The sequence below is a fragment of the Molossus molossus genome, unplaced genomic scaffold (genome assembly GCF_014108415.1).
Source record: "Molossus molossus isolate mMolMol1 unplaced genomic scaffold, mMolMol1.p scaffold_m16_p_1, whole genome shotgun sequence".
In the NCBI taxonomy this organism is placed as follows: domain Eukaryota; kingdom Metazoa; phylum Chordata; class Mammalia; order Chiroptera; family Molossidae; genus Molossus; species Molossus molossus.
Genome location: NW_023425344.1, coordinates 92,059,600 through 92,203,426, shown reverse-complemented (window position 1 = coordinate 92,203,426; position 143,827 = coordinate 92,059,600). Strand labels below are relative to the sequence as shown.

Here is a 143,827-nt window from a genome sequence, read left to right as displayed (position 1 = left end):
CCAACATATCACCATCAAAAATACAACCACCAACACCATCAATAATACCAACACCATCACTAATATCATCATCACTATCAACATCATCAATAATACCAACACTATCACTAATATCATTATCATAGTCACCATCAATAATACCATCACTAATATTATCATCACCATCAACACCATGAATAATACCATCACCATCACTATCACCAACATGATCACCATCACTGACACCACTGTCACTGGCCCTGAGGCAGACACTAACACATCTCAACAGTCAAACATGTGAGGGAGTCAGGCATGAGTGTTGATGCTGACACAAAATGTCACAGTACTCTACATGAGGACAACAAAGGAGAATATTAGTAACTGTATTTTACTGGAAATTTTGGTTTTTAATGTAAACCTTTAACTCTTTCTTTGAAAGATGGAATGCATATAGACGTGCTGCCTCAGGGAAAGAGAAAATGACCAGTAAGGCCAATAGGAGTGGGACCAACCAGCAGGCAGGATTGAGCCTCAGGTAACTGGACCATGGTGTCCAAGCCAACCCATTCACCTTGTAATTGACAGGCACCAAGCGTGCCCAGATCTTGCTTTTGTGAAGATGGGTAGAGATGGAACAAATGGCACAGAACCTGAAAAAAAGGGTGTGTGTCTCTGTGTGTGAGTGTGTGCACTAGTGATGGAGGGGAAGGAAATCCGAAGGGGAGAGAAGACAGGTCAGACCACAAGGACCCAGCAACAGTTGCTCAGTTGAGCGAAGGGCCACCCATTCGACCAGTTGGAGGGACCAGTCTTATGCAGTTACGATAAGCTTCTTTCCAACCTTTTCTATTAGAAGGTTCAGCTTGGATAGCACACCTCACCCACAGTGAGCCAGAGTGTGTTTTTCAATCTCGTCTCCAAAGAGTAAGGTTTATTTAAGTTGTTAGCAGTGTATGACTTTGTTTAAAGGAAAAATGTCAAAAGCAATTACGGTAGCACCAGAATTGACCTGTTTTAAAGTTGATTTAATTTAAGAGTGATCTATTTTCTCCCCAACGATTGGTATCTTAGCAAGAAATTTAGAAATAATAAACAGTCCTGAAGCTACATTAAAAAGCTGAAAGAGAAACCATAATTTTTTGGCCCAAATTTCTAAACCAGGGGTTTACCTCAGCGATGACAACATCTGTGGGCTGAGAACAAGTGCAAAAATAAATATGAGGCACAGTGTGGACTGCCAAAGGCTCACAGAACATTAGTGAGGGGAAATTTTGCTCTCCAAATAGAAGATGCATGACAACCTCAGGAGTTTCAGGGCATTTAATGTTAACCCAACTCCGAGAGAGCGTCAGCTCAGGAGCGGCTCCTTGTTGAAAGCAGAATCTGATTCAAGGCTGTGATACCTTGCTGGAGGAAGGAGGTGTTTCTCTCAGCTCAGAGGATGCTCAGGGCCTTGGGGACAGTGCAGAGGGAGAGCCTGGTATACTGTTGCTCCCACTGTGGGTCTTCACCCAGGTCCCCTCGTTTCAGAGAATAGGCTGCTGTAAGCTTCAGCCCCAACTATACATGTTCCCTGTAGACCCATCGTCAGGGAACCGTGAGATGATCATGCTCCTCTTCTCTCTGTCTCTGACCCTGTAGGAGGGAGAGACCCCCAACCATACTCTCTTACACACTTAACAAGCTTTTCTGATTGTCTATAGGGGCCAACCCTTAGAGAGTTATTCATGTATAGATTCACACCCATTCCTGTTTTATGAACTCACCCTGGCTGAAGAGAGTCCAACACATAAGAAAACATGGCCAATAAGATGTCCCCCAGAGTCTCAGGACACTGTGCAAAGGCTGGAGGAAGTGACATTTTTTATTTCCCCAACCTCCAGCCTCCACCACAGGGCCAGACCAGCATGCCTGGCATCATCTAAGCTCTGAGTGGCGCCTCCATGACTGTCTTTTAGCTTTCACAGAGCCGTGCTCTTCCAGACACCCAGTCCACTTGGAAAGTCTCCTCAGATGTTTCTACTATTCTCCCAGGAGTCTGGGGCCCACATGCCCAAACCCCTGGAGCACGTAGACATGGTCTTCCCTTCCTTGCCTCTGAGAGATGCTGTCTCACTCACTCAGGCTGCTGTAACAATAGTACCAGACGGGGGGCTTGTCAACAGCAGACATGTATTTCTCACAGCTCTGGAGGCTAAGGGTCTAAGATCAAGATGCCGGCAGCTTTGGGGTCTGGGGAGGACCCTCTTCCTGGTCCATAGATGGAGACTTCTCGCTGTGTCCTCACAGGAGGAAGGGGTGAGGGAGCTCTCTGGGGTCTTTTATCAGGACACTAATCCCATCACGAAGGCTCCACCCTCATGTCCTCATCACTTCCCCAAAGCCACATCCCCTAAAGCACCACACAGGAGTCAGGTGGCAGCATGTGAACTGGGGGTGGTGGGGGGGCACAAACATTCAGTCCGTAGCAGAGACACATCTAGGCTGCAATGTCTCCAGGTTATGTTTTCATAGATGCTTCAACAAAATAAGTGATTAAGCAGTCTTTTCTGTAATATAACCACTGATAAAATTCCAACCCAACTGAATCGCTTCAGCCATCACGCCCTTGAAGAGTCCTAAACAGCACACACAGCTGAGACGTCACACTACACCAACTGGGAGAATTAGCTGGGCTCCCAAGAGGGGCTTTAGCCCCAATGTTCCGCGAGCCTGGGACCGCCTTCCACGTCACAGTTTACCTAGTGGGAAGGGAGCAGCTCCCAGGGAGACAGGCCACGGCAGTGTCACAGATGTTCTGTCCTTCTTGCAGACATCAGCACATTTGAGCTCAGCCATAGCCACGTGACTTGCTAATTAAATGGGAGTAGAAGTGACACAGGGTCTCCTATGGGCAGACGTTTTAGACCCACTTGGTTTCCCCATTCTTCCTCTGCCCCTGCAATCATGGAAACATGGGTTGAGAGGTCAATAGATGTGTGACTACCAAGAACAACGCCCCCGTGCTAACCCCTGGTGACACGCTGCCCACATGAAAAACAGACCATGCCGTGTGGCTCCCATGGCAGAGCCACGCCCGTGCCATTGGACGCCAGCTTGTTGATAACACATGACACCTTGAACTTCATGTCCAGGAAAATCAGTGCTGTCATCTCTGTGTATGGTTCTCAGGTTCAGTACAGTTCAGCATCACAGTAAAACAACTGGCTGCAAAGGGACAAGTTGGTTATAGCACAAAAAGACACCAATAAAATAAAGTACATCTTGCTAGTGCTAACTGTGTATACTTGAGTTTGCCAAGTAAACATCTGAGTTCCATGATCTATCTTCTTCAGGCCAGTGCTATCTTTCTGTGGCTGTGTCATGTAAATCCTACATTAGAATATAATTTCTCTTTCCTTTTGCCCTTTGTCTTTGGAGAGAGCCATGTAGGGGACCACAGAGCCCACAAGTAGCCCTCTCTGTGTCGCTGGATCCCTCTAGTTAGGGCTATCTCAGAGTGGGCAGCCCAGCCATGTGCTCTTACAGACAGGATACCCAACGCCTGGAAATGGTGCTTCCTAAGACCTGTCCCTATCTTATCACTACCCCATCCTTTGAAGCACTCTGTCCCAAGTCCACTAAGCTTCTTTTCCCAGTTTTTCATCTCCAGCCTCTTGCAGGAGGGCTCCCTTAGCTGAGTACAAGCCAGAAGGCCAGCTGGGAGCTGGAGCCCGTCCTCGGCCCGACCCCTTCTCCCGCTATAGCATGAGCGTGTATTCTGATCATTACAGCAGAACCTGCACGGTCAGCTCCCCTCTCCTAGTACAGGTTCCCTCAAGGGCTTAACATCCAGATGGCGAGTCTGAGTCCTCCTGGGCCATGTTGGCTCATCCTGAAGTCACAGCCTAAAGGGCATGGGGGCAGTGACAGAGGAGATCTTCTGTCTGAGTTACTGGTCCTCCCCTTCCCACTGCCCCTTTCTCTTCTCTCCACGTCACCTGGTCTATGTCTGCATTGTGCTGCATTCCTCTCCGATTAGTCATTCTGGAAAGACTGTTGCTGTGAGGGTGAGCAACCTCTATATCACACTGTCAGAGGTAGCATCTGACACATGCCCTATTTTTTTGTTTTGTTTTGTTTTATATTTGGGGTATATTTTTAATTTCTTTTCTTCAATTATAGTTGACATATAGTAATATATTAGTTTCACGGGTACAGCATAGTGGTTAGACATTTATATAACTTATGAAGTGATCACCCTGATAAGTCTAGTACCCATCTGGCACCATGCATAGTTATTACAATATTATTGACTATATTCCCTGTGCTGTACTTTACATCTCTGTGACTGTTTTTGTAACTGCCAACTTGTAGTTCTTAATTCATTCTGCCTTTTTTCACTCGTGCTACCAACCCCCCTTCCATCTGGCAACTATCAATGTGTTCTCTGTATCCATGAGTTTGTTTCTGTTTTGTTTGTTTACTATTTTGTTTCTAGATTCACATATAAATAAAACATACGGTATTTGTCTTTTTCTGTCTGACTTATTTCACTTAGCATAATACCCTCTAGCTCTATCCATGTTATTACAAATGGCAAAATTTTATTCTTTTATTGCTGAGTAATATTTCATTGTATATATGCACCACATCTTCTTCACCCAATCATCTACTGATGGACACTTGGGTGGCTTCCATATCTTGGCTATTGTAAATAACACTGCAATGAACGTAAGGGTGCATATATCTTTTCAAATTAGTGTTTTAAATTTTTTAAAATAAATATCCAGGAGTAGAATTGCTGGATCATAAGACAATTCCATTTTTAATTTTTAGGGGGGTAACCTCCATATGGTTTTCCATAGTGGCTGCACAAATCTGCATTCCCATCAACAGTGCACAGGGTTCCCTTCCTCCACATCCTCAATGCTTATCATTTGTTGATTTATGATGATAAACATTCTGACAGCTGTGAAGTGATATCTAATTTTGGTTTTAATTTGCACATCTCTGATGATTAGTGACATTGAGCATCTTTTCACATGTCTATTGGCCATCTGTATGTCGTCTTTTAGAGAAATGTGTATTCAGGTCCTCCGCTTATTTTTAAATTGGATTGTTTTGTTTTGGTGTTGAGTTGTATGAGTTCTTTATAAATTTTGGATATTAACCCATTTTCACATGTATAATTGGCAAATATCTTCTTCTATTCAGTAGGTTGTCTTTTCGTTTTGTTGATGGTTTCCTTTGCTGTGCAAAAACTCTTCAGTTTGATGTAGTCCCATTTGTTTATTTTTCCTTTTGTTTCCCTTGCCCTAGGAGACATAAACAGAAAGTATTACTAAGAGCAATGGAACAATGTCAGAGAGTTTACTGCCTATGTTTTCTTTCAGGAATTGTATCGTTTCAGGTCTTACATTTAAATCTTTAATCCATTTTGAGTTTTTTCTTGTAGGTGGTGTAAGAGGTTGGTTTAGTTTGTTTGTTTGTTTGTTTGTTTGTTTTTCGCATGTGTCTTCCAGTTTTCCAAGCACCACTTATTGAAGCGACTGTCTTTACCCCATTGTATGTTCTTCTCTCCTTTGTCATTTATTAATTGACCATATAGGCATGGATTTATTTCTGGGTTCTCTAGTCTGTGTCTGATTTTATGCCAGTTCCATGCTGTTTTGATTATTATGGCCTTGTAGCATAGTCTGAGGTCAGGTAGCATAATACCTCTAATCTTATTTTTCTTTCTCAATATTGGTGTGGCTATTCTGGGTCTTTTGTGATTCCATATACATTTTACGATTATTTGCTCTAGTTCTGTGAAAAAAGCCATTGATATTTTACAAGGATTGCATTTAACCTGTGGATTGCTTTGGGTCGTATGGACATTTTAACGATGTTAGTTCTTTCTATTCGTTCATCTCACGTGTCCTTGATAAGCATCCACAACATCTCATACTGTGATTGACACACAATAGATACCCAAAGAAATAGTTGTCAACAGAATGTATGAATTGGAATTGATCAAATTTCTGGAAGCTACTTTCCAGAGAAAGTTTGTCAATTCATGATTAACTTTGCTTATCATTTGCATTTCATTTCATGTGTCATTGTTAATGAAGGGCTGATGAAGCATTAATGTGATTGGAATCTGAATTAATGTATTTTAATAATTTATTGTTTTCAGAAATCCAAGACAATAGGGTGAGATGGATGGACCTTATTCTTAAACCAATGGAATTCAAAATGAAAAGCCTGTTTTGCACGCACAACATTGATTTTCCCTCGTGGTAACAAGTAGGTACGTTTTCTCGCTCAAGTCAAGGAAGCCCCATTTTCATCAATCTGGAGTACTTTGAATGACCATCCATGCCTGTGACTCGGCAATGAGGCTGGAATTCAGTCTCCAGACTGGATTTAGAGATCTGAACTGTCATCTGGCTCATCGCACCAGCAAACCCTGAGCTGAGTTATGCTTTCAATCTGACCACCACCACTGCCCTGTGTATTTCTCCTGTGTAAACAACACTGAGAGTATAGTGCATGGGATCACTGCTGTTTGCTGCTGGTCAATAAAACCTGTGTGCCGTTTTTCACTGTACACAGATGGAAGCCACAAGAAGTGAGATTCGAATTATAACCCTGCTGAGATGAATCAAGTTCAATGATCATTTCCGTAATACCCTGAGCAGTGAACAGTCTGCATGAATATGCTCAGTACCACTAACTGAAGTTTGTATGTGGACAGCTTAATTCAAATATGTTGAGTCAAAAGCCCCTTGAGTTGCTATATGTATCCTGCCATAAAGCTATAGCTATTATCACAGATATGGTCAAAATTCTTGGTAAAATTCAGATACCTCATGATTTTTAAAATCCACATTAACAGAAAAACAGTGGAGACTTGGAAGAGGAGTGCCGAGGCAGAGCACAGAGGATTTTTACAGCAGTGAAAGTACTTCGTATGATACTCTGTATGGTGGGTATGAGTCACTATACGTTTGTCCAAACCCAGAGAAAGCCTGACACTGAGAGTGACCCTAATATCACCTATGGACCCTGGGTGATGATGATGTGGATGAGTAAATGTAGGTTTACCAGTTGTATAAACGTAAGGTCTGGTGGGGATGTTGATAGTAGGGGAGGCTGTATAGGTGTGGGAGCAGAGATAGATGGGGAATCCCTGTGCCTTCCTCTCAATTTTGCTATCAACCTCAAACTGCTCTAAAAAAAAAAGAGAATCTTTTAAAAAAAATTAAAGACATTATGATAGGAAAGTAAATCCCAGAATATCTCACTTTTGGCAATGGCATGGTTAGAAGATGCAAAAGGGAAAAGTGGAAATGTTCTGTAGCTCTGAATAATCTATAGCTACCTATAAAATCATGCAATCAAGTATTTCTTTTCTTCAGGAAAAAAAGAAATAGGGTGAAAATGCCTTGTTGGAAAGAATTACTTCAGCCCATTTTCTTCAAAGCCTGTCAGAACCTCTTATTAATGTCCACCTTCCAATGAAATGCCTTCTTTTTCTTGAGCTGTCTTATGCTTTAGCAAGATGAGTCTTTCTGTAACCATTGCTGGCCATCCTGTAGATGACCTCTGGCCACCAAGCCCACTCATACAAAGGGACATTCAGCAGCTGCCTGGCTGTGATACTGAAGGACCCTGTCTCGGGGGTCACACTGTAAAAATGCTTAATGAATGTTATCTAGAAACCCACAAAATAAAAGGGCAATGTGCTTTTAACCCATCATAGCTTGTGTTTTTTATTGATTATTGTTTTTGAGTCTGTTGATAATGAGGAAAATCAGTAGAGTGAGCATCTACTAGATGGTTAGTAAAAATAAATAAATGAATTAATCAGCTTATATTAACTATATAAGGACTTTATTCTTTCACAGTTTCCATTTTTTTGGAGTTTTGTGTCTCTATAGTAGCCTTTTGACAAGTGATTATTTCATTGAGTTGGTTGGAATACCCTTGGCCTATTTCTATTCATTTCATGGCAGGGTAGGTTTTGTCTCTTTTTTACTTCTTTCTTTGCTCCTTTTTTCTTACATTATCTTTAATAGATCCCATGTTTTTTCCTTTCTTAGTAAATTCATCTCTTTTTTTCTTTATTGATTTTTAGAGAGAGAGATAGAAACATCGATGAGAGAGAACATTGATTGGCCACCTCCTACTTGCCTCCCACTGGGGATTGGGCCCACAACCTGGGTATGTGCCCTGACCAATAACTGAACCAGTGACTTCTTGGTGCATGAGTCGATACCCAACCACTGAGCCACACTGGCTGGGCAGTAAATTCATCTTTTAATAAAGGACCAGCTATTTATACAAGATACAAATGGGACCAGGTCACAGTTTCCCCTGGTTCAAAATGAAGCACCTGTGACTCAGCTGTGTGTATACACATGCATGCATCTATGTGTGCAAATGGATGGGTGCATGTGTGTATATGTGTGTGCATATATGCATGTGCATGTGTACGTGTGTGTATGCATGCATGTATGTGTGCCTATGTTTGAATGTGTGTGCATGCATTATTTTAGTCATTATTTCTCCCTAACTAACAAAAAATGAGGATTGTGGGCTGCTCACAGCCTGAAGTCTTTGTCTCCAGACCTTACAGAGGTCATTTGTTAGAATCACTTCTAAAGTGCTTAGCATAATGTCTGGCACACGGTGAATTCTCAGAAAGTGCAGTTATTTCTTTTTTCCTTTGTGCACTATCTCCTGCTCCTGAGTGGAGCCAGCGGAAATGTCTGCACCTCCCTCACATCAGATCCCGCTCTTCCGAACAGAAACTACCCTTTGCACCCTGAACTTGCAGCATCACGTGAGAAGACTTCGGGGCTGCTGGCTCTCTGGGGCCTGGACAAGAGGCACCTTCTCTCAGGGCCGTCCAGTGCCCGTTTGCTCCTCCTGCTTTGGGAGCCCCGGCACATGCTCCACGGTTCACCCTTACACCATAAGCTTCATGGAAGAAAGAGCTTGCTGTTGGGCTTTTGTTCTTCTTATTCTCTGGGGATATCATTATGGAGGAGAAAAAACACAGATGTTTCGCTCTGCTGTCTTCAAGTAGAGACAGCATCTTATTTTGTTTTTAAGGGATAAAAAAAGAGCAGCTATTAAAGGACATTCATTTATTCACATATCATGCAACAAAAGTTGATTTTGTGTCTATGTTGGTAACTTGGCTCAGTGTTGGGCAAGCAAATATAATAAGACTCCAAAGAATCCAAAGCAGGAAGTCGAGAAGGTGGTCTAGCTTCAGGGACCACTGATAGAGCCCGACACAACAGGTGAACACCTTGGTTCAAATTGTGAGAAAAGAAGCCATCGGATTTCCAACCACAGTGAGGTTGATTGAATAAATTATGATCCTAAAAGAAAAGCAGGGACTTGAACAGCTGCTTGCTTACCCGTTCACAGCAGCATTATTCTCAGTAGCAAAAATGTGGAAACAACTCAAGTGTCGATCCCAGATGAACAAGAAAGCAACGTGTGTAACACATAATGGTACTAATCAGTTTTACTAAGAAAGGGAACCGTAACACATGCTACAACATGGGTGAGCCTGGAGGACCTTATGCTGAGTAAAATAAGCCAGTCACAAAAGGACAAATATTGTATGATTCCACTCATATAAGGTCCCTTGAGGAGTCAAATTCATCGAGTAAGCAGAATGGTAGCTGCCAGGGGCTGGGACTTGGGAGAGTGAGGGGCTATTGTCTCACGGGTGTAGAGTTCGCTGTGAGGTGATGGAAACATTCTGGAATTGGGTGGTGGTGATGTTTGTACAGCAACATGAACATGCTGGACACACTTAAATGTGGCTGAGATGGTAAATGTTATGGTATGTGTGTGGCCACAACTGGAAACAAGGAAGACACAGGCCCCGTCGCTGGGAGGGGCCCTGGCTCCCCAGCCGGCTTGTGTAGCCCTGAGATGTGAGTCAACCTGCTTCAGCCCAGGCCCTCCCTCCCTCACCAGGACAAAGGTGGCACTGCACCCTCGGTTCTTTGATCTTTGGTGTTGTTATGACTGTCTTTATCTTGCACCCCTAGAAAGACTGTACATATAACAAAGTTGCTGCCACAAAACTCAGGGTTTCCCATAGGCTTTCCCCTGCGCGTGTCACAGCCCTGTGCACACACGGATGCAAATCGAGAGGGAAAGCAAAGGGTTTGGAAATCCACGCGGCAAGCGGTCCAGGGGCGTCTGCTATGCCTCATGGCCTCGCTGCCCAGGGACCAGGGCCAGCCCCCGCCTTGACCTCAGCAGCCACAGGACCCTGCATCCACATCTCGAACAAGGGGACCCACGTTTTGATGTTGCCAGCTCAGGGTAGGCCGTCACCCACGGCGGGGAAGGCCATGTTAGTGTTGCTTCATTTTCAAAAAACCCAGCCCTTTGCTTTGCTATGAGCAGGGCTTTGAAAAGCCCCAAAGGACAGCACCCCAGGAACCCATAAACATGTCAGAGGAGACAGCTGAAACCCTGCTTTATGACGCTAGAACCCGCAGCCCAGGGCTGGAATGAAGGATGAGTCTGGGAGTTGGTTTAAAATGACGAAACTAGACCTAATTTACATCACTCTTTGGCCTATGCGCTTGGCTCTTCATTAGATTTTAATTCTGTTCCACTTACCCCTCCCCAGAAGGTTATTCTCTCTGATCACAAATAGGTTTTTGCAAGCATTTTTGAAGAGAAAAAGGAGGAGAGGAGAGAGGTTAGGTGGCCACGTCAGTTTGGCTCTGCTTCAGATAGCCATGACTCACTGAAATTTAAAATAAATAGTTAATCATCTGGAAAGTGAAGAAAATAAAACACATAACACTGACTCAGTATCTCTTAGATGTCAACTCAGGCGCCGAGTGTACTCTGGGGAGCTGTGACGTGCAGGACAGAAAGGTTGGGGCAGTAGAGAAACCCCAGCCCCCCCCCCCCCAAGGTGTGCGGCCCGCCAGCATGCAGACTCTCCTCCTTCGGCTTCCCGTCTGCCTCCAACAAGCTGAGTGGACGTGAGGTATCTGAGATACCGCTACCTCGTGTCCCCAGCTGTAAATACTCTGCGTTGGTGTTTCTGCAGGTTCAATGCAGTACCACACAAGAGAACCTAGAAAGACCACAAATGCCACACTGGACAAGACGTGTGAGGGGCACAAGAGCTCTTCATAAGGTACAGGATGGTTGTCACCTGGGAGGCACATGCTCACAGAATTCCTGTGTCAAACTCCTCACAACTTAGAATATGGCCTCGACTTACCTTTTCCGCCTCTTCTCCTACACCTTGGCCATCCCAGAGTATTCTCTGACCACCTCAGTGGAGAGCTGAGCCTTTTTGTGCTGTCCCCTGTGCCGGGAACCTGACTTCCCGATGTCCTTCTGACTCCTCAGGGCCTCGGGGTTTGTTTTCTATGGCTGCAAAGCAAATCACCCCAAACTTACTGACTTAAATCAAGGTGTCTTGAAAGGTGTCTTGAGTAGCTCTTGTTCTCAAGCCAGAAGTCCAGGTGGGCTCGGCTGGTTCTCTGCTTAGAGACTCACACGGCCAAGGTCCGTGTCAGCTGGGCTTTGGGAAGAACCCACTCTCAAGCACAACAGTTGTGGACTGTGATGGTTCATTTCATGTGTCAGCTTGGTATCTGGTCCAACATTATTCTGGTGTTTCTGTGAGGATGTTCTGGGATGAGTTTAACATTTAAATTGGTGGGCTCCGCGAATAAAGCAGATTGCTCTCACTAATGTGGGTGGGCCTCATCCAATCAGTTGAAGGCTGGAGAGAACAGAGACCTCCCCAAGCCAGAGGGAACCCTCCAGCAGATGCCTTCAGACATAAACTGCACTGTCAACTTCCCTGGGTCTCCAGGCTGCAGCCCACTTGCAGATTTTGGATTTGCCAGACTCCATAATTGCACAAGCCAATTCTTTATCCCAAATCTCTTTCTAGACACATGCACACACCCTATTGGCTGTTCCTCAGGAGAACTCTTCTCAGAGACCTCCCATGCCCCTTCCACTAAGTGAGGTCACAGGGAGAAGACACCGTCTATGAATCAGAAAGCAGGCCCTCACAGGGCACCTAGTCTGCTGGCACCTTGCTCGGAGACTTCCGGCTTCCAGAAGCGTGAGATTATATGTCTGCTGTTTACGAGCACCCACTTTGGCCCTGGTCGGCATGACTCAGTGGTTGGAGTATCAGCTCATGGACCAAAGGGTCGTGGGTTTGATTCCCTGTCAAGGGCATGTACCTGGGTGCAGGTTCCATCCCTGGACCTGGTTGGGGGCGCGTGTGTGGGAAGCAACCAATCAATATGTCTCTTTCACATCAATGTCTCTCTCTTTCTTTCTCTCTCCACCTCCCTCCCTCCCTTCCACTCTCTCTAAAAACCAATGGAAAATATATCCTCAGTTGAGGATTAAAACAGCTACATATATGTGTGTGTGTGTGTGTGTGTGTGTGTGTGTGTGTGTATATATATATATAGTTTTTATATATATAAACGCACCCAGTTTGTGGTGTTCTATTATAGCAGCCCAAACCAACTAAGACACGTGCTATACATGTATTAAAAGGCCGTGAAGAAGAATGCCATGAATACATGACAAAAGGCACAAAAGGGGGTGTTTCTCTCAGAAGTTTCATGAATTCATAGAGCCAAGAGACACTAGCATTGGTGGAACTGAGCCACACACAGGCATCTAAATATTTACTATTTTTTTTGTCTGATTGAAGAAGCAGTGTTCTCCATTTTACTCTCATACACTACACTCATGTTTAAGTGTCTCTGGACCATGGCATGGGGGTCCAAAATATTTTTTAATAAAGATGTAACCATAGCACAAATGTGTGGGCCTGGGATGTGTACCCCTCTTCATAAGCAACGCTGAGGATATTTATTTCTTGCATGTTTAATGTACGCTTGAACTACAAGTTGATGGGACCCCAAATATCTCTATTTTATGTTATTAAAGGTGATCTTTAATTAACACAATCAGAGGAAAATAATATACTTAAGAGGCCAAAAAAGTGACGTATCCTAGATCAAAGGTTTTTCCTGGTGACTCTGTTTGATTATCTATTAAAAATGTGCATCAAAAGAGTTTCTAGCCTGGCGGGAATGGCTCGGTTGCTTGAGCATTGTCCTGTGCACAAAAAGGTTGCCAGTTCGATTCCTGGTCACGGTTGCAAGTTTGATCCCCAGTCGGGGCACCTGTGGAAGGCAACCAATCAATGTTTCTCTCTCTCTCTCTCTCTCTCTCCCTCCCTCCCTTCCTCTCTCTAAGCATGTCCTTGGGTGAGGATTTTTTTTAAAAAAGAGTTTCTAGAATACAGTCATTTGATTCTTGGCTTTATTTATCTCATGCAGGGGTGAGGAACCTTTTTCCTGCCAAGGGCCATTTAGATATTTATATCATCGTTCAAGGGCCATACAAAATTATCAACTTAAGAATCAGACTGCTCTACTTGGTCAGGCTAATTTGGTGAGGTGTGTGGCATTAGCTGGTGCTGATTTCGCGGGCCTTAGATGGGCCTCGGGCCGGACGTTGCCCATGCTGGACCGACTTTTAAATCATAAGACAACTGGGATGTCCTTTTATCGTGTTTATAATCCTGGCGATCCAGAGGGGAAACTCCATGTAGACTGTATATTTTCTTAATGATTTGTAAATAGCATTATTTTTAGAATGGTAGTTACTTGTTTATAAACAGCTTCCTCGAGAACAGAGCCCCTCCCCCATGATGCTCATACACGTGTGCTTTGAAGAACAGGAAACCAGGCTATAGTTGTCACATTGCCTGTCACATGGAAGACCCGTAGAGGGGGGCCTCTGCATCGCCACCAGCCTTTCAGAGAACCTGCGCTGCTCTTCTGAGCCTCCTTTCTGTGGGGTATAGTGGGTGCAAAGATGGACCTTGGTGAGGGCCCAGCCTGGAGCGAACCCAGTAGCTAGTAATATCACTACCCCACACCTGAACTAAGGCTCACATTTCCACAGGTAGTTGTCTCAAAGTACACTGTCATCCATAAGAGGACAGAGCTTGGGCAAGGTAATACAGGGGAGTGAGGACGTTTTTGTGGGCCCAGGTACGGCTGGGGGTGGCAGCAGAACAGAATGGGGTGCTTGAGGGTGTGATGGTCTAGAAGATAAATGGATTCATTCATAAGTTCGCAGAGGTTGTCCCATACCTGGCAAGCAATCTAGAGCAATGCTGTTATTTCTAAAAGAAAAAGTTCAGGATTTCAAGGCAGCTTTTAGGGTTAGCCTCATCTTCAACCAGTTTGACACATTGCGGGGCCCTAGTTCATGGTTTCATTGTGTTTTGTTGACTGACCTAGCCTGATGAGACCACATGGAAGGTTTTGTTAGAACACAGAGACTCAATCTGACCTGCAGAATTCAGTCCCGTTAAGTGGGGCACTGTCACCACTGAGGAGATGAGAATTGATTCAGCAAAAATCTATTTTACACTGAAAACGTAAGACATACCTAAGTGCACTTAGAGGACACACTGGGGTCAACGTGTGCACCACACAGTGTCCTTGGAGGCTTCATGATGCTGGTGCTTCTCCATGCACATTTAAAGAACCCATGAAAGTCCGGCTGGTGTGGCTCAGTGATTGAGCATCAACCCATGCACCAAGAGGTCGCCAGTTCAATTCCCGGTCAGGGCACATGTCCAGGTTGTGGGCCCGATCCCCAATGGGGGGCATGCAGGAGGCAGCCAACTGATGTTCCCTCTCATCAATGTTTCTATCTCTTTCTCCCTCTCCCTCCCTCTCTCTAAAAAACCAATAAAGAAAAAAAAATTTAATAAAAAAAAATAAAGAAGGAACTCATACATAAAAAAAGCCAGGTTTGGGCAAAATGATAATGAGGGCGAACCTTGCCTTCAGGAGCTATGCCTAACCTTGACCGTAAGGCTTGGCAGCGTTTCTGCTGCAAGCTGAGCGGAGGGCTGCATTCTGCGACCCCTGAAGCTGAATGTGCGTCCATAGCAAACAATCAGCGGTGTGACCGACTCCAGGGGCAGAGCTGAAGACAGAGAATCGCACCTTCTTACTCTCCCGTGAGACCAGGGGTGTCGCTGTCTGGAGGACGTGGCCAGTGTGTTCAAAGCAAAACACAGGGTGCGGCCTGCGTGATCCCATGGGCAGTACCGGATGCAAAGAGCCGGCTTGTACAGCCGTGTCTGATCCACATGGCAGTCACATGGCAATCAGTGGTTTCCTGATTGATTTGGAATTTATGAAACACTTCTTCTTTTAAAAGCCTCATTTGTCTTTGGCTTCGATGCTCCTGTTTTCTTTCTAAGGAGTTCTAATATGCCCTCTTCTATTTTCATAGTATTTTCCTTAGACATCCAGACTTGAAAGCACTGATGAGCCAGTCAACATCTGGGAGGAGTGATCAGGGACCTCTCTGTCCTGGGACTTCCCGTGAAGGGGTCCACTCGGGGAAAATGCTCACCCTCTTCAACACTGGAAGTGCCCTGGGTCTGGAACAGCTCTTCACTGCCCTCTCCAGGCAGCAGCAAGGCTTGCAGGCAGTGGGATAGTCTAACAAGGCCTGTGACACTTCCTGGGACTCCAGCAATCAGAGGCTAATCTACCGCTCCGTAGCTGCCCTTCTGGTCGTCTTTGCTCGGGTACCCTGGTGTCCCGCAAGCACTAATTTTTGATAACAGAGACTGTGATGAAAGCTATTTGACCCTCTTAGAAAAATGTGGATATAGATACATGCAAAAAATAATTATAGCTAATTATAGCTAATTTCAAAGCCCACTGAAAGTTGAATAATTGTTAACATTTCCACGTTGAAATAAATAAAGTTCAAACCCCTACAAAACTTTAGGAAAATTTTTGCTAAATAGCATTTCGTGGACTAAACAGTGGATTTCAATAAACTGTTGGCTGGTGGCTACCCACCAATCCACCCTCATCTCCACCCTTGTCTGGGAGGTGGCCGAGCCACCCGCTGAGAATCAGAGCCCTGAGCTGCACGGTTACTAAGGAAATGCGGGCGGTGGCTGCTGGGGTACGTGCGCTCTGCTGCCCGAGGTACGCAGGTGATGCAGGTCAGCGTCCCACAGGGCTGCCAGCTCCTGCTTGGGGACACAGGCAGGCTGGAAGAATTTGTTGTTTTCTGCTGCCGAATCTTCTCCATGGCACAGAGTTTTAGGTCTTCTATTTATGTCCCGAAGATATCCTCAGGTTGGGAGATAAAAGACTGTGGGGGTAAAACTGGATCATTAACCAGCTGGGGTTTTGAAGCATTTTCTGACCTCAAAAAAAAAAAGCCGTAAGTAATATTCTGGTACAACACTTACTCTCTTGGATCCTTGTAGTGATCGGGACGTTGCGTGTTTTTAAGGAAGGTGTCTGAGACTGCCTCTTCAGTCAGCAAACTATTTCTTTTTGGAAAGCGGGACAAACGACCCCTATTTCAGCATCTCCCTAGGTCACTATTTTATATTCTGCTTCCTTTGGTTTCTTTTTTTTTTTTTTTTTATCCTCACCTGAGGACATTTTTTCATTTTTTGTTCAGATAGAGTGGAAGGGAGAGAGAAACATCGACGTGAAAGGGACACATCGAGTGGTTGCCACTGGCATGGCCCTGGTTGGACCGGGGACAAACTGCAACCGAGGTACGTGCCCTTAGCAGGAACCGAACCCGGTCTCTCTGGACCGCAGGCCGACGCTCTAACCGCCAAGCCAAACTGTCCAGGGCTTCATTTGGTTTCTTCATGCCCTCTTTGTAGTGCGACAGAGTAGGATCATCTATTAGAGAGGAAACTGGATGATCACCAGCTGACTTCAGAGGTCGTGTCAACGGACTGGCCTGGCCTCCAAGGACGGCCTTCCATTCCATGTTGATCTCCTTTAACTGCCTACGTTAAACATGCCTGGTTTTTGTGTTACCTTGCGGTTGTATCTTCTCCAGATGTCCCACTGTTATCACCTGAAAGACACTTCTCATTCTTGTACCTAACTTGGGACACTGAAGAGGGAAATTTTCCAAAAAGGAACAAATCTAGGAGATATTCAGCTCTTTTGTCTTTTTGTTTCACAAACTTTTTAGTGGCTATTCCACAAAATCAAGTCTACCCAGGAGACAGGAATTCAAGAAAAAAAAGGAGGGGAGCCTTCTGAGAAGCAGGTAAAGAGAGTCTTTGGGAACAGGGAGCTCGGCTGAACTGAAGCTCCGAAGGTGTCACCCAGGTATTTCCCATCAGTGACACACCTTCAACTGCAAGTATCCAGAGAGTCACCGGGGCTGTTCACCTGGAATCCTCTGCAGACCAGAGCATCCTTGCATTTCAGATTTCATGGCAAACCTTTAAAAAATAATGCATAGGTTCACCTGTGCTTCCGTAGCTGGTATTTTATCCACCATTGGCTTGGAAGCTCGTCAGGCCGCAGCCGAGGAGGGACTCCAGTGAGGGTGCTCCCAGGCGCGGGAGCCGCACGGTGAAGGCCACGCACTGTGCGGTCGGTCACCGCTCAGATGCTGCGCCCCCAGCAGGCCGCCTGGGATTCTGTACGTGGAGCAGCCCATGTTGCCATCACTGCTGGAATACAGTAACCGGCACAACTAGGAACTTCATTACCATCCTTGCTTTTTGTAGGCGCCTCAGCCTTGGGACTTTGTCCGAGTTAATCACAACCTTCTCTGGGCTCCCAAGCACTTCACACATCTCTCCGAAGTGGTTTCAGTCTCATTTTACAGATCACTTGCCCCCTCCCTGCTGGAATGCAAACTACTGCACCCCAGGAACCAACTTATTTACATCTGTATTTTCTGCAAGTGTTTGTGTTCTGATCTCCTCTTATAAGGACACTAGTCCTACTGGGTCAGGGCCCCCCATTATGACCTCATTTGACCTCAGTCACTTCCTTAAAGGCTCTGTCTCCAAGTGCAGCCAATTGGGGTTAGGGCTTCAACATAGGAATTTGGGGGAGTGCAGTTCAGCCCATAACATGCCCCTTCATTGTTGACCAGAGCCATGGACTGAATGCTGGGGTCCCTCCAGAATCCGTATACTGCAGCCCTAACCCCACGTTGATGGTGCTCGGAGGCGGGGCCTTTGGGAGATGAGGAGGTCATGGGCACGGAGGCCCCACAGTGACATCAGTGCCCTTAAAAGAAGAGACACCAGTGAGCTCTTTCTCCTCCAGGTCAGGACACAGCGAGAAGGCAAGCCAGGAAGTGGGTCCTCGTCAAGAACCTGGCCCCGCTGACACCCTGATCCTGGACTTCGGCCTCCAGACTGTAGAAATAAATGTCTCTGTGCGGGATATTTTGTTATAGCAGCCTAAGCTGACTGAGACCACCAACAATCTCGAAAGTAATGATTTCTGTGATAAACCCAGTGCTCCTCGGAGCCCAGCTTGGCCCTCAGCTTTTCATCTGAAGAACTAACTGGTCATTCCATCCCCAAGGTGCAGAAAGCCAACTGTAGTTTAGATTGCACTTATGTGCTGAAGAATAAACGAGGAAATGTGATAACAAACAAACAAAAACTCATAGACACAGACAACAGTATGGTTGTGGGAAGGGGGGGTGGGGTAGTAAAGGGTAAAGGGGGTCAGATATATGGTGATGGAAGATGATTTGACTTTGGCTGGTGGACACACAATGCAATATACTGATCATGTATCACAGAAATGTACATTTAAAACCTATACAATTTTATTAACCAGCGTGACCTCAATACATTTAATTTTATAAATTAAGAAGAAAATAAAGTTTGAATTATATCAGTAGCCCACAAATATCCAGTTGACTGGATCTTTACATTCTCAGATAAATATTTGGCTGCACACACACAGCGGGAACTGTAGTTCTAAGTATCCTCGGGGACCTGGGAACAACTGGAGACTACTTCATGAGGTCTTTCAACCAGCACCGGGCTTAGAGTCTATGTCATATAACCAAACCATTGAATGGACAGTGGGGTTTGTCCCAGTCATGATGACAGGAGAATGAACTCATTCTGAAGGCCCTTTCCCCTCTTCCTATCTCCAGTGACCCCAAACACAGACCTTTGTCCCCGATAAGCCTTGTTGAGTCATCTCATGACTCAACAAGGCCCTAGGGGAAGTTCTGAGCCACAGTTGCTCCAGACCTTCCTAGGAACATCTTCTCTAGCTGTTTCCCGAAGGACTAGTGAAGAATTAGCCTTCGCCCCGAAGGAGGACCCAGCACAACCACAGACCTGTCACCTGAGATTTTCCCAGCACCTCCCTACCCTCACCCTGGCCAGAAGCCAGTTAGCTTGGCCTCTGCTGCCACCTAGTGTCCCTTCTCTGGAAGACCTAGAGACACTTGTTGATGGAGGCCTTGGGGGCAAGACCTGGTCAGAGCTTCTGGATTCTCAGGGGGGTGGAGATGGGGCAACATGCTAGGGTGTCCCCAGGAAATATGGTACTAAAACAAACCACTGCGCCCTCAACTTCTGTTTCTCCCTTCTCCCACACTTTTCTTTCTTGGTGAAACCCAGATGAAATGAACAACAAAAAGTAGAACAGGGCCTGGGGTTAGAGTGGAGATATCTCCCGGTTGGCCAAGGATAGCACTGCAGGTCAGTAAAGTCCTGAGCAAAGTAAAGTGATGCATGGTTGTCTAGGAAAAGATTATTCTGGGCTAAGGGAACAGCAAGCAGAAAGTCCTGAGTGTGGGGTGTGCTTGGTGATGATATTCCTCTATCTGTAAGGTTATTTTGAAGACTCTAGGTTGTCATCAAGAAGTCAAAATGCAGACAGTGGCTTGCAGGTACAGTCAGATGACTAAAATAAAGAGCTAATGAGATAAAGATGTGAGGCCCAGAAAATAAGTTCCTCCACCTGCAAAAGACATGTTCTCAACCTCTCTAGTCTCGCTTCTCTTGCTTTCCCTGCACGTTTAATGAGACAGGAAGCTGTAAGGGTGATGAGAGGGAGCCCTGCCCATATATATCCGGGTCAGACTGCGCCCTGGGAGTGCAGACGGACATGCTCAGTCCTGAGATGATGGTGGAGCTGTTTCTGTGAATCTACTATGAAATTGCTGCCCAACGATGACATGCCCCCTTCTGTTACCCAGGACACACCAGGGACCTTGAAAACACAAGTGAAGGATGAAAAGGGGTGGTATTTCTAAGAACAAAGCTGTTTGTTGAAAATCACATCAGCCCTGACTGGTTTGGCTCAGCGGTTGGAGTGTCTGCCCGTGGACCAGAGAGTCTTGGGTTTGGTTCCCGCTAAGGGCACATACCTCAGTTGCAGTTTGTCCCCACCCCAGTTGGGGTCATGTGGGTGGCAGGCAGCCAGTTGATGTATCTCTCTCACACTAATGTTTCTCTCTTTCTCTTCGCCCCTCTCTCCCTCCCGCTCTATCTGAAGATAAATACAAAAAATGTCCTCGGGTGAGGATAAAAAGAAAATTACATCAAGAAAGTAGTCAGAAAATCAACAAATGGATTTTGACTTTTAATCTCCAGGAGTTTGGGTTGCCATGAAAACAAAATTGGTTTGCCCTGGCTGGTGTGGCTCAGTTGCTTAAAGTGTCATCCCATGCACCGAAAGGTCAAGCATTGGATTCCCCATCGGCACATACCCAGGTTGCTGGTTGGATCCCCAGTTGGGGCACATATGGGAAGAAACTGATCAATGTTTCTCTCTCATATCGATGTTTCTCTCTGTCTCTCTCTCTTACTCCCTTTCTCAAATCAATAAAAACATATCCTCCAGTGATGATTAAAAAAAAAAAAAGTTGACTTAAAATGGTAAAACTGTAAAAGCCACAAATAGAAGTTGCTCATGCCCAGCTAAATGCAAGGGTGCAAAGAATATCTGAGGGAGCCTGAGTGTGCTCTCTTCTCCTAAGTGAAGAATGAATTATCTTTCCTTAGAGTCCCCCCAAAACAGTACTAGAAAAATGAAATTCTACTGTCTTGGTTTTAGTCCTGTGTTTGTGTCTTTAGTAAATCCTGTAGCAGGAGGGCTGAACTGCTCTGGCTGGCCAGGCCTCGGGTGTGGGGATGGACAACCTCTAACTGCGTCACGACAGGTTGTGCATCCTGGGAGGGACAGGAGCAAGTGGGTTCTCCGTTCAGACCTCGGGTCCAGGCTTCTCCGTCCTGAAACACAGGCTCTGCATGTTTACTGACTATTGGAGAGACTCGATTAACAAAGCCCAGTACAAGTTCCTGGGCGTTTCCAAAGACCCTGTCACTTTCCATTTATTTGCAGGAACAATTGCTTTGTTTCGCTCACCCTTGTTTAAAGGCCAACCAAGCAGCATGATGTGGTTGTAAGTTTAAATAACTGTTATGAAAACAATTTCAGTAAAAATAAACCACGCAAAGGATAAAAATAAATAAACCTTGTAAAGGACAGATTTACTCAGAAGCAGAATCTTTGCCAAGGACATTGTGGACATTGAAGGGAAAGGCGCCATCTAGTGGCTGTGTCCATTCACATTGTTGCTGAAAATCAAATGAGAAGATTTGGGAATTCAGCTCTTTTTGCAGGGGGAATCATTTTATCAACCAAAGGAATAAAATAACTCAAGACTACAAATCATTTTTCACCTTTAAGAAAATCTGAGATGTAACTGAGAACAATGAGAAAACTCACCGATGTGACAGTTATACAGGAACTATTTTCATATAATTTCATTGTATCTGTGATAAATTAAACCCTGTCCCTGGCTTACTACCGAAGGCTGAAATTTTCAATATATGACTGGAAAAGTCTCCAACTACTACATTTAACTGATTCTAATAGGCGTGTTTCTCATTCACATTCATTTGACACAATACTGCCACCACTGGTTTGACTTTGACAGCCAACCAAAAGAATAAGTCATAGTAATATATAATATAATATTAAGTGGAGAGGACAATTTCCCAAAACCATATGGTATCATTTTTACTCATCATAAAAATAAGGTTAAAATCAACCAAAATAAGAAATACATATATTTTAGGATGACACATAGATGTGATGAAAAAAATTTGTGAAAAGTAAAGCAAGGGAATAGTTTTCCTAGGTCATGGAGTGAGGGGATATTATCAGGGAACAAAATTATTATTGGCAGGATTTTTAAATCATACAAAATACACAAATATAAATGTATGAATTATATTAGTACAACAGAGGTCTATCCATCAAGTCCATTTCTCAGCAATATTTGGGTTGTGTCTGATAGTGATCTCAGTTAAAGCTGCTTCAGGAGAGATTGTGGAGGTCAGAGGGATGCATGATTCATTTCCTGTTAAAGGTTTCAAAGATAAGAGTGGTGCTTGTTTATAAGTTGGGGTTCTGCCCCAGCCTAATCAGGCTGCACAACAAATTCCTACAATAACAGAATGTTAGAAAAGAAAGGGACCTTAGAGGCCTGCATAAATCTCTTAATTTTGCAGAAAAGGAACTGAAGCCCAGAGAGGGCATGTGCATTTCCAAAAGTCACACAGCTTGACAGGAGCAGGGCATGGATTTTAACCAGGTGCCCAATGCTTGTGGAAGCATGCTGTGCTGCCCCTTACCAACTACAATTCAATACTGGAATTGTGTCCATGACCTTGTTTTGTGTGACCTTGTCAACATTAATTTGACACTTAGAAAATGCCTGCCTAAACCTGGGAGATAAGAGTTTACCTGTGAAATCACAGGTGGCACTCATGCTGTAACAGCTTTACCTTTTTAGGGAATTGAATGGAATTTACAGTTCACAATAAATTAATGGTTTAAAATATTTCAAATTACACATTCATTGGTGTTAGATTGCTTATATTAGATTTTTATATAAACTGTTGTTTGTCAACTATCCCATGGTATGTTTAAATATTCATCATTGAAACATGACAAAATATCTTTTCAGCCTATTATAGTCAATATTCGTGGAATATAAAATAAAATTATACTGAATGTAAGGAACAAGGTAATGTATGATCATCATCCATATAGACCTGTCATCTACGTTTTTATAAAACATTAGACTAAACATTTTGTTATTAAAAGCATATGATGCCCAGCCCGTGTGGCTCAGAGGATTGAACATTGTCCCAAGGACTGAGAGGTCCCAGTTCAATTCCTGGTCAGGGCACATGCCCAGGTTGTGGGCTTGATCCCCGGTCAGGGACATACAGGAGGCAGCCTATTGATGTTTCTCTCTCACATCGATGTTTCTATCTCTTTCTCCCTTCTTCTCTCTCTAAAAACAATCAATACAAACATATGTTTTAAAAAGCATATAAAAATTTCATGAACGAGAAAGAATTAATGATTTGCATTGCCTTTGTTTTGAAAAAACTGCAACACTTTCATCCAAAACGAGGATGGCTCCTTGTACCCTTGACTGACTCAGTGCTGACCTTTGATAATTGCTTTAATTTGCTTATGTCGATCAAAAGGAATAGTCACTCCTGCTGGATCAGTTAAGGAGGGGTCCTTCGTGAGCATGTGTGAGAGGCAATAAAGAAACTGAATCTCAGAGACATATTTTTAAAATCATAAGATGGCTGGAGTGTATGGAAGTCAACTTTGTTATAGGCCAAGGAGGGGCCCTGGGCCTCGACTCTGTATTAATAGAATTCAGCTCCTCTGTATATTCTGACACATTTTTTTCTTCCTTCCTACTGGGTTTTTCAATATAATTATTGAACAGAGGGCTTCTGCTAGGCTTCATTAATAACTGCTTAATAACCTTTGAGTGGAGACTTTAGCATCAAATCCTATCACAGACCTGAGACCAGCCATTTAAGAGACAGTCATTGGTTCGGGAGCCCATTTCTAAATCAGATACCAGACCTACTGAATGAAAATAAATCAAAATTTTGAAACCCAGCCTCATTTCACATAATGATTGATCATGGACAAGCAATGGAGCCCTAGTCAGGTTTCCCAATGAAGTAAGTTGATCTATAAGCCTACTGCATACTGACTTGGAGGCTGTCTTTACAATGCAACCAACTCTGTTGGAATTCATTTAAAAGATACTAAGGCAATTAATTTGATCACAATTAGTTGGTCCAAATCTTGTATAATGACAACTTAGATACCTGCACAGGTTCACCAATAACACACATATTGGGTTTCATATTTCTCTTTATAATATTCTAAGAATTTGAATATTCGTGTTTTTAAAAGCCAGACTCTATTTAAATAGTTTATATAAAATTTATGTTGCGTCCCCTTTTCTCCACACCCTTGCCAACACTTGTTTGATGATTTGTTGATGGCGGCCATTCTGACAGATGTGAGGTGATACCTCATTGTTGTTTTAATATAATGAACGTAACAGTCTGAAGAACAGGGTAGTCCCAGAGACGTGGAAGTAGGGTACAGACTGACAATCCCCAGAAGAGGGGGTGGGGGAAAGAGATAAACCACAGAACTTATATGCAGGTATGTATAACCAATGGACATGGATAACAAAGCTGGGGACAAGGCAGGGAGGGAGGGGAAAGAGGGTGTTAATGGGGGGGGGGAGAAACATCTGTAAGATGAATGAATGAATGAATTAATTAATTAATGTAAAAAAGGGGAAAAAATTATGTTGAAAAAGAAAAACCTGAGGTGTATCAAGATAATGGTTAAATTAAAACAAATGAGTAAATAAATACACAACAATGAGCATGGTGACTCATTCAGTGGAGATCAGTGGAAATCATTACATGGGCTACATATGTAGTCCTAGTGGGAAACAATTTATTAAATCTGGAAATAATTCTGAAGCCTTGGTAAAGGCCCCCATAGAGTGGATATCCTCTAGAGAAGCTAAAATACTAGAAGAAAGGATGAGTACAAAAGACTCTGAACAGGGTAACAAATAAAATATTACTACCAGAGCTATTTGTGGAGCACTTTGGTTAGTACTTCAAATACATTATCTCTTACACTTTAGCAAAATTCGATAGGATGAGTTCTATGATGATTAGCCCTGTTTCATTTTACAAAGGAGAGTAGTTTTAGATAATGGGGTTTAAGGGACTAACTATATGTCCTGGAAAGGCTGTGAAAACCTAGTCCTTTGGGTTAATTACAACTACCTCTAAAATATAAATTTCAACTTTAAATCTTTCCAAGAGAAGAAATCTTTTTATCATTTATTAAAATTGTGAAGAAACATCTGATTATAAACAGTTGTGTCTGCTTATATGTACTTTAAAGTGGTTTCTTTACTAAGCAGTAGAGCCTGTAAGAAATGTTTGGAGTAAATTGAATTATTAGAATGATGATTATTATCATGATAGTGATTGGTAACATGGGCTTTGAATCTTTTACTTTGTTTTTGTTGACTTTTTTTTAGAGAGAGAGGAAGGGAGAGAGAGAGAAGAAACATCAATGTGAGAAAGATTGATCAGCTGCCTCCTGCATGCCCCCTACTGGGAAGTCAAGTCGCAACCCGGGCATGTGCCCTGACCAGAAATAGAACTGGGGCTTCTCAGTCCATTACCCTCAATCCACTGAGCCACACTGGCTAGACTGGGCTGTATATCTTTTAAAGTACCATTTATTTAGTTCTTACTATCTAAAAGACACTGTGATAGTTTATATTTTCTATCAACATTATCAATAAAGGAGTAATTTTGATGATTCGTATGTTGAGAGGTTGTTGAAATGAATCTACTTAACAATATGGTCTAGGAATTTTAAAAATAATCCATCGAGAAGAAACAAAAACAGCTTTTCCCCATTGAGCTTCATGCTGTATAAATATGCTATTGTTTCTGGCTTGTTTCCACTAAAAAGACATTTCACTAATGAATATTTATTTCACTGCCACAAACAATAATGCATAACAATGCTGCATAAATGCCATCATGGGTATTTTTTCCTCCCTCCTCTGATATGTACCCATTTATTTTTTTCTCTAACTGACAGGTATTTGTTTCAAAGCTCCAAAAAGTGATGTCTGAAAATTCAATTATAATATTCATTTTCTCCTGTTCCTGGCATGTTAAAATTCCTCCTTCATACAAATAAACTGGAATATTGTAGAATGTTTTGCTTAAAAGACCAATAATTGGCAATAAAACTTCACATTTATTCTGTGAAATAATGATTTTGACCACTAAATGAAACTAAAAAAAAGAAGCTCAGGGGAAAAGCTAGAAATAGACAATAAACCTGATGATTTTACACTAAAATATCAACAACAGATTAGTAAGACACTAATTTTATGAAGTAAATGTTTTATTTTTAGAAACTCTTCTGAGATTTCATAATACAAGCAGGAGATTTATTTTAACATTATGGCAGACAGTATAATGACCCCCAAATATGTCCACATCCTAGTCCCTTGAGCTTGTGACTATGTTGTGATATAAGGCAAGAAGCAATTAAGGTAGCAGGTGGAATTAAGGTTGCCAATGAGAGGACTTTAAAATAAAGGAATTATGCCCTGGCCGTTTTGCTCAGTAGTTAGAGCATTGGCCTGAGGACCAAAGGGTCTCAAATTCAATCTCTCTATTTGTTTGGGGTTATACAGGAGGCAGCCAGTCAATGTGTCTCTCTCACATTGATGCTTCTCTCTCTTTCTCTCCCTCCCTCCCTCCTTCCCACTCTATCTATGGAAAATCAATGGAAAAATATCCTCAGATGAAAAAAAGTGGTGGGGGGTTATGTTTAATTATCTGGGTGAACCCATTGTAATTATAAGGGTTACTAAATAGGGAAGCAGGAGGCCCAGAAATACGGCATGGGGAGAAAGACTGGATGGAGGGCAAAAGAAAGACGGATAGAGAGGCCACAAGCCAAGGAATGTATGTGACCTTTTGCAGCTAGAAAAGGCAAGAGAACAGATTCTCCCTAGAGCTGATGCCTTGATGTTATCCCAGTGAGACCTGTGTGGGACTTCTGACCTCCAGAATTATAAGAGAGTTAACCTGTGTTGTTTTAAGCCATGAAATTTATGGTAATTTGTTCTAGCGTCAACAGAAAACAAATACAGGTCTGGAACACTGTTACTAATTCACCATTTTTGGAATGTCTCATTTGACTCCTTCTCTAGGAAGTCTTCCCTGGGTCATCATTTTGTGACAGGATCTTTACCTTAGTGCTCCCCTAGAGCTGCATTAGACGGCATGGTCATTCTCCATTCACTTTTCTGTAACCTGGGATATACCAAGGGTTCCATAAATGTCGGAACCATATCTTTAATCTCTGCCTGAAGAACAAGTTTTTAAACTTCTACCTAAACCTCAGCTGCAGCAAAATATGTAGCCTGTCCTGGAAGCCCATACTTATTTATCCAACCAAAGAGTGATTCTCAATACATTGCTGTCCTACCATGGAAACCAATGACAAACATATAAATTGTTACAAGTGTTTTAAATTATTTGTCACATCAACACTGTAATCCATGACTCCAGAGCAAATACAAGGTCCAACACAATAGTTCTGTGTTGTAACCAACTGAGGGAGCTGTGGATTAGTTACACCAGCTACCAAGTCATTCACCAGGAAATAGGAGCAGTTGCTGTTAAAGTGTCTGAACCACACAAAATATTTAGAATTTGAGTAATGGCTAGCCTTAGAAAAGAAACATATGAAGCAAATAAATATTGTCTTTGGAAGTTTCCAGGGTTTTATCTTTTTCCCCTCTTCATTGTATCATTTCTACCTGGTGATGATACCCTTTACCCATATCCTCTGATACTTGCTATCCCGTTTCCCTGTCAATAATTTTCCTTTCAACATTATTCAATAAAAGTCATTCACTCTCAACATAAATGTAAGAAAATGAGTGTTTGCATTTTTCCTATATAATTCCAAGATTTATTGACTCTGTTCTACTTTTGGGTTTCTATCCAGCTTTCTCTGCATTCCTTTAGCCTCTTTGCCTCTCTCTGTGCTATTACACACTGTCTTATTTGCTGTAATTTTAAGACTTAATAAGTCTAAAAGTCATGAATAATGAGATTTGTCTTAATTTCTGCTAATATAAATTTCCCACATTGTCCTCCTTCAAAATAGTTTTGACTGTTCCAGACTCCTTCTCCATCAGCTGTATTATAGGATCACTTTGGGCTCCTATCTGCTGGGATTTTTATTGGAATAGCATTGTATTTTGGGGCAACAAATGGCATCCTTATCTGGGTTTCCTAACTGTGAACATAGAATGTCTTACCATTTATTTAGGTCTTCCTAAATGTCTTTTATTAAAGTGTTGTTAAGTTTGTAATTAAAATCTCTTTTTGTCTCATTCCACTCAAATGGGAGTATATTTTTCCCCACTCAAATCAGATCTTTAGCTTTCATCTGGTTTTCTTTCCCCTTTCTAATTTGTAATTTAAAAATATATATGTATATGTATATCACTATTTCTTGTGTCTGAATAGTATCTAATATAATATAAGCATGTTACATTTTATTTAAGAAAATTCCTCTTTGGTAGACTTTTAGGCTGCTTGTTGTAATAAAAAATGCTGTGGGGAACATCTTTATACCTCATTGTACCCTTGTGAGAACAAAATTGCAGGGTAATTTTCATGAAGTGAAATTTCTGGTGAAAGAGTACATGCTTTTAAAGTTTGCATTAAAATGCCACATCTTTGTATAAATAAGTACCACAAACCAGGTGGCTTAGAACAAGTGAAATTTATTATTTCATAGCTCTGGGGGCCAGAAATCCTAGATGAAGTTCTTGGCAGATTGGTTCCTTCTGAGGCTGTGGGGAGAATCTGTTCATGCCTTTCCCCCAGCTTCTGATGTTGCCAGTAGCAATCCATGGTGTACTTTGGCATGTAGACACATCACCTCCATCTTTGCCTTCATGTTCAATGTGTCCAAATAGCCCCTTTTTATAAAGACACCAGTCATATTGGATTAGAGCCAATATGACCTCATTTTAACTTGATGTCCTCTGTAAAGGCCATATTTCCAAAGGAGGTTCTAGTTGGAGGTTGTGGGTTTTAGGACTCCAACATACCATTTTGGGGAGACACAGTTCAACCCTTAACACACCAATATTCACTTGATTGCCTTGCCAAGTCTCAATCAGTCTATTCTGACAAATACTCACTTGCTAATCTTTCTGAAGCAATGAGTTTTATTATAACATAGGATGTGTTTTTGGAACACAGGATATTGCATAAATAATTTTTCATTTCACGCTGCAGTTATTTATGTTAGTATAAATCAAGACTACATGGGGGTGGTAAAATGTTGGGTGCTGCTCAAAACAATTATTTATAAATTTTTATTTTGTAGGGGTGTTTGTGTTTGTGTGTGTGTGTGTGCGTGTGTGTGTGTGTGTGTGTGTGTGTAGGCCAGCCATCAATCAGATTGCAACCTGTGGGAACATACTAGTAAGTGGCAATTACTGGATCTAACAACAACTATTTTTCAGAGACATCAAAACACTCTAACCTCCCACCCAGTGCCTCAGTTTCCTGCACAATCACAGTAGGGTTAATAATACCCAACAGCCTTCCCAAGATCACAGAACTGCTGTGGTGAGTCAAGAACAATTATCACCCAAATTCTCACTAGAATTAAAGTATATGCAAGGAGTGTGCTTGTATCAGTAGCTTCTCATCATCACTGTTGTTTGTTCTGGTTCAGTTGGGTTGTCTTCTGGATAAAGAGGTATTTGGTTCACTGCGGAATCCGCTGCACTGTGGACAGTTTTTGGTAAACTTTTGGTGGCTATCCGTCACCGTATGGCCCTCTACATTTTTGCCAAAGCTTTTGTATGTTCAGACCGATCGCACCTGGCTACCTCGCTTTCTTTCTTTAGAGCCTGTAATAAGGGGCTGAGAGATTTTAGACTGTGTTCGTGGGCCAGTGGAAGAAATGAAGGAGACAGAGAGGAGGCCAAAGCTCAAGTAGGACGTGAGCGCTGCCATCTTCCAAGCGCACCGCGCAGGGCCCAGGCGGGTTCATCTCAGACGCCCCTCCCAGCCACAGCGCAGTGCCAGCCACCCACTCAAGCTCTGTCCTCCGTAAGCCTCTCCATGGGGTTCAAGGGCCAGTGGTTACTTTGAAAATCGTAGAAATCATGTGTTGTCTTCCCAGACACGCAATGCAGGTAGGGAGAATAGTGGGCCAACCAGCCCAGGCTGGCCCCTCAGCTCAGTAGACCCTCCCCGCACCTGACCAGAACCGCTCCAAGTACCACCCAGACCCTCGCCAGCGCAGGCCCGCCTTTCGCCATGCCCCGCCCCTCCTTGCGTAAACTGAGCCTTCAGCCCCGCCCCCAACTGCCTCCGCCCCCGGGCTCCGCAATCAGGCCCCGCCCCTCCTCACATAGCCCGGGGCTCCGCAATCAAGGCCATGGATGCCCCACCCACCCCGTGCTAGTGGCCGCCCGGCGCCCTGGAGTTCCGCCCCGTCGTAGCGGGAGCCCGCCCTTTACCTCACCAGCCTATTGGAGAGGGCGTCGCCGTAGACGCCAGCCAATGGGGTCGCGACTGGCGCAGTGCGTCGGTATAAGTGGGTCACAGTGGCGGCCCACTGCTGGTCATAGGCCATGTGGCGGTGCAGCGAGCGCGTCCCGGTCGTGCTTCGGCGGCTGAGTTGCGGGTGAGACTCGGGGCGTGCGGAAGGAAAGAGAGGAGGTGGAGAAGAGTGGCGGCGAGGGCGCCGGTAGATGGCGGGCGGCAGACGCGAGCCTGGCGACGAGGAGGGGGCGTGAGGCTTCAGGGTCTTGTCGGAGCAGTAGGTGCCAAACTACAGCTCTCTGCTTTGAGGACTCCCGCCCTCTATACCCCTCGTCGGACTCCAGTACCCTGAGGGCCTTCACCCGGGGTTTTGTACTCCAAGACCCCTTTCTGGGGCTTCTCTTCTCTCTTATCCCTCTGCTGGGGCTCCTGGACTCCTAGGCCCCCTCATCTGGGGCTCAGGGACTCCCAGACCTCTTCTGGGGCTCAGGTACCCCGAAATCTCTCCTGTGGAGCTCCCCTATCCTGAGACTCCTGAGGCTCTCACATCCTATCGTTACCAAAAAAAAGGGGGACCTGGCCTTGAGCTGGTCTCCTAGGGCCAGCCAGTAGTGTGTGGGTTCTTGACTTTGTAGGAAAAGTTTCACAACAGGAGTCCAGATGAATTTTAGAGGAGGGTTATTAAAGCTGGGGATAGTGAAACAAGGAAGAGCTAGGGAAATGAGCTAGCTGGTCTGCTTAAGACGTCAGAGAAAAGGGGGCCTTGAGGACAGATTCAGGGGGTTTACCTGTGATGAACTACTACTGCCCATTGCTCCCCTGGTTGCAGGCCTGGTGGAGTCCCTTAGAGTCTAGATAATGCATGCCTGTAGGTGGAAGAAAAGGGGGCATGCAGGCATGCTCCTGGGAAGGAGAAAGGGCACTGGGTCCTTTGTCCTGAGGCTTTTATTTCTTGCAGGCAGGAATCTTAGGGGAGGTTGTGGGTGGGGGTTCAACAGAATATTCACCAGTTTTCTAGGTGTGCTCCTTCTGGGTCATGGTCATTACTGATTGGTCATTTTCAGGGCAGGGGGTCATTATTGCAGCTGGTCCTGGTGTTGCCTACTGCTTTTCTGGGAAATACAACTGAGGCCTAGATGTTATTTCTAGAAAGGTGATGACCCTTTCTATCCGCTTGAAATTGCTCTGTCAGTTTGTTCAGATATCTTTCAGTCTCCCTATTCCACTTGTCCTGGCTTACTGGCCTGTCTCACCAAAACTCATCAGGGGTTCCTGTATCCTGAGACTCCCTCTCTTCGGGCTCTGGTATTCTGAGACCCCTAACCAGGGGCTCCTGTGTTTTTAGACCTCTCTCCTGGGGCTCCTGGACTCCTAGACCCCTCAGCTGAGGCTCTTGTAACCCCAAGACCTCTCACAGTGGGCTCTAGTACTCCTGGACTCCTCACCGTGTGCCCCAGTAACCTTAGATCCCTCATTTGGGGCTCCTGGACCCAGCCTGAAAACCCTTTCAGAGACTAGGTGACAGATCCTCTTAGTCCCTCCTGATGGGAGTGCAGCCTCCCTCCCATGGCCTCCCCTGCCCAGTAACCTATTTACCCCCATCCCAAGGAAGGGAGTTAAGTTCCTCTCCAGGAACCAGGGTTGGGGTGATACAGCAAGATAAGTGTAAAAAGCTGGGCCAGGCCCACGGAGCTGTCTGTGACCCCCTTTCCCTCTGGGACATCAGAGTGTGTGGTCCTGTGTTCAGGTTGTCAAGGCTTTTGAAGTGAAGATGGTCATTAATGTGGATTTTAATATGTATGATAAAAGTAACTGGCAGTTTATGGGTCTCATTAATATGTTTGCCCTCCTTTTTTGTTGTTGGCTGAGAGTCCTAAGAAACCTGAGGCTTCCACAGGAAGTACTTAAATGTAAGCTGCTCTGTTTTAATAAAATTGTAGCCTTCAGGATTTGAACTTTTTAAATTGACTGTGGAAAAAGGATTACATTTAGTTTTTAACCATGAATGAGTGTCATGTCCTATGAGTTTGTAAAGTGTAACACTTATTTTAAAATGCTAAGTTTAGCCCTGGCCAGTTTGTCTCAGCAGTTAGAGCGTTGGTCCTTGGACCTGAGAGTCCCGGGTTCGGTTCCTGCGAAGGGCATGTACCTCGGTTGCAGTTTTTCCCCCGCCCCAGTGGGGGTTGTGTGGGTGTCAGCCACTTGATGTGTTCTCTCTCTCTCTCTCTCTTCCTCCCTCCCGCTCTATCTGAAAATGAATGCAAAAATATCCTCGGGTGAGGATTAAAAAAAAAGCTAAGTTTTTAGTTTCATGCTAATTCACAAAACCTTGTTTAATTTATGATAGTTAGCCTGGGTGAGGAGATATGGGATTGTGTGTTGGGGTGCCCTCATGGTCTTGAAGCAGTGTTCACCTGTGTAGTCGGTTACCAGAAAGTGTATGGGGGAAGAGCCCATGTTGTCCCTGACAAGCATACACTTGACTGTTTTGTTTCTTGTGATTGGGTTCTTGATGATAAATAACTTCTTAAATCCCGCGATTCTAGAATTTGCTTAATCAATAAGGAAAATGTTGCCTGGCCAGTGTGGCTCAGTGGAAGGAATGTTGTCCCAGGGACTGAGAGGTCCCAGTTCCATTCCTGGTCAGGGCACATTTGCGGGTTGTTGGCTTGATCCCCGGCAAAAGGAAGCCAATGGATGTTTGTGTCTCACATCTGTTTCTATTTCTCCATCCCTTCCCCTCTCTCTACAAAATCAATAAGAACATACTTTAAAAAGGAAAATGTTAAAATGTTGACTGATTATAACATCTCTATAATACTGCCTGATAGTTGACTGAGTTTTTCTTTTCTGTACATATCTTTAAAAGAAATATTTTTGTGAGATATGGTAATGTAGAATATCCCATAAAATACATATTAGAGTTGAGAGAAATTTTATTTAAAAATAAGTTATGTCACCATTACCCATTACCCAGTTTAAGATTTATTCCTATTTGATCATAACTCTCTCTCCCTTTTAGATGTGATCTCCCTTCTGGTTTATAGAAATGATCTCCTTACTTTTCTTTATAATTTTATCATCTATATACATTCCTACAATACAGTGTTACCTGTGTGAATAGTACCTGTTTAGAAGAACACTGTTATCCTTTGTGTTGTATTTGTATTTTTTGGTTCAGCATTACTTGACCCACATATTTTTTTTTTTTAATCTAATTTGAACCATATTTTATTGAGTTTTTTTTGCTGCATTTCTCTTCAGATAGAGCAGGAGGGAGAGAGGGAGGAAGAGAGAGAGAGAGAAACATCGATGTTAGAGAGACACATTGACTGGTTGCCACCCACACAACCCCAACCAGGGCCGGGGACAAACTGCAACCAAGGTACGTGCCCTTAGCAGGAACCGAACCTGGGACTCTCTGGACCGCAGGCTGACACTCTAACCACCGAGCCAAATCGGCCAGGGCTACTTGACCCACATTTTTGTAACACGTAGTTGTAGTCTGTTTGTTCTTATGTCTGAGTTTATTGATTGCATGATGCACAGTTTATCCGTTCTCTGTTAGTGGACATCCGGGTTGGCGGACTCTTAGGAGTGGTGCCAGCCTTGTTGTGTGTGTGTGCTGGTGCTCCAGTACAGGTTTCCAGAACATCTACAGGTTTCCCCAGGGTCCTGAAGTAGAATGTTCCTGTGAAACCTTCCCTAAGCCTAAATACCATAAAGCAAAAAAGCAATAACCACTAATTCATGTGGAAAATTTTTTGAGGGGTCCCAAACCCCCAAAATAACCTACCAAATTATACCAATTAACACATAAAACCTAAAATATAGCACTAATATATAGTGAAAGCCAGAATGCACAAAATAAGTCAAAATACAGAATAGATGCTCACAGGCACAGCTTGAAGCTCTGGTGGCTTGATGCTGAGTGTATTTCCCAGGGAAGGAGCTTGGCGGGGCCCCTCTCCCCACTCTGGGGGCGTGCTCACTGCCTCTGTAATGGCTCCAGCAAAATGAACGGGGGATGCTATTTCCTATTTTAGCTTTTGTTTGTAAAAGTGAAAATCCCTTTTGGATTTCTTTTGGTTAAATGAAACATACTGATGTCGGTCTCATAAAGTGAAGAACTTAAAATGTAGGGGAAACTTGCATGTCAGGCTGAGCGAGCTGCTCTCTAAGTAATGCCACAGTCACTATTGCAGTTTTCACTCCCAGTAACAGTGTGAGAGTTTTTGTGATAATAGACTTCTTAGTTTTCACCATTTGATAGGTGTGTAATGGGACTTAACTGTAGTTTGAGTTTATTGAGATACTATGATGGGAAAAGCCATTTTGACGTGAGTTTTTTAATGCAACTAAGGGAAAGTGGTGTCGTAATTGTATTATAGTTATCTGTGAATCTGTACCATGTTTAATTATTAGTTGATGTTAAGAAGCTTTAGCTGAGTTGAAGTAAAAGGTCATTAAATTTGAAGGAACTTTGCTAAAAATTAGTTTTATAAAATGTATTTGGAAAGATGCAAGGTTTAATTTTTCTTGGAATTATCTTTTAACATATGTATTTTCATTATGTTGCTGAACTATGTGAGCCAATTTTTCTGCAAATTCTCTAACTTTGATGATTTTTCCGCGAATGTAGCAGTGCCAACCCCAGAACATGGAGGTGGAGTAGCACCAAAGCCTGTGAGAGGGCGTTGCAATACCGAGTTGGAGAGAAGATCCACGGATTCACCGTGAGCCAGGTGAGGCCTGTCCGGAGGTCTTCAGTGGGAGAGTGGGAGGGCCTTCAGAGTGGATCCTTGATCTGTTTCATCTTTTGTCCTTGGACCCTGGCTTCCTCCTGCTTCACAGCAGGTGTTCTCAAGGGAGTGGAGCTTCCTAAGTATAGGTTCCCAATCCTTTCCCTGAACTGCAGATTTTAGAAAGCAGATCAAACTCATTAATGTTTCTGCACCCTGACGTCTGACAGTTCACACTGAGTGGGATACATAAAGACTCTGAGTGGCCCCACATGTATTCAGGTCCAAGTTTTTTTTTTGTTTTTTGTTTTTGTTTGTTTTTTTATCCTCACCCGAGGACATTTTTCCATTTTTTTGCACAGATAGAGTGGGAGGGAGAGAGAGGAAGAGAGAGAGAGAGAAACATCGATGTGAAAGGGACACATCGAGTGGCTGCCACCCGCACGACCAACCAGGGCCGGGGACAAACTGCAACCAAGATACATGCCCTTAGCGGGAACCGAACCCGGGTCTCTCTGGACCGCAGGCCAATGCTCTAACCGCTGAGCCAAACCGGCCAGGGCCAGGTCCAAGTTTTTATCATCAAATGAGTTTGCTGCAACATACGCAAAAAACTTTCTGTTTTTGAGCCATTTGGAATTATAGGATAAAGATTGTGGTCTTATGTTTACTTAAGTTACGTTAAAATGGATTTTAATTATATTCTTGCTTTGCTTAACCTTTTGCATTTTTTTTTATTGCAATAATTGAAAAATATATGCTTCACATAACTGGCCGGCTGTTGGCTTCTTACTGTGCTTGACATGCTGACACAAAAGGCAAGCAGCTCACATTCTAGAGGATCCTTGCTGCCTTAATAACAAAAACAATGTGAGGCGCTCTGGCCGGTGTGGCTTGGTTGGAGCGTCGTCCTGTGCAGCTAAAGGTCATAGGTTCAATTCCTGATCAAGGCACATACCTAGGTTTCATGCTCCATTCCCTGTCCAGGCACCGGAGGCAACCGATGGATGTATCTGTTTTGTTTTGATCTCTGTCTCTCTCTGTCTCTCTCCCTCCCTCCCTCCCCCTTTCTTTCTCTCTCAAATCAGTTTTTAAAAAGCAAACAAAATAGTGTGATAAACTTCATGATCCAAGTGCAGAGAGCAAAAGGAAGGCAGGAGGAGAGGGTAGCTGCTTGGTGGCAAGATAAGGAAGGTCCCTGGAGAAGGGGGTGTTTATAGAAAGGGGCGGTTAAGTTCTGAAGGAAAATCACCATCTGTCTCTAGGGCGACATAGGTAGAGCCAGTGATGGGGGCTGGTCCAAAGCAGGGTCCTGGAATGGTGAGTCATGACAGGGAGAGCCCTAAAGGCTATGCAAGGATTAGGGTTTCTAATGCAGTATGGTAATGAGGACCTTCTTCAGAAGAGTAGTTTTTTTTATTTGTCAAAGTTTTTTTTTTTTCAGTTTTATTGAGAAATAATTGACACCCATCAGTATATATAAGCTTAAGGCATACAACACGATGGTTTGATTTACATGTATTGTGAAATGATTATAACAATAGGTTCAGCTAACTCCTATTATTTTTCAAGTCTTATGGGAACTATGAGAAACCATATCTTGGACAAATAGTTACCATGAAATCTGTTCTGACGCAGACATCTCACTGTACTACTGATTTAATACATTGATCATCTCTTATAAGGTATAGTAGTAAGTTCTGAGATATAATGTAATAGCTGTAAATGACGGCTCAGGCCCCCCATTCTAAGCTCTGCCCTCCCAGTAACTTGCTGTGTCCGTGTGGACAAGTTACCTTCATGGGCTCTGGAAGGGGGATGACAGCGCTGTGGTGGTCCCGTGCCACGATGTTGTGATCGGAGGAGAGCGGCCTTGGCACAGTTGGACGAGAGGGCAGCTCAGTACTAAGGACTGTGGAGACTACGTGAAGGCTGACACAGAAGGAGATGACCACCTTCGGGGAGGCTGTGTTCCTTTTTATTGTACCATCCTGGACCCTCCCACTAGGAACAATTAACTGATGACGTCCCCACCTCAGCGCTGGGATTTTCTCGTAAACGAGATGAGACCAAGCATCCTGGCTGCCCCAGGCTAAGGCCCATTCCAAATTTACTTCTCAGGATTGTTCTTGTTATCTCGTTGGGGTTCTTAGGTTCCCCAAGATAGAAGTTGAGAGGAAAGCCCAAGAAATGTCCAGACTGGTTTTAGGCCTATGCTTGAGCACGATGAGCACAGAGGAAAGGGAGGTCCTCTGAACTGGCTCCGGGCAGCCCTGCTTGGCTGCTTTTATAACCTGGGGACAAAGCGGGCTTGCGGAAAAATGACTGACTTGCGGAATCTCCCAGTCAGGGCCGGTGACTTCCTTCTAGCAGGTGGTCTGGCAGCTCTCTCCACAGGTGCACTCAGGGCCAAGAGAGCAGACTGCTCATTACTCCCTCCCTAGGAAGGTGGGCAAACCTAGGAAGGTGAATAGAGGTCAGACCTTGATCAGCTGGGCATGTGGGTCAGTAGTTCAGGCAGTTAGAAGGGAGGTAAAATCAGCTACCTCTGAGATTTGAGTAGGAGGTGGAGGAGTGATGACATTCTCGCGGGCAGCTTATCCCAATACCTTCTGAATACCTGGTTTCAGTGGCTTGCTGGCTACCCAGTGTTTTCTGTTCTCAGACCCAAGTCCCTGTACTGTCTCATTCTGACATCCCAAGTGAGAGCCCTCCGCTTCAGGCGGGCCGGTGTGACAGGCAGAGTGGCGCTGGGTCTGAGCCTCGGTGTCTTCATCTGTAACGGGTGACAACACCTCCCTCACTGGGTCACTGTGAACTGTTAAGAAAATGTCTTGCTAATAGTAAGCATTCCAGAAAGGACAGGTGTGTGTCATTGTCAGCCTCGCTCCTTCCTCATCTGTAGGACAGGTTTGGACAAGGTGTTACCGGATGTGCCTCCAGCACCCACATGCTGGTGTCCCTCATTGTTCTGGTTTAAGGCAGACCTGCCCGGTCCCTCAGTGGATCTAACGTAGCCATTCTGAATGCTTTTCCAGTTGAGTTTAGCCTCACGTTCTTGTTGTTGATCCAGGTAACCTCCGTCCCTGAGCTGTTCCTGACCGCGGTGAAGCTCAGCCATGACGGCACAGGAGCGAGATACTTGCACCTGGCCCGAGAGGACACGAATAACCTGTTCAGGTGAGTGGGCACCCTGCGCACATGTTTTGAAACGTTTTCTTAGTGCATCACCATGGTTTAAAGTAACGGTACTGACAGTGCTCTGACAATGTAAGGAAAAGATTAAGTGAATTTACATTCTCAGCTACATGCAGTAAAGTATACCGTTGCAGTCGGTGATTGTGTCCATTGTAGTCAGCAGACGTTTTTGTGAGAGGTGACCCTGTTAGAACGCTGAAGTCCCACATTGGAAGCTGTGGGTGGGTATGAGCTAACGCCCCACCGTGGCTCTTCCCTGGCTGTAGCGTGCAGTTCCGCACCACCCCCATGGACAGTACTGGCGTCCCGCACGTCCTTGAGCATACCGTGCTGTGCGGCTCTCAGAAATACCCGTGCAGAGATCCCTTCTTCAAGATGTTGAACAGGTCGCTGTCCACTTTTATGAATGCCTTCACAGGTAAGATGACATCCTGGCCTGAAACTGCAGTTGTATCTGTTTCCAAGAGAAGGAAGTGGGACCCTGGAGACGAGAATAAATCTATTCTCAGGTCTAGTTGAAAGGTGTTAGAAATGTAAACCTTTAGGAAAGCTGTGTCGTGATTGGATTATACAGACTGGAGTGTAGCCCTGGCTGGGTGGCTCAGCTGACTGGAGTGTCATCCCACACACCAAAAGGTTGCGGGTTTGATTCCTGGTGAGGGCGCATACCTAGGTTGTGGGTTCCATCCCAGGTCTGGGTGTGTGTGGCAGGCAAGTGATCAATGTTTCTCACATCAATGTTTCTCTCTCAAATCCAGAAAAAAAAATCTTCAGAAGGAGATTAAAAAACAAAAAATTGGAGTTTTAGGAAAAAAAGCATCTGAGGTTTTTCTGGAAAAGGTCAAAACCGTTTCCTTTGGGGAATATTGCTGCAAACTTCGGCCTTTGTAGCATTATGTTGTGTCGATGGTGGTACTGTTTGCGTTTTATTTGGGGGACTAAGAGAGGGACCAGGCTGGTGGGTGCACAGAGTGCTCTTACAGGTTCAGTTAAAGAGCAGATTAAGTGGGCGCCCTCACAGACGTGCCACCTGTCTAGGCCTGTGACGTAACATGCTGGACCAGGGTTCCAGTGGGAATCTGATGTTTTAAAAATCTTCCCTTTTGTTTTGCACTCAGCTAGTGACTATACTATGTACCCGTTTTCCACACAAAACCCCAAGGACTTTCAGAATCTCCTGTCCGTGTATTTGGATGCGGCCTTTTTTCCTTGCTTGCGAGAACTCGATTTCTGGTATGTAATGACTGATTAATTCGTTGTAGACTTTGGTATTAGAGGCACTATCATTGTGTAATTAATTATCCGTCATTTTTTAGGCAGGAGGGATGGCGACTGGAACACGAGAATCCGAGTGACCCCCAGACAGCCTTGGTCTTCAAAGGGGTTGTCTTCAATGAGATGAAGGGAGCGTTTGTAAGTTTGTTTGTTTTTTTATGTTGTGTTAAAATTATCAGACTTTGTAAAATACTGAAATATAAGTAGGTTTGGGAAATAGTTGACATTCTGTTATGTCATTTAATATTCTCATTGTATGTGATTTATTAAATTAACTGGGGGACAATGAAGGGCCAGGCTCCCGGTCATCCCAGAGCTCACTTTTCCAGACCAGCAGTTCTGTGGTCTGAGGACCCTGTGTGTGGTCTGCAGGAAGTCTGAGAGAGAGAGAGAACTGTTTTCATAACAGGACTAAGTACCTTTCTGCCTTCATTCCTGCCGAGCGTGCAGGCGTGTCCCCGAGACATTGTTCCACGGTGTGCGATGTCAGCACAGAAGCAGATAGAGGAGCCAGACACTAAGAGATTTGTAAAATATGTAAAACAGTGGTAACTTTCTCAACAATTTTTGTTTTGTTATGAAAAGTACTTTTTTGAAAAGTACTGGTTAACATGTAATGGTAGGCTAAGTTAATGCATAAGTAGTTTTAGAAAGTTACAGTTTAATTTCTAATACAGAAAAGTTATACAGAGACACTCCTACGTGATCAAGAAACCCACCCCATCAGAAGTTCTTTGGGGACCTTGTTAATGTTTGGGGAACACAGGGTCAGACACTTTGAGAACCCCTGTCCGGGGCCCTGTCCGCTCAGCTCCCTGACTTTGGAGACCTGCCCTTCCCCCTTGCTGGCCACCTCCTGCGGCTGGCGGCTGTTTCTTACCTCCAGTTCTTGGTTTGGACATCGTTTCTTTCAAGCACCTTAAAACTCAAGTTAGGGTGACCACTTTCCCTCTGCATGCCCGGACTGCACTTCCCACACAGCTCATGGGCAGAGGGAGCCTAGGACATCTTTCCAGCGACCCTCCCCTGTGCGCTTGTTCGTAATCCAATGCACACTGCAAAGTGGACATGCCTACCCTTCCGAGAGAGCCATTCCCTGGGTCCTGCACGCAGCTCATGCGTGAATTAAGTGTTTTGTTAAACAGGATCTATGTGGATGTCCGTGTTTACCATTGGGACGGTTTTGCTTGCCAGGTGTTATAGGTATATGCTCCCAGAATGTGATTAACTTGCTGTGTTGTAATAACGTATTATGTTACATATATGTGTATTTTTTTCAATTTGAAGACAGATAACGAGAGGATATTCTCCCAGCACCTTCAGAATCGACTCCTTCCTGACCACACATATGCAGTGATCTCTGGCGGTGACCCATTGTGCATCCCAGACCTCACCTGGGAGCAGCTTAAGCACTTCCACGCTACGCACTATCACCCCAGTAATGCCAGGTGATGTTTCATTTTTAAAGTTTGAGGGTGATTTGATTGGGAGTTGATTTGTTTGCGGTTTCTTACACAATGATAAGCTGTTCTCACTTTTGGCGAGGAAATGTTTACTTAAGAACCAGTCAATTGAGACAAGAGTCTTCACTTCATGGATTGCCTAATTTTATTGTGTGCTCCGTCTAAAAGCCTGCAGCAACCACTCTTACAGCCCAGCATGGTGGTGACACCACCTTCTGGAGGAGGGCCTGGCCCCACCCTGCTTGTAGGGCAGAGCGACATGCAGCCCGTAAAGCTTTGTGCCCTCAGTCCCAACAGCGCTCAGAGAATGGCAGCTGCAGGTATTAAACCTTGGGTACTTATTTTTTGATAAATTGCTTGTTTTAGAGATCACTAAAAATAAAATGCTAATACTTGTGTTTATAAATTAAACTCTAATATAAAGTCAGATTTACAAGATTAAGTACAAAAACATTTACGTTTTAATTATGAAAACTTTCATGCATATAGAAACACGGAGATATTAGAATAATGATTTCTCATACACTTACCACATTGATATCTCCTTTACCAACATAATTTAAAGGAAATTACAAATAGGAGGGTTTATCCCTAGTATGTGGATATGTGACTATAAAATGTAAGGATATTTCCTTACATAAGATAATATCATTTTCACATTTAAGAAAATAAAAAACTTAATTAAAACCACCTACCATTTACCTCAAATTCAAACTTTTCTGTTGTCTCCCAAATTTGTGGTCTAAGTTAGGTCCACAAATCACCTTTCATCATTGTGTCTCTTTATTTTTAATCCTCACCCGAGGACATTTTTTTCCTTTCTTGTTCAGATACAGTGGGAGGGAGGGAGGGAGGGAAGGAGAGAAAGAGAGAGAGAGAGAGAGAGAGAGAAACATCAACGTGAGAGGGACACATCGAGTGGCTGCCTCCTGCAGGACCCCAACAAGGGCCTGGGATGAATTCCAACCGAGGTACATGCCCTTGATGGAACCAAACCCGCGACTCATTGATTCGTGGGCCAACACTAACTGCTGAGCCAAACTGGCCAGGGCGATCATCATCCTGTCTCTTAAGTGCCTTTTGTGTAGGATAGTGCCCCCCTGTTTTCATTAAAATTGAAGAAAGTAGACAGGTTGCCTCTGGATTTTCTCACCTTTGGGGGGTCTGATTGCTTCTCTGTGGCTGTGATGCATGTGTTCCTGTTTCCTGAGAGCTGGACGTGGCTCCAAAGTCTCGGTTCACCTCACAGGTGATGCCTGCGTACCTGCTGCATCCAGATGTCTGGGACCTATTTACCACAGTGGGAAAGCTGCAGCTGGTTTGTGGGTTTCCATGGTGATGGTGGCCCCTCTACTGTAAACCTGTTTCCTAACAGACCAAGCTGTGGGTTGGGTTGGTAACCGGGCACCTTGTGGACATTGACCTCCTCATCAGCCTGTTCATGGCCCTCGAATGCACTGATGATTGTTGCCTGGAACAGTTCCTTCAGGAGAGTTAGCAACGTTTTCTAAAGGATTCTTCTATTGGCTGGGTTTCTGTAAAGACGAGCTTTCCCATCCGCAGGACTGTGGGTTCCCCTGAGGAGAGGATTCTGATGGGAAAGACAGGTGCTTGTTTCCCTTAGCTGTCCAGTTTTGGGAGGATGGTGGAAGTCACGCCTCCAATGGAGAGACGCTTTTCTTTTTAGCCTTGTTTGGTTTGTTTTATTTTTAATATCATCATGACTACATATATATATCTGAAGTGTGAGATCAGATGGGTTTTTAAATGTGTTTTTTTTTAATGCTCACATTGTCCCAACTATGGCCCAAGTGAGCTCCCTCAAGCCCTTGCTGTCTTTCTGACAGTTTAGTCTTCAGTAACTTCTTTGTTTTCTGTCCCCGCACCCAAAACCCAGGCTCTTCCTGTACCAGATGTGCAGGAAGTCATTTCCAAGGTGTCCTGTGACTCACAGGGAAAGGCATTTACATACCACTGTCTACTTCGCACCAGGCAGCTCACTGCTACTGGATATCACTTTATAAACCTTTAAGTGGAAATTTTTTTAAGATCTTTGAGATACTCATTCCCAAAATTTTAACCATAACTCAGACAACATTATGTTAAATAAGATCAACTGTATCATTATAACTTTTCCCCCTGACTGAATAAATATTTTGGTTTTAAAACATATGTAACCTGAAAATTGTAGCCTAAAATTGAACTTTGTGAAATTCTTTGTCTTTCAGTCTTAGATGGATTATTATGTTACTGTAGCCAAGGTCACAAAGAAGTTTAACAAAATTTATTTGGGTTTTGTAGCACCTTAACAGTAGACTTAAAATAAAGAGCAGCCTGGCCTGTGTGGCTCAGTGAATTGAGCGTCATCCCATGGACTGAGAGGTCCCAGTTTGATTCCCGGTCAGGGCAGATGCCTGAGTTAGAGGCTCGATCCCCATTGGATGGCGTGCAGGAGGCAGCTGATAGATATTTGTCTCTCACATCGATGTCTCTATCTCTCTCTCCCTTCTTCTCTCTCTAAAATATCAATAAAAACATATTTAAAAGAATAAAAATAAAGAACAATTATTTCCAAATATACATTTAATTAATTCATCCTATCAACTTGTGTTTTGTTTCAACCATCTATCTTTTAAAAAGAGCAAAAGTCTGGTGTTTATAGTTAGACTAAGTGGGGGGAAAAAAGTGTTCCTCTATAAAGTTCATTTCCTCTTGGAAGCTGGCTTGTTATCAGGTGCTATATATGCATACCCTCTGCTTCATACAAAAAGTCATCTATGTTGATTTCTAATCTTTTAAATGAAAATAGACTAATATTCTCTCAAATTTTTAGGTTCTTCACTTACGGTAATTTTCCACTGGAACAGCATCTGAAACAAATTCATGAAGAGGCTCTGAGTAAATTTCAGAAAATTGAACCAAGCACCGCAGTGCCGGCTCAGAAGCCTTGGGATAAGCCGGTGAGTGCCCTCTCCAGGTAACCGGTCTTTTACCAACCTGTTAATAATGTACAGAGACGAAGACTCCAGCTGTGTGAGAATACGGTAAAACCTCAGTATAATGGACTAATTTCGGCGAGGGTGCGTCTGTCCAAGCTAAAAGTCTGTTATATAATAAAAGTAGGTTTTCCAAATGCATATGTTAAAAAAAATTGACAAATTAGTTTGTTTACCTGTTTTTACTTATGCAGACGGGTTTGTGTAATTAAAATTAAGTATGTATGAATAGTTTAATTTCACAGGAAAGTTTTATATATATTACTGTAATTTTAAATTTATACTGGATAGGTCTAGTAAATGTGTGCATTCATCAGTCGCTGTGAGTAAACAAATGCACAGGGCTGGGGTGTGGCTTAGTGCACGTGGGAACATCAGCTGGATTATTATGTTACTGTAGCCAACTCGTTAAAACTGCTGCACAAAGTCACGCCAGTGACAGCAGACTCAGGTACTGCGTGTGATGCAGTGTGATCACGTGTAATCATTCACTGAACGTTATTTACAAGCGGTGATTCTTGGATTTAAATATGTAGACTATAGTGTAGATATGTAATATTTATGTCAGCGAAATTACTCCAGTGTTTTTTTCAACATATGGTCTATTTGCTGAAATTTGTTAAAAATAGCTGAATTAATAACAACCTGTTAATGTAAGCAAATCTTGGTTAAAAGCATTTTAAAATTAACACGGTGTTAATTTTCACTTTTGATATATGGACTGGAAATTTTGTTCATGAAATCCAAAGTCCATAAAATCAAGGGTTTACTGTAATAGGACTTAAAATGTGGTTGTGAGCTCTGCTGTATATGTAAGATCTTCTCAAGCATAAAGAAGGTTATTTGAAAAGAAAGTTAATTTAGTGAAAAGCATCTCTTGGGCCATTTTATTTATCTAGGAAATCTAGACTAGTTTAAGCCCATTCATTCCTACCCTGTGCCGGCCTCACACACCGCATGGTTTTACAGAGGGAATTTCAGATCACCTGTGCCCCGGACTCACTGGCCTCCAGCTCCTCTAAGCAAACAACCGTCAGTGTCAGCTTCCTGCTGCCAGAGTAAGTGCCCACGTGGTTAGGGTTCAGGGATACAGCAGGTGTTGGGTTGGGCGTCTGTGGCATTTCTAACAATGTCTGGGAGAGTTGGAGGGGAAATTGTCTGGGTCGCTCTTCAGAAGAAAAGTAATTTACTTCCTCACTGCATTTTAAAGCTCGTTTCTAGAGAAAAACTGGCTCAGAAGGGCAGTTGTTAACCAGTGGGGTCAGGGGTGACTCGAGTGTGAGAAGAGCACCGTGAGCACTGCCTCAGACAAACGTGGCGTGCACGGCTGTCATCGTAGAGGTCTGGGCCCTGAGTGCTGCCGCGCTCCTTCCGTCAGGGCTGCCCGCCCTCAGCAGCTGCCTGGCTGGCTGAGTCGCCCCATCCCCGCAGTGTTCTTGTCCGCTGGGTAGTGTGATGGTGCGGTTAGAATTGAAGTCACATGTGTCAGAGTGCTTGGCACACACTCCTGCAATAGCATTCGCTGTGCGACCAGACTGACCCTATGGTTTGGAACACCCAAATAGTCCCAGTATATAAGAGTTAGCCAAATAAAAAAAAAAAAAGTTACTCTCTTTTGCTGATATAACTATAACTATTAAAATAGAGGTTGAAATGCAAGAATTTCTAATAGAAGTTAAGCTTCTTTGGAAATAAGTGTCAATGTGGTAGTGACTTGAATGATTTTGAAAACATGAGGGACAATAGTTTTCTCTTCTTTTCCTCACCACCACCCACCCTGGCCCCTCTTAACATGAAGCATCACTGACACGTTTGAAGCCTTCACGTTAAACCTTCTGTCTTCACTCTTGGTCGGCGGGCCCAACTCCCCCTTCTACAAAGCCTTAATTGAATCTGGACTCGGCACAGACTTTTCTCCTGATGTTGGGTAAGTATTATTGTCAGATCAGATCAGTAGTTCTCTGATGGGGGCAGTTTTGACATTCGACAATGTCTGCATGCAGTTTTGTCACAACTGGGTTGGGAGGATTACTACCATCTGGTGGGTGGGGCAAGGGATGCTGCACACCCACAGTCACAGGACGGCCCCTTCCTGCCCCAGCACAGAACTGAGCACTAGAGTACAGTTTCAGTGTAAGTTAACTTATGTCCCCTGCACGGGATATTTGGAAAGAGACAGCTTTTTTTTTTTTTTTTTTTTTTTCATTTATTGATGTTAGAGAGGAAGGGAGAGGGAGAGAGAGATAGAAACATCAGTGAGAGAGAACATCGATTGGCTGCCTCCTGCATGCCCCCCACTGGGGATCAGGCCCACAACCTGGGCATATGCCCTGACCGGGAATCGAGCCAGCGACCTCTTGGTGCATAGGTTGATGCTCAACCAGTGAGCCACACTGGCCAGGCAAGAGACATTTTTTTAAGATCCCAGAATGGCCCTGGCTAGTTTGGCTCAGCAGTTAGCATGGCGGCCTGCAGACCAGGGAGTCCTGGGTTCACTTCCCACTAAGGACATGTACTTCGGTTGCAGTTTGTCCCCATCCCCGGTTGGGGTTATGTGGGTGGCAACTACTTGATGTGTCTCTCTCACACCAATATTTCTCTCTCTCTCCCTCTCCCTCCCTCTCATACATGATCATCTTTTCTATTCTAGATACAATGGCTACACAAGGGAGGCCTTCTTCAGTGTGGGCCTGCAGGGGATCGCCGAGAAGGACATTCAGACAGTCCGGGACATAATCGACAGGACAATTGATGATGTCATCGAGTACGTATGGCCCTCTGCACCAATCCACTTGCCTTCTCACTTCCTGAATACTTTACATCAAGGGGCCTTCTCCATTGTTTGGCCATCTCTTCATAATAAAGCATGTTTTTCATCACATTTAATTGCTTAAATATTATCTCTGCTCCTTTGTTGCAAAAACATTTATTTTAGTGCTTCAATCTTTTTCATTACTAAATATTCCATGTATGAATATACCATATAGTTTTTCTGTTTTTCATTTGATAGATATTCAGGTTGTATGCACTATTTTTGGAGGCTAGGATGAATAATGCTGCTCTGAACATGTATGTACAAGTTTTGTGTAGAGACATGTTCTCTTTTCTCTTGGCTGGATAACCCAGAGTGGAATTTCTGGGTCATACAGCACCTCTGTATTTAATTTTCTGAGAAACTTTTAAATCAAATTGTTTTACAAATTGACTACACCATGTTAAACCCCCACCCAAAATGTATGAGAGCTGCAAAATGTCTAATCTTTAGGACAATCAAATCCTCACAGATGTAACTTTCTGGTTTTTGATTATTGTCATCATCCTGATGGATTTGAAGTAGTCTTGATTTGCATTTCCCTAATGACTAGTGATGTTGAGCATCTTTTCATGTGCTTAACTGGCCACTGTATATCTTTTTTTAAATGATGTATATTTAAATTCTTGATTCATTTTTTAATTGGGTTATGTGTTTTTATTTTGTGGTTGTAAAAGTTATTTATTCTGGATTCAAGGCCTTATCAGATACATGGTGTGCAAATATTTTCTGCAATTATATGGCTTGTCTTTTTGCTTTCTTGATTGTGTCCTTTGAAGTACAAAAGGTTTTACTTTGATGTTGTCCAATTTACTTATTTTTTCTTTAGTTACTTGTGCTTTTGGTTTCACTTAAAACCACTGCCTAACACAAGATTATGAAAAATTACTCTTTTAAAGTACCTTTTTAAAAAATTAAATTTATGGGGATGACATGGGTTAATATTAAATAAGTTTCAAGTGTACAGTTCTGTAATACATCATCTATATATTGCATTGTGTGCTCACCCCTCAGAGTTGAGTCTCCTCTCATCACCCTGTTTTTGAGCCCCTTTACCCTTTCATCCTCCCTCAACCCACCTTTCCCTCTGGTCACCAGCACACTGTTATCTGTGTCTATGAGTTTAGTTTGTTCCTTCATTGCTTCTATTTCATATCCCACATGTGAGGGAAATCATAGGGTTCTCGTCCTTTTCCATCTGACTGACTTTGTTTAGCCGTGATCCTCTCAAGATCCTTACATGTCACAAATGGCAGTGTTTCATCTTTTCTTATGGCTGACCAGTAGTTCATTGTACCACATCTTTATCTAGTCAACCATCGAAGGACACTTCGGTTGTTTTCATGTCCTGGCTGTTGTGAATAATGTTGCAGTGAACATAGGGGTGTGTATATCCTTATGAATAAATGTTTTCATATTTTTCAGGTAGAGACCAAGAAGAGGGATTGCTGATATGGTAGCTCTATTCTTAAATTTTTGAGCAAACTCCAAGCTGTTTTCCTTGTGTCTGTACAAGAAATTTCCATTTCTTCCAACAGTACATGAGGGTTCCCTTTTCTCCATATCTTCTCTAACACTTGTTATTTCTTATCTTGATGATAGACATTCTGACAGGTGTGAGGAGGCATCTTATTGTGGTTTTCATTTGTATTTCCCTCATAGCTAGTGAAATTGAGCATTTTTTTAATGCCTGTTGGCTGTTTATCTTCTTGGGAAAAGTGTCTGAATAGGTGCTCTGCCTATTTTTTAATTGGATTGTTTGGGTTTTTGTGGAGTTGTGTGAGTTCTTGTCTGATCAGGTTCTCTACGCATTTTTTAATTGGATTGTTTGACTTTTTCTTTGTGGAGTTGTATTAATTCTTTATATATTTTGGACATTAGCCCTTTATCTTCAATAAAGGTATTGTTTGCAAATATCTTCTTTCAGTTGGTTGCCTTTTTGGTTTGTTTACGGTGTCTTACTGTACGGAAGCTTTTTAGTTTGATATGGTCCGTTTGTTTATGTTTGCTTTTACTTCCCTTGCCTTGGAGTCAAGTTAGTAAAATCGTCTCAGACCAAGGTCCATAAATTTAGTTACCTATGTTTTTTTCTATTTATTTTATTGTTTCAGGTCTTTATATATGTACATCTGTAATCCACTTTGAGATCATTGTTGTGTATGGTGTCAGATACCAGTCTAGTTTTATTTTTTTGCCTATGGCTGTCCAATTTTCCTAACACTATTTATTGAAGAGGCTTTTCTTTCTCTGTTGTTCTATGTGTGGCTCCTTTGTCAGAAATTAGTTGCCGTATACTTGTGGGTCTATTTTGGGGCTTTTGGTTCTGCTCCATTGGGCTGCATGTCTGTGTTTCTGCCCATGCCATGCTGTTTTGATTATTGCAGCTTTGTAGTAAAATGCATTTCTTTCTTTTCAACATCTCTGTTTTTAATATTTCTTTAGGAAAGGTTTTGAAGATGATCGAATTGAAGCTTTACTTCATAAAATTGAAATACAAATGAAGCATCAGTCTGTCAGCTTTGGACTCGCCCTCACATCTGTGTGTAATTTCTCAGCCATCTCTCTTTTTTTGTTACTTTTGGAATTAATGGTTCTTGAAAATACAGGATGTGGCAAAAGTAGGTTTACAGTTGTGAGTACATGAAACACAGTTTTTTTCCCTTGTATTTTTATTCATTGTGCTATTTTTCATATGAGCAACTCTAAGCCTATTTTTGCCCCACCCTGTATAGATTGCTATTCATAGCAACTTTCATTTGAACCTTGTAAGTTATGCTGTTTTGCATTTGATATAAAGTTTAAAAATAAACTTATTATTTTTAATTTGGCTTTATAATATTGTGTTTTTACTAGGTTACTCAGTTAGCTTTTTTGTATCTTATGTTTATATGTAAAATAGATTTTTACAGACCATTTTAAATGGGTAGGGATTTGTGATAACTGTTCATCTGTTGGTAATTAGATTTTTCTAAAAGTAGTATTTAAACCTGTGCTTTTTAAATTTTGTTAGAAACAAGAAGGTTTAAAATGAACTTTTTTTTCTTTTAATCAAAGAAACACTTAATTTTTATTATAAAAGTCATCTGTGGTATTTTTAAACATAGAAACAGATTTTAGTAAAATGTCCTGCCTTTGATGTTTCCCGAGCTAACGCGGAGTTCATCGTGTAATGTGCTCTGTGGATTTACATCCTGTTCCAGTACATAGCTTCCTGCTGGAATCACGACGGGGACCCTGTGGAGCTCCTGAAGCTGGGAAGTCAGGTGGCTCAGTTCAGACAGTGCCTTAAGGAAAACCCAAAGTTCTTGCAAGAAAAAGTGAAGCAGTATTTTAAGGTAAGAAAAATGGAGAATTTGAGTCTAATTTTTTATTTATTTATTTATAGAGAGAGAGAAAGGGAGAGGAAGAGAGTGATAGAAACATCAACGAGAGAGAACATTGATTGGCCGCCTCCTGCATGCCCCCCACTGGGGGTTTGGCCCACAACCTGGGCATGTGCCCTGACCAGGAGTTGGACTGGCGACTTCTTGGTGCATGGGTCAGTGCTCAACCAGCGAGCCACTCCAGCCAGGCTTGAGTCTGTAATTTTGAAGTAAAATTTTATAATGAAAGAAATGTTAGGAGTATAATCTACATTCTGTAAATCAATTTCTATTAATGATTAGGTAATGTGATTTCTTAATTATTAATTAAAAACTTCTCATATTAACTCAAAAACTTTGTTTTCCAGATTCAGGTGTGAGTTGGTTTTTTATGTGACTATCTTATGTTTTTTTTATATATGAGTATTTGTGAGTGTGTGTATTAACAAAATGTCTGCACCCTGGCTGGTGTGGCTCAGTTGGTGGGATGTCATCTAACGCATGGACAGGTTGCCAGTTTGATTGCCCTTCAGACCACATTGCCCAAGCAGTAGGAGGTCATGCAGGAGGCAGCCAATTAATGTTCCACTCTCACATTGATGTTTCTTTTTCTCTCTCCCCTTCTCTTCCTCTCTCTCTCTCTCTCTCTCTCTCTCTCTCTAAATATCAATAAAAATATATTTTTAAAACCCACATCTGCATATATTTTTGTTCTGTTTGTTGTTCTCATATACTATATGTTCGATTAAGTAACCTAAGTGTGTGAATATTATGGTCATTTTTTTTTTTTCATCCTCACCTGAGGACATTTTTCCATTTTTTGTACAGATAGAGTGGGAGGGAGAGAGAGGAAGAGAGAGAGAGAAACATCGACGTGAAAGGGACACATTGAGTGGCTGCCACCCGCACGACCAACCAGGGCCGGGGACAAACTGCAACCAAGGTACATGCCCTTAGCGGGAACCGAACCCGGGTCTCTCCGGACCGCAGGCCGACGCTCTAACCGCTGAGCCAAACCGGCCAGGGCTATTATGGTCATTTTTATAAAGGATTCTTTTGATGCATACTCCTTGTTTCTAGATTTCTGGGCATTTGTACTCAGTTTATGTTCCCTGGTCGATAGCTGTCAATATGGTAGAACTTCTAACAAGACCCTGACCATGGTGGGGTCTGTTGTGAAGGGTGACTGATGTACTCAATGCCATTGTTTTGGACGTGGGGCATGATTCCATCATTTGCGATGTTTCTAAGTTATTATAAGTTATTTTGCATAAAGTTTTTGTTGCACTAACTTTCCTACCTCTGTAGTATTACATGCACATGAGCATTTTGTGTGTGAGTGTTTTTAGTTGTTGAAATAAATAAGGGAAGCACATTAAGTCACCTCACATTTTTACATTAGGTCGACATCTATTTTATCCTCATAATTTAGAATATACTGAGTGAAGATTCAGCTATTGAGAGATTAATAGTACAGTGAAGACTAGATAAAAATTAAACTGGTTTCTATGTTGTCTTCAATTTAGAGTGAACTAAAAATCTTATATTAGAAAGTGCTATACAACCAAAGTGTAAAGAAAATGTTGAATAGTGATACATTTGTGGTTGCAACATTGTGACAATAGTCATGCTAATAATAGTAGTAACAGCATACATGAATTACATAGTTTCTACCTAGCAGGTATGACTAAGAATTTTATCTGGCTCCCATACTTTCTGCAAGACAGCCTTTGGGGTGAGTTCTGTTGTCCTCACTATTTGAAATGGAAAGTAAGACTCAGGACCAAGAGATCACATACAGAGAGAGGCTGGTTCAGTATGTTGAGATTTAATAACATCTTGTTTTAATTTGGCTTTTTGGTTGCTGTGGTTGTTGCAGAAGAATCAGCATAAGTTGACTTTATCAATGAAACCGGATGACAAGTATTCCGAGAAACAAGCACAAATGGAAATGGAAAAACTGAAGCAAAAGGTCAGCACTCTTTCCCTGGAAGACAAGCAGCAGATCTATGACAAAGGTCAGATGCTCAATTTCAATCTCAGCCATTCCTTAGCCTTTGCCAAACCCTAGTGAACTTCTTACTGAGGAAATAGTCGCAGGCGAGTCTTATTTCAACCAACAGATAGCTGTTGGGCACAGAGTTCTTCGTTGGGTGTGATGGGTTCAGCCCTGGTAGGATGAACACCGTTCTCAGAAAGTTCACTCTGTAGGTGGGTGAAAGGAGGGTGGAAATGAGGCAGCTTTAGCAGACGTGTTCATTTCACACATTTCATAAGTACTTCTGTTTATCAGGTGCTGTAACGTGCCACCAGCGTGTGTGTTGTGTTGCAGTGTGTAGGAAACTGCCCACCCAGCACTGGATGGTGTGAGCTGTGAGATCAGAGGAGGCAGGTCTCGTCTCAGTGATGAGGAAGGCCTGAGCTGTGGTGAAGCCACGCTCGGGTCTGTGTGGCGCGGGTGCAGTGAAGCAGAGTTGTAGAATTTCTGACAGCACTGAACATGCAGTTACTGGGAAGCCCAGTGGTCCCACTCTTGTTTACAGAGAAGAAATGTGTCCACACAAAACTGGAAACAACTCACATCTCCGCCACTGTGCTATGTCCACAAAATAAAATACTTCTCGGCCGTAAAGAGGAACAAAATATAGGTGGTGCACTCATTGCTGATGAATCTTAAAAGCTTTTGTTCTAAGGGAAATCAGCCAGACACAAAGAATACCTACTGAGTGAGTCTATTTATATGAAACCCTAGAAATGGCAAAAGGACAGTGACAGAAGGCAGGTGAGGCCAGAGTGTGGACAGGGAGTAGCCTGCAGGAAGCCAGGAGGGTACTTCCTGAGGTGTTGGAGATGTTCTATATCGTGGCATGGTGGGTCCATTGCTTTGCATGTGTCAGCATTTATTGAATTATATCTCTAAAATTGTGAATTTCAACATATGTAAATTATAAATACAGTTTTATTAAAATATACATATAGTATATATACAAATACAACCCCCCTCATTTTGATCAAGCTAAATTTGAGGTGATTTAATCTAGTAAAGGCAAAATTAGTGTCAACATGCAACCTGTTCTTTATCTCTGAATTCTTTAGACATACAGCCATTTTAGGTCTTACCATAAATTTAACATGCTAATTGAGTAATAAAGTTTTGTTTTATGAGTTAACAGGTTCCATCTTTTGTGTTTTGATGGTCTTTTTAACTGAGGTATATTTGACATATTAATCTTGGGTGTACAGTGTAATGATTTGCTATATGTATATATTGTGATGATCACCACAGTAAGTCTAGTTAGCATCTGCCACCACACAGTTTATACTTTTTTTTCCTTGTGATGAGAACTCTTAAGATTTTCTCAGTAACTTTAAAATATGCAATATAGTATTATTAACTATAGTCATCATGCTGTGCATTATTACATCCCATGACTGACTTATTTTATAACCAGAAGGTTGTACCTCTGACCCCTTTTACTCATTCCCCACCTCACCCCTGGCAACCACCAGTCTGTTCTCTGTATCTGTGAGCTTGGTTTTCTTTGTTTCTGTATTTTTGATTCCACATATAACTAAGATCCTATGGTATTTGTTTTGTTTTTCTCTAACTTATTTCCCTTAACATAATGCCCTCAATTCATTTGTGTTGTCACAAATGACCAGGTTTCTTTTTTTTAACGGGTAAATGATATTCCATTATGGGTATATACTACATTTTCATTAACAATTTTTAAAAATTATTTTTAAAATGTATTTTACAATTACAGTTGACATACAATACTATATTAGTTTCAGGTGTCCAACACAGTGGTTAGACATTTATATACCTGTCAAAGTGATCCTCCTATAAGTCTAGTACCCACCAGGCACCATATGTAGTTACTACAGTATTATTATTGAGTACATTCCCTATGTTGTACTTACATCCTGGTGACATTTTTTAAAATATCTTTTTGTTGACTTTTTAGAGAACGAGAGAGAGAGAGACATCGATCAGCCGCAACCCAGCAGGTGCCCCAACCAGGAATTGAACCAGGACCTCTCAGTCCATGGGGCCACGCTCAATCCACTGAGCCACACTGGCCAGGCCCAGTGACATTTTTATAATTGGCAGTTGGTACTTCTTAATTCCTTTCACCTTTTCCTTCCGTTGCCCCAATCTCCCTCTCATGTGGTGACTATCAAACTTTCTCTGCATCTATGAATTTTTTATTTTATTTCTTCACTTACTTTGCTTTAAATCCACATGTAAGTGAAATATGGTATTTATCTTTCTCTGACTTATTTCACTTAACATAATATCCTCTAGGTACATCCATGTTAATCACAATGGCACATTTCATTCTTTTATAGCCAAGTAATATTCTACTGAGTATATTTACCACATCTTTATCTGTTGGTCCATGGGTGGACACTTAGGTTCTTCCATATCTTGGCTGTTGTAAATAATGCTGCAGTGAACATAGGGGTGCATATATCTTTTTGAATTAGTGTTTTTATTTTCTTCAAAAGAATATCCATAAGTGAAATAGCTGAATCTTATTGTAGATCTGTTTTTGTTTTTTTTTTATCCTCACCCGAGGACATTTTGCATTTATCTTCAGCTAGTACAGGAGGGAGAGAGGGAGGAAGAGAGAGAGAAACATTGATGTGAGAGAGACACATCGAGTGGTTGCCACCCACACAACCCCAACCGGGGGCGGGGACAAACTGCAACCAAGGTACATGCCCTTAGTGGGAACCGAACCTGGGACTCTCTGGTCCGTGGGCCAATGCTCTAACCGCTGAGCAAAACTGGCCAGGGCTGTAGTTCTGTTTTTAATTTTTTTGAGGAACCTCTCTACTGTTTTCCATGGTGGCCGCACCAATTTATAGTCCCACTAACATTGCACAAGACATCCTCACCACCACTATTTTCTCTGTGTGTGTGTGTGTGTGTGTGTGTGTGTGTGTGTTTTAATAGTAACCATCCTAATGGATATAATGTGATATCTCATTGTGGTTGTAATTTGCAGTTCCCTGATGATTAGTGATCTGGAGCATCTTTTCATGTCTCTGTTGGCCACCTGTATGCCCTCGTTAGAAAAATGTCTCTTCAGGTCCTCTACCCATTTTTTAAATCAGATTGTTTTTTTCTATTGAATTTTATGAATTCTTTATATATTTTAGATGTAAAACCCTTAACAGATACATGATTTGCGAACATTTTCTCCCATTCCATAGGTTGCTTTTTCATTTAACAGGTGGTTTCTTCTGCTGCGCAGAAGGTTTAGTTTAATGGAGTCCCACCCATCTTCCATTGTTGTTGGGTTTTGGTTGTTTTGTTTTCTGTTGCTATAGAAGATTGTTTTTAAATTAAATTTTCAGTGGAGCCTGGAAACCTGTTTGAAAACTGAAGCATTTTTTTCCCATTAGAAATAATGTAAGTTGAATTAATTTTGTTCCAGACCCCCAAATGATTCTCTTTTTGAACTTTTTTATATACAGTACATGTCTAGTGTACAGTTTAATCTATAAATAAACACTTTAAAGACAAAAAGGACATGAAATATAAATGAAAATTTAACAAAAAGGAAATAAAACATACAGTAATAAGTGAAAATTTAATAATCAGCAGCAACAAAAACAAAAAAATAGTCGCAGCATAATTTCCTGAGACGTTAACAGTGGTCAACTCACTGGAGCATCCTCTCCTTTATCACCTGGGATACGCGTGACTGATCACACAGGTATTGGCCTGACAGCCTTGTCAGGTTGAGAAGCGAATTGTTCAAAATGGGAACTTCCGAGAACTGAGGTTTGACTGCAGTCTGGTAACATTGGTTAATAACATTATACAAATTTCAGGTGTACGCCTTTATCATTTGACATCTGTGTACTCTATGCTATGTGTGCTCACTACCAAATGTCTAGTTTCCATTTGTTACAATATGTTTGACCTTTTACACCACTTTGACCTATCCCCACCCCACTTCCCCTGGTAACCACCATCCTGTTGTTTGTGTCTATGAGTGTCTTTTTGGGGTGTGGGGTTGTTTTTTGTTAGTTTGTTTCTTATTTTATAGTCCACATATGAGTGAAATCATATGGTTTTTGGTTTTCTTTGTCTGACTTTTTTTGCTTAGCATTATATTCTCCAGATACATCCATGCTGTTGTGATGGCAATTAAATCGGTGAAGCCACTATGGAAAACAGTATGGAGGTTCCTTAAAGGATTAAGACTAGATCTGTCATGTAATCCAGAAGTTTGTCCTCTGGGCATTTACGAAGAAAATGAAAACACGAATTTGTAAAGACATACACCCCTTTATTGACTGCAGCATTATTTACAATAGCCAAGATATGGAAACATCCATCTTCCATTTGTACTTAAGGCCAATTGTACGGGAGATAATTCCATGCCTAAGCAACAGAACAGACATTCCCTGAGTGACCAGATTCCTAGCCTGTCCATGGAGGTGTGTGCTGTTTTGAGGAAACAGTTAGTTACTCCAGCCCACACCCATGTGTGAGTGATTGGGGGCCTGTATTACAAAAATGCTTTTGGTTTACAGATCACTGCAGAGTTCATTAAGTAGGACACAGTGCTAGTGCATTTTGTGGTTATTTCATCTCAGTAAGTCTTACGTATATACTTCAGCGTGAGAAATCAAAGTCCAGTCTAAACATAAGCATCAAGGTAAAAGGGGAATTGGAAATTGTCTAATTAAAATCTCTAAATAATCTTAAGTTTGGGGTGTCTTTGTAATGTATTAAGTGCTCGGAAGGGCCATAGCCCCTGCCATCGGGAGGGAGTTCAACTGGCAGAGGATGAGACCATGTCCGAGGTTTCTGGGCTGTGCATTCAGAAAGGAGCAGTGGGTGTTTCAGAAGATGGAGGGGTGTCCCCTTGAAGTATTACCAGGACTGGACAGGCAAAGAGACATTCAGACCAAATGCACAGAATTAAGAGTACGTCTGAGGGACAAGGGTTGGGAGACTTGGTTGTTGGGGTAGGGGGTGACAAACCAAGTGAGGAGGGCCTTGGACCTCCAAGAGGTCTGAGTGAGGTGCGTGGAGCCCTGTCTGCCTGTGCCATGGGGCGAGCTGGGGAAGGAGCCGCAGAGAGGAGGTGGGTCAGCCTGTGCTTGGTCTTGGGACCCAACCCCAACAGAGCCTGTAACATGCTGCCCAGAAACCTTCCTCTGTCTCAGGGGCCAGTTTTGTGGTCACTGGCTCTGGGGGAACTTCAGGGAGGCGGACACCAGGGGATCAGTTATCTTATGAAATGATACACTTCTGTGTTTGACAGGACTTTACATTGTGCGGTCTTTTCACACAGCTCTGTCCTTGGCCATACATGGAGCTGTTTGGATCCCTCCCCTGATGGGGTGGTTCTGTGTAGACTCTGGAAAGAAGAGCCTCTCCAGTCCGTCCCATCAGTTCAGTAGAAGGCAGGCCCAGAATGTGTTTTATTGATTGATTGATTTTTTATGATTTTATTGATTTTCGAGAGAGAGAGAAACCCTGATGAGAGAGAAACATTGACTGACTGCCTCCTGCACGCCCCCTGCTGGGCATTGAGCCCGCAACCCAGGCGTGAGTGCTGACCAGAATCAAACTGGCGACCTCTCAGTGCATGGGACTGACGCCCAACCAACTGAGCCACACCAGCCAGGGCCAGAACAAGTGTTTTTAAGCATGTTTATAATTTGGGCAATGTATGTGGTTGTCCAAGCATTTTGCTAAAGTTAGTGAACTTGAAATAAGAATAAAGTACAAGCATTACTAAATTTCAATCCAAAAGAAATAGTTTGAAAGTTCTAAAAATGAGTTCTGTCAATCTCGATTTAGTATAAAACCTGAGAGGCAGGAACTGCCTGAGCTGAGTCCTGTCCCCACCAGCACAATCGTTCCTTTAGATCAGCGATTTTCAACCCGTGTGCCGTCGCGTACTAGTGTGCAGAAAGAATTTGGAAACATTCAGTACCTGACTATTTAATCGGGACACTGACCCCTTTTCCCTTAGCTTGTCAAATAAAAAAATGACAACAGCCAACACAACAATAGCTGTCCGGTATGAATGAATCAAAATGTATACCTATTTTTTAAATGTTTTTTTTTATTTTTAGAGAGAGAGAAACATCAATTGGCTGTCTCTTGCACGACCAGGAATCGACCCAGCGACCTCTCTCAGTGTACAGGTCGATGCTTAACCACTGAGCCAATACCAGCCGGGCAAAATTATACCTATTTTTTGTCAGATGAGCAACAAACACATTTTTTGACATGCTGCAGAATTTTAATAATTAGTTTATATGTACCATGAGATGAAAAAGGTTGAAAGTCACTGCTTAGATCGTTGAGCGTGAGGATTAGGAGAGAGCCCTGCTGAGCAGGGCCCGCGCTCCTGCGTCCGGCTGCTTGCGAGTGGCAGAGCTCGGCCCCAGCACTCGGCATGGGTGGGAGGGCATGACAGAGGAGAGGAGTTACACGAGACCTTTCAATTATCGTCCTAATGTTCATCCTCCCCCATATTTTCCCCCTAGGTTTAGAATTACAGACTCAGCAAAGCAAAGCTCAGGATGCCTCTTGTCTGCCGGCGCTAAAGGTGTCAGACATTGAACCCAGAATTCCGTTCACCGAGCTGGCGGTGACCCTGGCAGGTCAGTGTGATCTCTTGCAGGCTGGTGCTCGGGCCCATGGGTGAAGTCACAGGAGTAGAACTGGGTGTGCTTGTTTGTCATAAACCATGGGACTGCTCCTATGACTTTCTAGTCCTGCTCTTGATGTTCGCGTAGCTGGTGCTACCTCTCAGTGACTAGAGACGTCTCTGCTCACTGAAGGCCTGTCCTTTCCTCCCAGTGGGTGTGGCGGGGCTCTGTGACCCTCTCTTCTGGAGGCAGGAGAGTCTAAGAGATGCCTCGGCTGCACTGGGCACCCTTTGGGGCCCTGCCACCCACGCGCTCTCCAGCTCAGCTGGCCACCAGGAGAGGTGGCAGCATGTGGAGGGACTGGACATGCCACACAGCACTTGTATCAAGGCATGGAGAACCAAAGGGAGTCGAAGGTCCCTGGCATCGCGAGTTTCCTCCTGGAGTTTCCTTCCTAGTTTGTCACTCTGGCTTCTGGTTGGAAGCTCAGGAGGCGTCTCTGGAACAATGTCCTCTGTCAGGGTGGGTGTGCAGCTTCTGCGTGGTGTGACTTGACCTCACTGCCGTGTCCAGAGGGAATTCTGATGGCAGCCTTGCACTTTGACTCATCTCCTCTAGGGAAGGAGTGGAGAGCATGTTTGAGCATGACGTTGACTTCTGCAAAGCGTGTGCCACTTGTCTTTTGTTTATACTGGGGCCAGTCCTGTTGACCACGTCTGAGTTATGTGTCATGTGTGTGCACATGCAAAGGAGATCCTGTCTTCTGGAAGGCGGGTTCATATCCCACCGATCTAATCCCCCAACAGTTTGGCTTTATCAGTGAAGGTCACTCAGTGATTATTGCAGAATTAGAGGGGACAGGTCAGTCATCGGTGACGGATGCCAGGGATCCCTGTGTGCCAGGGATGTAAACACAACAGAGCACGCCCCCCGGGGGACTTGGGACCATGGAAGCCATGGGTGCCGGGGCTTCACGCGGGGGCCATCAGGGCCTGGGGAGGGACTTGTTAGGGAGGATGAGTGGCTTTGGGCCGGTGGGCAGGGTCAGTGTTGCAGGGCGATAGAATCCACTCTGAGTAGAGGTGCACAGAGCCCAGCGGGGACTGGCCTGACTGCCAGGCAGGCCCAGGACCTGGACCACTCCTCTCCCGGCTCCTCAGAAAGCAAGGAGTCCTTCAGTGTTGAAGATGGCCTAAATGTTACCATCATGGAGTACAACAGGGAAACTTGTCTAAATGACAGAAAGTGAATAGGATCTCTTTGCCAATATAAATTTTAAACCTCCACCCTCGAAAAGCACTACTGTTTAAGAACCATTGAACAATGATTACATGATTAAAATTGTACTAGAGAAAAGTTGAGAGTTAAAGGCCTCTGTTCCTGCAGCTGGCGATGTCCCCGTCCAGTACTGCGCCCAGCCCACCAATGGCGTGGTCTACTTCCGGGCCTTCTCCAGCCTGAACACCCTGCCCGAGGAGCTGCGGCCCTATGTGCCGCTCTTCTGCAGCGTCCTCACCAAGTAAGACACGCTTGCCCGACTCGGCGCACTGCTGTGTTTCATTGGCCGGTATTCCCTGTGCGTTTGTTTTGTTTTAATGAATCCATTATCACTTTCAGTGAATCATTTTGTTTTTCAAATTCCATAGCATTGTTACAGTATATAAAGGGTACTATATTTATTGAGACTTTCCTTAATGAAAATCTTATTTCCTTACTAAAATATAGTACATTAAACATGTATAAACCTTGGGTATAAGTAATATTTATAAGATATCTACCTCAGCAACTGAGCTCTTTAAGATTGTGAAAGGAAGGATGGTTTTGCATAGAAATGTAAGTGATTAAATCTGCCGGGGCCTGGGGTAGCCTTCAGAGGATCACTGGCTCTGTGATCCTGTCATCCTGGGTGAGCAGGTGTCTGAGCAGATTCGAGAGTACAGGCGAGGTCCTGTGCCCTGTTCCTCTGCTGGGCTGCAGAGGCCGAGGGTGGCGAGCTGAGTGGGAGGTGATCTAATTGTCAGCTGGGTTCCCTGCTCCCTTCCTGGAGCACAGAGGCTTCGCAGGGAACTCCCCGCGGCAAGGGGGCTGCGCCCGTGTGCTGTGCGTGCAGGAGCTGGGTGTGCCGGAGCGCCCCAGCCTGCTGAGTGCCGGCCACGTGAGAAATGCCTAGACCTTCCCTGGGCCCAGGGTCACTGGTTCAGTTCCCAGTCAGGGGAGCGTACCTTGGTTGCAGATTCCATCCCCAGCCCTGGTCTGGGTCGTGCGGGAGGTAACCGATCGAGTGGACATGTCAGTATGTCAGTGTTTCTCTTTCTCCCTCTCTCCCTCCCTCTTTCCACTCTATCTAAAAAATACCCTGGAGTGAGGATTAACAACAAAAAAAAAGAGAGAGAGAGAAATACTTTTGACCTTAGAGAGTTCTCTGCCCTTTTATAAATTGCGGCTCCCACTGCTTGTCCTTTTATGGCTGTGGTCGTTTTCGAAACACCTCACACTGTCTCTGGGCTTAAATTACTTCTCTCACTAGGAGCAGCAGTTAGAATGTTCCACCAAAAGCAGCATCAGTGTTGAGATGACTTCAGCTTTTCTTAAAAATGCAAAAAGGCTTAGTTTTTAGATTCTACCCCCAGCACTACCAAATATTTGAGCAGATAGTCTGTGTCTGATGATTTGGAAGAAAGGAGTGGGGAAGGCACTTTAAACATTTGAAAGCCTAGCACTGGGGAAGCAGTTCAGCAGTTTACTTTGAGTCTGGACAGCGGCCACCTACGTGTCTGGTGGTCTGGACGGTGCTGAGTGAGCCCCTGCACAGGAGACCCTGGTCCCTCCTGGGGAGGGGGCCCGTGATGACAGCCTGCGGTGTGTGTTTGAGGGGTGCGGTTCTTGCAGGATGTGGTTCTTGGATTGAGTTGAGCTCGTAATTCAAGTGGGACAGAGACCAAGTTGGTGATTTGGGATCTCTGCTGTTCCCAGGCTGGGCTGTGGCGTCCTGGACTACCGGGAGCAGGCTCAGCAGATGGAACTGAAGACAGGTGGGATGACCGTGTCTCCCCACGTGCTCCCCGACGACTCGCACCTGGACACCTACGAGCAGGTGGTATTTATTTCTCTCTCACAGGGTATTCAAAAGTTCATTTCTCTGGTGTCTGTTTTCTTTTAAATTATTCATAGTTAATTTCTTCTTTCCTTTCCTGATTTAGGGTGTCTTTTTTTCATCTTTCTGCCTCGATAGAAACCTACCAGACATGATGCACCTGTGGGCTGAAATATTTAACAGGTAGCTTGATTAGCAGAGATGTTAATCCAGGGGCCTCATCACTGACCTGGTCTGAAGTGCGCTAAGGGGAGGAGGTTTTACTCTCTGGTGGGTTGATTTCAGAGCCTAATTTTACTTCCAATTCCTATGGACATGTAAAATTTCTGAGGATGTGTACATCTGAAAACTTACACTTGGTACATTCTTCATGCTATTGAAGGGGGTCTGCGGGGGCTCCAGAAACTCAGTATACTTTTCTTTGTCTGTAGCCCGTGCTTTGAAGAAGAAGAACACTTCAAAGTGTTGGTGAAGATGACCGCTCAAGAGCTGTCCAACGGGATCCCGGACTCGGGCCACCTGTATGCATCCATCCGAGCGAGCAGGACCCTGACGCCTGCGGGCGACCTGCAGGAGACCTTCAATGGGATGGATCAGGTGACAGGCTGAGGGGACATTGGTTATTCTGGGTTAGCCAGATCTTTCAGAGTTGCTAAAATTCTCTGGTACTAATTGTTCATATCTCAGAAAAGCTAACTCTCTAACTGACTAAATTCAAGGAGAACTGTCTTCCTCTTTCTTCCCCTATTCCCAGCCCTCCTCAAGGCAGGCAGGTGTGTTTCACACGCAGCAGAGTCATGGTCCCCATATCAGGGATGTCCGGTTTCCAGACTGGGGAGGGGTATCTGGTCCCCCTCTGCCCCAGGGGCTCCCTGCTCTGCTTGGGGCTCCTGGGTCTATGTGTTTTTCTTTGGCGTAGGTGAGGTTGATGAAGAGAATCGCAGAAATGACAGACATCAGACCCATCCTGAGAAAGCTCCCACGCATCAAGAAGTATTTACTAAATGCTGACAATATGAGGTAGGGGCTCATGGTTTGTATTTGAGTAAACATCTTTACGCTTCATCCAGTTTCTTTAGTGTAGTGTGGAGATGCCCTTCACGTGAAGTTGTATTTACATAAACGTACCTGTAATTCAGAAAGAACCCTTGGTGTAGGTTCCAGAATTGATTCTAGACTTCAGGTGTTCTAATTAAATCATTTCCTATGGGGAAATTTCATCCTAGGACTGTGAGGTGGGTTTATTGCAAATATTTTGTTGTATTGCTCCTAAAATTAAGCAGCAGATATTCTGTGAACAAGCCCTCAGTGAGACCCAGTACGGTTAGCTTGCTCAAGACCAGAGTAAAAATGCAAAGTTCTTGGGAGAATAATTATTATACAGTAGTTTGCGGAGAACACCTAGCAGCGCAGCCGTCCAGACAGCTGGCCTTAAGCGCTCAGGTTTGTGAGTGTGGACAGACTGTAAAGATGATTGGCAGTGTTGTATTATCAGTGACTCGGATTTAGGTAGCTTGTAGCTCTACATGGACAGTCCCTGAACCTTCCCTGTCAGTTTCTGGGAGTCACCAGGGGGTTCCCCGATCATCTGGGTGGCAGGAGGGGAACCCTAAGGTTGGTGCTGGGCTTTGACCTGGGCAGAACTGACTGCCAGTCTGAGCACTGATACTGGTACCCATAGTGTCGTAGGCAACTTAACCACTTGGACCTTCTGTTTCTTCCTCCATGAAGCACTGCTTTGCAGCTTTATGGCAAAGAAGAGTAAGTGCAGTGCATTCAGTATAAAGCCTGGAATATAGTTAATATTACTGTAATGGTACTTAATTTAACTGAAATAAATTCAGGGTTTAGGGCCAAAAGAAGAAAAACACTTGTCAATTTACTGTATAGTTCAAGTAACTCTTAAAGTATTTTCTGTGATTTGTAGAATTTGGAAGAGTTATATAATAGTATTTGTTGAGAAAATTGGTGGCAACTTCTAATTTCTTACCTTAGTGACCAATTTAGATCTTCAGACTGTTGATTTATCTTCTAGACAGGAATTTATCTTCTAGACAGGAATTTATTTTCTAGACAGGAATTAAGTGTGAAGGTGTTGGCAGACGTGTGTCTTCAGAACAATCGAGTCAGAAACACTCGTAACTCATTGAAAGATAGCACAGGCTTTCTGATTCTTGAAAGCACTGTGGTGAATTATGTACTGTTATTTCCATATTTGGCTACTGTTTCTTTTTAATATTTTTGAGCATTACTTTATACAAAAACAATATGATACTGTTTATTGCTGTCACACTAGGTATAGTCAGGTTTCTGTGCATCCGTGATTTTTACAGATGTGCAGTGAACGCGGCCCCGCAGCAGCTGTCCCAGGCGGAGCGGGCGGTAGGAGACTTCCTTAGAAACCTCGGGCGAAGTAAGAAGGAGCGGAAGCCGGTGCGCCCTCACGTGGTGGAGGTGAGAGCCCTGCCAGGCGGGCCGGTCACAGACGGTCCTGTGTGCGGGTGTCCCCATTGCTGACGAGACCAGGTCCAGGAGGGTTGGGTGCAGCCCAGTGCTGACCCAATTAGGAGTTCAGACCTTCCAATTTGGCTTTTGACCCTGTGATCATATTGTCACTGGAGCCCTGTGGCATCTAGTCTCCTGATGAGGAAGGACCCTGGGGTTTGGGATATACTCTTGTAGGAACAGCCAAAAACAGTGACCTGAGGAAGCTGGTCTCTCTGCTGTTGGAGAGGCTTTTCCCTGACGCAGTAACATGGTATGTCTGTAGAATAGTCACAGGGATTAATTTACAAAGTGGGTTTGATCTCGCTCACCAGGATCCATAGAGAAGCCTTACTTCTCACACAGAAGGTGGACAGTTTGTGTATTCTGCAGAGGGCCGACTTCTTTCTCCTTTGTACGTCCATGTGACCCTTGTCCCTGAGGACCTGCCTCCTGCCCTCTCAGAGCCCCACCTGTTAGGGGAACCATGTGGAAGGGGCGGTGCCTAAGCTCCCAGACTGTCTGAAAATCCAGAAGGAAATTCTACATGTAGTTAAAACATTGTCATTTAAAACAAGTAAATGTGATATTAGCTCTATGAATTTTCTGGAATGTATCTTCTTAGCTATTTCAAGAATTTTTCTCCTTTCTCTTGGAAACATTTCAGAAACCTGTACCTAACGGCTCTGGGGGAAGCACACATGTTAGTGGCTCCCAAGTCATCAGGAAGCTGATCACAGTAAGTGAACATAGCCCCTGTCATTTCAGAACCTGCCGACCCAGCTAGCCCCTAGGAGAGGCTGCGGCCCGTCTAGGCTGCAGTCAGTAGGACCAGGGAGTCTCTCTCTTGCCCCAGTGCCCATGAAGACCTTTGTCCCTCCATGTGGTCTCATCACTGTGCCTCTGCTTTAACGTAACTGCCGAATCGGTATTCATTCACTTCCGGTTGGGCAGTGTTGTCCCTACCACTCACTCAGCACTGGGGATCAGCGCATTCAGTTTGATTCATCACAGAGAGAGCAACTAACCATGTTCCTGGACAAAAATGGGAAGAAAAAGAAAGCTAGTACAGTCAGTGACTAATGGAAATGATGCAGAATGAACTATTTATTTCATTGAAGTTGTGTGGCGTGACGTGAACATCAGTGCCTTGCTCTCAGATGTGAGACTGTGGCTGTTGATGACCAGGGGAGCAGTCCAGGTGGCACCTGCACGAGATGCACCTGCGGGCCACCTCACCATGACGCAGCCTGACCTGGCCTTCCCTCCACAGGAACCCACTTTCAAGCCTTGCCAGATGAAGACGCACTTCCTGCTTCCTTTCCCCGTGAACTATGTCGGCGAATGTGTCAGAACTGCCCCCTACACCGACCCTGACCATGCCAGGTACAAACGATGCAGGCGTGAAAACCAAGACTCTAAGGAAGGACACAGGGTGGCTGGAGAGAGGAGGGTCAGCGAGGGACGAGTCGTGGTGGGTCCATAGACCTCAGAAACCTGAGGCTGCCACTGGGTTCCAGGAAAAGTCCATGTAGGAAAGGTAGTCACAGTGTATGCTCTGTGTTTTAGTCATAGTTTATGTCCACATTTGTAGGAAAGACATACTCTGTAGGCTAGGCCATTGGGGTAGGGATGTGTGTTTTGACGAACAGAAAAGTGGATTAAAACATGAAAATGTTAGAAAAGGTATCTGTGGGTAGTGGAATTACTGACATATTTTGCATTTTGTTATAATTTTCCAAAGGTGAATATGTAGTCTGGCTGGTGTGGCTTAGTGGTTGAGCGTTGACCCATGCACCAAGAGGTCACTGGTTCAATTCCCAGTCAGGGTACATGCCCAGGTTGTGGGTCTGATCCCCAGTGGGGAGCATGCGGGAGGCAGCTAGTTGATATTCTCTCTCATCAGTGTTTCTATCTCTTTCTCCTTCTCCCTTCCTCTCTCTCTAAAATCAATAAAGGAAAAAAATAAATAAAAAGAAAAAAACTTATTAAAAAAACAAACAAAAGTGAATGTATATTCATTAGGTAACAAAGAAAAACACATGGAGGATAAGCCCCAGTCCCTGTGTGGAGAAAAGAGCCCGTCTGCCTTGGGCCCTGGGCCGGGCTCCCCCATCTTCAGGAACATGCGCACTCCTCCTCCCTTCAGCTTCTCACCTGGCTGTCACCCGCACGGAGCAGAGCAGGCCTGTTCCTCAAGCAGGTGGCGGCCTCACTGGGTGTGGCCCTGCTCCCTGTCCTGAAGATGCTTTCTAGAACCATCCTTTCCTTTCCCAGGCATCAGCTGTTGGCATTCATGATGGAACTTAGTGGGAATGTATAGAACACACGCACACTCCAAGTGAAATCTTAGGGAAGACACCTGTGGAAAGCTAGTCAAAAGCTTTCCACTTGCAAATACACATGCTGATGTGGGGATTTAAGTTGCGGCTGCAGATTTAAGATGCTCCCCGTGTATGGTAAGAGGTGGAGAGCGTAAAGTGGGTGGGAAGGTTGTTCCTTCCCACCCGTCCTCCAAGCCACTGCTTCATTTTCCTTCTTCACTTCATTATGCACTTGATATTCTTTTAAATTACTTTTTAGTATATATGACACTTCCCTGCCAGCCGTTTCTAACCTGCACTTTAATCATTTATTTTAGTCTTAAGATCCTGGCACGTTTGATGACGGCTAAGTTCTTGCACACAGAGATCCGAGAGAAAGGTGGCGCTTACGGCGGAGGCGCCAAGCTCAGTCACAGTGGGATATTCACCTTCTACTCGTACAGGTGAGCTGTCCTCTGGCCGTCGTATGTGGACACCGCGTCGTATCACCGACAGGCATCTCTGTCACACCTCGTACGTCGGCGTGAATGTGAGAAAGTGTTCGCTGGCACTTAACCACACCCAGCACGGTCCTTTCCGTTTAGGGACAGCAGGAGAGAGCAGGAAACTGCCGTGAGTGACAAGCATATTTCAGCAGAGGGCGACCTGAGCTTTCCTGCTGATGTCATTGTGTTGCTGGGCTCCAGACTGCTTTTGCCCTTTTAATTTTCTGTGGCCCTCTGCCTGAAGACACATTTTCTAATATTCTAAGGACAGGACAAAGGCAGATTGCTTCTGCCTCTGAAGCATTTGTTTGCTCCTGACTGCTACAAATTCTGAACACTTTCTGGTGCCGGTGCTGGGAGCTGCAGGCCAAAAACACCGTCCGAGCCCACCCCGCACACCTGGCAGCCCACTCAGTGCTGTGTCTAGTGTGTGAACAAAGGCCTCGGCAGCTCTTTCCACTTACACAGTGGAGGCCTTCAAAACTGGCCCAGATACGGGTGCTTTTCAGCTATTCATAGTGCTGCCTTTGGAAGTAAGAGTTTTCATTTAACCTTTCTTAGCGTTTCTCCACGAGTCTTTTATTCAGTCTGCTTTTCTTCACAAGGAAGCCACAGTGGGTGCATAAAATAACCTCAGGGTGAGGCGGGGTGAACAGGGAGGGACTGGGTCAGATGGCCTCTGGGCCAGGTTTATATTTCAAGTACTGATTTTTGGACTGAGCATCAAAATGGAGCCATTAACAACTATAAAGTGTTGAAGCTGTGAAGTCAGCACGTGATCGTGGCTTATGTTTCCATTGTAAACATGTGAGTAGCTAACTCTTTGGGTCTCCCAGGGATCCACGTTCAACAGAAACATTCCAGTCTTTTGCGAAGGCCGTCGACTGGGCCAAGTCTGGGAAATTCTCACAGCAGGACATTGATGAGGCCAAGCTCTCCGTGTTCTCTGCGGTGGACGCTCCTGTGGCTCCTTCCGACAAAGGTATTTGGAGTAAAAAGCACCTTGATGAATGGTATGACCATCTCACCCCACCTCCCCTCTGTGATACACCGCTGTGCACCTTGAGAGGGAGCATCCATTATCCCAGAGCCTCAGTGAGCTGTACATGCCCTGGTCAGTGTGACGGGAGTGGGGCAGAGGCCGTCCTGACGTGCTCTTCCCTCTCCATCCTCTTCCCCCGAGGGCGCTGGGTCAGGGTCAGCCCCCGAAGCAGCCACCCATGCTGCTCCTGCCAGCTTCCCAGTCACCTGTGTTCCTTGCAGGGCTGGACCACTTCCTGTACGGCCTGTCAGATGAGCTGAAGCAGGCTCACAGGGAGCAGCTCTTCGCTGTCCACCGCGAAGGTCTCGTTGACGTGAGCAACAAGTGAGTGCAGCCCTGTGGTCAGAACTGTTCGGGGCCGTGACCCTGAGGGTGCCTGCCGAGGAACCGTCCTGACCCCCCACCCACTCCTGCCTTTCCAGGTACCTCGGTGTTGGGAGGAGCACTCACGGGCTGGCTCTGCTGGGACCAGAGAACACGAAAATCGCCAAGGACCCGTCCTGGATAATCAGATGACGAGTGGCTCCGGCTGTGCTCAGGGTCTGGCTGACAGGTCACAGACCCTGCAGGAGTGAGCTGAGCCAGATTTTACTGGAAAGGTTAGGAAAGTGGTGGTTTCCTGAATATCTCGATCATTTATCAGTCTTGAATTATTGCCAAAGGTACACCTGTCATGTCAGACCCAAAGTCTTAAAAGGGGAAATTGAAATAATCATGCGTTACATGCCGGAGGTGCACAATTATTGTAAGACTTTCTAGTAATGATAGAGATGCTTATTTTACTTATTAATCCTAGAACCTGTATTTAAATATTTAAAATAAAAGGCAACTCTGACCTACCTGTGTGTCAGTAATTTCAAATGATAGTTTGCCAAGTAGTTCTTTTACTAAAAAATGAATGAGTGAAATGGATAAAAGAACAAAGGTATTCCAGCATTTGCCTTGATCTATAAAAAAGGACGGTCACACCAAGGACCTGGGGAAGATTCTGAACGGATGCACCACCCAAAGTGCAGGGCAACCTGATGGGATCCCTTCTGAGAACTGGTGTGTTCAGGGCTAAGTAGCATGGATTTGTTCCTATTTTGTCTTTACTGAAGGGCTCTGTCTCATCTGTTCCGCACTTTACGTTTTTCAGACAGAAAGTACACTTCTTGGTGCTAGCCCTTCCTTCAGCACGTGACCCTCAGTCCTGCACACGGCCCGCAGAGCTCCTGCTGCGCGGCGGGCGCTGCGTGTTCATGGGGGTCTGGGGCCACCTGCAGCAAGCAGCTCGATCAGCACCATTTTCCAACAGCTCCGATGACCGTTAGCGTTTTTAAGCAACTCATTACTTTTTAGTTGTGGTTTGTACATTTAGATATACTGCTATCACACACTTAGTACACTACAGCATAGTGTAAACATAACTTTTATATGCGCTGAGAAACCCAGAATTTGTGTGACTTGTTTTATTGGGACCCTCGCTCTATTGTGGTGGTCTTCCCGTGTTTCTCATCATCTGCCGTCTATGCGCGACTCCCTCCCCCGTGGCTGGGGGACAGGCTGGTTCCTCCCAGACCGGAGAGAAGAGGCAGGAATGCATTTCACTCCAGACACTGTCACACGGCCCCCGTTCCTCAGCGCACAGTAGGACCCAGGTGTAGTGTGGGAGCGCACCTTGGTCTCAATGCGCACGTTCGTGGTGTTCTTAGTTCTACACGTCAGAAGGAGCCCTTGTGGCTGGAGGTGGGTCGCGTCCAGGTCTGGGGCCTCCCCGTGTGTCATGGTGCCACCCTGCTCCTCCACTATGCTCCCGTGCAGTCCAGTTGACTGATCCCTGTACAGTGTGTGGCTGGTGGCTGCCCACAGGTCTTGAGGTTTCAATGCCTACTTAAAAAATTTAAAGGAACTTAGTACTGTGGTTGAAGTTTTCACCAAATGTTTAATTCCGTGGACACGCACACGGGAAAGCAGGAGACAGTATGCGATACAGCGCCAGCTCGCTGCGGCTCGGGTCCAGTGGGGTGCGGTACGGGACGGGAGCTCTGAGTAGGGAGAAGCGCCAACAGTACTCACATAAAGTGCTGATAAATAACACGTGTTACCCAAGCGGGTGGTAAACAGGAAGTCCAAGGGCTCGCTGGCAGCAGCGGCCTCTAGATGGCTGCAGGCTCCTCTTGGTCATGTCGAATGTGTTCCAGCTGGGTCGAGTCAGAGAGCTCGAGGCTGGCCTTGTACTTGGCCAGGATCTTCATGAGGGGCCGGAGCTTCAGCCACCACTGCTCTTTGGGGATCCTGTGCCTGCGGACGGGAGGCAGCAGGGTGAGCACAGTGACAGCGGCGTCCCTCTGTCCTGCCCTCCATTCCTTCTAGCGGGTACGGTTTAGATGTGTGATGTTTTACTTACTCAAAGTCTGTCTCCTTCTTCAGCTCTGCCACAGGCCGGAAACAGAGTTTTCTTTTACATATTCCCAGCACACAGACAGAATCATCGTTTACAAATTTTTTTCCTGTAAAGGACAGAAAAATGACCTGAGAATGGATGCGTGATGAGGTGAAATGGCCGGAGGGAGCCGAGTCCTGTGGGAGAGGGAATAATTCAGACTCCAGGGCCCCCGGGGCCGTGCCAGGGTGGGCAGGGAGGGCCCCTGGAGGCCCCTCAGGACGAGGGGACGGCTGCTGCTTGTCTGCAGTGAGACCAGGGGAGGGAGGGCCTCACTGTACTGCACGAGGAGTGCTGGCTCGGCTGCAGAGCTCAGTGGCAGGCCAGTGAGAAAGTGCGCACGGCCACACCCTGCGCAGCCGGAAAGTAGTTACGCATCCTCAAATGACCTGTGGAAGAAGGAAATAAAGCCCAAACAAGACAAAATATAAAAGCAGAAGTTAATGTAGAAAATAAACAGGAAAAAATCAAAGCCAGTTCTTTGAAGACCAAAATTAGGTTGAAACTTGACATCGCTGTGTTTGTACAAGTCAAACACTAGAAATAAAATTAAGCACACAGATCTGATAAGATTAACCCAGAAAACTGAGGGGAGTGACATTCGGGTACTGCACGAGCACCCAAACCTGCAAAGAAGGGAGACAGAAATACTGCCAGCGTTAGAAAGAAAGGAGAGGATGAAAATTTTCGTGTCAAATTTTTTGAAAATTTAGATGAATTTGAAAATTTCCTGGAAAGCAGCAAACAGGAAAAAAGAACAACAAAAGAAACAAACGCGAGTCGTTCTGTCAACAGTAAAGAAGTACAGCCGAGTCAGCTCTCCCGATCCCCACAGAGAAAATGGCAGGGGGTATCGGGAGTTTATCAATATCCAAAAATCAAAACATCCTACAAATTATTTCTGAGGGGAAGCCCCTGCCCCCGACGTCTTAGAAAGTTAGTACAAGCCTGACCCAACACCTGACGGACAGGATGAGCTGGAAATGGCCGAAGACAAAAGCCGGACCAGTGAGTACAGAGAACACATCTGTTCCCCAAGGAAGACAAAGGGGCCTCAACACTACTTAAGCTCCTCCTTCAGTGCAGAAGGTATGTAAGGTCCTTTCCCGATTGACTCCAAGAGCAAGAGCAAAGAAAGACTTCAGTTAAATGTTACTTAGAATTCATAGTCACAGAGCATTGAAGACAGTCCCTGTTCATTATATTCACTGGGTCCAGACAGGAGGTCTGCCATCACTACATCCATTCAGGATGTCTCGGAGTAATATACACAAAAAGTTGAGGAAAAAATCAAAAGCTTGTTTGTACACAGATGATAATGTATGTGGATGTAAAATCCAAAAGAAAAGATGACTCTACAATTGTTAGAATTAAGAAGGTGCATAAAAAGTTGCTCACTGAAAATCAGCTTGGCAAGAGTTAATTGTATTTCTGTACACCAGCAGTAAGAAAAAATTGTACACCACTTACAATAATTCTTAAAGATCAAGGAGTCAGGAATAAACTTATACCAAAAAATATGCAAGATCTTTAAGTAAAATATTGCTTTTTAATAAGATAACAAAAGGTCTAAGTATATGGAAAGAGATTCAGTGTTCATGAATTAGAAATTTGATGTTTTAGAAATGTCAGTTTTCCCTCCAAATGATCTATTGATGAAATGTAATGCCCTCCTAAAAACCCAACAATCTGTAGTGGACTTGGATAGTCTGATTCTACTATTTCTCTGATGTCAGGAAAGGCCAAGAATTTCCAGACTGGAAGGCCCAGGTAGGATCTTCACTACCAGGTATTGGGAGTTGTTTGTAAAACTGGAATATTTCCAGAGATTGATCAAAAAAGGAACCAAATAGCCCTGGCCGGTTTGGCTCAGCGGTTAGAGCATCGGCCTGCGGTCTGGAGAGACCCGGGTTCGGTTCCCGCTAAGGGCATGTACCTCGGTTGCAGTTTGTCCCCGGCCCTGGTTGGTCGTGCGGGTGGCAGCCACTCGATGTGTCCCTTTCACATCGATGTTTCTCTCTCTCTGTTCCTCTCTCTCCCTCCCACTCTATCTGAACAAAAAGTGAAAAAAATTTCCCCAGGTGAGGATAAAAAAAATTTTAAAAAAGGAACCAAATAGCCAAGATAGTCCCATAAATCTATAGATTCCTATCTATGATGGAGATTATACGGCAGAGGAGAAAAAACAATGTTTTTGTCAATAAATGGCACCCAAATAATTGATTACCCACATGGAAGAACATGAAAGTAGACCTTTAAAAAGGGAGAACATTCTAGCAACAAAAAGCTCAAAACATAAAGGAAAAATAAATCTGCTACATTAAAATTAAGAGCACTTCATTAAAAGATGCTTTGTAAAAAGTGACCATCTGCACACAGAGGGTGACATCTGCAATGGGATAGACAGGATATAATACAACATCCTGTAACAAAATGTAAAAACATTCCTTTAAAGTAACTTTAAAGCCAAGAAAATATAAACAAAGCAAAATGTAAACATAACCAACCCTTAGAAAAACAGTCAAAATACTTGAAGAGTCTACAGAAGAAATGACGTTACATAAGCATGAAGACCCTGGACTTTAATTTTTTTTTCTTTATTGATTTTAGAGAGAGAGAAACATCGACGAGAGAGAACATCGATTGGCCCCCTCCTGCATGCCCCCCACTGGGGATTTGGCCCACAACCTGGGCATGTGTCCTGACTGGGAATCGAACTGGCGACCTCTGGGTGCATGGGTCGACGCTCAACCACTGAGCCACACCAGCCAGGCAACCCTGGCCTTTCAAAGCCATAGTGAGACTGAGGCCCACAGAGAACACATCTGTCCCCCAAGGAAGACAAAGTTCAACAGTGATGATCAGATCAAGTGTCACCCAGGCGGGTTAGGGCCTGGTCTGGAGAAGTAGCCCTCGGCCTGTGCATCCCTGCGACCCAGCATCCAGCCCCTGGGTGTGCACAGCTCAGGGCACTGAAGCACACTGCCTGTCACCCAGACACCCGGACACTCAAGGCTGGGTCATTTAGAGTCAGGGATGGTGATGTCAGTGGATGTGTATCAAAATGGGCACCTCTCAAAACCCAGATGACATCAACGACACCAGTCCCGGGAAATGCACACTGCTTCCATTCACATCAACCACAAAACCAAAGCTGGACTAAGTAACATCCTGGAAGGTTTAATCAGGTACTAAATTCTACAGAAAATGATGAGCGCAATTCCAAGGCTCTGCTTGGCGGGAGTGAAGTATGGAGAAGTACACACTTAGGTAGAAGGAGGAAATAGTCTAACCTCTGGTCCTTCTGTATAAAGAGGAGTCATGAATGAATCAATGAGTAAATCTTAAAGTATCTTAAGTAAAAGCCAGTCCAGCCCTGGCCAGTTTGGCTCAGCGGTTAGAGCGTCGGCCTGCGGTCCAGAGAGACCCGGGTTCGGTTCCCGCTAAGGGCATGTACCTCGGTTGCAGTTTGTCCCCGGCCCTGGTTGGTCGTGTGGGTGGCAGCCACTCGATGTGTCCCTTTCACATCAATGTTTCCCTCTCTCTCTCTTCCTCTCTCTCCTTCCCACTCTGTCTGTACAAAAAATGGAAAAATGTCCTCGGGTGAGGATAAAAAAAAAAAAAAAAAAAAAAAAAAAAAAAAGCCAGTCCAAAGTGTTCCACATGGCAAAGAAGCAAAACAAGGAAAGGGTACACTTTGGGGTCCTGCAGAGGAGCCCAGTGTGTGCACCGAGATTTTTCTGGTTATTCAGAAGAATGTCACTAGATCACTTGATGCCTCCCATCTCAAGCGAGGAGGAAAAAGCACTCTGTATTAATTCTGTTTGTACCTAACTATAATCTTGAACACCGTCAAGAACCACAGAGTCTGGTAAGAGTAAAATAAAACCGCTTTGTCGGGTGCGGCTCAAGGCTGGATTTCAGCAGCGGGAAACCAGCACCCACTCCCGGGAGCACAGACCCACCTCCCACAGGCCGCCCCCACGCGCCACTCGGTACCTCTTCCCTCCTTCAGCTTCATGGAGAGCCACTGCATGGCTCGGGCAGAGATTTTGGTCCCAAAGTTTCTGTCAAACGGAGAAGGCGCCCCACCCTGTTGGTGGTTAGAGTTAAGAGAAATGTTAGTTCTACAACAATACCTTCCTGTTGTTTTTTTTTTTAATGAAGTAGAAATAAAATTACTAAAATAACAAAATTCACATCAAATTTGTAAATATGGTCTTTGAGTGATTTTTTTTTTGCAACTTTTATTTCCTTGTTTCTATTTGGGATCAGATGAAAGAGGCCCGGTGACTGCTGCCGCTGGAGCTGAGCCTGTGAGGCACGCGTCCCGGTGCTCCTCACTCTTCCTTATTTTAGAATCTCCTGTCAGGATTCCTTAACCTTATTTTGGGATGGGAAAGGGGGGGGTCCCAGTTTCCTTTAAGAATTTGATCAGCCCTGGCCGGTTTGGCTCAGTGGTTAGAGTGTTGGCCTGCGGTCCAGAGAGACCCGGGTTCGGTTCCCGCTGAGGGCATGTACCTCGGTTGCAGTTTGTCCCCGGCCCTGGTTGGGTTGTGCGGGTGGCAACCACTCGATGTGTCCCTTTCACGTCGATGTTTCTCTCTCTCTCTCTCCCCCTCCCACTTTATCTGAACAAAATATAAAAAAAAAAAAAAGTCCTTGGGTGAAGATTAGAAAAAAAGAATCTGATCAACGGTGGGCTTGCTTTCACAAAATACACCTGCCTAGCATTTCATCACAGATTCAGGAGATTCGGGGACCCTCTGAAATGACAACAGGCCCAAGGTTAGAACTCCCTACAACACGGGTGGTAAGTGGCGATGGGACGAGAACAGGCATGTGGTCAGGAGGCTGGGGCCTATGACCCAACCCACCCCCCACTTGGTCATCTGGGGCACACTTACTTGGAGCGTGCCCCAAGGTTCTTTCCATCGTGTTCCGATTCCGTGCAAGTCTCAAATAAGTATCATTGGTTTGATATTTTGATTTGAATGCTTATTTTTGCCCAATATTGAATGAGATACTTAATTTGAATAAGTTTTTCTAATTAGCTGGTATCACAATATGCAAGTTGACCATGTCCTTGAAATGTCCACCTACCCAACTATCACAGCACAATTCCTAAAGCTGGTGATATCTGGTAGGACTTCTAACGGGAACTAGAACATAGTTCGTGAATACAAATTATTTTTCCCACAATGGCTAAAATATGACACCCATCTAAAAAGAAGTCCCATGAATAACAGCCTCCCTTCCTGTTTCTGGGGACCCGGGGGCCACAGGCGAGGGGGGGTGGGGCCCTACCTGCTGCATGTGGCCCAGCACATTCTTCCTGCAGTCAAACACGCCTTTGCCCTCCTCGGAGTAGAGCTGGTAGATGAAGTCGGTGGTGTAGTTTTCACTGCAGCTCTCGTTTCTGAAACATGGGAGCACAGGGCTCAGGGCAGCGTCTGCCCCGCGGGGCTGACAGACTGGCTCCTCTGGCCCCCTCAGTTCCAAGCCCTGGCGAGACTCCACACGTATTCTCTTTATAAATGCCATGGCTTAATTCAAGAAATGTCTTGGAGGTATATTTTTTTAAATGACAAAGCAAATATGAAATGTTTTAAATTACCCTTCATTGCCCGGCCAGTGTGTCTCAGTGGTTGAGCATCGACCCATGCACCAAGAGGTCGCCGGTTCGATTCCCGGTCAGGGCACATGCCCAGGTTGTGGGCCCGGTCCCCAGTGGGGGGCATGTAGGAGGCAGCCAATTGATGTTCTCTTATCGATGTTTCTCTCTCTCTCCCTCTCCCTTCCTCTCTTTCTCTAACATCAATAAAGAAAAAACATTTTCAAATTGCCCTTCAGTTATTTAAGCACACGCAGGTTTTTCGCACAAAGCAGTTACTCCGCTGCTCATCCTTCAGTGCTCAGTGAGGCTCCTGGCAGAGAAGCGATGGCTCACTGGGTTTCAGATCATGAGACGGGTTCCTTCTGAGAAGCCATGTCTTAGGTGAGAACTCGGGAGACCCTGTTACCTGAGCACGAGCCCCCTCTGAATGGTGGTCTTCATCTTCTCCGTCAGGTGCTCCACGTTGGACTAGGAGAGAGCGCTGTGTTAGTCACGCGGCCTCCCCGCACCCCCGGGGCCGGGCACTGCGATCCCAGGTGCCGCGCGCGCAGCAGCTGCTCTGCGTTATGTTTTGGTGGCGAGGACGACGGGAAATACAGCAGGTAGGGAGACAAGCCCCACCTTGAGGATGAGGATGACAAACACAGTCATGTTACTGGGTATGGAGTGAGTGGGGCTCAGCTTCCACGGGGAACGCTTTCCAAAAAAACAGGTAAGAAGCAATAGATAAATTTATATGCTTCAGACAAGGACACAGAATATATAAATTGTTTTAGGACTGAAACCTATTTTCATGACATTTTTTTACCTCAAAGGAAATACCTGCACCTCACTTTATATAGACTCTCCTATATACAATTACCTAATGAGCATTCAGGCCATGAGAAATTTTATACACTCAACTTTGTGCACAAATTCTCTATGAAAAAAAGAGGAAATAAACAAACAAAAAAGGTAGATGTTTACATACAAGCAAATCCCATTCGTAATTACATTTATTAAGCACCTACTATGTGCCCAGAGCGATGGCACGGGCCGGCAAGGCTCTGTTTTTAGGTAGGTATTTGAAGTGTAAGTAGTTAATTCAATATTGTAGAGTTCATAGGTCATGATAAAAATTCGCAAATAAGTAAAAACATCAAGTATCTCTGTACTTGATTTACTTCAGAAACAACAGAATCATAACTTTTACAAAGTTATGTTTCATTGTGTTTTTGTGCATTTCGGTTGTGTGTTTACTGGCTAATGCCTGTCCCTAACAGGCTGACCGCCAGTCCATGCCTGGGCTGAGCGACCCAACTAACCTGTGCTTGCCCAGCTAGCCCTCCACCTAGAAAGCTGGGGGGGAGGGGGCTGAGAACCCCTAATCGATTTAGAAGAATGGGCATCATGACGATTTAAAAGAAGCAGTGACAGCTGAGTGAACCCTAATGTCAGCCCTAAGGTGGACCGGGGGTGCTGATGGTGTCAGTGTGGGTCCATCGTCCCTAACAGCGGAGCCCCTCTGGCAGGGGTGCTGAGGGTGAGCAGGCTGTGCCTGTGTGAGGGCCGCGGGTTTATGGGAAATCTCTGCTGTGAACCTAAAGCTGCTCTTAAAAAAAGAAAACAAGGAAGCAAGCTGCAGAGAAGGGCAGGAGGTAAGTTTGGTTCCCTTGTTTATGGTTGGCGGTACCCACAAACTGCATTAAGCCCACTGCTGTGTCCCCAGCAGGTGTAGGGGACGTGGTGGGGGTGCCACACGTTCCCTCATTAAATCCCACATTCACAGTGGACAGAGCTGCTTGTCCTGGGCGGCCTCTGGGCTCCAGGGAGGGTGTTAACTGCCGCCAACCTCCCAGCTCGGACCACAGGGCACTGGACGCCTGGGGGAGCCGGAGTGCTCCCGGAAACACTGGCTGCCCTTGCTAACTGGCTGCTGGCCTGCCTAAGGAAATGGTAACTGCTCAGTGGGTGCAACAGGGTAGCAGACAGAATCCTAGAATCCTGGGTGAAGAGGAAAGGCGCCCCGAGCCAAGTGCTCACTCTGCCGCCATGCACAGAGCTCCAGCCCGTCGGTGCATCGGCGCCCGGCCTGGATTCAGGGCTGGGTTGTTGAAGTGCTGCGAACCGGGTCCATCACAGGACACCATCAAACAAATGACCGGGTTAGGCCGCAGCGCTGGAGGACTTTGCCGAGCACGCCCGGGTACCTGCAGGTCTCTGATGTCAAAGGGCTCCTCGAAGATGTAGGCGGCGTCGGCGCCAGCCGCCAGGGCCCCCATGTTAGCCAGGTAGCCGCAGTAGCCGCCCATGGTCTCGATGATGAACACGCGGCGCTTGGTCCCGCTGGCTGACTGCTTGATGCGGTCACACGTCTGGCCACAGAGAAAGACATGGGTCACTCCAGTGCGTGGCCGGCCAGTGCCAGGACAGGGGCAGGCAAGAGCCGGCGGTCCTGAGCGTGTGACCATGTTGTCACACCCAGGCACCCGCACAGGGGCAGAGACAGACGGCTGGCCTCGGCCCCACCTCCGTCACTGTGAAATTCTTTCTGGTTTTCTTCTAAAGGCTCCCCATGACCTTTGTGTTTGGTCACCCTCAACCTAACCCTGAATGTGGGCTCACATCAGGGCACCTCTACTGAGGTGAACGGCGGTGACTAGACCAAGGCCCCATGAATCTTCCACACACACACACACACACAGCGGGTCTGCTAAGGAAAGGCAGCCTCAGCCTCTGCAGGACACACAGAAGCCACACACCGCTGTCCAGGTCGTGTTCTGTCACGCCCACCAAGCCTCTAACCAGCTGTCTGTGAAACGCTGCGATGTGGTCTCTGCCTTGCTCAGCCCTGAGCAACAGCACCTTCTTTCTCGAGTACCTCAAAGCCCTTCTATGGACCCCTGGGCCTGCCCACTCCAGTGCTGTCCTGCTCCGAGACAGTGTACCCCAGTCTTCCCCAGGTCTTCCCCACGCACTGCCTTTGATGGGCTGGAGAGCGGCCCCCAGATGGAGGCCTGACCCAGGGACAGAGGCCAGGAGACAGGAGCAAGATGCTACCTGCAGGCCTTGCAAATGAGGAAGGGGCCAGGGGCCAAGCTCACAAGGCAGCTCTAGGCACCTGAAGAGCAAAACAGGGTCTCCCAGAGCCGACACAGGGCGCACTGCCTGCTGGCACCTTAACCTCAGCCCAGTGAGATCCACTGGGACGTCAGGCAGCAAGGGAACCAGTCCCAGCCCCTTCCTGCCTCAGCATCATGACCCAGACTGAAGTGTCATTTCCTCAGGAAAACCACCCACTGCGGGGGCTCCAGACACTCACAGCCTTTCTTCACGGAAACCACCACAGTCCACCTTCCTGCAACTTTGTGTCGTTATTTGATCTGGGTGCCTCCCTCCCTGGTCACAGGCTGGCTCCCAGGCAGCCATGCACGGAACACAGTTGGCACTCAATAAATATTTGGCACTGAAGGAAATAAAAGCATCCCGCCTGGCCGGTGAGGCTCAGGGGTTGAGCGTCGACCCATGCACTGCACCAAGAGTTCGCCAGTTCGATTCCCATCAGGGCACATGCCCAGGTTGGGGGCCAAATCCCCAGTGGGGGGCACGCAGGAGGCAACCAATCGATGTTCTCTCTCATCGATGTTTCCATCTCTCTCTCTCTTTCTAACATCAATAAAAAGAAAACTATTTAAAAAAAAATTTTTTTTTAAGCATCCTGCCCATCCATCAGCCAGTCAAGACCATGGACTAAATAATTCTGCGTCTAAAGTGGAATCACGCGGGGATGGGGAGTGGTGGGCCTGGGACCAGGGTCACAGGTCTTTCTGTGGGGCAAGAAAAGATTTGTCCACAAAAGTGTAATATCGATGCAGACATTCTCACTTGCGGACTTTGGGATCCTGTAATTCTGATTTCCACACAGGCGCTGACTGTATGACTCCTAACCAGGCTGTCAGTCTCTTAGATGGCGCCGCACCTACCCCTAAGAATCCGGTGGATTTATTCCAAATTCAGCACGTGCTTTAGTTGGTGGGCTGCTTTACAATCTCTAGGAGCTGAGATAAGATGAGGAAATGGGCACCAAGGAGGGCAATGCCTGTCCTCCTCCTTGTGACGCCGGTGGGGGATGGAACTAGATGGACACCTGAAGATCCAGCTGCTGCAGGACCTGCTGTGGACTCCGAGGGTGCTCCTGGTGGTCTCTGCAGTGGGTCCCCAACGCGGCATTCTAGCACCTACACTGCCCTGATGACCTGTCGTCGGGGGGGCGGGGTGAACAGGGCTGCCATGTGGGTGGGATGCCCAGGTCCCACAGCGCAGAATCACGCTGTCCTCCCCAGCAGGCCTCCTGAGGCACAGACTATTGTCACCCATGCGGAGAACAGCGTTGTAACCATGGAGTGGCAGAAGCTCATGACCACAGAGCAGCTCTCCCGTGAGGCCAGTATGAATGCTCACGACTCAGCACCAACCCTGCAAAGGTCAGGAGCCCCAGTGACCCCAACCACGATCCAAGGCCAGTTCTCTTTAAGCCACTGGGTGTCAGAGCAGTGATGGCTGGCTGGCACCTTCAGCCTTTACTTGCAGCTTAGATGCGCCACCGTTCCTAACTTCTCCCTCTGCTTCACCCTGGTTGTGTCTGAGGGTCCAAATTCCTCTCTCCTAAAAACAGTTCGTTACATCAGCCCGTCTCATTCAGTTACTAAAAGCAGCACTGACAAGTGAGGCTGCAGATAGGCACCTGCCCCGAGCTGGTGGCACCTGGTGGGGAGGGGCTCTGACTTTGGGTGAGAGGAAGGAATCAAGGGGCACAGACGCCCCTGCCTGGTGCAGACGCCTCGCCAGCCTCGCCGGCCATGTTCACCGTGGGGATGTCCCCTCCCGAGAACACTGCCACCCTCCAGTGGCCGACAGACGATTCCCAGAGAAAAATCTTTGGGTGTTAACTCACTGGAGGAAAAACTTCAAATGGCAGTTCCAATGCTGCTAACTTTTTGCCACACTGGACTTTTAAAACTATAAGTCAAATGTGGAAAGATAAAATGGCGCTTGGAATGATGCGAACACGGAAAGCAGCCAGTGGACTTGTGGGAACTCGGTCGACCCTGTCCCATTAGCAGGCTAGGAGATCAGCCTCCCATGACTCGGGTTCCTAGGAGAAGTGTGGGCTGAACATGGGGCGCTGGACCAGGCTGGCCAGGGCCAGGAGCGGAGCCCCCTGCCAAGCACAGACCAATGGTGAAGCTGGGGTGACGAGCCAGGTGCAGGCCGAGGCAGTGGGGTGAGCATTGGGGAGATGCTGTGCCCACAGAGGCATGAAGGGGGACACCTAGTGCCGGTGGCTGCCTGGAGGGTCCATGGCCGAATTTTACCTGCAGAGAAGCTGGAGGTGAACTGCAGGGCCCAAGGACACCTCGACATGGGGATGAGGCCATAGCCCTGCTGGGAGGCTGAGAGCAAGCCCACCCCCTGCCAGCAGCTTCAGTGAGAAATAAACAAGAAGCTCAGATGTGCCCATCAGCTGAAGAGTGAGAAACTAGCCCGCAGGACTAGCGACAGCCCTTCCTGTCCTCTCCCTGCATCCTCATTCAATCTCAGACAGTGGGCCCGGACCGAAACGGCAGACCACGGAGGGACTGTGCGGCTCGATGGGGGACTGCAGCAGAGTCGGGGCTTTCACAAGACATGACTGTTTAGAGGAAGCATCACCGCTGCCAGGGGGTCACTCTCACGGCCCCCTGCCCTGCCACCTTCCATTCCCTGTTGGGGGAGGGCCACGCCCCACAGCAGAGGCCTCATGTCCACTCACCGACCACATAGATCTGACAACCAGAGCCCGGCAGAGTGGATACCAGGCGGGTTGGAGGCGCAGGGAGAGGCATCGGTCCCATTAGGAAGAGGGACACCCGCCCAGGGCCTACCAGGTCCCTTCCTCCCGGGGAGCACTGCTGTAGCTCCCTTGGCTCTGCGGCTTCACGAGGAGGATGCCTCCTGCTCTTCTGGAACTCTCTCACCAGCACCTCACCCCGCCACACGCCCTCCTGGCTTGCTCTGGGATCCCGACATGCATCTGGCCATCACCTGGGCACCAGCAAAGCCCTGCGGACTCCCCGCTCCTTGTGCAGGTGGACAGAGTCAATGTCCCCCAGAGCACTGACGGAGACAAAGGTGGGCTCTGCCTAGGACGGAGAAGCTGGGAAAAACTACCCTGTCCTGGAAAGTGTGACACAATCTCGGGGAAAAAAGGAACAATAAAGGTGGCTCAGTCTTTCTGGAAAACTGGCCAGGTTTCCCCTTCCAGTTTCCACTTGAGGGGAAGAGAAAGCCCCGCCCAGTTCATCCCGGCTGGCGGTGCTCCTGAGGCAGGAAAGACTTGGGGAAGCGACACAGGGGACGTCCTCACCTCTACAAGTGCATTCGGCCAGGGTCAGAGCCTGTGCTCAGCTCTGTGCCAGGGACATTGCGAATGGTGACAGGCAGGATGTAAAGCTCCTGGTGGCTGCCACGCACCTGGGCGAACATGAGTGAGCTCCGGAACGCCTGAAGCAGCAGGGCGAGTGGTCAGCGGGCGTCTGGCACCTCCCCTGCCATCAGCAGGTGGGCCGAGCTCCCCCATGCATGTCAGTGGGGAGAGAACGCTGCGGGCTAGCTCTGTGCAGGGGCAGGGTGAGCTGATGGCGCCTGAGTGGAGGCCTCAGCGTGGGCACCACCAGTGCAGGGGTGAGGGATGCGGGCCTCAGCACCAATGTGCACCCTGCTGCAGGAACGTCATGTAGGAGGCAGGCGGGGACCCTCCCGTAAGGATGGTGCCCCCTGCTGTCCCATGGTTCTCTGAAAATGAGTCAGGTTCAAGGGCACCTGTGGCCTGAGAGTGTGTGGATGGTGGACCTGTGGCGGGTTAGTCCAGGAAGCCAGGAGGAAGGTGAAGAGGGGGCCCCTCTCCTCATCTGACAGCACCCACTTCATCCCACCCATGTCCTGCCTCAGGGTCTGAGTGGAGACAGGACAATGTCACAAAGTGACCCTGTGGACTCCAAGAAAAGATGGATTTATAGGGAAAGAACCTCTTCAATCACTCTTCCGGGCCATCAGTGATCCTGGCTGCCTTCGCAGCCTTCACGCTGCACAGAGCTCAGCATGCACTGCATTCTGACTGCGCAGTGTCTGGCCCTGGGACGTGGACGGCACCCATCAGAAAACCCGAGGCCATAGCACGGGAACTCCACAGGCCTGTTCCGCCTGGTCAGACGCCACCTTTCTGATGCGGTAAGCGTACTGAGACCTGCTTCCCGCCATGCACCTGTGAGCTGAGCCAGGTGCTGGTGAGAACGAATGAGTGTGAGGACATGACCAAACATGCAAAGACATAACTGCTGATAACCTGAGACAGTCACAGTGTTTCTCACCCTCAGCACCTTTCACATTTGAAGCCCAAAGCTCCTCATTTGGGGGGTGTCTTTACATCATGGGCGCTCCACCCACCAGAAGCCAGAGGTACCCCCTTGACCAGTTCAGAGGACCAAAAATGTCCCTAGACATTGCAGATGTCCCCTGAGGGCAAAATCGCCACCAGGTGGGAACTACCAGCTCTCTGATCAGAAGTAGCTGCCGGTACTGGAGAGGCCCCAAGTCTGCACCTTGAGTATTTCCAGGGCTGAGCAGGTGGCACTACTATCATCAGGACACAGGCTCCTAGTGAGGTGGATGAACTGATGCTACTACATCCACTCTGGCCTTGGGTCCCCAAGTGCTTTCTGGATCCTCCAAACAGATCAGGAGGGACACAGAGCACCACTTCCCATTGGCTCAGGCCCCTGCCTCCAGCAGGTCCCCTTTCCTTTTCATGGCCAGGCCAGCCCAGTTCCAACCTGAATCCAAACCTCCTGAGTAGGATTCAACATCATGTTGGCTTTAACAAACAGAACTCTGGAAGAAACAGTTTCTACACGCTGTGCCCATACCTCGGTTCCCGCAGCCTCAGAATACACTGAGCGGGCCCACAAGGGGCTCGTCCTGACTGCCCACCATCCTGGATCACTAACCAGAACCATGGCACCATCATGACTACCTGGCCCATCACCAATGGAAAACCACCAACACCCTGACTGGTTACCCCAGCTTTGAGAAACCCAATGAATACAGTACCGAATGTAAAAGGCCACATCATAGCCCTGGCTGATGTGGCTCGGTTGGTTGAGCGTCGACCCGTGCACCAAAAGGTTGCAGATTCGATTCCTGGGCAGGGCACATGCCCGGGATGCTGGCTCCATCCCCAGTAGGGGGTGTGCAGGAGGCAGCTGATGGATGTTTCTCATATCAATGTTTCTCTCTCTCTCCCTCCCCTCTCCCTCTTCCTCCCTTTCTCTCTAAAAATCAAAAACAAAATTTCAAAAATAAATAAATAAAAGACCACAAAATAAACCTTGAAGATCCCTCTAAGGGAAGCAGGATGGGCAATTTGAAGTGTTTTCCTTGTAAATTTTTGTTTCCAAATGATCTGGGAAAAAAAAAATTTCTTTGTAGCAGAGGAGCCTGACATCACAAAGCAAGAGAGCCCTGTCTTCCTGCCTGAAAGTTTGTATCAAATACCACCAGCAATGAGCCAGCCTTGACAGGACCTGCAGATGACGCCTTTCAAACCCTCCCCGACCAGGGTTCAGATTAGTAACAGTGAGAAAAGGTAACACAGGCTCAGGTAATCAGATTCAAACTCTGCCCGAGGCAGGGGAAAGCGATGCAAGCAAAGGGGAAGATCAGTGGAGACTGAACCTTGTAGTCCCAGCCGGAAGGTCCGCAGGGAGGAGCAGTCCGGAGCAGGGAAAGCAGGGCTGACGGTCACAGCAGGAGCAGGGCCAGCAAGCGGCTAGGGGTGCACACGGGACAGACCTCCAGCGCGGGGACACGGCGACACAGGGCAGGGCTTTTTAGTGAAAAGATCGCAGAAAGTTTAGGAAGCTCTCAGAAAAGCAACAAACAAGCAGTAAGCATTACCACTGAGTTTTATTTTAAAAGCACGTCTTTTTATCTACCAGCACTAGAAACAGAACTGATGCCGTGGGTTTAAGGAAAAAATAGCTTAGAAAATCATTCACAAAATCTAGGTCTCAGAAGGAAAATACGACTTCAAATTTACTGAAAAAAATGTTGGCACTGAATTTTTTAAAAAATGCATTCCATGTCAGATACTGATTTTCAAACTCCCACGCGATTTCCCAAGTATGGCTTGCAAATATGATATTAAGGACATATTGCTATGCTAGTGCTATTCAGCCAAGAAACAAAAAATAACAACAAAAAACACCTTAAATAACACTGATATTGTATAGATGTAATTCAACATCCCCAATCTACAATGGGGAGAATGATACTGATGGGCTCAGACAAAAGAATAATGAACACTACAGGTGGATTCGGGTCTAATAAAATTATAAAATATTTCGCTCAGGTTCTGGCCTCAACCGTCAAAGCAGGGCCCCGGGACGCAGGAGTCACCGCAGGGGGTACCAGAGGCTAGGAGTAAATTGCGCTCAGCCAAAACACCCCACAAAACTAATTTTGACAATGATCCAAATCACAAAGCACTGTGAGCCCCAGGACCCGAGCTGCTGGTGCTCACGGTCACTTAGGGAAGTGGCACCCCGGCCCCAGCACAGGAGAAAAGTGGGGCGAATCGCTGGGAGCTGGATCAGAGATGGTCAGGCATTTTTTAAGTACTTTTCTGGAAACAATAACCCAGACCTGGCTCGCGTCTCAAGTGCACCGGTAGATAAAAAAACAAACAAACAAACAAAAAGGGCCAGGTTCCCCCAGTTAGGGTCCGCAGCACCTGCTCTGCTGCCACAGACTTACGTCAGTGATGGTGTTCAGGGCGGTGTCGGCACCAATGCTGAAATCGGACCCCGGCACGTTGTTGGACACGGTGGCTGGAACCATAACCATGGGGACACGGAACTCCTCGTGTTGCTCCCGGGCGGCTGACAGCTCCAGCAGTCCCAGGTAGGCCTGTGGGACAAGTGTGCACAGTCGGGGGGAGCGGGAGGGGGAGGCAGAGCAGGGGCACCAATAGGACCCCTAGAAAGTCAACATGGAAACGCAGTGAGGTCGCAACAGGGCCAACCAGTCCGTTAAGCACAAAGGCGCTCTTGGGACATCGTCACATAGACACAAGACTAAGTCTCTATTGGCAAGTGAGTCGTTGAGACTTGCATTTTCTTGAAGGGAAACCATAAGGTTATCAGGGACTGATCTTGGTTGAATAGAAAAAGAATTAAGACTTACAGTCCAATATGGGATAAAAAAAAAAAAAATGATTTGGCCACGTAACTCCCTTTCTCTCTGCATAGCCAGTGGACTGCAAATTCAAGAGAGAGAATCACTCCCGTCAACTTGAAAGACACCAGAACTCACTAGACAGATGGGCCCCAGTCGAGTCAGGTGTCACCTCCCACTGGGCGGGTCTCACCATCTGCTATGCTCTGCATCACAGCTGTCCAGTGGCAGTTGGGCCTGGGGCTCCATGACCCCAGTTCGTGAGGAGCTTGGTGGCACCAGCACAGCCCACCATTCAAGCCCACGGCATGGAAGAGCCAACCGGTGGACAGGGACGTGACGTACCTCAAACCCACCGATCATCAGCAGTGCGTTGATGTTATGGGCGCACATCTGTGCGGCAATCTCCTCCAACTGCTTCCCAGGGAGGAGCCTAAAAATAGTGCAAGAGAGATGAGGCCAGACAAAGTGGACAAATCACCCGCCAGCACCCTGACAGCCGCCTTGCCGCATCTCCATGGCGGAGCTGGGTGGCCCTGAGCAGTGGCTGGTGGCTGGTGGGCAGCAGCGCAGGGGAACCACCCACGGCAGGAGCGGCCAGGGATCAAGTCCCTAGAGTGTATTTTCAAAAGAAAACAGGGAGAAGCTTTACAGCAATAGCTTCACCTCAAAAGAATTCTGTAGCCTTGTTAGAAAAAAAAAAAAAAGAATCATAATAACTTGCAAATATTCACAGCAAATATAATTGAAATGCAAACTTCTTCCAGTTTTATACTTTATCCGACCTAATCTCTTTTAAAGTCACACCCACTTATATTTGCTATTCTCCTGTTTTATCGCCTGTTTCAAACACAGCCAACAAGTGGAAGTCAGACAAATGATAGTTGTCCCCATCCCAAGAGCCCACCCAACACCCATCTAACTGTCCTGTCGTGCGGACTGGAGGAAACCGTGTTTGCACCGTCAGCAGACTCATGGGAAGCCTGCGGGCGAACATCAGGCCGAGGCAGTCAGGGCACACGGTAGGTGTGACGTCGGCAAGGTTCCTCCCAGGGTCTAAAGCTCTTGGAGCATCGTCAGGAGGTGCTGCCAGCTAGCTCCCCCAGAGCCTTGCCGGGATGGCGCACAAAGCAAAGGGCGCCCGCAGTGTCCCCGACAGGTGGCAGAGTCAGGTGCCGCTGCTTCTACACAGGGCGTTGGGGCCAACATTGCGGGCACTTGGGGGGACTGGACAGAGAGCCACTGGGGAGGACCAGCCTTGCAGATGACCCCAGCAGCTGGGGGACACAAACGCCCTGGTTTCAAAGCAAAATGGAGGGTGGGACAGATTCCATGGGACACTCATATGGGATCCAACATTTGGGACAAAACGGTATGTAGACCTACAAATTATTTTCCTTCCATATAAAATGTGATATACAGTAACAGCTGATGTTACCTTGCACCCCCGAGACTGAAGATGAAAAGACTGACTTAATGTGAAAGCATGGTGCCTGGTTAAATACACATTCTACCCCCAGCTCTGTTGTGATTCCTCCGGAGGTGGGAACTGGCCTCCAGCTCTCGTGTCACGCAGGTCTGTTCCCACAGACACCGGGCGGCTCTCAGCCATGCTCCAGCTCCAGTTTACATGTAAGGTCACTGCAGCTCAGTGATGTTATTGTCACCACCTCAAATGAGGTGGAGGCTTTCTGCCCACCATCTGCTTCCTCAAACCCATGGACAGAAGAGATTTGGGGTGGAAACAGACCCTTTTCAAGCGCACTTCTCAGCCTCAGCTCCTAACGTAACCCGAGCCCTCCTGGGGTGGGGCCAGGATGTGGACGAGGGTCACCCTCCTTTGGGACCCCTTGGCAGCATGTGCACCAGCTACTCCTCCAGAATATGGCTTTTCCTTGCTCCTAACAGCAGGTCAGAATCAGGGAGGGAAATTACCGTTTTGTCCCAAGAATGGAGCCTCCTTGTCCGGTCCAGCCTCCGACATCCGACCAGCCGATTTCTTTGATCTAAGGTGCAAACAGAGAGTGAGACGGCCCAAGTGAGAAAGTAAGGAGTTTAGAAGTGTTATAACCAGCCTCAGAGCTCGGCACCTCCAGCGAGCTGCCTGTCTGTAGAATCTGTGGCATATTAGGGGATGGTTTCCACCACAATGTTGAACGAGCCAAGGTGGATGCTAAGGTCCAGCCCTCAGTGATGGCAGCCCTCTGCCTAACACCCCTGCATGTCAGTCCTGGCCCACGGCAAAAACGAACACTGTAGTTGGCCAAATTTGACCACTGGGAATTTTAAAAAAAATTAATATTGGAGTTTTTTTTTTAATTGACATAAGATTAAAAGAAAACTTAATTAAAAATTGTGCACCCTCCTGTCAACACACCTCAGTCTCTCGGGCTAGGTCTCCCCTCGCTCCTCTTAGCGCTAAGCCCTTTTCTCCACACCCTTGGGGACCACTCCATGTCGTGATTTTAAACACCACCTGTGTTCTGATGCCCTCCAAACACACATCCTCAGCCCACGCCTCTTGAGGGCCTGGAACATGATCTCTATCTGCTCACTACACTTCCCCCAGGATGCCCACCAGGAACCCCGCTTAGCATCTAGGAATCTCAGGGCTTCTCACATGTCCTCTCATCCATCAGCTGCAACAGGCCAGACACAGATGCATTCTCACTTCTTTCACGCCTGTGCATATTCAGTGACCACATTCTATTGGTTCTGCCTTCAATATCCATCCAAGACCCTAGAAGACGTCTCAGCGACTCCACTGCTGCCCACTGGACCAAGCCCCCCATACCTCCTGCCTGGGTGGCTGTGGAAGTCCCCCAACTCGTCTCCTGCTTCCCACTCCAGCCCCTTACAACCTGCAGGTGCCAGGCCCCTGCTCAAGACCTGTCTTCTCAGAATGAAAGCCGAGATCCTTACAGCTCCTACAAAGGACCTGGCCCTGTCTCCTTCCTCCCCCACCCCGCTCTCCTGCTGCAGTCACGCCAGCCCCCCCAGCCTCCAGCTCTGCACACCGCAGGCCTGTGCACTGTTCTGTCTCCTGGTTCAGCACCTCGCTCAGCCCTTCGACCTTCAGTCCCAGATCACCTCCCAGCAGCATCTGCCTTTAGCGTCTTAGTGCAGACCCCCACCCCCATCCCAGGGCTCACGTGGCCCCCTCCACATGTGTCTTTCTAGCACTAGTCACTTCCTCATATGCTGTACAGTTATTCAGTCTATTTTCATTTATCCTCATCTCCCTCCCTAAGATGACAGCTCCATGGAGACAGTAGTCTTGTCTGTGTTCTTCACCAACGTGATTCCACAGCGTGAGAACTCAGTCAACAGCTGCTGAGGAACCAGGTGAACTAACACTGTGGACCAGGATGCACAGGCGGAGCATGTAGGACTCGCAGCCTCGCGGTTGTGTTTCTATCCTGCATCGTGCAACTGTGGTCAAGTTCACTCCCTGTGTCCGGTTTTCTCATAAGGAAAATGGGGATAATAGCTCAGATTTATTGTGATATTTAAACAGGTAAACACACGTCAATCTCATAGGAGTAGCAAGACCCTTCCTTAGGATAGGATCCTAAAGCAGAAGTTGTCCTTAAAAGGCAATTGCTGTGCCCTGGCCAGTGTGGCTCCGTTATTGAGCATCATTTAAAAATCAGTTGCTGTGTTTCTAATGAAGCCTGAACTCCTCTATTTCCCCATGACTTTCCCATCCAAGACATCCCTTCACTGGGCACCTCCTGAGGGACCCACCTGGCCTTTGGCAAAGCCCTCGAAGCCATCATAGATCGCAAACATCTTATGTCCTTCTGAGATGCCGAACCGCACAGACGAGCGCACGGCCGCGTTCATCCCGGCAGCCGGCGCGCCCACATTGATCACGGCCACGTTGAAGCCAGTCTGCAAGACAGGGTGTGTGTGGCACTTGTCACAGGTGTGTCACTGCTCCATGAACACCTGGGAGGTGGCCCGGCCCACCACCAGGTGCCAGTAGTCCATGGCCAAGAGCAAAGTCTACAACATTGTCCAGGGCAGGAAGGCAGCTGAGGGACAGGGTCAGTGGGGACCATCAGGAGAAACACCTCTGGGAGCCAACATGCAGTGTCATCACCTACCTTTTCAATTTGGGAGTCGGGCAACTTGATGGCAAGCTGCTTGTAGATGTTGAGGTTGCCCTCGAAGCTCCTAGAAGAAAATGATACCGTTGGACCAGACTCAGAACATGTAGGGGAAGCCCGGCACAGAACAGCGGTGATGGGAGCAGACAGTCTGCAAATGCGGCTCTGTCCCTCAGGGGTTCCACCGTGTCCTGCTGCCCTTGAGGGGACATAGGCATGTAGGACACGTGTCGTGTAACTGGGCTAAGGGACAAAGGCGTCCAGTACTTTTCTGGTTTCTTTGCCAACACGCAGCTCACTTGTTACTTCCTATCTTAATCTTACTACATTCTCATGACCCCTGCTCAAAATAAACCTGAAAATAAAGCATTCCCCCAATTAGTCATCCAGGCCCTCAGCCTGCAGAAACGGCGCCTGCCTGCTGCCTTTGTCCTGACTTCTCGTGAGCCCGGACACGCACCACCTCACGGGCCTTCTGAAGGCCAGGCCGGCGAGCACTCATTCCCACACAGTCTCCTTCAGGATAGTCACCTTCCTCGGAGCTGCACAGCGTCCTTGAACCTCCTCTCATCCATCGCCTTTTGGACGCCCTGGGTCTTTAAAGAGATGACAAGAGGAGAAAGCAGGGTCAGGGCTAGTGCACCCCCACACCCAGCGCGGTGCTGCCACCCCATCCCCCTCACGTGCCGGCTTCGCAGGCCAGCAGCCTGGTCAGCCGTGCACACTGGGCTGCAGCCAGCCTGTCACCACCCAGCTCTGAGGGAGCCACCTGGGGCCACTGGTCAGGCCACTTCACAGAAAAGGATGAGGTGGCCCTGCCCGCCACGCCAGGGCAGCAGGTCCTGAGGTCTCAGGGAGTTTGCTCCATGAGAGCAGAGCCAGAAGGAAATGCACCTCTCAGACTGGGTTCTGACAAACACCCAGCTGAATTCTGGGGAGAAAAAAGCAAACAAGCCCTGGCCTGTTTGGCTCAGTGGTTGGAGCATCGGCCTGCGCACTAGAGAGTCCCGGGTTCGATTCCCGCTAGGGGCACGTATTTATTAAATAAATAAAATTAAAAATTAAAAAAAAAAAAAAAAGAAAGAAAAAGCAAACAAGACCATCCGCCCTGGGAGCTGGGGGACCCAGATGGGATCTCTACAGGCAGAGGGAGGGTTTAGAAACAACACACCCAACTGGGACCTGGCCTCTGCCCCTTCAACCTGAGGATCTCAGGCAAGTTATTCAGTTTCCTCATCTGTACAGTGAGGAGAACACCCCCTACCTCTAATGTTGTCTGTGGTTATAAAACATGCCAGACTCGCCCTGGCCAGTGTGGCTCAGTTGGTTGGAGCATTGTCCTGTATACCAAAAGGTGGCAGGTTTGATCCCTGGTCAGACCAGGGTACATGCGGGAGGCAACTGATCAATGTTTCTCTCTCACATTGATCACTCTCTCTCTCTTCCTCCCCCAAAAAGCAATTTAAAAAAATCATTTTGTAAAACACTCCAGCGTCTTAGGAAAACATCTGGCAAATAGCAAGTGCCAATGAAGGCTCACCCTGGCTAGTTTGCCGTAACGTATTGTCGGTTAGAAGACAAGCCAGACTGTTCCTACATGCCTGTCTCTGAAGAAACAGACACCAGCCATAAGAAATAGACTCAAGCCCTGGCCGGTTTGGCTCAGCAGTTAGAGCGTCAGACTGCGGACCGGAGAGTCCCGGGTTCAGTTCCGCTAAGGGCATGTACCTTGGTTGTGGTTTGTCCCTGGCCCTCGTTGGGGTCATGTGGGAGGCAGCCACTCAATGTGTCTCTCTCACATTGATGTCTCTCTCTCTCTTCCTCCCTCTCTCCCTACCACTCTATCTGAAGATAAATGCAAAATGTCCTTGGATGAGGATAAAAAAAAAAGACTCAAAACAGACTATACATAGTTCAACGTCCTGATCCTCTTAAGCCTGTCCTTTCACTCTCACATACATGCATGCATACACACACATGTACACACATGAACACACACAAACACATACAAGCACACACACTTAAGACAAAAAACTCATGCACATGGACACATGCACACCCAAACATATACAGACACACATTCACTTAAACAGAAAAGACACACACACACACACACACACAGATGCTTAATTCCCTTCCATAGGCTTTGAAGTGATGTATTTAAGGTAATTTCCAGCAAGCCCCATGACTTAGTACTTAATTGCCTCTCTGTATATGTCACCAAATGCATGTACTTCAGAGCCACTGGAAAAGACCAAGTAGGACGGCAGTCATGAACAGACTTTGAGAAACAAAATATAAGAACAATTTCTAATGCAACTCACTGCCGCCTCCCCAGTGGACACTGAGGTGGAAAGTTACGACCTGGGGCCTGGAGGAATGTCCCCTGCATTAGCCATGCGTGTCACACCACAGACTGAATGTCCTTGGGGACAGGATGAAAGGAGTGTCTGAAATCTGAGAGGCCAAGGATGCCCTGTGCAGCCCGCCCCACAGATTCCTCAAAGCCCTTTTCCTGTATTTTGTCTTCAGCTTCTGAAAGAAACCCTCATGGATCCTCCCAGCACAATCCTTCCTGACAGTATAACCCCCGAAAAACGAGTCCAGTTTAAATGAATTGAGACAGGGAATCAGTCCCCGTGATACAGAGCCTGCTGCCACGCCCACAGGGCAGCTCTGTCGGTCCTGATTAAGGTCATTTAACTCCCTGTGCAGCTCCTCAGCAAGGACAAAGGGACAGAGGTGCCTGCCGGTGCCTGCGGCCCTCCCCCAGCTCACCATCTGCACGCACTCCATCAGCGGCACGCGCACAGCCTGGTTCCCACTCAGAGACACCACGCAGGCTGGGGTCTTTGGAGTGGCCTGCAGAAGGGCGACGACAGCCTCCACCCCCAAGCGGCTGGCCTGCGGAAGACATTCACGGGTCAGAGAAGCCCACCACCTGGCCGAGGCAGTGGTCTCACCAGAGGCAGTGGTCTCGGTACCCCCAGGCAGATGCACCCATGGCCCGTCCCTTGTTCAGATGGCCCCACTGGGCCCGAAACACACCCATCATCAACTTCCCTTCTGTTCCCTGGAACTGAGTCCCAGTTAGGTACCAAAGTCCTTCCTGCTTAACCTACTTCCAACAAAGAGATTTAGTGTCCACTATGAACTGGCAAGAGGGCAGGGGAGGGGAGCGCAGGGGAGGGGAGGGCAGAGGAAGGGAGGGGAGGGCAGGGGAAGGGAGGGGAGGGCAGGGGAAGGGAGGGGAGGGCAGGGGAAGGGAGGGGAGGGCAGGGGAAGTAAGGGCAGGGGAGGGGAGGGGAGGGGAGGGGAGGGAAGAGGAGGGCAGGGGAGGGGAGGGCAGGGGAAGTAAGGGCAGGGGAGGGGAGGGCAGGGGAGGGGAGTGCAGGGGAGGGGAGGGGAGGGAAGAGGAGGGCAGGGGAGGGGAGGGGAGGGCAGGGGAAGTAAGGGCAGGGAAGGGGAGGGCAGGGGAGGGGAGGGCAGGGCAGGGGAGGGTAGAGGAGGGAAGGGCAAGGTCTATGGTGGGAAGAGCTGGGAAGATTAGCAGCCCTGGATGGATCTGGATTCTGGCCCTGCTGCCCCGGCTCTGTTTCTAGAAAGCTGCATGTGCATGCCACCTTCCCACATTCTGGGTTTGGTCCTGGGATCCTCAACTGTCCATGTGGGGTGGGGTCTCCTAGCTCCTGGGTGACTGGGGCTGCGAACCGCTCTAGTCTGAGTCTCCCGGCGACCGCCAGGGCAGGAGCATCTCGGAGGCGGACGCCCAGCTGCAGGCAGACACGTTTGCAGGACACGCTCCAGAACAGCTCTCAGTCTTGGAAGCAAGTGCTTCCTTTGTGCTCCTAGGAAGGCTCCTTTTCTTGTGAATTTCCCGGACAGTCTCCACCCTCACTTACCAAAATTCTGTCAAAGGCTGACGGCGTGCCGCCTCTCTGCACGTGCCCAAGTATGGTCACTCGAGTGTCGTAGCCCAGCTGCTGCACCACCAGCTGCGGGAAATAGCTCCGTCAGGGGACACAGAACTGTGCAGGCCGCTCGGCTCCCACAGGACAGGGCTGGAGCTGAGGAACCGCTTTCTAATCTTTCTCCAGATCTACATGGAAAATGTTCTAATTCCTAAGTTTTTGTTTTTGAAGGAATGCTTAGTTTCCTGGCTAGCTGAAAATGTTATGCTTCTATCATCAAATAGACTTTTTATTTCTCCTACCTCACAAACGAACATAAATAACATGATTTTTTTTTAAAGTTTCTATAGCTTGTGCTGAAAGCATGATTAATACTTTATAAAAACGTGAACCTTTCCTGAACCATTCTACATTTGTATAGTGTATTTGAAAAGCACATCACAGCAAGTCGAGGTGCCCCTCAGGCTGGGACGCCTGTGAACACTGGGTGCTGGGTGACCGGCACGGCCGGCATCTGCTGGGCCTCATTCACTCCTGTATAAAAACATCAGGGTTGGGCTCTGTGAATCCCATGGTCCTTTTTGCTCCAATAGGCCACGGCTCAATCTCAACTTCAGTCACGTAGGAAGGCAATGTCTTTGCTCTGACTTGACAGGTTATTTCCTGATATGGCAGGCAGTTCAACAGGCACGAGCAGGGTGGAAACGACAGGCCAGGCACAGAACGTCACCCAGGGTGGAAGGCCCCAGTGCCTGGCCAGAGACACCTGAGGGTGGGACCTTGCCCCTCGGGTACCCTTTCCTCCCCCAGTATGTCGTTGGACATGCAGTGGACCTCCTTAGAGGAGGGACACGGGAGCCAGAGAAAAGCCTCATTTGGCTTCCACAGAAGCCCTTGCGCACCACTCCCTAACGCATGAAGCCCTCAAGACCATGACCCACATCAAATGCTCTTAGGGACAAAGCCTAGGTCTGGTGACAGCAGAGAGTTGTGGCCACAACAGACATCACATCTCGGCCGCAGTTGTCAGCTCCAGGCCCAGGAAAGCAGCAAGGCTTCCAAGCACGCTTTTCCCCACCCTGCTTTCTCCAGCCTTCCGGTTGTCTTTGTCTTTTCTTTCTCCTAAGCTCCAAGGGCCTTTTTTCCGCCTCTGTGTGGGCTTTTCCTGAGTCTACACAGCCCAGATGGCTCACTTCTTCTACCTCTGTGGCTTTCTAAACAAACGTTTGCTTGTCTTTGAGTCTCAGCTCTGAATTCTTTCTTAGCCCAAACGTAAGGACCGAGGTGTGACACCTGGTGCCCTTCGCCGTCAGTACTTGGAAATGTTGGCTGATATCTTCACAGCTCTCTCTCAGTATTGTAAGATTTAGGTGCACAGCTGGTATGGGAATAAAGAAAGTGAAACAGAGAAACCGACTTTGCCCTGAGGGGCAGCTTCGATCAGAGCCTGTCTGTCTGTCTCCCTGGTATGTCCAGGATGTGTCTCCGTAACTAGGGAGCCCAGCCGATGCCGTCACAGGCCTGGGGAGCCAGCACCCAGGCTGGAGCCCTATGGCAATAGGCCTGGGGTACAAGCCCCCTGCAGGGGGGGGGGGGCAGTGACTCACGTCCAACACTGGGCTTTCTTTGTAAGAACACGCCCGGCTGATGCTTCCAGGAAGAGGAGAGGACAGGGCTTGCTGCTGGGGGCTGACCTCCTGGCTCTCAGGGCAGCTGGCACCCAGAGCTGGACCCTCCGGTCCCACCCTTCTCCATTTTCACTTTCTGCTGGCGAGCTCCGGCCCCTTGGGAATATTCCCAGCAGTAACGCCAGCAACACTTGCTCTCTAGAAGCCAGGAGCTGTTTGACTCTCAGGTCACTAAAGTTATGAGTCTATGAAAACAGTTTTTACTATCAGGAAGAACAAAAATTGTTTTCAGAATAATGATAACGTGCCACAGCCACGCGCCTGCCCGTCTGCACCACCGTCTCCAGGCAGGCCGTGGAGGGGCGGCGAGAACTGGACACACTCACCTCCTTGATCTGCTCCGAGCTAATGGGTTTATTTTGGGAATCGATTGCTCCTTCCGCCACAATAATGATATTCAGCCTTTTTTTCTGAGCCCGGTTCTAAGGAAACAGAAAATGAAAATCCTTTAATGCCTAAAATGCTCTTAACAAAACCAGGGCCAGTGTGCCCCAGTTGAACTGGCTCTTGTCAGGTAGAAGGGATCACCCAGCTTCACAAGCTCTGCTTCCTAAGGACACGGGAAGAAGGTGACGGTGCTCTGGGTGAGCAGGTGCAGGAGGGTGGGGGTGGACTCTTGCGATCTGGTGATGTCGCCACAGCTGATGGCACCCAGGCAGCCCCAGGTTGAGAGGCTGTGCTGATTGACCTTTGATCGTGATCCCCAGACATCAATGTGTGCACAGGCTGGCCCCCAACCAGTCTCCACTGCAAACCGAACTTCCAACCACTTCCCAGGAGGCCTGCCCCGGCCCAGGAATTCTTGGCCACTGGGATCAGAGGGCAGGCCCCAGGTCCAAGCAGGAGGCAGAAGGGCACAGGACAGAAAGTGGAAGGACTCGGGCCTGCAGGGTCAGAAACTGCCCTGCGCAGAGTAGCTGCCACTATCCTCACAGGTTCAGGGCAGTCACCCAAGGGTGCCCTGAAGTCACTCTCCTCGGGTCTGCTCTCTACAGTCAGGAGTCTGGCCGTGCTGGAGCTGCCCCTGCCAGGAGCCCAGGGACGTCACCCCAAGTGGGCCGTTCTCACGAGGCCACCCCATCCCGTGACCGAGGGCATAAACACACAGGCCTGTAGGGGTTTTTTGATAGATATTAATATATGTGCAACACTTTGGAGAATACATTAATCAAAAACTTTCTATAAAGTATCAACATGTGACTTCAGGAGTGATTATTTTAGCATCACTGAAAAAGCAACACCAGAAAAAATGATATGTCCATAACTGCGGCCTTGGCCACACTTGAGCCATGAAACCTAATATTCCAAGGCAGTGAGAAATGATGGAGTTGTGGGCACCCTGAACGGGGAGATGGCCTGAGCTGTCCAGGTCACTGACACCTGCCCCCCGTCTGGATGACACCCTCCCACCCTCCCCACAGACCTGCTGTGGAGCAGCCCATTCCCCACGTTACAGCCAAGGAGCTTAGGACACGGAAAGGCAAGGTGCCCGGCGGCCCCCTCGGGGTGGCAGAGCCAGGATCCCACCCCAGGCCTTCTGCTTCTACAGTCTCTCCCGATCCTATACTGCAATGTCTGTGGTGGGCATGCCCTGGGGCCAATTTGTCTAGAAAGATATTTGGAAAAATCCTCCCAGTGCTACCTTAATGACCAACGAAAATGAACTACAGGTACAACAATATCAAGTGTTTTCACACACAGGTGAGTTTACACCATTGGTCCTCACTCTGCCAACCCTCAGGGGGCCGACATGTTCCGACTCATGTCCTAGCCAACAGTGCACCTTATGAAGCCTGACGCCCAGGGAGTTTGCAGACAAGACCACAGTTACCGAAATAGTGGACAAACCTAAGATCTGTGCCTAAGACCTGACTGACGCCTCAGCCCCGCAGCCTCAGCAGGACCTCTGACCGACATGGAGGGTGTGTTTCCTCATCCCCGAGGGCTGCCATCAGACTTGGCCTGTGATGGTGTCATCCTGGGCCACTCCAGGAACTGTCAGAGAGGAGGAGGACAGCTGGCCGAGACAGGCATGACCCCTTGGGGGTTGCGACCTTATGCAATGTCCCCTGTGGCGGTAATTAAATGGACGTCCTCAGCAGCACAAAGAAGTACCTGTCTAGGGGTGTCACCCTCATCTCATGCAGCTAGCCATGTATCTCCCAGTACCAGCTGGCTGGCAGAGAATGCCGCCACGTGCCCAGGTCAGACCAAGAACCAACGACCTCATTATCACTTCTGGGCCAGTATTCGTACTTTGGATAGTCCTTGCAATCAATGGTCTATTTCTGGCAAACAGCTCCAACCTCAGACGGGCCTGACTCTTCCAAGCAAAGGTACAGCTCAGCTGATAGTGTCTTACATAGGGTTTTTGGTCAGCAAAGCTTATTTGTTACTTTGCTTGAATTCCCGTCTTCAAATCTGTTACCATGAAGGTGAGAGCAATGCCTTACTGCTCATGTGTCCTTGCTTCAGGCAGTGCTTGTGTTTGCTGTATACAACCGTCATTAGCCTCTGCCATAGGCTCCCATTTACCGGTAGACTGGCGATAAGAGGGTTGTAAAAATAAAGCATGGGAAATTCCCCTGCACGCTGGTACTTTTGCCCTGGAAGCTGTTGTTTTAAGTGAGACCTAACATGCCTTAATTAGAGGGAGGTGTGCCTTGCACGGATCATCCACAGTGTGCAACACGACCATGCCACCAACTACAGACAGGAGGGAAAAGCCTGCTTCAAAGTAATTTCCCAACCCAACATCCAGCCCAGTGCAATGGGCCACACAGCTGAGAGAAGCGTCGTAACACGTGCCAGTGAGGTGGGCAATTCAGATGAGAGTCAGAACACAGTCCTACCATTAAGTGGAGATAAAACAGGAAACGGATTTTCTCCCCAAAGCTGACTTCTCTCAATAGATGCAATCTCACAGTACTTCTCCACGTGAAACTAACTGGTGCTTTGCACGGAAAACAGAACACTTGTCGCTGTTTCTCCATGGCCTCGCTCTGCAGCACAGGGAAGCAGGCCCCGTGCCAACAGCACATACGTGCAGGTCCTATGCACCCCACTGAGGTTCGCTTTAGAATCCCAGTTTTCCCCTGTCCAAACTCTGTCCAAACTGAAAGCCCTAAAGGCCCTCACAGGGCATGGCCAGCACAGGGCACACAGGGTGGCTGGAGCCGAGGGAGGCAGAGAACGGGTTACCTCTAACAGCTTGGTGCACATTGTCTCCTGCCAGCCGTCTTCGGGTGGAGATTCCGGGAGGAACACCCAGTCCGCCCCACAGGCCAAGGCGCTCACCAGGGCTAGGTACCTACGTGGAAATGGCAAGAATCTGGTCAGGCTGTGGCTGGGCACCCAGAGCTCGGGGACAGCCTTGGGTAGACAGGACGCCCAGCCCACGTGGGAGCCGCGGGCCCTCGTGAACCCCTCCCGGGGCATTTGCACTAGGGTGCAGGGCTCTCCGGGGGGCTGGGAGAGCACTCTCCCCACCCAAATCATGGCTGCACATACGTACCCACAGTGTCTCCCCATAACCTCGAGCACAAAGGTTCTCTGGTGGCTGGAAAAGAGGCAGAGAAAACGTCCACTTAGCACGGCCGGGAGGAGCAGGCGACACAGTCAAGTGCTGTCGCAGCCACGGCAGGCAGAAAGCTGCACTGAACGACGGCAGGCGCCCGGCTTCCGAACAAGGAGCCCTTTACACAGAAGCAAACGCTATTGCAGGAGATTTCAAACTTTTGTGAGTAGAGGGGCTCGGGCAGTGAGCACAGGGCCCAACTCCACGTTTTCCAGCCTCTCACCCTCGGGGGAGAGGCAGGTTAGAAATGGAGCAGTCAGGACAGGGACACTTCCCCACACCTCCTTTATCTTTTTCTTTTTTTTATCCTCACCTGAGGACATATTTTGCATTTCTCTTCAGATAGAGTGGGAGGGAGAGAGGGAGAGAGGGAGGAAGAGAGAGAGGGAGAAACATCAATGTGAGAGAGACACATCTACTGGCTGCCACCCACATGACCCTATCCAGGGCTGGGGACTAACTGCAACCGAGGTGCGTGACCTTAGCGGGAACCGAACCCGGGTCTCTCTGGTCCGCAGACTGACGCTCTAACTGCTGAGCCAAACTGGCCAGGGCTATAATTATTTTTAAATTAAATTTTTTGTTATAGATGCCCCCCCCCCCAGACACCCTCCTCCCCGTCCCGACCCCCCTCCCCCTGCATTGTTGTCTATGTCCATTCGTTATGCATACATGCATATAAGTTCTTTGGTTCATCTCATCCATCCCCCCTGCCCCCCTCCTCTGAGGTCTGTCAGTCTGAACCGTACTCCTTTCTATGTCTCTGGGTCTATTTTGTTCATCAGCTTATTTTGTTCATTATATTCCACACATAAGTGATCATGTGGTATTTGTCTTTCTTTGCACCGTTTCCAATACTCAAGTGACAAAACCACCATACACCGTCTGTGGAACCCTCCAGAGCCAGCACGAGTGGCTAACAGCACACTCGGGGCCATGCTGCCTGCCCACCCGCAGGCTCCTCAGTGCCTACCTCTGGGCCGTGGTCATGATGGCATCAATGACCTCAATGATCCGGTGCAAAGCTGAGTCAGTGCCGATAGTCATGTCCGTCCCGCAGAAGTCGTTGTCAATGGAGCCCACCATCCCCACGACGTTGAGGTGCCCGTGCTCCTTCACAGCCTCCTTGTCTATCTTGCCTGCGTGGGACACAGCCACACTCTCCGTCACAGGGAGCAGCCCGTGGACCCCACAGGCACACGAGGTGGAGACAGGACGGCCGTGGGTACAGAAACCCAGGACTCTGAACAAGCTGTCTGTCTCTTGCTTTGTTTTCTCGGAACTCTCCATGACCTAATGCTCTACACTCACAGAAATCAGTGCCAGACAGCGGTGGAGGTGATGACAAGATGGGGTTGTCACAGACAACAACATGGGACTACAAAAGTCAAATTGCAGGGGTGAGTCTGCAGGTTGCAGTCAGTGGGTAAAACCTGACTTCTGTCTGGTAACGGCCGGGGACAATAGCGTGGCTCTTAACAAGGGAACATCACACTCACAGAATTAAGTACTTAGGACTATTACATAACCATCATATTGATTTCTGTGGGCTCACAGGGCTAGGGGCTAGTCGGTTGGTAGTGTCTACTTAGCACTCTCAGGAAGGACTGACAGAGTGAGCAGATCGGCCTAAACCCAATCCGAGTGCTCAAGGTTGGGGGCAGCCGAGGCAGGGACTCAGGCAGCTCCTCCTCTTCCGTGTCACCACCCACCCTGCGTCAGACCGGAGTCCAGGGACTGACGGAGTCCAGGGACAGACGGAGCTGCGCGGCCCCTGCAGCTGGCATCTGCTGGCATCTGCTGGCTGCGGGCTGCAGGGCAAGTTTACGCCTTTCTTGAAGCAGCCATTAGTCCCAGCAATATGACTCCTCTGGTCATGTTTTGTATTAAATTGCAACTATTTAACACATTTACCACAGTACAGGGAACTAAATACATTCTGATTATTGTTAATATTTGAGGTCCAATTCAAGCCCTGAGGTGGGGACTAAGATCTACCCGACAGTACCTCTAGGACAGCTAAACAGGCAGAACATATGAGGCCACAGCTCTCTGCAGGCAGAACTAAAGGGGGAGCAGACCCAGGAGAACAACGTAGCTGGCGTAGAAACGCACCCTGCGCGGCCAGCTCCTCCAGCAGTTGGCTCCACTCCTCCCGGAAGATATTGGCCCCAGTGAGACTGCCGTCCCCGCCGATCACGCACAGGTTGGTGATGCCCCTCTGCACCAGGTTGTGAGCTGCTTTCAAGCGGCCTTCCCGGCTTCGGAAGTCTTTGCACCGGGCGCTGCCAATGACTGTCCCACCCTGAAACAGAAATGAAATCCTATTTCTCTGTCTCCTAACGACCACACAGAACACTGGACAGATGGGCACATGTGAGCGCTGGTGCAAACACAGGACCGTCCAAAGTCAGATTTCCCTCCTTTCAATCTCTGGAGTCGGTTCACTGTGCAAGTTTGTGGTTTTTCCATTTTTAGCTCCTTCCTGGAATTCAATGGATAGAGACACTGGCTCCACGCCCAGAGAGAGCCAAGTAGGGTATGGAAACAAGGACCGACATCAGCTAAACATGGAGAAGAGAGTCTACAAGGTGATGACAGCCACCCCAGAGACTGTGCAGCCTGGGGCAGCTGGACCCTGCGCTCCCTGAGCCTAAGACAGGCCCAGCACTATGTCTAGTGGCCACAGGCAACAAGGCTTCCCCTCTGATACTCAGAGCTCACCATGTATGCAGGCAAAGTAGGAATCTGTGAACCAGAGGGATTTATTTTCAACTACATCTCCCTACCCTACCCCCTCTTCAAGGCTAAATATTAAACAAGCTTAAGTTGGGTCATCCCAACTTCCAGAGGGTTAAGTCATGATCTTCTCCACCCGGTGCTTCAGAAATAAAGAATTCCTAGTTTATTTAGAAAAATGCAGGGTTCCCTGGCACACATCAGGGATGTACTTATAAAACTGGATTTTGCATGTAATTCTTTAAATGCACGCTCACTGCATAGAACTCACTCTTCAACAGTGATTCTGTGTAACTGTCAGTATGGTGGGGATGAGGTTAGGACTTGACACAGCACAGGTGAGCCTGGGTGGCAGGTGCAGGGCGCAATGCAAAGGTAAGCTGGTTCTCTGAACTTTGATTTGGCCAGGAGCAATTAGAGGGCCATGTGATTTCTAACAACAGGAAGTGAAGTCAGCAGCCCATACAGAGTGAGGAGAGAACAGAGCCTGGGCCTCAGGGATGAAACCAGGACTGACTAAGATGCAGAGCAGTAGGCAGCACACACACACACACACACACACACACTCAGCTACACTTGTATCTGCTGTCTTCTGCACAATCACGACAGCAGCAAGGAAATGCTGCTCTCTGCACACAATGTGCTGTCTGGAATTCAGACAGTCCTGCCCTGATTTTTTGCAAATATCACTCTACCTAAGTATAGATGGCTGTCAAACTTTCCTTTAGTCTCTTTCCAGGAGAAACAGTAAAGGTCTACATTCAGACGGGTATTAAAATGTACTCCCTAATATCATCCCCACAGCAGTGCTGAGATGTAACTGATGTAAACATTGTATCAGCTTACTGTGCACAGTGATACATGCATATACTGGGAAATGGTTACCACAATAAGGTTGGTTTTTACATCTATCAATTTGCATAATTGTCTTTTTTTGCGGTGAGAACTTGTAAGATTTACTCTCTTAGCAACTTTTAGGTATACAATACAGCACTGTTAACATTTTTTTTTTTTTATCCTCATTCGAGGACATTTTTCCATTTTTTGTACAGAGTGGGAGGAAGAGAGAGAAAGAGAGAGAGAGGGAAACATTGATGTGAAAGGGACACATCGAGTGGCTGCCACCCGCACGACCAACCAGGGCCGGGGACAAACTGCAACCGAGGTACATGCCCTTAGCGGGAACCGAACCCGGGTCTCTCCAGACCGCAGGCGGACGCTCTAACTGCTGAGCCAAACCAGCCAGGGCAACATTTTTAAGGTATGGGACATGATGACTTAATATATGTACACACTGTGAAATAATTACTACAATCAAATGAATGAATACATCAATCGCCCCAAATAGCTACCTTTTGTGTGTGTGCTGTGGAAACACTTAAGATCTATTGTCTTAATGCATTTCAAATACACAAAACAGTATTATTAACTATAGTCACCATGCTGTACATGAGATCCCAGAACCTATTCATCTTATAACTGCAAGTTTGTGGCCTTTGGCTATCATCTTCCCATTTCCTAAACCCTCTAGCCCCTGACAAACACCAACTTATTCTTTGCTTCTACAAGTTCAGTATTTTAGATTCCACATAAGTGAGGTGATACAGTATCCATCCTCTGACTTCACACAATGCCCTCACAATCCATTCATGCTGTCTTATACTGCAGGAGGTCCTTCTTTTATATGCCTAAATAATATTCCATTTACTTTCCATATATTTTCCCATAATTCTTTCATCCCTACATCCACTGCACCAGCATGTCCATAGGCAATTCACCCATTTGGTTCTTCCCATTAAAAAGTACTCAACAGGAGCTGCAGATCAATACACAGGCTGCAAAAGACAAAACCACAGGAGCGGTTCATAAAGTCCATTCTCTCCTCATGATCTCTCTTTCTCAACTGTGTGGAGCCTTTGTTAAACTATATGGTGTTCTGGAAGTTTATCAGACATAGTAAAATATAAACAAAGTACCTGGGCAGATGTCCTTTTAAATTCAAAGTAAGCAGCTATTTCTTTGCCTGAAGTGGTGATTACTTTATCCTTGGGCACACCAAGGAAGTCCGCGCCGTGTGGAGCAGGCCAGGACAGAGCACTGTGTACCCTCTAAATCCTCGGCCCTCAGGCTACTGGCTGGGTCTCTCCCAGGTTGTGAGCCCCTGATGCCAAGAAACTCAAGAAAACTCAATAGGCACAGATATTTGCCACTAAACCCACAGCACCAACAAACCAAAGCTGCCTTAACATGAATCTGGTGTTAAAGCCCCCAAATCTGTGGCAAGTACCACGAGGAATGCTACCTACTGCGCATAACTTTTTATTGCAAGGATAATTCCTCCACATGCGTGACATATAGTGTTTTTACAATATTTCATTAAATGATACCTTAAGAAAGTTTCCTTTCCTGTCAAGCAGGTAAAAATAAGGCCACGCAGCACACTAATTAATCTGTTCTAAGTCTGGTTGGAGCACAAGGATCAAAGGTTTCACACTATGGGAGTTACGTACTTACACAGAGAAACAAGCTACTGAGTTCAGCACCTACCACTTGCAGGATGTTGGAGACGCTTTCCCAGTCTGCCTCGACGATATTTTTGCTGCCGTCCACCATGCCTTGGTAGCCCTGAGGGAGAGAATCAAAACCTTTTTAAAATTGGGTAAATGCTGTTGCAGCATTAATTGATCCTAAACTACTTGAAATATAAATACAAGTGACAATGAAGATCAGTGCCTAGGAGCTCGGCGGTTTGCAGACACAGCCCACAGGAGCGCCACTCAGTCATCAGTGGGGAGAAAGGCCCGGGGATTGAATCTGAGGGTGGGGATGTTGGCCCAGACTCGTCCAGAGCACTGTGGGGAGACCGAGGCTGGCCTGTTGCCTAATAGTGTCTGAGAGAGTGAAAAGGAACATACTTACCCTAAAACTGTTTGTCATTTAACACAAATGTACCTGGTGTCAATCACAAGACATACAGGAAGACAGCCCTGCCAGGGCCTCCATTTGCCCAGGCAAATCCATGCTATTTTTGAAATATATAAAATATTATTTACAAGTACAGCTGAATATTATTCTAGTAATTCAGTTTCCTTCCTTCCGATCGGTGACATCTGACTACACCAAGGGGAGACTGTGAGCCAATTAGGAGACAAGTGCATACTTTTGACTGGAACCCCAAAATAATCGCCTTTCAACTCTAAACACATCTATCTCTCTTTTACCCACAGAATATACAAGATCAAGAAATCTAGAAATGTTCATTTGCATCTTTGTCTAAGTGACTCACTTTCCAGGGCATTTACCCTTAAAAAGGGATAGGCCTTACAGGCCAGTATGGCTCAGGGGATTGAGCATCGTCCCATGGACTGAGAGGTCCCGGTTCGATTCCCAGTCAGGACACATGCTCAGGATTTGGGCTCGATCCCCAGTGGGGGGTATGCAGGAGGCAGCAGACTGACGTTTCTATCGCTCTCTCCCTTTCTCTCCAAAAAAAAAAAAATCAATAAAAACATATTTTATAAAAAAAAGAAATAGGCCTTAACCATTATTAAGGCTTCCTATAATTGATTATTACTGTGAATTCATGTCCCCTACCTAGTGAAGGCCAAGAGGAAATAGAAAAGGAATAAAGACTTAATAATAAAATGCCCATTGAGTATAGAGCTATGTGCATAAATTAATCAATAGTGTAGGCATCTTGATTAACTTGTATACTTATAGATGTAAAATGTCTATTAATACAATGATATATTATATAACATTACATATTATTTTATATGATGAAATACTCTATTATATATAATATACTAGATTATACACATGTACATATGTATTCATATTTGTTATATACTATAAAATATATCATTGTTATGTACTATGAAATGTATAATTATGTTTACTAATTGTGCATGTATAATAATTATAACATAATTATTAATTTATATTGTAACTATGCATTATGATATATTAGATAATATATTATATTCTATAAAGTGTGTGTGTGTGTGTGTGTATATATATATATACATATATATATATACACATATATATATATAATGCTCACCCGAAGACATTTTTTGACACTTTGTTCAGAGTGGGAGGGAGAGAGAGAGAGAGAAACATTGATGCGAAAGGGACACATGGAGTGGTTGCCACCCACACGACCCAACCAGGGCCGGGGACAAACTGCAACCGAGGTACGTGCCCTCAGTGTGAACTGAACCCAGGTCTCTCCAGACTGCAGGCCAACGCTCCAACCACTGAGCCAAACTGGCCAGGGCTATACAAGTATATTTTAATATATAAACACACATGTGTGTATGTGTGCCCAGTTAATGTTAGATATATACATATGTCATATATGAGAGAAACAGGAAAGGGAAAGCCAGCATGAAAAGGCACAGAACAAAGAAAAGTTGAGAGCAGGTTTGCCCTAGAGCTGCAGGTGTTTCTGCAGGTGGTGGTCACTGAGGCAGAGCCCTGCTTGCCAGGCTGTCTTCAGCCCCCAGAATGGCTGGTTCAGGTGGTCCACAACCCGCCCACTGCCTGGAGGGAGCAGCCATGGAGTTTCTTCCAAACACACCTCGGTCCAGCTGCAAGGATCCCTTCTCTCTCTTTGTTCCCATCTCCTTCTTGTGTAAGCCTGGCAGCATGACAGTTTCAGCCTAACCATTTAAAGTATGGAGCCAGTGTGGCTGTCATTGTGGACGGCAGGGTGATAAGCAAGAGAGTGACTGGATCCAGGCTCCCTCTGGGAGGAGAGCACTTATCAGGGTCACTATTTATACTGCGTCTTGGTATGTGAGTGACCTCAGGGACAGAGGCTGCACCAGGCACAAATTACCCCTCTGCTAAAGGACCAAATGCAAAACCAAGCTGCTCCTCCTTCTACGTGATCCCCAGGGACCTTATTTAAACAGAAAAAGAAAGAAAAGAAAGGGAAAGGGAGGAAGGGAGGAAGGGAGGAAGGGAGGAAGGGAGGAAGGGAGGAAGGGAGGAAGGAAGAAAGGAAGGAAGGAAGGAAGAAAGGAAGAAAGGAAGAAAGGAAGAAAGGAAGAAAGGAAGAAAGGAAGAAAGGAAGAAGAAAGGAAGAAAGGAAGAAAGGAAGAAAGGAAGAAGAAAGGAAGAAAGGAAGAAAGGAAGAAAGAAAGAAAGAAAGAAAGAAAGAAAGAAAAGAAAGAAAGAAAGAAAGAAAGAAAGAAAGAGGAAGATGATTGATGGATGAACAATGGATGAATGGACAGATGATGGACAGATAGCTAGATGACAAAGAGATAGATGATGGATGAATAGGTAATAAACAGATGATAGATGATGAACAGATGGAAAATTGAGAGAGAGAGAATATCTAGTCTTAGGGTTGCCATTTGAGTTCTTTCTGCCACCCCACACTCCAGGTCTCTGTTAAGAGTGCCCGCCACTGCAGCGCAGCACGCCCAGCACGCCCAGCACGCCCAGCACGCCATTCTTAAGGCAGGAGACCAGCAGGAGCAGACTGCAATCAGACTGCAGTGCTGACTTTCTGGCCTCATTGCTATGAAGCTTGGGGGGCAGGGAGGTGCACACGAACAGCCTGTAGCCCAGTCCCATGTTTCAGATGCTCCACCCCTGTGCTGAAACAAGCCCCACAGAGAGGGATTCTTGTTATCCAAACATGCGTACTTCAGAGAAGAGAAAATACACCTTTAATTGGGCCAGAACAGCAGGCATCAACCAAGACCATCCTGGGCAGAACAGGAGGGAAAACCAACTAACTGCACTAAGCACAGGCTCTGACAGAAAAGAGTGAAGCCCTCCCTGCCCACGCCGACGGCCACTGCAGCCATCGCTGCACGTTCCTTCTTTAGGTAACTAAGCGATAAGGGAAGGGAGCCGGCCAGCTACAGCCTCGCCTACAGGGACCGCACAGAGGTCGCTCCCGGATCCCGAGACCGTGCACGCTGCCGGAATCAACGTCCAGATTATTCCTGCAACACATGCTCCCCCGTCAGACACCACATTCGAACCAACGCTTAGTACCTGCCACACTGGGAGTAGAACAAATTCCTTCCCTTTATTATTATGCCTCAGAAGTGAAATACTGCTCTAACAGAAAACATTTATAAATCCTTTTCGTTTACTAGAGTTAGATCATGGAAAACAGTTTCACCAAGCATAACACATATTCTGAAAAGTACAATGTTCTCCGGACATATTTGATTATTCCGTGTGGCACAGTCACATTTGCTACGGCAAGCAGTGCGGAAGGACAGGACGACTCCGCGATGATGCTGTTCGCAGCACCCTCCTCCTGCACGCGGGCCGCGCTGGGGAGATGACGCATTCTTCCACTGGCCACGTTAAGCTCACATAACACTTGAAGAATAACTACCCACCGAAGTTTGGGGTGGCCTCTCATAAGGAAGGTGTTACTAAATTAGGAAAGCTGATTTGACACAGATGTACCATCATGTATAAATCCAGGGAAGTTTCTTGCAGTGAAGCCTCCTTGAAAAGCTGAAACTTATTCCAACACCGCCAGAGCCCAAGACACTCAAAAATTCTCCTGTGGAATTTGCTTTCACAGCCAGCTGTGTGACTCATAAGAAAAACAAACCATAAAAAATGTAAAGCCATGCTTAGTTTTTGAGCTAAAGTAATAGTACCTTTCTCGTGGGTCCTAATTCATAGGATGAACCCAGGAACCCCTTAGCCAGATGTATCGAATCCATGGTCCCACAGAACCTTTTACATGCAATCATCTGATCACATTGTGTTCATTTTCACTTGTGTTTAGACATTTGTTAAATCCATTCTAAAGAGAGTAAGAGCTGCCCTGGCTGATCTGGCTCAGCAGTTAGAGCATCAGCCCGGTCGAAGGCTTGATTCCAGTCAAGGGCATGTACCTGGGTTGCAGGTTCGATCCCTGGCCCTGGTCAGGGTCATGCAGAAGGCAACCAATCTATGTCTCTCTCATATCAATGTTTCTTTCTTCCTCTTTCTCCCCCTCCCTTCCACTCTCTCTAAAAATCAATGGAAAAATATCCTCAGGTGAAGATTTAAAAAAACAAACAAACACTAAGAGCTAGTCCATCTGTGGGTAGCATTCTCTTATGAGACATCTGTGCTTTTTGTTTTTTAAACTGAAGCCCCAGAGGGAAGCTGCAGCTTTGTGCTCCGACACAGCAGGCTTTTTCTTCCTGGAAGCTTCTGTTCTAGGCGTCCACACGCCTCGTCAACTCTAATGCTTTTTCCAAATCGGATTTCCTGCAGTCTTCGGGCAACAATGTACTGTTTAAATGGCAAACACTCCAACAGCCTACTAAAGAGAATGCACTTCACAAGTATTCTCTAGATATCATCACCACTGGCATTCAGAGACTTCTCCAGGGGTTTTGCTGCTGAAGTAAATATGTATTTTTGTTTCCTATAGAGGTAAGGTTTTCCTGGTTTATTCCTTAATAAATTGCAGCATTTCACTTACAGAACTTGAGAGCAAGCATGTGGAGAGGTCGGCTCTGAACTGCTCTCAAGGGTCCGATTCAGTAAATGCCACCGTGCACAACCAGGTGTGCGTGGAAAGGAGGCGGGCCAAGGGTCTCCATGTCAATGGTTCTCAAAGTTTAGAAATTATGTGTTTCCTTTGCCCACAGGAAACTCAAATGCAGAACCTCCAACCACGAATTTTCTCTCCCCCCAACCCAGAGAGTCTAGTCCAAAATCTTAAAACAGGTTAGAACACGACAGGACGTTGTACAGCCCTGATCCTCATGCTTGTGGCAAACCTGTAATAAACCAACATGTCTTCTTTACCCCATTGGCATCCCTGGATTTCTTGAAGCTACAGCCAATAGTGCACAATTCCAGGGAAGTCATAAAACTGAAAGCCACAGCAGGACGCAGTCCCCAGCCTCTGTGGCAGAGAGAGCCTGTCACCTCGTGTAAATTATTTCATCAGCTCATGGTGATAACAGTGGGGGCGGGGCGCAAAGGCATGGAGGGAGATGATCTCTTCTGCAATTTGAACGCTAAGATGTTGATGGCAACTGCATGCAGTCTGAGGTCGAGAGCACCATGTTGATGGTGTGAGGACCAAGCCACAGATCCTACAGGAAGCGTCCAGCTGGGAGCTCAGCACTGTCACTGTTTGTGTTCCACGTGTGCATCAGCCAATGTCCCCATGGAAATGGAAAGGGAGGAGATGCAGTGACCTAAGTCACCTGCCTTCCATGAATTAATTTAAGGAACTCAGCCAGCCTTATGATGTGCATGGCTGGTAGTGGAGGGGCTGGGCCTGGTGGAGTTGAACACAGACTTCTGCCCATTAGCTGCCAGAGAGACACTGAATTGGACATTGGACCCTCACTATGACTATTTTTAGACAGACATTTAGTAGTTAAGTAGCTCTGCCTTTAAGGAAGTTAAAATGCAGAAACAGCTATCTGTAAAACTTCCAGAGTAGGAGACAGTGCAATTCTCATCTTCTCGCCTGGCCTTCAGGGAGCTGTTGGGGGGGTGGGAAGGGGTGACTGGAGGGGTGAGAAAAGGATAGCAAAACCAGACGAGTCCCCAAACATCAACACTGACATTCTAACCCGTTCTGGGTCCCTTCAGGGAAATCAGCATCCACCATTGCCCACACAGTCCAAGACTCAGGTGGAACCCGGATCTCCAACACCCGTGAGAAGAGACTAACACGTCTCCCTTTGCTGCCCTCCTAGGAAAAGGTGGAAGTTTTTCGTGTTGCTGTTGTTTTGTTTGGACACAACATTTCTCATTTTTTTATTTTTTTATTTTATTTATTTATTTATTTTTATCCTCACCCGAGGACATTTTTCCATTTTTTGTTCAGGTAGAGTGGGAGGGAGAGAGAGGAACAGAGAGAGAGAGAGAGAAACATCGACGTGAAGGGACACATTGAGTGGCTGCCACCCGCACAACCGACCAGGGCCGGGGACAAACTGCAACCGAGGTACACGCCCTTAGCGGGAACCGAACCCGGGTCTCTCAGGACCGCAGGCCGACACTCTAACCGCTGAGCCAAACCGGCCAGGGCTCATTTTTTTATTTTTATTCTTATGTTTTTACTGATTTTTTTAGAGAGATAGAAACATCAATGTGAGAGAGATACATGGATCAGCTGCCTCCTGCACGCCCCCTACTGGGGATCGAGCCCATAACCCGGGCATGAGCCCTGACCGGGAATCGAACCAGGACCTCTCAATCCATGGGACAGCGCTCAATCACTTGAGGCCACACCAGCTGGGAAACATTTCTCACTTTAAAAACTGTGTCTGCAGCCCTGGCCAGTATGACTCGGTTGGAGCATTGTCCCATATACCAAAAGGTCGCAGGTTCAATTCCCAGTCAGGGCACATACCCAGGATGTGGGTTTGAACCCCAGTTGGGGTGCATATGGGAGGCAACCAATCACATCAATGCTTCTCTCTCTCTCTCAAATCAATAAAAACAAAAAACATATACTCTGGTGAGAATTAAAAATAAACATTGTGACAATATGTGGTTCATCATATCTGAGAAGAAAAATAATGAGCCACATGGCAAAAAAGAGGGTTTCTCTTAGGAAAGAGAAAATGATACCAATCTATTAACTGACAATTAAAGCTTATTTATTAGTGTGTTAAGTCAGGCCATGATGCTCAGGGTCCCAGCCCAGTGCAGCTTGGATTAAGGGTGGTCATTCAAGCTTGCAAGAAAGGAAGGAAGAAAACCAGTCTGCAGAGAGCCCCAGTGAGAAAGCTGCTCACTGAGCGAGACCCTGGGCACCGGGAGCAGCCAGCCTGTGAAACCAGACTATTGGCTCCTGAGCTGTCCTAATGACCTCACTGCCCTTACTCTCTAACAACAGGAAGTCCTGACTCTCTGACGTGTAGAATGCCTTACTTTTAATATCAAAAAGAACAGCTGCTGAAAGAGATGGGCACTGTTCCTAGCCTTTCTCAATGTGCAGACGACATGGCAGATGAGTCCCACTGATACTCACAAACGCTGTCTCTGACAGGCACCTAGCTGTCAAGAGGTATTTCAGAGAGAAGGCTTTTCTGTGAGTCATAGCTAAAGAGCTGTAATAATAATGATTTTCTAAGTCTGCAGAAACACCTTTAGCTAATGGGATTCGGAACCCATGCATTACACTAAATTACAACCAGCCTACTGTTCCTGCAGCCAAGAGAGCACCAGCAGGTAACTTCGGGCTGCCCACCCAGTCTGTCTGATCCACCTAAACCCAGGGCAGGCCACCCCCAGCACAGTCTTTTGCAAAAACATGTGATGCACTTGCCCTCACTGTCTCCCGGAAGCTAAAGGCAGTTACTTGCACGTCTTTAAGGGGAAAACGTCCTAGCCTAAAAGGAAAACAAAAAGCAACACTGGCTCCAGCAAGTGGAAAGAACTGGTTAATCGCCCCACCCAGCCTGTCCTGACGGTGCCCAAGGGCGCGGCAGGCAGCACACGTGGTGCTGCCCCAGATTCACTGCGCGCCCAGCCAGACAGAACAAGCCTGGTGCCAGCCTCCAGCAGAAACACCCATGTTTTCCGATCAATGACACTTCCCACACATTTTCTGCTCAAGAAAAAGCCCTCAATCCCTTCACTGCAATTAATAATCCTGACCTGTTTCACTGTTTTGGTGTGTGGGTCACCTTGAAAACTCTAGGTAGACTTAAAACCCAGCCTATAAATGACCTTGGCCAGGTGGCTCATTGGTTGGAGCATCATCCCATACACCAAAAGGTTTCCAGTTCGATTCCCAGTCAGGGCACATACATAGGTTGCGGGTTCGATCCCCAGTCGGGGCACATATGGGAGGCAACTGATCAATGTTTTCTCTCTCCCCCTTCCTTGCTCTCTAATATCAATGAACATATCCTTGGGCGAGGATAAAAAAACAAACAAAAAACTGGACTATATATAGAAAAACATGTTAGATAAGTTACTGAATGATGTTTTTAAAAATAAAACCAAATGTCTCCTAAATTAGATCCCAAATAGGTCTGGGACAGTGGCCCCCAAGAAGGAAGAGTTGGCTTACCAGGGACATCTGCCGGTGTCTGGAGACATTGCTAACTGTCACTGCTGTGGGATCGGGGGTGGTCCTGGCTCCACGTGGGCAAAGGCAGGACACCCCCACACACACACCCTCCCATCATCCCCTGCAAATGCCAATGGCACTATGGTGTGTGGTGTAGAAGGGAACCCTATCTGTCAGGGCAGGACCCAGACAGCAGAACATGTGGACATGTCTGCAGTTCTGAGGTCTTTAGAGAAGTGAATGCAGTTCAGAGCCTCTGTCCCCCCAATTCCACGCCTGCAGGAAACCAAAGGAGTCAAAGGCGCACATACACATTATCACAGCCCCACCCAGCAGTCCCACAGCCCCTGGGCGTGGCTTGTGCTCAAAGCTGTCCAAGTGCAGGAAGGGCAAATACAATTTTCATTGGACAGGTGAGGAAACGGGACCAGAAAGGTCAATTTATTTATCCCCCATCAGAGATGTGTACATAGGTTCATGATCACTTCTCCAGTTGTGGGGTGCAAGATGAACCAGGATTGAGAAGGTTGGAACCCTAAGCACCACTAACATTGTGGCACATTTGAGTGGCGCTGTCAAGAGTGGGAGCCACCGCCTCCTGTTCCAGGAACGGTCACCAGGGTGGGCAGGAAAGGACTGCAAGCAGTGTCACCAAGGTTTGTTGCTCAAGTGACTTTAGGAAAAAAACTAACAGATTTAGACATTTTTGGATTTCAGAAGAGCAGATACAGGGTCATTACATCTGTCATGGAGAGAGAATCATCTCAATCCAGAGATGACATTGATCACCAGTGTGAAGTCCTGTGGGTCTTGGGCGGGGGAAAAGGGGGTGGCTGGACCGGCATCAGGCAGGGCAGACACTAAAAACCAGAATTTTTCTCTTTTTTTTTGGCGGGGGGGGGTCATGAAAAGCATTGCATCATCTCCAGGCAGGAGATTTCAGTTCCAATGCCTCTGTCTGCAAGCTGTTCCCTTTTCCCTCCATATCTAACAACGTCAAAGGCCTGCTCACTCCTAGGGAAAAAGTCACGTGTACTGCAATTAGCTGTACGCCCAGAGATGCCCTCCACCAAAGGTGCCAATTACCAATAAAACAATCAGAATGAAAATTAGAACTGTCCTAACACCGTTGCACATAAGAATTCTCTGCGACATCGTCCCAGGGGAGTAACTGTAGAAATGTCCTGTATTTCCCTAATGAAGAGGGATCTGCTCAGACTCAGGACTTTTCACTGCCCACCTGCTGGAAGGGGCAGGAAGAGAGCTCACCCCCCTTACAGAGAGGACTTGAAGAATGCAGCCCCCACAAGTCATAGGAGGACTATGAGAGGGAGTAGCCCTTGCAGCCCACTTTTCCTAGTTGAGAATGGAGAGAATAACTTGTTTTTCTATGTCAAGACTCCTCCAAAGGAGCTCAAAGGTTCGTGGACATAGGAACACCTAATGATGCTCCATCACAATTTGTGCATTTTGAAATGTGTGAGTCTGATAGGTACAGATCAGAATACATCTAAATATCCCCAGAACACAAACAGACAACCACAGGACAGAGTGCCAATAAAAAAATAAAAACAGATTTCTGGTCAGGATGGCAGAGCAGGTAAATGCTGTTTGACTCCTCAGACGACCATATCAACACGCAACTAAATTATAGAAAAACCACCCCTGAGAACCACCTGAAGTCTAGCTGAACAGAAGGCCTATAACTAAGGATTTAAAGAAGCAGCCATGTTGCCCTGGCCAGTTTGGCTCAGAGTCTGGAGCATTGGTCCATGGACCAAAGAGTCAAGGGTTTAATTCCAGTCAAGGGCATGTACCTCAGTTACAGTACCTCAGTTACCCCCGGCCCTGGTTGGAATTGTGCAGGAGGCAACCAACTGGTGTGTCTCTCTCACACAGATGTTTCTCTCTCTCTCTCCCTCCTACTTTAGCTGAAGATAAATGGAAAATATCCTTGGGTGAGGAGTAATAAAAAAAGAAAAGAAGCAGTCATGTCTACAGTAGTAGGTGGGGCAGAGATGTGGAACAGGCTGTCCAACACTCCTGTGTGGCGATCAAGAACTGGGAAGGCTATCAGAGCTGCAGTGGCACCCCCTGAAGAGTGAGGGGTCCCAGCCCCATATCAGATCCCCCAGCCCAGGGTTCTAGTGCCGGGAAGGGAAGTCCCAAAACTCTGGCTGTAAAAACCAGTGGAGATTGTGGCTGAGTGAGACAGAGGGCTTCAGGAGTCCCAAGCATTTCTCTTAAAGGGCCAGAGCACAGACTCACTCACAGGCACACTAACTGTGAGCTCCAGCACAGAGGCAGCAGCTCAAAGAATGCCAGGGACACAGAGGAGGAACTGACTTCCCTAGCTTCAGGATGAGGACTGGGGGAACAGGGGTCAAGGCAGCTCTCTCCAGGACTGGAAGTGCTAGCAAGTGCTGTGTTGAGCTTTCCTTCCATTCAGCTGGCAGGTGCAGGTGAGCACCAAATCTGAGCTTTTCATTAACCTAACTAACACCATTAGCCCTACCCTGTGACACCCTGAGGTCCTACCCCATGCAGCTTGTACACTCGCCAGAACCTCTTTCAGTGGCTTTTCCACATAAGTAACACCATGGACTTTCCTAAAATCTCTGAAAGGTCCACAAACCCCAACTAAGCAGTGACTGGTCTAGGCATGCCCTTGCCTCTTGCTAAGCAGCCCCAAGCCCAGCACAAGAGGCAACCACTCTAAACTTGCATTGTAACTCCCATCAGGTGACCCCAAGCCTGGCACAAACTGCAGCCAGTGTTGGCCTGGAATGAAGCTTCAACTAAGAGGCCACAAGCATAAGTGGCAGCTGGCCTCAGCTCACATCATGGGGCCCACCAAGGGGGCCCAATCCCAGCTCTACTAGTAGTTGACCTTGGTTCACTCCCAAGCACAAGCACCTCCCTAATACCTCCAAACCCAGCACAAGCAACAACTAACCACAGATCACTTTGTAGTTCCTACGAGACAGCCCCAAGCCAGCCTCAAGCCTGACCTTGACCTGCATTGGAGCCTCTCTTAAGAGGCTCAAGAACTAACACACTCAGTAGCCAACTTCAGACTATATCACAGCAGCACTCAAGCAGCTCCACAAATGTCACATCCAAAGGATGGACTTGGCTGGCATGAAGAGCCCTGATAAAGTGACTCCCACTCTGTGTGGTCAGGCCCTGCACAACAGCTCATCCACTGTAGTCATGGGAAGCCCTTGCAACCAGTATGCTTGAGGGTCAGTCCCACACACTGACATGCTGACAGTAATCAAGGCTCAAGTACAACAACAGAGCACACAAAACCCAACACAAGGGCCACTCTGGAACACATGGCTCAGGTGATCAGAGAAACCACACCATAGGGTCCCACGGGACACCTACTACATAAGGCCACTCTGCTAAGACTGGGAGATGTAGCAGCTCTACCTATTACATAGAAATAAACTCAAGGACTCAGCCAAAATGAAGAGACAAAGAAATATGAAAGAACAAATGAAAGAACAGGACACAATTCCAGAAAATGAAATGGAGGCAAGCAATCTATAGATGCAGAGCTTAACACGGTTATAAGGATACTCAATGAACTTAGTGGTAGAGTAGATAAACTCAGAATTTACACAAAGAGCTAGAAACCATAAAATAGTCAGAATGAAGAATACATTTAGAGGGAATCAATAGCAGATTAGATGAAGCAGAGGATCAAATCAGTGGTCTGGATGACAAGGTAGTGGAAAACAACCAATCAGAACAAAAAAAATGTTTTTTAATGAGGCAAGTTTAAAGGACCTCTGGGACAAGATCAAGTATGAAATTATATGACACTGAAGATACAAATAAATGGAAGCATATACCATACTCATGAATAGGAAGAATTAAGATTGTTAAAATAGCCATACTATCCACATATTCATTGCAATCCCTATCAAAACACCAATGATATTATTCACAGAACTAGAACAAATAATTCTAACATTATATGGAACCACAAAAGACCCTGAATAACCAAAGCAATCTTGAGAAAGAACAAAGTTGGACATATCACGCTACCAGATACCAAACTATACAAGGCAATAGTTATTGAAACAGCATGGTATTGGCATAAAAACAGATATATAGATCAAAAAAGCAGAATAGAGAGCCTAGAAATAAACCCACACTTATATGGTCAATTAATCTGTGACAAAGAAGACAGAACTATGCAATGAGGTCAAAGATAGATTCTTCAATAAATGATGTTGGAAAAACTGGACAGATACATTTAAAAAAAATGAAACAGAACACTTTCTTGCACCATATGGTCATGGGTAACCCTCACAGTCAGTTTATTGTTATAAACTCAAAATATATTAAAGACTTAAATGTAGCCATGGCTGATTTGGCTCAGCAGTTAGAACTCTGGTCCACAGACCAAAGAGTCTCAGGTTCAATTCTGGTCAAGGGGACGTTTTTTGGTTGCGGTTCAGTCCCTGGCTCTGGTCGGGGTTGTGCAGGAGGCAACCAATCGATGTGACTCTCTCACATCAATGTCTGTCTCTGTCTCTATCTCCCTCCCTCCCACTATATCTAAAGATAAATGAAAACATATCCTCAGGTGAGGATTAAAGAATAAATAAATAAATATAAAAATGAGGTTGTTTAAAAAATAAGACTTAAATGTAAGACCTAAAACCAAAGAACTCCTAGATGAAAATGTCCTAGACAAAAACAAAGGCAGTAAACTTTTTGACATTGCTCTTAGCAATATTCTTTTAGATATGTCTTCCCAGGCAAAGGAAACAAAAGAAAAAACAAATGGGATTACAAAGTTTTTGCACAGTAAAAGAAATCATCAACAAAACAAAAAGACAACCTACTAAATGGAAGAAGATATTCACCAATGATACATCTGATAAGGGGCTGATATCCAAATATATAAGAAATTCATACAATATAACACCCAAAACACAAACAATATAATTAAAAAGTGGGCAAAAAACTTGAACAGACACTTCTCCACAGATGGCATACAGATGGCCAACAGACATGAAAAGATGCTCAATGTCGCCCTGGCCAGTTTGGCTCAGTGGTTAGAGCGTCAGCCTGCGGTCCAGAAGGACCCAGGTTCAATTCCCGCTAAGGGTACGAACCTCGGTTGCAGTTTGTCCCGGGCCCTGGTTGGGTTGTGCAGGTGGCAGCCACTCAATGTCCCTTTCACGTCGATGTTTCTCTCTCTCTCTCTCTTTCTCTCTCTCTTTCTCTTTCTTCCTCTCTCTCCCTCCCACTCTATCTGAACAAAAAAAATAAAAAAATGTCCTCAGATGAGGATAAAAAAAAAAAGATGCTCGATGTCATTAATCATCAGAAAAATGCAAATTAAAACTACAGTGCCATACCACCTAACACCTGTCAGAATGGCTATCACCAATAAATCAACAAGCGTTGATGAGGAATGTAAATTGGTGCAGGCACTATAGTAAATCGTATGGAGGGTCCGCAAAAAATACATATGACTACCATACGATCCCTCAATTTCAGTTCTGGGTGTTTATCCAAGAAACCCAAAACACTAACCTGAAAAGACATATGCACCCCCATGTTCATTGCAGCATTATTTACAATAGCCAAGATATATAAGCAACCTAAGTGTCCCCTGATAGAGAAATGGATAAGAAAGATGTGGTACAGGGGGGATAAGTGATGATGGAAGGAGACTTGAGTTGTAGTGGTAAACACACAATATACTGATGATGTAGTACAGAATTCACCTGAAGCCTATATAGTTTTATTAACCAATATCATCCCCAAAATTCAATAAAAAATAAAGATGAGATACATATATACAATGAAATATTACTCAGCCATAAAAATGAATGAAATCTTGTCATTTGTGAGAACATGGATGGACCTAGAGGGTATTATGCTAAGTGAAGTAAGTCAAAGACAAAAACACATATCATATCATTTGACTTATATGTGGAATCTAAAAAAAATAAACAAACAAAACAAAAACAAACCCATAGATACAGAGAACATTTTGATGGCTGCAGAAAGGAGGCAGGCTGGGGGATGAGTGAAAAAAATGAAGGGATTAAGAATTACAAATCGTCAGTTATAAAAACAGTCATAGAGAGGTCAAGGACAGCACAGGAAATATAGTCAATAATATTATAATAACTCTTACCATGTCAGTTTATAATAGATTTATCAGAGTGATCACTTTTAAATTATATAAATGTCTAACCACCATGTTGTACACCTAAAACTAACATAATATTTTTGTCAACTGTAATCAAAAAAAATGTTTCAATAAAAAATAAATCACACAACACAACTCTTAAATCTGAGGAGGAGGACTTAAAGTTAGTCAGTGACTTTGTCAGTTTCAGTACCCAAACATTCCACAGGCACACAGCCACCAGCCCCCCCACCCTCAGATTGCCGGCATTCACACCAAGTTCAGATTTGGCCCTTGGTTTAGTGTGGGTTTATGGACCTCAGCATTACTGACATTTAGGCAAGATCATTCCTTGTCGGGGGGCTGTCCAGTGCATTGGGGGATGTTGAGCAGTATCCCTGGCCTCCACCACTAGATGCTAGTAGCCCCGCCCCACCCCCCCATAATGGGACAACCAAAATGTCTCCAGACATTAATGTGTTTGGGAGGTTGATGTGGGATTCATGCTCTTCCCAGCCTTGCTCGTGATGAACAGTGACACGGAGAAAGTGAACTGTCCATGAGGACGAGTCAGTTCCTTTAGCCAAGAAATAACTGAAATGACTTCCTTCCCTTCCCTCCACACACCGCAAAGCCATCGCGCAGACCAAGTGCCTCTCGTTAGTGAGGGATCTTCAGCTCAGTTCACCTGCAGCATCACCTGGGAGGGTCACAAAAGCTGAAGGAGCCAGCATTTCTGGTGGATTTCTGGTGGAACATGCCAGACACAGGTCTGAGTCAATTCGTCTTCAGCAAAGCTGAGAACATTTTCTTAGTTATAAAAGAACCTGACGTGAAGGTGCTCCAACCCCCTCGAGGTTTTTAAAACCACATTCACGTGTTAGGAGCTGCCGTCCGGCCAGGTGTGGTGTCTTCTCAAGTTCAAAGGCAGAACACAATGCCCTCTCCTCCCCAAAGTGGAAATGCAGAGGAAGCTGTGCTCATGCACGCACCCTCCTCAGCAGCAGCGAGCAGTCATCTGGGCGCAAACTCAGACATCGGAGGGAGGAAGGACGTGAGAGGGGTGAGCCCGGCCTGCGTCTAACGTGCTCATTCCACATCGGTGAACAGGGGACAGCGGCTGCCCAGCCAGGCCCGGGACGGACATCCACAAGGGTAATTTGACCCTCAGTACATCCAAATGGAAAATAACAGAACAGTCTGGAGCTGCTTTGGCTGGGCTCGTCGTTTTAACGTGGCCCAAGTCAGATGGCTACAACCCCAACCCCACAGAACCACAATGTGGAAAAGCAAACCAAAACACGAGAGAAAACATCTTTGCAGCAAACAATAAACAAATGGTTACTCAGACCAACGAGCAAAGACCATGAGCGGCCACATCCCAAAAAGGAGAAAATGACTTTAGTAAACAGCTAGGGCGAGAGCGATGAGGCCCTCACGGAACTGAGGAGTTTGATACCACTTTTGGGTGCGTTGAGGGGTGGGGTGGGGCTGGAACATGTTTCAGAAGTCACTAGGGAGTCACAATGAGACCCATTATCAGGGCCATGTCTTCTAACTCAGTCAGTGCCTTGGGGTCACAATAATCATACAAAGCACAGAAGAGCCTCACATAGTAACATGGACCTTGCTGAGTTATGACAGTTGAGAAATGGGCAGTGACCTAAATAGCCCAGTGTGTGGCAATGGAATGACCCAGGAAATAAAAGTTCTGATAAACGTTGAGATATCAGTGTGACAGACATTATCCAGACATTTAAAGCAATAGTTGTGGGATGTATGTGGCACAGAGAAAACATCAAATGTAATGGCAGGTAGAAAATGTACTATGCAAAACACATTTGCTGTAATGTTAGTAATGTATGTGTTTCCTTCCAGTCGTTCACATACATAATACTTCAAAGAATCAGCATAACATACCGACAGTGATCTTGAAGGAGTCATTTAAAAATACATTTTCTTCTTTCCTTTTATAAGCTTTATTATGTTTCACAATCTAAATCTAAACTGTATTTTTTCTAGTAGTTTTGAAATAAGTCACGTGGTCCAAACACTACTCACTGCGGTACTGCCTCAGATGCAGGAGATAATGGGCTGAGACTGCTGTTGGATTTCAGACTCCTCATTTTGAAATAAATGAATAAACAGATACTAAGGAAGTGGTCTAGATTTTTCATTAATGATGAAAAGCTCAAAGTGGTCATTTTTCTCCATTTATCTTAATGTTTATTCCAATTAAACCCCTAAATGTTAAGTGAATATGTCACTTCTATAAGGAATGAGAGCTCCACATAAATACAACCGGTTTGAGATCATTAATCCTGCAATGGACATCAAAATGGCACCGTGTGCCTGTCTCATCTCCTCCCAGCTTTGGCTCCTGAACACAAATCTCACAGAGGTGCCTCTGGACCAGGGGGCACATCCTCCCATGTAAGCTCTGTGTGACCTGGGCTCCCCTGCTGGCCCCCCTGAGCAGCTGCCACTGTGCTGACCCTGGGCTGTGGTCAGCAGGGTGTGGCCCTGGCGGGCATGAGAGCTCCAGGTGAATGTGAGGTGGGGCTACCTGAGGGTCAGAGAAAGCAGGGCTGCCAAACAACACTGACCTCACGGATGAAGTACACCTTGGCCCCCACGTAGATCCCCATCCGCACGACGGCACGGACAGCAGCATTCATACCTGGAAAGGACAGGACAGCAATTATAAGACGAACCAGGCATGCAACTGGCGATGACCACAGGGAAACCCTGACCTCTAAGAAGGCTCAGATGAAAGATGGGCTTGACACATTGCATCCAGGATGAGCATCAGGATTGAGAGAAAATGCAAAGCAGAGAGCCTGGCATTTGCGGGCTCATCCACAGGTGAACTCCTTGGAGAAGTGCCTGGCGCATGTTTAATTTGGAATAGTTCTGCTCACAGGCTTGGACACAAGCTGCTTCGATTCCCTATGCATTTGCATGCGACTCCTTGCAGTTACAAAACAACACAAATGATAGGTGTATAGTTATGGTTAGCCAAGTTCAAAGAAAATAGTCCTGAAAAGGACCATCTGTCTGTGATTTGAGGAGGAGAAGGTAAAAAACAGACAATTTCATCACCAGCTACCAGCGTAAAAAAATTTCATCCATGGTCTTCAACACAAAATCAGTCGTGAAATTTTATGGAACGAAAAATTAAACCAATATCCTGCAAATAAAAGCTGATCAAGATAAATCTAGGACAGTCCCCGTAGTTCCTCGGAGGACATCAGGGAAAGTAAAGCAACTCTGTGAGATGCAGGCGATCTGAGCTGCTCGCCCACTGGCTTCGGGTGAAGCCCAGGGGTTCTGAGCAGCCCTCGGGCGGGGAACCACTGTCCAGAGCTCAGCGAGCAGTCTGGATCGCGTCTGCCGAATCCTGTCTCCTGGCCTCAGCTGACGAGCGCAGGCCCCAAGAGAAGTGACAAGGAACGCGGGCCACTCCCTTCAGAGATGGCGCAGTCCTGTGCCCCGGAAGGAAGAGCAGAGCTTATTCCAGCCAAGCAGCTTCGAGACGCCCAGTGGTTCCATCTACTGCCTACATACATTTAAATTTCGGAAACAAAAGTCAGGACTAAGGATGTTGAACGTGAGCCACCAGGTAAGTGATACGTTTGGTGATTAAAACAAAAGGCACTGTGGTTCCCAGGAGTACACTCAGACACGGAGACTGAATGTGTACATATTTGCACGGCAAACCCGCTCAGAAAACGGTTAAAAATTTCCAAATTATGTTCAGCCAGTTCTGAAATGCTAGAATAAAACTGTTGACTCTGAAAGGTGACAGTTTTGAAAAGCTACAATATTCACCCAGCTGGTGTGGCTCAGTGGTTGAGCCACTCTCTGGCCAGGCTAAATCCATGTTTAATATCTACTCTTTACGTACATGTGGACATATTTATATTTGGTAGTCTCATGACTTCATGTTCAAATCTAGTTTATTACACCAAGAATTTGAACAACCTACTAATTAAGTGGTAGTCATCTTTCCAGAACCTCAAGCTCAATATTTTAAGATGCAATAAGTTATTTTTTTCCTCCTCCTGTTTTCTTTTTTCCTCTCTCTCTCTCTCACTGAACAACACAACTTTCTTCTCTGTTGCTGAAGCTGGATACTACTAGTGCCCTCGAGAGGGGTGCCCATAAATGTCTCCCAACATTTCCCCCAAATCCTGCTGCCTTCCTCTAATATTATCCTCACTCTAGTCAGAATGATTAAAACAGCTTTTTCTCTTTTGTTTGTTAATACAAGTAATTTTGGTTAAAAAAATTACAGATTCTCGCCTGGCCAGTGTGGCTCAGCGGATTGAGCGTCATCCCATGGCCTGAGAGGTGCCGGTTCCACACCCAATCAGAGCACATGCCTGGGCTGCAGGCTCGATCCCCAGTAGGGGACATGCAGGAGGCAGCTGATTGATGTTTCTCTCTCCCTTCCTGTCTCTCTAGAAACATCAATAAAAACATTTTTAAAATGACAGATTCTGGAGAAGGTAAAAGATCAGTGGTTCCCAGGGGTTTTGGGGGGGGGAGGGACAAACAGGCAGAACAGAGGAATTTTAGGGCAGTGAAGCTGCTCTGGGTGACACTTTAATGGTGGGTGTGTGTCATTAGACATCTGTCCAAAGCCACAGAATGTACAAGAGTGGCCCTCATGTCAACTATGGACTCTGGGTGACGATGACGTGTCAGTGCAGGTTCATCAACTGTAACAAATGTATCTGGTGGGGATGTTGATGGGGAGCTGTGTGTAGAAGAAGGGGGGATGTGGAAACTCTGTACCTTCCCCTCAATTTTGCTGTGAACGTGAAACTGCTCTCAAAAATAAGGTCTTAAAAGAATAATTACGATCAGGTAGAGGTCCCTCTCCCCTGCCTGCCCTTGGGAGACAACTCACAAGCCCCACAGAAAACTCAGTAGGACTTGTCACTGTGCTGCCTGTACTTTCACTTTCTTAGCTGTTTTCTGTCAGCTTTGATGTTCTCCCCCTAAGACATGAAAACACCCATGCTCCTCCTGCGAGTCCCCAGGGCCTGGACGCATAAAGCCAGACTCCTCAGGGAGCGCCCTCCCACCACAGCCACTATTCCTACCTGCCCAGCCGCCTGGACCTCCTCCTTGAACCTCATGCTTCATCTGCATGGCACAACCCCAGGGCCCCAGGACTGCCCCTGCCCCAGGGTCAGGCCGCCCACTGCCCCCTCCCCTCAGGATGGGCTCCTGGCACTTCCCTGCTGACTCTTATTCCAGGAAGGAAGGAGACGCCCCACCCCAGGCTCACACCTGTGTCAGTTTATGGCCCTTGCGCGCTGACGCTGACATTTCCCGTGCTCACGGGGCAGGTGTGCAGGGAGCCTCCGCCCTCAGACCTCAGCTGATAAACGAGCTCCTCGTGGTCCCTCCCAACAGGCTCCATGAGTCTAGGCCGGTGCTCTGCTGTGGCCACCATAACTGGCGAATTAACCACCAAATGCTGAGCCGCACCAATGCTTGTCTCCGGGAGCCTCACAAGGTTAACACCCCACTTCCCCCTTCCTGAGGCCCCTGTTTCCGAGGGGGGAGGGCGGAGGAAGGGAGATGTTCATGAAGGCAGGATTAAAGGAGACACATTGGGGATTTTAGAAGTGGGTAAGAAATGGCAGGAATGAAACTGACAAGGGGGATGTGATCCAGAGGTGAGCCCAGAAGGCCCCCTGTGAGGTAAAAGCCTGCCCCAGCTCTGACCTCTGTCCCGTGAGGTCTGAGCGGCCGTCATGCCAGCCCCCTGGCCTCAGTCTCACCCTGCCTCTTAGGGTGAACCTGTGCTCCCTGAGAAAATGGCCGGTCACCTGCCCGCCTGCTTCGGGCCCCAGGTGGGGGCTCCTGGGCGCCCAGGGTTTCCCAGGCAGGGGAGGACCCTGAGCACGCCTTTTCACCAAGTTCACCAAACTCCCACGAGTGAACCACAGTCTGAGAACCAGGACCCAGCCTCACGGGCTTGATTCACTTGCCAGTTCCTGATTTAGTAAAACCAGCTGGCCTTTCCCCCAGCTGGGAGCTGGCAGCTTCTTGATTGGGCCTGAGGGGCATCCTCTGCTCGCTGCACCCACAACTGAGTTAGAGCCCCAGCACCCGGCTGAGGCACAGGGCAGTCCTGGGGAGACAGCGAAGCTGGGCTCCGAGTGGGTACATTGACAGCCACGTGAGCAAAATGAAGAACCATTAAGAACCTGCGGAACAGGTGTGTAAACCATGGTCTTTGTTTTCTTTTACCTTAGAAGATGTCCTAATGGCTAAGTCAATGGCTTAGCATTAGAATCACCAAAGGGAACTTTAAAAAAAAAGGGCTGCAGGGCTCCCATTCCCTGTTGTTTGGGGTGGGGCCTAATTGGCTAGCCAGCTGCTTTTCAACTTGGTGCACAGCCAGGACCCAAACCGCTGCCGTGCTGGGCCCTGCCCTGCTGGAGGAGGAAGGGAGCCTGAAGGACAAACACCTAGGAACACAGAAAAAGCCAGTTTTCACCCATGGTCTCTTACACACACGACCAGGATCACGACATGGGTCCCCTGTACAGGTCTGACAGTCTTCTAGGGGAGCAGGCCAGTGGGTTTTGGTTGTATTGCAGAGCACTGTCCTGGGCTCAGCTGTCGTCCACTCAGAATACAGTTTAGGGCCTTTCACTTAAGCTGCTGCTTTTTGCTGTTGTTGTTTTGTTTTCTAATCTTTATCGTTGAGAGAACTACAGATGCCACCACCCCACCCCCATTTATTTTTTTAGTAACAGCTCAGCACAGTGTGGTCCATTCATTTTTCTTTGGTCTTGGTAACCAGACCTGGGACTTAAACAACTTTCATAATTATTTCCATGGGACAATGGAAGCCTGCTACCAAGTAAGAATCTTAATATTTGGAAAGTAAGCTCTTCATCATTTGCAAAAACTTAAACCCCAGCCCTGAGGGGATGTACAATTCTGTGATGGAAACCAAAAGTAAATAAACCTTGACAAACCTAGGAAAGAGTTAAGTGGGAAGTGTGTGGTAATTATTTTAGATACAACAGAAAGACTAGACTATTAGATTGTTTTCTTGACCTTACCTCTTAAGGGCTTCTCGCTAAACCATCCTGCAGGTAAGCTAGTCACTAGTGAGCTCTTCCCTGAAGTCAGGGAGTGGGATGGACCCCACCTTTCCAAATACTTCCTAAGATTCTGTTCTGGTAAAATCTAAACTTTGAGTAATTTGCAAGAAACAAGGAATATGTTGATTCTGAAAAAAAAATTGAGATTCTTTCATTTCCTATGTGGTCTGAAGGGCATGATAAACCTCATTAGGAATCCCTTTTAGCCACATTCCTTGCATATTTCTCAGTACTTATAACCATTTCCTAACTAATTAATTTGGATATTTAAACTTTTTGAAAAATAAAGTCAGGTTGCTCAGCTCTCTTACTGGTTTCTTCCGAAATTCACGTAGTTTTCATGTTTGTACCAATGCAAAGGTGTGCGATATGTTAGAAAACAAACTTAAAACACACCTTAACTTGCTCTTGTTACTAGAGTTCTCCATAAAGCTTCCCCTTGTAATAATTTAAGAATGGGCAGGAAACAAATCCTAAAAACTGTGTTAACAATGCTAGCTCCCCCATGAACCAAAGTTACCAAGTTGGGAAGCATCTCCACCTCATGCAGGATCCAAATCTCTGGGTCTTGTCTTGTGTTCAAAGTCAGCAGGAAACTTAGGTAAGTCCATATGGGGGGGTTTGTTCATTCACCCACCCATTTATTCGTCCATTCATTAGTCCATGCACCCAGCACACAAGATGCAAAGGGTGTCTTCCTTGGCCAGGCACTGCTGTCTATGTCATTGAGAAATCGGGGGAAGGTGGGTTCGTTCTGGCTGGTAAATAGTAACATAGTAAACAAACATGATGCTCAGTGGTGGGAGGGGGTCAGGGGAAGGATAAAATGCATTGCAAGGCGGGGGAACTAGACAGTGTGGGGGTGCAGAGAGGGGCTGTAACTGTCCACCAGGAGCTAGTGTTGGCCTGTTCCGGGAGAAGTGCTTTTTGCTCTTTGAGGGAGAATTGAAGGAGGGGAGGGAAGCCAGCCAAGTGGACATCTGGAAAAGTGCCTGCCACGTGCCGCAGCCCAGCCTCCACTGCAGATGTGAGACCACAGCCAGCAGTCCGCCGCGGTCATTCCAACTTAACAGTTGCTAGAGACCCTCTACACAGGAGCGACACTGTGCCAGAACCCCGCTGTGGAGTGAGAGACACCCTGAATTTCAAAGGCTCAGTATGGGAAAGAGAAAGATGAACTAAGTACTCTTTATGTTGACTATGGATCAAAATATTGGGTTGAATAAAATATACATTTAAAATTAATTTCACCTGTTTCTTTTACTTATTTTTCAGTTAAGTGGCGGCTAGACAGTTTAAAGTCAAGTACGACAGGGGCCCTGTGCCCAAGCCTCATTCCCACTGCACGGTTCGCTCCAGAACCCGCCCTTTACACTGAGCATTCTGTGTAACTCTTGCCACATGCATTAGCCTGAAGCTCCTCCTGAAAGGCGGTGACTATTCCATTCCAAGTGCCCTGGGCGGCCAGTTTCCAGTGGCCAGTTTTTGCTGCTTCTCCTTTTGGTCACTGGGATAAGCACTGATGTAAACAAAGTCCTTGACCAACCCTATCTGACTCTACCTCCGCTCACTCCTTACTCTGCATTGCTCACTCTTTCTCTGCTGCATAGAGAGCTCCTATCAGAGGCCAAAACCTCCATTGACAAAACCCACCCCATGCCCTTTGGTCCCTTCCTCCAAGTGGAGGGGGGTCCTGCCAGGTGCCCAGCTCCACCCCTGAAATCCACTTAAGGCCCAATCCTGCTCCTCGTAAAATCCTAAATTGGCCACTTCTTCCCTCTCCTCTGCCCTCCATAAAACCACCCCAATCAGAGGCAGCCAGTGCCTCCAGGTGGTTTCCTGGTCACACAAGCTAAATCCAAAGTCCTCCTCACCACCTGCCCCTCCCCAGGAACCTTGCCCCTCCGGCCCTGACCTCTTCCTTGAAGCCCCCACAGGCCTTTCCCCCCATGGTTACAGAAAACTAAAAGCTTCGATATAGAACTCAAACCTTTTACCAGGGAGAATTGGGGCCATTTGAATACACTGTACACATCTGGTGGGCTGTCACAAGCAATTATAATTACAAACATGAAGATGGAGCAGCGACATTCTAAAGGCAGACATCAGAACACAAAATCATCCATCCACTATGATTGTAATTGTGCTGAAAAGGTGTCTTTGGATAAAGGACAGATGGCCGTTTGCTACGAAAGTAGTTGAGTCACTTTTCCAGTGACTCTTCAACCAGCTTCCCAGGGTGCTGTATTTTTGTTACAAAGTACCTGCCAGCAGCCTCTTTATCCCATGTGCCTTCCCACCATATACATAGCGTGCTGGGGATTCCAGGCACTGTGCTCACTCCTCAGGAGGGATGAAGCAGCAAAGCCCCCGGTGGAGCAGCAGTGGGAAGGGGTCTCAAATATTTCACTTGAAAAATGAAAGATGTGGGCTCACTCAACTCCTATCTTTCTCCTCAGGGAAAGGCTTAAGGCTACAGGAAGACAAGGAGGACAGGAGGAAGCACAGGAGAAAAGCATGTCACCGCCCTGCTGCCCTAGGGCTCACAGCGTTGTCTGTCCTCGATGCAGGCCTTGCTGAGGTTTAGAAGGTCCAGGGAGGCCTGAGGATTCACTTGAGCTGCTGGTCCTGCTGGTCCTGCTGGTCCTCTGAGAACCATGCTTCAGTCCTGTGTCTACGGGGCATTTTGAAACCCTAGCAGCTCAGACCCTTCGGCAGTTTTCTATGCTGGTCTGTGAGGAGTTGGACTGGGTTGTATTACAGGGCCCTGTCTGCAGAAATGTGGAAATAAGTCATCAACGGGGTCAGAAGTTTCTCTTGCTTGGCTGACGTAGGAAAGGGTGCTGGAGGGTAACCCCTGCCGCGTTCTGCTTTAATTTCCAGGTCTTGTTTTCCTTTCACTGCTCCAGGAATTAACAACGGCCTCCCAGGTGGAGGCAGATCACGGGCCCTTCCTCTTGGGCACTGTTGTGACCTGGGGGCAGATGAACATGAGAAGGGGCAGACCTGGGGGAGGGCCCAGGGCAGCCTAGGTCAGGGACCCTCCACCTGACCTGGGGCAGCAATGGGGGGATGAGCCGGAGAGAGGTACCGGGGGTAGAAAACTATGCAATTGCAGACTTCCCACAATATACATGAGGTTAACACTATCATTTCAACACACTGCCTCCTAGACCCAATCACTTTTGTTAAATTATTACAATGTAAACATAAAAGATCCCACGACAGAATGCACAGGTACAGACTTCCAGGACCACAAGGGGCTGGAGCTGTGAGGCAGGATGCTCACTGTTCTCAGTCACCCTTTGCACCTTACGGGGCTCCAATGCCAGCACAGCTCCCAGCGGATGCAGAGGGGCCCACCCAAGCAGGGCCCCAAAGCAAGGTTCAAGAAAGACATGGTCAGGGAAGGACCACCCAGGTGCCCGGGCCTAGTCGACAGTATCTCACATGTCTGACTACTAATCTCCGAGTGTTCATCATCCCCAGACATTGCTCAGGAGATGAAAGTGTGCTTTGGATTAACAGAGATTTAGTTCATTGACATGACTGTGTGAGAAAAGAAAACAGCTAGAATGCCTAGAGGAAGGAATTGGTCCACACCCTCGGTGAGCTGCCAACTCCTGTGCTGGGCACCAGAAAGGCACTGGGGAATGACACCTGTCTCCCAGCCCCTCACTTCCACTACTTCACAGATGACACCCCAAAGTTCTGAGATGTACAAAATACACTTGGTTCATCCCAAAGCTCGCCTGCTCACATGTCAAATGAGGATGAGTTCATACATGAAGTATTAGCGCCTGCCATATAGAAATGGTCACTGATGTTAGTTATTCGTACTATTAATGGGGAAGACTTATATAGACTCGATTTATTTGAACTCTGTTTACTTTGCCATGGAAAAAACAAGCCAGTCTTTATGTCCACTCTGCCCTTAGGATTCACTCCATTGCTCAGAACTCTCCGCCCTACCAGGCCCTCCAGAAGCCCACATTCGGGGTCTCAGATGAAGAATCATTTTCGATTTTTGGTGTGCAACACAACCTTGCTTTAGGGTACTTAGTCATGGTTAAGTCTGTCTATTTGGCAATGTGGAACTTATGTGAGGTTAAAATGAAAATCCGTTTATATTTTCAGATTGCTTGTGACAACAGAAGAAACTCAAATAGTGAAAAAAATAATCATTAGCCTTAGAAATATTCTTCCCTAATGGGTGGGGATAGGGGGACAGGGGGTCAGGAATATAGATAGAGGATTTATGGTGTTTTAAATAAATATATAATGCAAATTCCATTGGGTATAGAAAGCATTTCATCACTTTGGAAACAAGTGTTACATCACCTCAGCCACTCTCGCTGTATTTTAAAGTGATTGCTATTTCTATAGAAAGGCATTTTCTGTTCCATTAACAAGCTGCTTAAAAACCACCTGCATAATTTTGAGCAAGCTGGATTTTTCTCACTCTGGAGCATTAACTAGACTTTACAACCTCATCTGAGAGAGGTCCCTTAAGAGCACTGCCAACTGCAAAGTATTTGGATTGAGATCTCATAAAACTTAGCTTAAATCTTGCCACTGCCACTTATGAGTCGCATAACCTTAGCTAAATTGATCATCTGCCCTGTGGGTCTTTGTCCCCACCTCCAAAATGAAGACACATGTCCTGGAGCCATGTAATTAGGCCTGGAGATTAGACCTGTAAAACTCCTAATACATAAACTGCGCCAATGCACAGCAGCTATAATCACACCAACATGAAATTTTACTGGAAGTTCATATCTGATTAGAACATTACCAGGAAATGAAGATGTATGTTATTTGTTGTGTGTGAGGGAGAATGCTCTTTTTGATCTATAGCCACGAGCAAAATTCTTCTATCTCAGAGAAAATCCAACACTGATCTAATTTAGAATCAAGATAAAGTGGTGAAAGAATGGTGGACAGTACAAAACATCTCTGGGAGTAATCTACTCTAAGGGTCTGTAAATCTGCCGCTGCCAAGACCAGACCCTCTGAGCATGTCTGGGCGTGAGCTTTCTCAGAAAGAAATGCATTCAATCGCTGAGGCAGATCTAACATAAAATCAAAATAGAAGATCTGGCATTTTGCAGGAAGTCCAAGACAAAACAGCAGCCGCAGCTCGTTGGGGGAGGGGGGGGCAGACAAGCAGCCATGGTGGGTAGTCAGGAATGTAGGACAGCCCAGATGTGCCAATTGAGAGCATCAGGCCATCAAATGTGATGTTACCCACTGAGGTGAGAACTGCCATCTCCCATAAACCTAACATGGCACCAACCAACCTCCTCCTACAAGTTTTGTTCTTGAAGTATCCTTTCCACTGAGGTGTGGGCTTACTGAATAGATTATTTTATAACTGATTACAAGTGGCAGGTTCAGGATAAGTAACAGAGAAAATGCTGATTCTGTCTATTGCACCATTATCCGGAGTGCCTGTATGTCAACTACCAGGTAGTTGTGGAAACTTTTGGACAAGGATTCAAAAGAATGACCCATAATATTTTTGTCATCAGACATAGCACCTTCATTGTAAAATAACTTTGAAACTCTGACCTTGAAGCCTGGAGGCTTAAGACCAGTTCCTCTTCCTGTGTGAAGGTTTCATTCTGGTTGGAAGGGCAGAATGCCATTCATTTAAGATGCTTCCTCATTTGTGCTAGCATCTCCAAACACACGTGCTTTTGAAGCTTTTGACAGGGAAGCCATTCTCAGCCCCACCAGGACACCAGCTGACCCCACCCGGCACATCTTTTGGCGTTCATTTCAGTAACGTGGGCGATGTCATCTATTTCACTCTGCCATCTCGCCAATCCTGGCCTCTGCTATATCACATTTTTTTCTCTAGCTTGTTTATACCCTGAGTCACTTTACTAGGATACCAAATCAGAGCAGCCCCACTTCCCTGGGAGGCAAAGGCACAGCCTGTGGAGCGGGGGCGGTGACACCTTCAAGAGGACTGGCAGGGTTTCACTGGAACACATGCTCTGGGGATGCCACGCGCCAGGTGCCTAGGACCTAGGACGCAGACAGCGACACGCCGAGCATCACGTAGGCGCTAGCCAAGGGCGCCAACCTGCCGCACCCGGGCCAGCCCCGCCCCGCTCCGCTCAAGGGCAAAAAGAAGGTCGCGGGGAGGGTGGGCTCAGGCCAGGGCGCCAGGCCCATAACCCAAGCATCTGTCTACCGTGTGGTCTCAAAACAGGTGAAAACGAGGCCTTTGAACTAATCTGCGGGACCGGGGAGGAGGGGAAAATAAAAACCAAACGCCAGCTCCAGAAGGCGTCTCCAGCCTGCACGATCCTTAAGGCTCCAAGGACTCATCCTGCCTGAGAAACGCCAATGCACTTTCTAGCGATTGGCTCACGCTACGCAGGGCTTTTTGCCTGGATCCGGAAAACCCACCGCCTGGGAACCCCTGCACCCCCACGTGCACCCAGCGCTAAGGTTCGGGCGTGGCTGTGTCACTCCTTCTCCACATTATAGAATTGCTTTCTGTTGCCTCCGCCGGCCAACTCCCCGAAATCCGCCTCCACGTTGGGGGTGGGGAGCCTGGCGTCCGCGCCGGGTGCAGGTGACGTACCGGAGTCCCCGTTTCCTGATCCTTACCATCCTGGGAGGCTAGCGGGTAGGCCTAGTGACCCATTTTAGTTTTTGGTTTGGTCACGAGCCGGAAGGGGACAGGAGATTAGAACGGCGGAAAACCTCTTTTAAAATCTCCCAGCGGAAATGTAAAGCGTGCGGGACATCTTGTAACCCGGGCCAGGGAACGCCCCGCGTCCCCCGTCGCGTCCTGCAATCAGCAGCGGAAACCCCGCAGCGCTGTGCAGGGACACGAATCCTCAGGTCGCGCTGCGGGGACCCGGCCGTCTCTGCCACGACATGGGGCGGGAGCCGTGGCACTGGAGGTGGCTGCGTGTAACCTCGCTTCAGGGGGGCCTCCAGCCCCATCCTACGACTCGGATTTGGAATGACCACGAGGGCGGTCCAGACAACCCCGTCGCCAGTTTCAATTTAAAAAATAAACGTGGAAGTGAAAAAGTAATTGATCTTCCTGGCTAAGGATTCTACTGCCATACTCCTCCCTCCCGCTCCCCTGCAGTGACTCCGGAGGCTGCGATGCCCGCCCCGCCCCGGGAAAGGACCCCAGCGGTTCCCGGGAGCCGGACGGCTCACCTATACTTCTCTTCTCCCCGCACCCCCATCGTTTGCCCCAGGTCCCCACATTTTCCCCTTGTTTCCTCCATCCCTTCTCCCCGGTATTCCCCCCCGCCCCGGCCCGGGAAGGTGGTCGCACACCTTGGGCATCCCCGCCGCTGGTCAGCACGCCGATGGCTTTTCCGTCCCCGGAGAGATGCTCCAGGAACTTTCGGAAGGAAGTCCTGGCGATCGAGGGGACATCGTCGTGGGCCATGGCGAACAGGCCGGAGACCGCGCTGGGCCGGGTGCTAGGCAGCCAGTGCGCCCCGCCCGCGCTGCGGCCGCTCCAAACCGCTCGCTCCGCCCACTACGCGTGCGCCAATCGGCAGCCGGGGGCGGGCACTCAGGGCGGGGCCTGCGGGCGATGGGCCGCGGCTGGGGCAAATCGCTCTGCAGTGTGCTTTGCAGGTGGGGGCGGGGCGCGCCGCTGGTGGGCGGGCAACGCAGGTGAGAAAACATTTCCCAAGGAAAGAGCCCCAGGTGTGTGTGTGTGGGTGGACTGTTACGAGTAGGGGTGCATCGTAGGGGTAAGGGAGGAGCATCGCAGATGGGAGGAGCATCATAGGTAGGCGGGATCACCGCCGCTGTGGGAGCATCGCGGGTGGGTAGGAGCTTCACAGTGCGAGAACGCAGCAGGTGGGCGGGGAATCACGAGGGGGGAGCACCACAGGTTGGGAGCAGTAACATCATAGGAGAACGGAGCATTATAGGTGGGAGAGAGTACCACGGGCGTGGGGTGATGGACCGCTGCAGGTGCGCGGAGCACCGCATTTGAGGGGAGCCCCACTGATGGGCGGGAGCACCAATTGCAGGGGACCGAACCCCTGCCGAGGCGCGCGCCCCTATTTTTGCATAATTGCTCGCCAGGAGGTGGTCGGAGCCGCGGGAATCCTAGCTGTCCCGCCGGCTACCCAAAGGCTCTCCTCCGGCCTCAAGGGCCTCAGTCGGGAGGAAGGACCAGGAGCGGACGCTCTAGTTGATGGGCCAACGTGGAGTCGCTGCCGGCGATGACGAAACCCTGACCCTTGTCTCCACACGGGCCCTGGCGCGCCCGCGGGCCCGGGAGAACGAGAAGGAACATGACTGTAGAGGGGACCTTAGCGACACCCTAGCTCCCGGCTTGGGCGGGAGGAAGGCAGGAAAGGCTGGCGGTGTAGATAAGACCCAAGTTCCTACCTAAGGAAATCGAGTTCCTGCGCTGTCAGCTGGTTGCTCTCAGCCCTGGTGGGAGCTCCAAACCTAGCATACTTGCATGGGTGTGTGTGTGTGTGTGTGGGTGTGTGTGTGTGACACTTTGCTGGGGTGCAGTGACCCTAAGAGTTTCATACAGGGTCCCATCCATTCGCAATTCACGGTGGAGATGGCACAGCATCTGAGCCTGCTAGGTACGCAATAAATGTTTGTCTAGTGGATAAAGGAGACTAAGAATGGCTCCTCTGTCCACTCAGAGAAGCCTGTGATAGCAACATAATCAAGCTATTTGCCATAGGGCCAGCCCACACGGAAGGGGAGTGGGCTGCACAGACTTAGGTTGGGTGCTTGCCTTCGCCTCATCTTGCTGTCTATTTCTCTGAGCATCAGAATTTTATTGTAAAAGAGAGAGGGAAAAAAATGCCTGCTGTGGACAAGCCTGGAGGTCTGATCTCTGCTCTCAGCCAGGATTAACTGAGAAATTTTGGAACCCCTATGATTATGGGAATCACCTGGCCTATTTTTTCTGGCTCCAGCAGAACCACCGAAGTCCAGTTTCCAGGAGAGCTGCCAGAGAATATGTATTTTTAACAAGCTCCCAGCTGTTCTGATTATTGCACAGTCTGAGAGCAACTGGCTGATGGATTGAGCTCAGCAGGGACAGAGATGCTGAAAAGGATGCTGGGTGTTTTGACAATGGCACACAGGCGGCCTTTACTCTCTAAGGACAGAGGAGCCAGGCTCTAAGCACCTCCACTCAGAGGTCTCCAGTACCCCCAGCCTAGGATTTATACTCTAAAATAATCCATTCCTTTCTAAAGCATACTACACTTGGAAAAGTTGGTGCACACTGAATTTTATCTTCTTAAAATGTGATGCTTTTATAATTTAGAGGACTGGTCATTTGTCATCGAATTGACTGAAATATAGAAAATGATAGATAGAAGCTAAGAGTTCAAACATGACATTGTATTATGCAAATTATGATAAAAATATGCACACATTTTCAATTGCTGTTTCAGTTTTGAAGGTAAATATCTATTGACTTGGAAATACGTTCTGGAAATATTAATAAGAGGCAAGGTTAGAAATAATGGAGGCCTGTGTGTGTGTGTGTGCGCGCGCGCATATATGTATAAATTAGTCCAGACCTTTTTATTACAGGTGTTGCTTATTACAGGTATTGTTTTTTCCTCTAGTGAACCAGTATTGTTTTTGGTATAAAAATATTACAGTTAAATAAAAACAATAAAGTTTAGAGTTGTCAGATTCCAAGGTTATGGCTGTTTTGCGAAATTACTCAGAGTTGTGGTTCAAATAGGAAATGCATGATTCTGCCCCGATTAAGCATATGAGCTCAGTTTCTCAGGAAATAATATAAACAGACATTAGCTAACATGGAAAGATAGAGACATGTCTCCTTCCTTTTACTTTTGCAATACATGTATTTTAATAGTTCAACTTGAGGTCTTTTGTTTTAACTTGGGCTTTAGAAGAGAACTCTCGATACCAGAGGGCAGAATTGCATGCCCTCTTAACTGTACAGCTCACCTCCAATAGGACATGATGCACCTTAATTTTCTATTGCTGCCTCATATAAATTCCTCCAAACTTCTGTGGCTTATGCCAAACCACACATATCACAGGAGCAATTACTCCAGGGGTCAGGAGTTCAGGTGGGCTTCACTAGACCCTCTGCTCAGGGTCTCAGGTGTGGGTGCAGGATCTGAAACTCACCAAGGGAAGGAAAGGTCTTCGTGCACTTCCGTGCTGTGAGCAGGATCCATCCCCTGAGGGCTGCTGGACAGAGGGCCTCCGTCTTTCATTGGGGTGAAGGCCTAAACCCTGTCTGTCATCTTGGCATTTTCCCTTGGTTCCAACCAGCAGCTAACTTTGAGCTAATCTGCAACCCCAGCTACACTTCCATCCCCTTTTCCTCACGCCTCCCCTTCCCTCTCCTTCTCCCTTAGATTTTGGAAAATCCAAGAATAAATGAAACCATTTGCTACACTAGAAAATGCTGTCTTCAACCCATTGCCTCCAGCGCAGTGAGCAGAAGCAGGACGGCAGGCACCGGCGCCCAGTGGGCAGCACCCAAGTTCTCAGACGTGTTTGGTCGATACTGGTGATGCCCACTTGCTTTTCCTTTCTTCACATATGTAACTGTTCTCCTTTATTCTTGATTTGGCAAAGTGTTTGTCAGTAGTTAAAAACAAAATCTTCTTTTGTTGAAATCGCCCCTCCCCCAAATTAGTGGCAGGCGGGGGGGTGGGGGGGGGGTGCGGAGGGGTAAGGGAAAAGGCCTAGGATTTGGATGTGAAGACCTGAGTTTGAACCTAGTTCTGCTGGTCAAAGATGAAAGCTCTGACCAACACTTTAACTAGAATATCTCCAGAAAGGGCTTCTGCTTTCCAGTGTCTTCGTGTTGTGGTCCCCACTTTCTTTACTCTCTGGTGATGGTACAGCAATAACTTCTTACCTGTTTGTTCTGCTTCCACCATCTAGTCTCACATCTGATATTAAAATACTTGAGTGTAGACCTGGCAAGAAGGCAGGTAACAGACTGAGGCACTATTACTGTGAGCAAAGGAGCTAAATTGTTCTGAAAACAATGTAATCGGTCACTAGAAACATTAAAGATAATTTGTCCCGCTATGAGAATTATTGAGGATTCATTAAATGCCAATATTCAATGTCGTCAACAACTTTATTTTTTATTTTTATTTAAAAAAATTTATTTTTAATCCTCACCCAAGGACATTTTGTGTTTATCTTCAGATAGAGTGGGAGGGAGAGAGCGTGGAACAGAGAAAGAGAGAAACATCAGTGTGAGAGACATATCGACTGGTTGCCACCCACATGACCCCAACCAGGGCCGGGACAAACTGCAACCGAGGTACGTGCCCTTAGTGGGAACCGATCCCAGAAACCCAGGACTCTCTCATCTGCGGGCCGACGCTCTAACTGCTGAACCAAACTGGCCAGGGCTCGTCAACAACTTTAAATAAGCCAGCCTCACCATGGCCGCAGTCCTGGAGGACATGGGGAGGAGGCTGGGCTCTGGGGTATGGGGTCTCAATTCTCCCATAAAGAGGATCTGATGGATTCCAGCCCCGACTGCCCCACCCGTGGGTCTGGGAGGAAGAAGTCCCTTCTGTGTCATCGCCTCACTTGCCCTCTGCCTCTTTGGCTAAAACACACTGCCTTCCAAGGCTCTGGATAGTGGAGCTGCACATAGAAACCTTTGTCCCCACAGGCGCCTGGTTCTGTCGCAGGAGACACCCCTCTCTTCTCAGGTTGCTTGGCTACTGGATTTCCACCTCCACGCCAACACTTGGACCTCAGTAGAGGATTCAGAAACTTTCTTTATAGTCAACTAAAAAATTAAAGGGCACATCTAGAGTGAGGTGAATAAAATGCAGAAAGTCTAGATGATGAGTCGGCATATATGCACATATACGAACAGTCCGCCTGGTTCCTACACGCAGGTCCAGTTCTGCTCTGGGCTTCCTAGCGCCCAAAGCACACGCGTGCAGAGGAGACGCTAAGATTCTCCATAAGGTCTTGCTTTTCAGGGAATGGGTTTTACAGAGTTTTTTTCTTAACATCTAGTGATTTGGAATCATAGAAATGACACAAGAGGATCTCTTAGGAGGAGTGTGGGCTTTTCCTGGTGGTAGAATAATAGGGAGCCCTGTACAGATAAGAGGTCAGTTCGGTGTAGGTAGAGGGAGTACAGAGGCTATTACTGGATTATTTTAAAGGAGTTTTCCACCAAAGTGTTAAATAGAGAAAGAGAGAGGAATAGTCCATCCCTTCTGCCCAGAGGTCCTGGCCAGATGTCCCGAGCCTCCCGTGAACATTTTGAAGACACTGCTATAGGGAAGGCAGCAGCTCTTATTCTAGAACGTGGCTGTCTCTGGCTATTCTGGTTCTGTTCTTTACATCCATTTAAAAAACTGGGGCTCGTCCAGCCAGTGTGGCTCAGTGGCTGAGCTTCGACCCGTGCACCAGGAGGTCGCTGGTTCGATTCTCAGTCAGGGCACATGCCCAGGTTGTGGGCCTGATCTCCAGTGAGCGGGCATGCAGGAGGCAGCTGATCGATGTTTCTCTCATCGATGTTTCTATTTCTCTCTCTCCCTTCCTCTCTCTCTAAAATCAATAAAAGAAAAAAAATTAAAAACAAAAAACTGGGGCTCTTATGATTCAACTTTGTGCTCCCATCTTATTACCTGTGTCCTGGTGACATTCCAGAAACAGCTCCAATTTTACCAGCACACCGGTCCCCATTTCCTTCAGTGAAACATGTTTGTGGAGTCCCTTCTGGAGATGGCTAATTTTAGATGGCGTTTATGAATCCCTGACCCTCGTCCAGGTCGGCCCTCTGAGTGTTCTTGTCCTCTCTGTCACTAGATGTGTGCAGACACACTGCAGGCAGGACATTCAAGGAGCTTCATTTGTATTCCCAGCTCTCCTGAGGCCAAGCAGTGGGAGCTCCAGCCTGCATTCCCTTTCAGTGCATGCTAGGCTCCCTGCCACAGGCCAGCCTGTTCCAGGAACTTGGACATTCTTCAGGGACTCCCACCCTGTCCCTGGGCTTGGCCTCCTCCATCTCATACACTCCCCTGTTGTGCATTTGATACACCATCTCCCTGCATCCACCCTGGGCCAGCACTGGAGCTGCAGGGGTCTAGTGACCCTCGTCTTGCGGTGGTGAACACAAAGTGTGGCAAAATATCCGAGGGACCAATCTAAGTGCCTTGGGGTATAAAGCCCAATTCCAGAAATGGCGATGAGCCCTCTCTAGATGGACAGGTAAGGGCTGAAATGTTCTGAGCAGAGGTGTTGAGAGAGAAGGATGCCTGTGGAGTAAAAGCAAGGTTTGTGTGGACAGTGTTTTAGGTAGTAGCCGGGAAGGGTGTCAGGGAAGCTTGGGGAGAAGCTGCAGCTAGGTGGAGAAAGCAGGGGTCAGAGAGCAGGGGGAGAGAGAGAGAGAGCAGGTGGAGAGTACGGGGGAGAGGGAGCAGGGGACAGTGCAGGAGAGAAGGAGCAGGGGAGAGGGAGCAGGGGAGAGAGCAGGGGAGAGGGAGCAGGGGAGAGAGCAGGGGAGAGAGCAGGGGAGAGGGAGCAGGGGAGAGGGAGCAGGGGAGAGAGCAGGGGAGAGGGAGCAGGGGAGAGGGAGCAGGGGAGAGAGCAGGGGAGAAGGAGCAGGGGAGAGGGAGCAGGGGAGAGAGCAGGGGAGAAGGAGCAGGGGAGAGGGAGCAGGGGAGAGAGCAGGGGAGAGGGAGCAGGGGAGAGAGCAGGGGAGAGGGAGCAGGGGAGAGGGAGCAGGGGAGAGGGAGCGGGGGAGAGGGAGCAGGGGAGAGAGCAGGGGAGAGAGCAGGGGAGAGGGAGCAGGGGAGAGGGAGCGGGGGAGAGTGAGCAGGGGAGAGAGCAGGGGAGAGGTAGCAGGGGAGAGGGGAGGGGAGTAGGGGAGCAGGGAGGGAGCTAGGGGAGAGGAGGCAGGGGAGAGGGATTCAGTCAGGGCTAGGGAGTAGTAGCTGAGTCGGGGAGAGAGCAGGGAGAGAGGGAGCAGTGGGAAGAGGAGTAGGGAGGAGCAGGGAAGACGGAGCAGGGGATGAGACAGGGGAGAGGGGCAGGAGAGAGGAGGGAGCGGGCGCAGGGAGAGAGCAGGGAGAGAGCAGGGGAGAGGAGCAGGGGAGAGAGGCAAGCAGGGAGAGCGGAGCAGTGGGCGAGAGCAGGGGAGAGGGAAGCAGGGGAGAGAGACAGGGGAGAGAGCAGGGATCGAGAAGCAGGGAGATGGGAGCAGGGAAGAGGGAGAGCAGGGGAGAGAAGCAGGGGAGAGGGGCGCAGGGAGCGGGAGCAGGGGATGCGAGAGGAGGAGAGGGAGAGGGAGCAGGGGGAGAGCAGGGGAGAGAGCAGGGGAGAGGGAGCAGGGGAGAGAGCAGGGGAGAGAGCAGGGGAGAGGGAGCAGGGGAGAGGGAGCAGGGAGGGAGCAGGAAGAGGGAGTTGACTGATAGCCTGCAGCACTGGGTGAGGAGAATTCCTAAGAATTTAAAATGTGACTCATTGTGAGTCCAGAGGAGCTGAGGGTTTAGTTAAAAATGAGAGGCTGTCCTGGCACTATACACTGTAGTCAGTGTGTCCTCTGAGGATGACATTGTCACCATGCCCTGTTGGCAGTCCCTGGTGGCCTGGACAGAGCTGAACTCTTAACCACTCAGGGCTAAGGGGTAGGTGCTAAAATTACTTCACAACCCCCTCCTTCTCCCGCCTTGGGTGGCCCTCTACTTGTTCCAGGGAGGAGGGATAGCAGAGGTCACTGAGTGCGGACCTGCTGCTTCCCCCAGAGGACATGTCACAGCAGACATGGTGTGTGATGACAAGGAAGCTGCCCTCCATCTCCCCTGCCCCCATGGTCTGGGACTTAGTCATCCTGGCTGAGGCCATTTCCTGACTTCCTGGTATGGAAGCCCTGGGGTCCGAGGTGTGGGCGGGGGCTGTGAGCAGGCTCTGGCGGAGGTGTGGGCGGGGGCTGTGAGCAGGCTCTGGCTGTCTGATGGGCAGATCCCAAAGGCCAGAGTGGGCTGGAGGGAGAGGGTGTTCCCACAGGCTCAGGCTGCTGTCCCCGTGGTCACAAAGCAGGGCCCTCTGCATTCTCTTATTAGCAGGGGATGACTCCTTTGGGGCGTTTGTAAGTCCTTGGTGTCCAGGTGGTGACACCAGCTTTGTAGGCGGTGTGTTTCCTTTAATACAGTGAAAGTAGGAAATCTCCAGCCGCCTCGGGTTCAGTAAGAGCAGCGGTGGCTCTGTGAGCCAGACCCCAGCCGTGGGGGTCACATAAAGTGTCTGATTGGAACAACTTGAGTGACTTATATTTCGGCAAAGCCATTGGAAAATCATTAAGCCTGTTTTTCTCTACTAACTGGCAAACATTGGAATTTAGAAAACATAGATATCTGAAGAGTCATTTTAAATAAATTCATTTTATGTGAGTGTCACCATGACTGCAATATTGACAAAGCAAAATCCTGCCCAATCCGACCAGGGATTTTATTGATTTCTGGACAGGTGAAAAGTCAGACAGAAGACCGAACAGCCCTTTCCATAGTCATATTTATTCCCAGATTGAAAAACTGGGAGAACTCTTAAACTCTACTCTTAGCCGCTTCTAAGTACACCAGACAGCCTTCTCAGTAGGCACCACGCTGGGCGTCAGCTCCCCAGACGTATCTATCTTACAACTGAAACTTTGCACCCTTTGAGCGACATAGTCATCAATTACACCTCAATGAAAAAAAATAGAAGACAATGAATAATTTTTCTAAAAAATATATTTGGACATCTTCCCAGGAATGTTCTTGGCCACCCATCTAATGACTTACAGGTCCCCATAGAGTGGTGAGGTTTTCTTCCTCTCAACACGGTATGCTTTCTCAAGGTGGCACGGATTCGGTGTAAATAGTAACCAACTCTGAGAATTTATTCCTCTTTAGGACCTGAAGGCTTGCTGCACATTCTCTCTGGCTCTGGGGTGGACCGCGTCCCAGCACAGATGGGGTGTCCTACCAGGACACGTTGTCTCCCTCCTGGTGGCAGTGGACATGGACACAATGATGTCACACAAATCTTCTATGGAACGTTCTCATTATCCGTCTGGTCAGCCAATGCCTCAGCATAATCATCAAATCTCAGATGTCTTATAATCATGTTTAATCTACATGACATTGAGCTTGCAATGATGAAACAGTGATGTTCTTGAGTAGGCACTGGTGTGTGTGCAAGAGAAACAGAGTCAGAGAGATAGAGAGGTCATGTCACAGTGCTACTCAAACAATTGATTTATTTTCAATTCCTCTTTTGGGTAGGAAGTGGTTTCCTGTTGAAATGGCCGGAAAATTCCATCCTCATTGCCATAACAGATAGGAGAAAACAGATTCTCCAGGGGACAGAGGGAAGACACCCCAGTGAGAGGTGCCTCGTTCCTAGGAGCCATGTCCCAGATCTAGAACGTGGGTAGAAGTGCAGGTTAGCGTACATTGACGGGATGTACAGGCTACACTTGGAACAAAGACTAAATCATAGGATGAAAGCCTTGAAGGGAGAGGTGGACATCTCTGTGTGCATAAGGTCTGAGAGTGAGGTGGGACCCAGAGAAAATATAGTCTTGACCAGCAAAAAATGTTCCTGAGGAAACAGTTGATAACAGTGGTCACCGATTCCTTATTGAGAAGGAGTGGTGACCAGAATCTAAGTTTACTGAGTGTCTCAATGGCTCAGGTTCTACTGAGTGCTCCAAATAACGTGCTGATTTTCATCTTTGTGAGTGGCTTTCCATGTGCTGAGTTCACATTTCCCGACAGTGAAGGAAAAGAATATCTATATCCCCATGTTCATTGCAGCATTATCTACTGTAGCCAAGATATGGAAGCAACCTAGGTGTCTATCAATACACAAATACATAAAGATAACGTGGTACATATACACATAGAATATTATGCAGCCATAGGAAAAAATGAGATCTTACC

At 46.9% G+C, this 143,827-nt stretch overlaps 2 protein-coding genes across 3 annotated transcripts; one reads left to right on the top strand and one right to left on the bottom strand.

Moving 5' to 3' along the window:
• The first annotated feature begins 30,396 nt into the window (after positions 1 to 30,396).
• On the top strand, positions 30,397 to 69,067 carry PITRM1 (pitrilysin metallopeptidase 1). Of its 2 annotated transcripts, none has more exons than XM_036280250.1 (27): positions 30,397 to 30,476; positions 34,977 to 35,079; positions 38,150 to 38,256; positions 38,541 to 38,692; positions 39,393 to 39,507; positions 39,591 to 39,687; positions 40,837 to 40,997; positions 43,846 to 43,972; positions 44,978 to 45,066; positions 45,807 to 45,935; positions 46,659 to 46,772; positions 49,263 to 49,359; positions 50,021 to 50,155; positions 52,062 to 52,200; positions 58,712 to 58,828; positions 60,203 to 60,335; positions 61,790 to 61,910; positions 62,017 to 62,093; positions 62,342 to 62,507; positions 62,830 to 62,930; positions 64,244 to 64,364; positions 65,062 to 65,133; positions 65,668 to 65,780; positions 67,036 to 67,161; positions 68,040 to 68,185; positions 68,467 to 68,569; positions 68,668 to 69,067. In XM_036280250.1, the coding sequence occupies exons 1-27, from the start codon at positions 30,424 to 30,426 to the stop codon at positions 68,759 to 68,761; spliced, it is 3,108 nt and encodes a 1,035-aa protein (XP_036136143.1). In that variant the 5' UTR covers positions 30,397 to 30,423; the 3' UTR covers positions 68,762 to 69,067. The 2 variants fall into 2 exon arrangements, with proteins under 2 accessions (XP_036136143.1, XP_036136152.1); XM_036280259.1 differs by having other exon boundaries at positions 30,424 to 30,476; positions 34,980 to 35,079.
• Positions 69,068 to 70,149: 1,082 nt separating this feature from the next.
• On the bottom strand, positions 70,150 to 134,368 carry LOC118636310 (phosphofructokinase, platelet). Its single transcript, XM_036271396.1, has 22 exons — positions 134,208 to 134,368; positions 122,364 to 122,437; positions 105,113 to 105,190; positions 101,942 to 102,131; positions 100,800 to 100,965; positions 99,764 to 99,808; positions 99,451 to 99,559; positions 96,576 to 96,671; positions 94,553 to 94,645; positions 93,429 to 93,554; positions 91,182 to 91,246; positions 90,648 to 90,717; positions 90,286 to 90,432; positions 88,474 to 88,544; positions 86,884 to 86,971; positions 86,119 to 86,271; positions 78,477 to 78,641; positions 76,694 to 76,755; positions 75,978 to 76,089; positions 74,670 to 74,763; positions 70,635 to 70,737; positions 70,150 to 70,528 (listed from the first exon to the last, which is right to left on the bottom strand). The coding sequence occupies exons 1-22, from the start codon at positions 134,320 to 134,322 to the stop codon at positions 70,384 to 70,386; spliced, it is 2,367 nt and encodes a 788-aa protein (XP_036127289.1). The 5' UTR covers positions 134,323 to 134,368; the 3' UTR covers positions 70,150 to 70,383.
• Between the last annotated feature and the right edge of the window lie 9,459 nt (positions 134,369 to 143,827).

Coding starts and splice junctions, on each gene's coding strand:
- PITRM1 (XM_036280250.1), top strand. CDS start 30,424: ATGTGGCGGTGCAGCGAGCGCGTCCCGGTCGTGCTTCGGCGGCTGAGT. Junction 35,080..38,149: donor ACGGATTCACCGTGAGCCAG/GTGAGGCCTGTC, acceptor TTGTTGATCCAG/GTAACCTCCGTCCCTGAGCT. Junction 38,257..38,540: donor GACACGAATAACCTGTTCAG/GTGAGTGGGCAC, acceptor CCCTGGCTGTAG/CGTGCAGTTCCGCACCACCC.
- LOC118636310 (XM_036271396.1), bottom strand. CDS start 134,322: ATGGCCCACGACGATGTCCCCTCGATCGCCAGGACTTCCTTCCGAAAG. Junction 93,555..94,552: donor CAGCCTTTGACAGAATTTTG/GTAAGTGAGGGT, acceptor TGTCTTCCGCAG/GCCAGCCGCTTGGGGGTGGA. Junction 90,433..90,647: donor CCGACTCCCAAATTGAAAAG/GTAGGTGATGAC, acceptor CCTGTCTTGCAG/ACTGGCTTCAACGTGGCCGT.